Here is a 144,179-nt window from a genome sequence, read left to right as displayed (position 1 = left end):
AGGCGGCTGGCTGAGGGAAGAAATGCCACATCGCCCTCAGGGAAAGGAGGAGGAGGAGGAGAGGGGTTAGAGGGGGTTTGGGGGCAGGGGGAGAGAGGGGAAGAGGGGGGAGAGGGGGTAGGCAGTAGGGGTACAAGTGGGGGTTAAGTTGGTCCTGGGTTGTTAAGGAGCATCTGGATGGTAAGACAGTGTCGGATGGACATGATAATGGTAAAGAAGACACCATTTTCCTGCTAAGCGAGTGTAGTGCTGCGATTTGCAAGTGAAAAAGGCAGAGGAAAGAGAGGATGAGAAGGAGGTGGAGGAGGAGGGGGGGAGAAAAAAGATGGAGAGAGAGAGAGAGACGCAACAGACGGAAGTCACACTTGTGAAGTTGGAGGTGTGAAGGAAAAAGACTTGATCATGCTTAAAGGCAGCTTTTTGGACTGCTGTTTTAAAACCCATGAATGTACTGCTTAACTCTTTCCTTTCTAAAATAGCATTTCTGTTTCTTTACTGACAAGCTATGGTGCAAACTGTGGTAAAAATACATTGATGTAAGCGTGTCCATATACTACTTTTGCTGTTACAGTGAGTAAAAGTGTTGAACTATGTTATTTGTGTAATATGAGTATTACACTTTAAGCATCATTCTGAACGAATTTTTCTGACTCACTGGCACCTTCCCTACTTGTAAAAACCTGACTAGCTAGTATCTTAACAATTTTACACATACATGCATAAGCCTCACAAAGTGTGAGACACTGATGTTGGCAAAGGGATGCATCTGATGCAACTGGGAATAAACCGCTTTTCGTTCAAAGTCAGCACAAATTTTCATCAGATGTAAACAAGAGGAGAGATCCGCTTCCACCTTGGCAGAGTCTCTTGTCCTTGCCCGTGCCCTGTGGACCCATGCCCAGGACCCAGGCCGCTCCCAGGCCAAGCTGCCCAATGGTCCAGTTAATCATATGCAGCGCCACGAGGAGGCTTATGCTGCCCTATGCCAGTTTATGCCTCCATAACTGCGGGGTGCCGAGGCCAGAACCACAGAGGGAGGGGGGGGCCTGACAGACTAGCTTGGCATCAGTGGCCTTGGCTTGGATGTGAGGATGAGTGGACCCCTCAGACCCTCAGTACACCCCGCCACCCACTCATCCCATCCAACCCCCACCCACCCCACCCACCTCTGTGTGTCTCCTAGTGTCCAGGTCCTGCTGTGGGGGCGCTGACCCCGCTGGCTGTGTGGACAGAGACCCTGCTGACCAACACAAACACTGACATTACTGCCTCTCAGCAGGGATACCAAAACTCTGAAGGACAGTGTGTGTGTGTGTGTGTGTGTGTGTGTGTGTCACTCTAGAAAGTGAAGAATGCATCAATATGTCAATATGTCCATTCTGCCGGACCATGTCAACTCCATATAACAACTGTATGTTTGTGTGAGTATCTTTTCTGATTTCATTATAGACTGTACAGGTGTTTGAAACAAACAACAAATTCAGTTTATGTGTATCTATGTTTGATTCACAGTAAAAGGTCACAGTCATTAGAGAGGACCTTGACCTTTAAAGCTGAGAGAGATGGGGAGGTCTTCAAAAGATAGGAGTATTCCAGATCAAACTATCCACCCCTGCCCACCCACACACACACACACACACTTACACACATGGTATTGGTCCATCTGAAAGCATCTATAGCTGAGTAACCTTGTATGTGTCTGCGCCGAGGCAGGGGACAATGGGTGTGTGTGTGTGTGTGTGTGCATGAAGAGGTATGTGTGCACTTGGTTATCACAGATTCACATTCAGACGGTTAAGAAACACTAAGTTGCTTGTGTGTGTGTGTGTGTGTGAAGCTGTATGCATACATGAGTTCATGCACACGCATGCATGGTTCCACTAGTTTAAGCGGCAACACGTCAATACATATGCGCTTGTATTAATGCATGCGTGATCTAGGTCTGCCTGAGTGAAAGTGTGTGTGTGTGTGTGTGTGTGTGTTTGCATCAATGACTGCTGCCACAAAAGAGCAGTGTGGATGTACAGTGTAGAGGGGCTGGCCTCTGGCCCACTGTGACCTTTGACAAGTCTCTGTCACTTCTCACCTCTGCAAGACGAGCGCTGTCGTACCAAAGCAAACAACGTCACATGCTCCTTCCCCCCCTCTCATCCTACCGTCTCTTCAATTAAAACCTTAATGGATGTTTTAGCACTCTGCCACTTTGATGACAGCGTCCTAATCTGCCACTGTTGGATCTCTGAGAGGCTGATGGAGGGGAGGAGGGGATAGCTTACAGGTTACAAGGGGGCACTGACAATATAATCATGGTGAGACACTGCAGCGTGAGGAAAATGGATTTTTTTTTTTTCACACGCGGCAGACCCAAAGGGGTGGTCCTGGTCAGGGCATCTAGCCGGAGAGCCTAGTCTCACCTCACTGACATGGAAGCCACCCTGGCTGTCACCTCGCATCTCCGACGCCTAGAGAGGGAGACCATGACCGGCCTGACAGAGGCAGCGGAAGGTGAGGACCCAAAATGCTTGAGACACACTTGGCTCAGAGCCAAAATCTGTCCCTCCTTCCCTCTCTACCCCCTCCCTCTCTACACACACACACACCCCTGCTTCTTTCTGCCCCTCTTCCTCCTGACACTTCAGAGTGTCTATGTAAACTTTTATACTTTATGATCTTTCTAACCTTTACATCTAGGGGATAAAAATCGGAAAGGACGAGACCTATTAGTATTTCTCCTGAGAGCTAATCAGGCTTTCTGACACTTTGACAAGTGCCATCAGTGAACAGCTGCTGTCAGAAATGTTCACTGTATTTTCAATGGGCCTCCTTAGGAAAAGAAAGTGCTAGAAGAACTAAACATGACAAAGGTTATACTAGAAAAAAGGTGAATAAGCTAGACAAAAAATTGTCCTTTTAAACATATATTCAAATAAACTCACAAACATTTTAATTTTTGGTGGTATCTCTGTGAAAGCAAATGGTAATTTCTTAACATGTGACTTTTCTAGAATGCTTTTGTCCCAAGTGCCTTACAGTGCCATGAGTACTTTCAGCGTGGACGACATCAGTGTCAAACCTAGAGTCAAACCCCATACTCGGCATATAAAAATAAATGCTTGTAATTAACAACAACATAATGTTACATATTACAAAAAAAACATGAGCCTGTGTCAGGCTGCACTAAGCAAAAGACAAAAAAAACACTTGTGACTTCAGAGCAACCCCTTAGGACTGACAGATGCCACACTGATGACTAATGTTTTGATACTGTGTAGGTGTTGGTGGGAAGTGCAAAGCAAGGCAGGGATTCCTATTTCCTGCATGTCTGCCTGCATATTCTAGGTGCTACAAAAACCACCTCCAGTGTGGTCTGTTTGGTTTAGCTATGATTTTCTTCTTTTTTCAGAAATAAAGCGCTGCACTGATTCTGTTCTGAGGATCTCACTTACGTAACAACAGAACAACATAAATCGTATTAGTGCGCAAAAAGAAAAAAATATTAAACTCAATTCGAGAGCATCAGGTACAAGATAGCTACGTTGAAAATATTTAGAGAGAAAAAGAATGTCAGAATAGATTTATTTCAATCCATAATCATCATTGAATTACATGACAGTTTATCTTATTTTTCACAAATACATTCTCCCATGGCCTCAGAGGTTTCAACACTAGGTGGTTTTAAATCTGTAGCTGTTTAAAATAAAGGTATATATTAAACGTTAAGAATCTTTCTTATCAAAGAAACATTTGTTCTCAGCTAGTCACAATAAGTGGCCCCTCTAGGCATCAAGACTCAAAGGAAAAATCCACCCTCAGATACTCTTACACTGGTACATATCAATCAGTTATGTTCAATGCATTCCAGAAATGTACGTCATGGGGTAATGTGATGTGTTGTAATTTACATTTTTGATGTACCCATTTTCTCTCCTCAACCTACCTTGTTTATCTCTACTTCAGTTAGTGATTTCCCTCATATCCCAAGATGACTTTCGACAACCTCCAGAGAGCGGCTGTGAACTTGTTGCATTCAGCTGTGTGTTATGAGTGTAGGTGGAGGGACCAATAGTGATAGCGACAGCGTAGTAAGAGCAGGAGAGCAAGACTTTTCCAGCCAAGAAAAAGCGAGTCACACCTCTCACTCAAAACACAACGTCTTGGGGCTGCATTGCATTCTGGTCTATTGAGGCTACTGTCGGTGGAGAAATTGGTCTCTCTCTGCTTCCTCTATGATAGATTTCTCCCTGTATGATTATTGAACGTCGGTGAAAAATGGTGAGTCTAGAAAGAAGCCTTTGCTTTTTGATTCTGAGGGACTGACACCAAAACCTGACACATTTACTGTTGACGTTTTAGATTGCTGAAAAAATTTCAGCTATCAGAAATATCTTAACATGGCATCACATCATCTGTATTTGGCCGGTTAAAAAAAAACACACCACCAAACAACAAAATGGACCCAGAAATGCAAGGTACATAGCTGTTAATGTAGTTAAGGTACATTTTTTCTTAGTATCAGAGGATGAAGGAAAGGCACCAACACAACTGTCTATTAATCCATCCATCCTTCATCCATCCATCAACACTTTTATGCATACATTCATACATCCACCCACACATCCACGCCCCTCCCTTTCTGATCCCATCGCTCTGTGTTGCACTGATGAACTTGTGCCCCCTGCCTCCTTGTTGACCCCCTTGGTGGAGTGCTGTGAACCCTCCATTGCGCTCCCCCCCCCCCCACCTCCCATCCATCCACTCCTCCTCCTCCTCCTCCTCCTCCCCCTGTTCCAGCTCTTCCAGCGCGGCAGACTGCCGATCCCGCCTGGTCGCCCCTTGCCGTCTCACAGAAGTGCGAAAATAAGATGGCATTGGATCTATTAACACATTGGGCTGAGTGTTAGTGAGGGGGCCCCAGCCGAGACCACTCTCCTGAGCTCCACCGACCACCGTTCTGGCCCGCTCTGGCCGGGGGCAAGGTGGAGGGCTGAGGGGGGTAAGGGGTGGGGTTGGGGTGGGTTTAGAGGTGGGGGGAGGGTGGCTGTAGGCAATTAGTGAGATCTGAGAGCCACAGGAGGGGGTACGTAGAGGTAGCGGTGGTGGAGGAGGCGGCGGTGGTTGGGGTCTGGGATACTGTGTAGGGCATGTTGTGACTTGTCCCGCGAAAAATTTCACCAGCACATCAACGGCACTCACATCAATTGATGGATTGATCAGCATGTTCAGAGGCGTGATCAATAGCTACAGGACTTGTGTGCCCTGACAAAAAAGAGGCACACCGCAACGTGCTCACAGGCAACACGGCATCCTGAAAATGTGAGCGGTGAATTGAATCTGGTGTTGTAAACACTGGTGTATCTCTGAGAAAAGAAAGTGTGATATTATTTCATATTAAATTCGAAGAAACAGGAGTGTGTGGTGTGTATGTGTGTGCATGTGTGTGTGTGTGTTCATGTAAGAGTGTGTGTTGTGCACACGTGTGTGTGTGTGTGTGTGTATTTGCGCATGTGCAAAATCATCCAAATCAGTCAGCATATTTTCTATTCATGAAGGTAAAACATAAACTGCCACATAAACTGCCATTTCTCAGATAACCTTGTTCCAATGTTATGATGACTTTACATGTGCTTGCATCCACAGGATTTCACTCCTGAACTTGTTGGCACATTGAGATGTAATGTGTGTCTCTCTCGGAGTGTCTGTACCTCGGTGTGATTACACGCCCACAGATCTACCAGCTCCATTACAACAGCAACAAAAAAAGAAACCTCACAACTTTTTGTCACACTTCAATCACATAACATTAACCAACCGCATGTTAGTAATTAATAGACAGTGTTTGCTGCTATTTATTAGACTTTTCTATTTAGGAAATGTTGAATGAACGGAATTCATACATATGTTACAAGTGAATTTACATTCGCCCTTTATTTTTTGTGTTGCAACCGTCATCTTCCCAAACACACTTGTATGTGCACATGTACATGAACTTCTCTCTCTCTCTCTCTCTTTCTCTCTCTCTCACACACACACACGCACACACAACATGAAGACAAAGAAACAGTAATGCAATGCTCATATGCATCCCAATGGAGATTTATGAAGTCAATAACACAGTATGCATGTTGTTATTGTGTGCATTTTCTATTATTTTTCTCATCCTGGCAGTGGAAGCAAAATTCCACCGTTTTATCGCCCCTCTGCTCTACAGCATGTGGCCCTCCCTCAGAGGGGCTGGTTACCAAGCAGATCAAACAAGATATTTACAGGTGTGAAAAGATACATTTTACTAATACAGTGTGAAATTCTTCTGTTAAGTGTGCTCTTTCCAATAAGCCTGTTCAAAATGGGAAGGGAGAGAGAGAGAGAGAGAGAGAGAGAGAGAGAGAGAGAGAGAATCCAAGAAGCAAGTCGTCTTGTTTTTTGGCTCTGTATGTTAAAAGGAGCTGAGGCGTAGCTGAGCACAAGTCTTAAGAAAAAGTGATAAAATATACAGCGAGAAAAGCTTTCAAAGTGTCGGGAAATTAAAGCGGAGTGCAGCAGCGGGGGGGCAGGGTGGAAGAGCAGCGTTCAAGATGACTGCAATCTGCTTATCCGACTCCAGAGAGGAGTTGTCCTCAGGGGCCTCATACTTCTCCTGCGTTCTGGAGGCGGTGACATCATATCGGCTGGATTATACTTCACAGGTTAATAAGTGTCTCCGAATTTAATCTGAGAATGAGCTACAGAAGAGCAAATGCAATGTGCGAAGCGTATCTGACACAATCTGCAATTCCTTTCTTGTAATGCTGCGGGGTTGAGGCAGGTCTCCCCTTCTGGTCACTCACTCTTGTCGCCTGGCGTAACCCTGCGAGCTCTTACATCCCGATGTAAAGTAAATAAAGAGGAAGAGGAGGAGGAGGAGTGGGCGGGTATGTAACGTACAGAAGAAGAAGGATGGGTGGTTGGAGGAGACGGGTTTGGGTTTGGGTGAGCGAGTGGCGGGGGGTGGAAGGAGGTGGGGTGGGGTGGGGTGGGGTGGAATGGGCTGGGGTGGGGTGGGGTGGGGTGGGGGGGGCATAGGAGTGTTGCGACCACACGCCCTCACCCGTAGAGCATGGCTTGGAGCCCAGACAAGACTGTGCCGGGCCTGCCTGCCTGCCATGCTATGGAGAGAGGGCCATTCTGTACAGGAGTCAGGAACAACAGTGCGGGGATCTAATGCTGCAGTGCCAACTCTCCACCCCGTGAAAAAACAAACAAATTATTCTAGTTAGTAAATTTATAAGATCATCATTTGCTCTAAAGAATCTCGAGGAACATAATGAATAAGTGTAAAACCACATGAATTTTAAAGCATAAAAAATTACCCTGACATATACTATAAATAAGTGAGGGAAAGAATTGAATTAATTACAGATGTTGCTAAAATAATTTGTTCATGAATAATATGTAATGAATATACAGTATGACATAAAATTGCAGTTGCATGTTGCAGTTGCATGTTTTTAGGTGTTAAAAATCATGGTTGACTACTCTGTGACTTGATCACAGATTAACTTTTGTAAAACAAATCTATAGCACCTCTTTAATGCTATTCTATGATTTTTTGTTTTAAAAAGAATTGAGAAAAATAATCCATGACATTTTCATCCTCATCTCAAACCCTAACAGCTATTCTAACAATTGTGAGATTTCACCAAGCAGCAGAGCGCACTGAGGCTTTTACAAGCACGGCTTCTTTTGATACCTAGCTAAAGAAAACTCTGGCTCCTCTTTTATCCATTTATGCCAGTTGTATTAGCAGTTTATACGGCCGGCGGCTTCTCTTTCTGCAGTCCTCTCCCACCATTTAGAGCGGTGACACACGGCTTGGCCAAGCGGGGCGATGGGGCAAAGAGACCCCCTAATTAATGGAGGCAATCTTGCAGCCCTCGACCAGCCTTACATTTCTTTTAATGAAGGGATTAGCGCAGTGCATTAAGATGTATTTAACCTGCAGCACTAGCTCTGTTTCAATAAGTATTAAACAGACCATTAAATGGAGCGGGGGGCTCAATTAAAGCAGACAAAGGCCAATGTGCTGAATGTGGAGTGAGGGGTGGTTCCAGGGAGCGGGGCCGGGGTACGCTGTTTGCATTTAGCATCTGCCGAAACAGCTCATGGTGAGTTGGAGGAGAAAGGGAACTGACTTGATGTAGCCTGCAGATGTACAGACAGAGTGCTGATGATTCATGCTTATCCTGGGCCATGGAGAATAGAGGGGTTCAGAGGAATATGAAAAAGATAGACAACCTTTCTGCTTTTATTCTGTTCAATTCACACTTTTAATTTTTCTGTCTTAACTAGAATTTGCTTCCTTTTTTCAAGCTTGTGTGGTTAGGTGATATTGTCTTAAAAAAATGTGATCTCACAAGGTGTAGCCTACCCACATTGGAAACTGGAGCCAGAAATCTCAGAAATCTATTTTCTAAGTTGTTGATTTTACAAAACAATCAACCACCACCATGTAAGCATTGCCAGAGCCCCTGCTGAACAATGGTGGTATTGTTCACTTGGAAAACAAAACTGGCGTGGGCTGCTGCATTTATCAATTTTCCCTTTCTCTTTTCGCCCACCACTTGTTTGTCGTGGCATGGTGAAGGCCCATCTTGGGCCCAGCAGGTTGTCCTGTGCGCATGGCATCGCCTAAAATTAGTTCAAGTCAGCGGTGGCCTTTTTGCAGATTTGCCACTGAGGATGTTTGCAGATCCAAAAGCTACAGTATAGAGAAACACCTTTGTCTCACTCTCTTTGCATGTTTGAGACAAGCCGTGTTTGCTTTTTTTTTTTTTTTTAAAGAGGAAATACATCAAGTGAAGCTAGTGCAAATTACTAATTATACATAAATCTGTGATTTATCTCAAAGAGTGTGACAACCCATATAGTTGTTTTAGTTGTAAATAAACAAAATATCTTAATCAATCAACATAAAAGGAAACGCAAATTAGGAAATCAAGTCCATGGAACTCAATTGTTAAAGCTATCAACATAACAGAAATAGCAGCCTTGTCATGCAGTTAAGTGTTAATTAGTTTTCAGATTCTCTGCTCCCTCCCCATCTATCTATCTTTCCATGATGAGTGTATTGAGAATGACGTGGCTCAGTAGTTAAATGCATTCCCTATCGCATGCCATTAGCCCCCTCCCTCTGCAGGATGTGGCAGAACAGCTTTTCTCGGGTTGTCTTCCATTGAGATGATTAGCCTGAAACTACATTTCAAAAGTGCTTGTCAGGGCGCATAGCATGCTACAGCGAATCAGGGTAACAGATGGATTTGCTCATAGAAGAACAGACTGAACATGGTGTGCCTTAAATGAGCACCATGAAACCACGGCGCAAACCTTCAGTCCATATTACCCTTTAAAACCTCCAGCATTTATGGTAGCCTGCAGGCGAGCATTATGGTGGTCTGTCTGCCGCTACATAAAATGAGGCCGACAAGTAGCAGTGAAAGTGAATTATGAGGGTTATGGTTCAGCAAACATTGATCAGAGAGCTCAAGTCATTTTAAATCTCTAATTTGATAGTTCTTTGTATTTTATGCTGGTAGTTAGAACTCAGAAGAAGTTCATTAGCACTGAAGAAAATGAATGTACCCTTCAACATGTTTTTAACAATTTTAACACTCCCAAATAAGCCAGCAGATTTACATTGAAAATTATGCGTCTGTCTCTCTATGGTGAAACTATGGAGTTTCTGACACAATTAAAGTTTTTTGCCAGGCCAACTGATATGATTGGCTCAATAAGTGCTACCACCAAGGCTCTTCAAGTACTAGTTCATCACTAATATTTTTTTTTTAAAAGAGGTTTCTTTGTGGGGAAGATAGTGCTAAATTAAACCATCACCATTCAAAGAACCACTCGAAACTCTGAATGGTTCTTCATTGCTATTTGAAGGACCATCAGTGCTTCAACCTTACATGACTGCTGCATGAGACACTTCTGGCCAACATTTCTGATTGGAAGCTAAGAAAAAGACGGGTCCAAAGAACAGCTTTTCAGTTCTACCAGGAGGTTTGTCTTTGGAGCAGTGACACAGGCACCAAGTCTGGCAGACAACAATGGTGTTGATGGAGACCCACAGAATTAGTTGTGCCATAGCATAACCCTAACCCTAACCCTTACCCTAACCATAGACATTGATGGATTGGAATAACGACAGATGATGCAGGGGTATAACCTGAGTAGTCAAAGAAAGTTTATTTAAATATTTTTTAAAGCTTTAAAAGACAGGGCAGAGAGAGGGGATGACATGCAGCAAAGGGGACATTTTTCTTCTTAAATATTACAGTGTAGAATTATTATAGTATAGTAAAGTATGGTATAGTATAATATAGTATAGTATGGAATACACAGAGTACAGTATAAAATTATTGCCACATACATATTTGCACATACATACGGCTCACTGTTTGGCTTCCCTAATCTGCATAACGCAAGGTGGCAACACCCTGGGGTGTGATCGTTGTCATGGAGAGTGTACCCAGAAAGGTATTCTATATCACAGGGAATGCAGTTATCATATGATTACAAGACCCATTAATTGGTAGTGCTGAGCACCTTTCCTTCTTGAGTGTAACATGCAGTTCTGAGACTCTGTGAGAGAGAGGAGCACTGTGGAGCCAATAAAGCTAGTGAGAAACAGGACTACCATGACCACTGATGGTGTGTGGCATGGTCATGATCCTTTTAAAGGCTCTATCCATAATTGCAGTATCCGTAAGTCCAGTAGTGATTGAGTGGATTGAAGATATCTTTTTCATTCTGAAATGTATTGTCAGAGCTTTTTATTCAAGCACTAACCAGTATGTGACTGCTAAATGAGTTTTGCATGTACTTTTGAGGCTGTAAAACATTTGTAACGGTTACAAGAGACCTGTGTTTTGAGATTTTATGGGGTAAGTAAAGCTCCTAAAAGCTAATTTCCAATCAAGCTCTTTAAGAGAATATCCCCCAAATTCACATGGGCAGACAAACTCCGGATTGCATCTTTAAGGGAGCTGGCTGGCGGAGTGGTAGGACTGTGGTAAACACCACTCCCGCTGTGTTCTTTGCACCCTGGTCTCAGCTCTCAGAGGTATCCCCAGCCTGTTGAGCCTGTGAGGGAAGGAGAGAGGATAGAACAAGAGCGGAAACAAGAGAGAGAAAGAGGAGCGTGAGAAGGTACGGGTGGAAGAGAGAATGAGAGGGTAAAACAAAGAGTAGAGTGATGAGGGAAGACACGCCTCGTGCCGCAGCATCAAAGTTCACAGATTCAGTCCTTAGGTCTGCTTTTTCAATTCCCTCCTCCCTCTCTCTCTCTGTCTCTCTCTCTCTCTCTTTCTCTGAGGAATACTGTCATTAAGTCATATGATGGTGTAAAGTGTAAAAACCAAGTGACCCGGTCACCAGAGTGCCAAGTGTGTGTGAGAGTGTCTCTTCTTCACACGCATTGTCACAGTTGTGCATGAATCAATTCTGTATGTGTGTGCACGTGTGCATGCAGCATGCATACTTGCTTTCTTGCATGTATTTGTGTGTGGGTGTTGAGAATGAGATTTTGTGTTCAGTTCATAGTCTGACTAGAAAATAAACTTACTGTAAATAGAAATCGACATGGGAAATGAGATGAATGTGAAGGTTGTACAGTTAATATTGGGCAACTACTGTGAAATAAATAGAAATTAAAATGAATTGTGTCACTACAGGCGAATTCAATAGAAATGAATGTGAGATGTACATTCCCCTACATATGAAGTGATTGTAAGTACTGACCACAAAAGTTTCAACACCTGGGGAAAGTTAATGGACAGCAAGTTTTTCAATCAATGTGCACTAGTGAGGTTGAGTGTGAGAAAGGAATGATGATGATTGGTAAGGTGCTGGCCACAGTGAAACAACTTGAATCAGAAGGAGTCATCACACACTCACAGATGTAGTAGCATCATCAGGGTATCCCATGTATGAGGAACTGCATCACATGTACTGTAGGGGTTTTAAAGGTATATTTGCTGCCAAAGGTGTCACATTGCAACTTGGGTAAAACGCACAGTCAGGTCAATGAAGAAGAGGAATATACATGCTCAGAAAAGCTCTCGAACTCTGACAAAGTTGACTGCCTTCCTCGAGTGTCGCTGAGCCGAACTCCTAACAAAGTTGAAATGTCCCAAGCCAAGACTAGAGGCCTCAGCTGTGGCTGAGTGGAGCCAACGCATGGTGAAGGCCTTTACCGGGGTGATGAGAGCAGGGAGCGGGGAGCCAGTGCATGTTAGCTAGCTAGAGCGTTTGGTAAAAGTGCAGACAGCTTGGGAGGTGCTAATGAATGCCGGGCATTGCTAACCGTACTGTACCCAGGCTCCGGGCGCAGCCTGGCAGCCTCCTGTCCCTCCTGCCCGTGCGAAATGTGAAAGATCAACCGGTTGGAGGGAGCAGACGGGAGCAAACACACACACTCGAGTGCACGCACACTTGCTCACATGCGCACATACACACACACGTGTCCCCGTATACATAAGCACACATATGCGTACACATAGACATACACAGACTCACACAGACAATTCCACACACACAAAGACACAGAGAAACACAGGCACACAGACAAGCACGCGGACACAGTCACACGCAGACACACAAGCACACTCAGGCCTGGCTCACTATGGTAACACATCATGAGGGCTCCAGCCAGGCCAAGCCATGAGGCCTCAGCTGAGATGATTCAAGACTCCCTGCTGGGTCTTCACTCCATCAGCCAGGTGGAGCTCCACACCAGAATGACAGAACAACTTCAACACTACAGCCTCTAAATGTGGAAATGTAGTAGTGCTAATGCAAGTATGTGTTTGAACAAATAATTGATTTGAAATGTATTTTTAGTGTTATAACTAAGACAAATAGTTGTACTTAGTAGTTACAAGTCACAAAATTATACTTCCAGTGATATCAGCAACTCTGATGAGCAACGGTGACAAAGGAGCTGCCTCTGTAATGCTGCTTTAATCACATAGGAACTACTTGCGTGTTGATGGAAATGTTTCCCATCTACATTGCCTAAAGCATAATTGATGTTGTATTAACATTAATTTAATAGCTCTTTATTCATACCTTTTCATGCAGGTAGGCCCTGTGCATAAGAGTAATTATGAGAGAGAGAGAGAAAGGCTCAGGTTCAGGTTCAGGTCTTTATTGTCCCACAAGCGGAAATTTGTTAAAAACTATAACACAATGCCATGTAGTACAGTACAAATACAAACAAATACAAACAATTCCATACAATAAAGAATCCTTAAAACAAAATAAAGTGCTACAGTGTGCAAAAATGCAGAAGTAGGGGTAGAAAGTGTTTACATTGTGTGCAAATTAAGCATATTTATTGCAAGTGGGATAAAGGAAAATGTATATTGCACTTTACTCTAGGGGGCCTGAGGGGAGAGGGAGAGAGAGGGATAGATAGATAGATAGATAGATAGATAGATAGATAGATAGATAGATAGATAGATAGATAGATAGATACTGATACATCTTTTTGGGCAACTCTGATATAACAGATTGCAAAAGGATAAATGATTTCCAAAACCAAATTAAGAATTTACCAAATTATATAAAATAAAATGAATGTTTTTTTGTTTTGTTTTTTTCATTTCAAAATCTTAATCTTTTTAATAAAGTAATTTGGAAAGAAACAAGGAACCTGGTTAATTTTGCAGACACAAAACAGTTACACAACACAGTACTGACACACTAGGTGCAGGAGAAAACGTAACATATAGTGTAAACATGACATGTATGACAGTTGCCTACAAATGGACACAATAAGTAGTATATATTCAAAGCTGAAAAATTCTACCAGTGTAGCAGGAGAGGGGCAGTAGGGCAGATTCTCCTAATTCGGTTTGTGGCTTGTGTAACTTGCAAAACAAGTCCTGAGACTGAGCAGTGTTAAAAGTTAATGCAAAATGTCAAAGAAAAGACGGGTAAGAGTAGTTTCTGTCATACAAATTGGATCCTGGCAGAGAAGTTTAAAATAAAAACACACAAAAGGCTTGAATGTTGTGTTAAGGATGATGTATCACAGCAGAAGCCCACCTCCTGTGGCGCCCCGGTTCTAAAGGGAACTTCACTGGGAAAGCTGTGAACTCCTATCAGGAATAGATCCTGATAATGGAGAGATCAGCAGCTCAAAGACTTGGTGAGTCTCTTCTTGTTTTGACAACCTGGCAGAAAGGCGCTCCTCTATTCTACACATTGCTTTACTGCACTGAATAATAATACCCAGCTGTATAAGATGAATCATATACCGTTTGTACATATGAATATTCATAATTTGATGGATTTAGTATATAGCTTGTCTGGATGAAAATGGTTGGTCGATGATTTCAGAAACAGTTATGATCCTTGTCTTACCATTTGCAGTCTCCTTTCACACTGTTATTACAGATGGATTGACATGATATTTTTTTAGTTTTTTGGTAAATGTGCCCTCTGAATAGAAGAAAAAAGCACACAATCTTAAGTACGCAGACAGCACTAAAATTGCAGAAAAATTATTTATGTCAAACCTACGCACTGTAGGTCATTGCATGTAGTATGTCGCTAATATTTTTGTATTAGCAAGTTTCAAAGTCTAACTCCTAGTTGATTTTCGGGTGCAAAATTTAATGCTTCTGATTTTCTCTCCCCAGTTTCTTCCCCACAGAAGCATGCATTCATGAGTAAGTTGAACCTCATTAAATGCTCTTTGCGAGTTGTCTGGAGATGTATCTATTCATTAGCTTCAAAAGGGTGTCATGTGTATGAATTATGCTAACAGGATCTAATTAGCAGATGCAAATGAGGTTAGTCAAAATTGTACTGAAAAGACAGAAGAAAAGCTCCATGGGATAGTTGGAGCACGACAGCTCACCAACCGCCCCCACGCTGGGCACCAAATGTGATGGTTCGCCCCTGCTGCTGCTCTATACTGGAGACAGGACTGAACCATAAACACAGACGTGGGGAGGACAGCTGTACGGGAGAGTTCTTATCAAACTCAATACTATTCTTTACTTGAAACCCCTCTCAAGGAGCTCAGCGACCTCCGAACATTAAATGCCTATTAGCCAAATATAGTCTCATGACTGTGGATGAAGGTGCTTTCACGCTATTTCGCTCCGAGCCAAAAGTCCTCTGCCCCCGACTCCTCGCGCTTTCACCCCCCAATACACACACACACACACACACACATAGCAACACACACAAGCTCCCCCTCCCTGCCGCAAAAAAACAAGTTACACAACCAGCTGATGGAACTCCAGAATCCGGCGTGAGGAGGACTCACCAATAGCAGCCGCCTACAAGCTCCTGCCATTATGACATCAGTGGCCCCAGACTGTGGCGAAGCTGGCAGGACTCGGGGAGCATGCCTTCTGGCCTCGGCAGGGAGGAAGGCCAGCAGGCTGCAGGGTCACACACACACACACATACACACTCTTCTTCCTGCAGTGGGGACCATGGCTAAGCTAGCTCATGCACACACACACACACATAGGGGCAGAGGGGGGAGGCAGCAACTAGTGACCCTGTTTAGGGCAGGAATCAGAAAGCTACAAAGAGCACAGAGCGGAACGTGGTTAATTGGCATGGGTCGGACGATGCCTGCCTACCCTTGCACTGACCCTCAAGCCATGTGGGCCCTGCCAATACTGGCAGAAATATTATGAGGGAGGGATGAAAACTGGGACGGGTTTCAGCTCAGGTTTGCTAAACTACAGTATGCCAGGTTGATGTGAGCTGTGTAAATCTATCTGATGGATTAACCTGAGTCAAAAACAGGATGACTAGTGACAGGAGGGTCACACTTTACATTTATATACATATTATATGTCTAATCATCAATCATGTCATATGTCTAATGTAAATACAGCAGACCTGGGTCCAAAAGTATTTGCATATTTTGTATGATTTGTATTAGGCGACAAATGAGTGGGTTTTGCCACATACAACAAATAATAAGTGCATGAAAGCTTGGACACAGGAATGTATTGTCAGTTTGTGATACTTTATTGATTCCTGAGAGGAAATTCTCTTGTTGTTTTTCCCTCTCACAAGGAGGTCAGAGTGCAGAGTTAGCTACAGAAGAATTCTCCTGGAGCGTCTGGGGATTCAGTGTCTTGCACAAGGGCACTTCAGCAGGGCAGACACTTATGGAAAGCCAGAGAGGTCACAATTTGCCTCTATTCCTTCCTTAACCAGTCACCGACCGCCATAAAATTGACGCTGACCAGTGTGTGACATCTTGGTGTGCCTGGCACTGTATGATGTTTATTTGTGCCAGCACATGGTCTGGATTCGGATTTGCATCTAATTTCCATAGCACCTCCCCTGTCTATGGCAAAGTTTGTTCAGTTACTCCAGTAAGCAGTTCAGTTGCCTCAACAATCAATATGGCAGAAAGTTATATTTTCAGATGCAAATATTAAGACTGTTAGTGTCATGCTCTACCCATTGAGCTATACAGGACCACGATTAGTTATCCATGCATGTTATTATGGAAAGGATCACTAGCATCCCTCATACTTCATGTAAAATAATGAAATTAAAAAAATTAATTGTTATTCTGGTTCTCAACATGACAGAAGTGTAGTCATTCAGTATATGTTTGCCGTGTCAAATTTATCCATTTGCAAGAGTGCACTCCTCTATCACTAGGTAACCATATGCAAATGTTATACCAGTGTGAAAGGTCCACCTGTCTGCTGGTGGTAAATGAACACTGGTCGCATGATGCACGAAGCGAGTGGGGTGGATGTTTTTACCATTTGATACAGCAAAGGAAGAGAGACACATTTTGAGCCTTTTGGCTTTCTGTAGTGGCTTGCCAACATGGGGGCTTGAACCCGGTCCTCCAGTTGCGGGGTTGTCGTCCTACTCATTACCCGACCCTGCTGCCGCAATGTACAACATTTACAATTCTTATCCGACCCAGGTCTGAAATACACATCCCAAGTGATTAGTCTTCTTTTCCCTACAATTTCAACTTTAAGATAATCTCCTGGAGGTGATTTCAAATTAGATTCAGTGAAATCCAGTTGAGAGAGTGAAAGAGAAAATAGCTTTTCGACTGTGAGAGAGGACCACCCACTCACATCCTCTGTAGCTTCGGAGGGTGACTCACTGCTAACCACTCAGGTGATGCAAACCACAGTTTGCCCCCACACCAGCACATGTATAAACCACTTAAAAAAATTACAAATGTCAAGGTTGACAGGGGGGTCTACATCGATACGACTTGAGATCATAAACATTACGATACAGACCACATGTTGCTGCAATTTGTATCTCAGTGTACAGTTATTTATGCTTGTAGTGATAAATTTGTTGTAAATACAAAACATTTAAATGCTTCCTTTGTGTTCTAAACCTCAGAAAAATATTATATTTATTTATTTTTTTGTAAGATGCTAGTAGCTTGGCTGGTTACCCGTAAACACTGCTGTGAACAACAGGGCTCAATGCATGTGCATGCAACTGTGATTTTTCCTTCCATGGAGACCCTCTAAATATTTCCGAAGTTAGCAACTCTATAGACACGAAACCAAAAAAGCCTAGCAATCAACACAATTAACTGCATCATCACAAGACGTTAAAACAAAGAGAAAGCAGTTTTCTTCTTTGTTCATTTTGACTGCAGCAGATCCCCTGTCTTCACACCTCCCACACTGGTTTAACGTGTTGCATTGTCCCCCACACAGCTATACACACACACACACACACACGGACCACATCAGCCTGGGGCTCCCCATTTGTCTGCCTCCACGCTAAAGGTGTGATCACTAGTTGTGCTGGTGAGGAGGTGGGGGGCGTTCTTCAGCCACTGGTGGAAGATATTAGGCTGGTCTGTGCTCCTCTGCTGAATCACATTGTAACTGGAAGTTTGGCCCTCGTTGGGGATCCCCTCCATGCATCCATCAGAGCTGTCAAGGACAGTTACCATTTGCTTCAAAGTGGGGTTTCACCGGGCACAGTGGTGGCTCAGCTCAGATTGGGACACATACGACGTCCCTGCAGCATCACAGGTTTATGTCTGGGTCATCACCTTCTTATCATCTTGTCAGACTGTCTAATAAAAAGCAGAAATGCTTTAAGAATAATCTTAAAAAGTGTGTTTTTGCTCTTCTTATATGACGTTGATATCAGTTTTATTGTACTCTGATGCAGGTAATTTAAATGAACAGGGTTATGATTCATCTCCATAACTCATTTCATACATCTTTTCTCTATTGTCTTTTCTCTCTCTCTCTCTCTGATTGTGTCATGAGATCAAGACGTTTGATTGCCATGTTGCGATCCTTCAAAGATTTCTAAACATAAGTACATTACATCTTGGATTTCATCGTTTTGATTTTCTGTTGTGGAATGGTTTCATGTTATTCAACTCCTACAGACACTTGACCCTCTGTTCATGTTGTATGGGTACACACATGAAGGAAAGAATCGCTAAATGCGAGCATTTTGTACGGGTGTCAATAGAATACAACAGATTTTTGAAACGGAGTCCGGACCATTAACGCCGGGTATGGGTCCAACCGGTCTCGGCTGTTCTGTTCTATCAAGGTCTAAAGCCATCAGATGAACCTCGAAACAAGCACTCTCCCGTCAGACAGAATGTTTGGTCCATGTGTCTAGACCTCCACCATATCTGACCCGCCAGCACAGAAGGACACGCAAACACTCGACAGACGATCATAAGGAACAGATACACGCAGGCTCCTTCCCTCCACCATGTGGCTTGGAGATGCATGCTCACTGCTGTTCATAATTTCTTATCATAGACACCCACCCCACCACACACAGAAATACACTTGTCAAACATGACACCTCTAACCACAAGGAAGAGAACAGGTTCTCAACCCTCTTTCTGAGAAACCTGGCTAAACTGTCCCGCTAAGTTCACTTGCAAGCCATACTTTGATGGTCCTTCCTTTGAACATCACATTGGTTGCTTTGCTCTAACAACACTGAGTCCTCAAGCAGCAAGGCCTTTTCCTTAGCCCTTTACATCACTCTCCTGCTCTCCAGTCAGCAAAGGAGACCAAACCATGGACCACTTCCATACTATGTGGGAGTCCCTGCTGTTTCAATGGCTGCCAGGCAGGCAGCCTCTTTCCTCTCCCTTTGGAGCGTTTGGCTCCATAACCGCGGGAGCCCATCTGATGTGGTCCCCCATCTGACTAGCAGCTCCCTTCCCCGGGCCCAGACGGCTGGAGGGACGGAGCAGACGAAGGGGGCCGCAGATTGTTGTAGACCATTTACATGTAAATACAGAGACCAGGGCTGGGTCTGGGTTCAATATTGAAGGTGTCCGCTGCACGGAGGTCCCTCTGTGTGTACATATATGAGTGTGTGTGCGTGTGCATGCATGCGCACATGTTTGTGTGTGTGTATGTGTGTGTGTCTGTGTGTGTGCGTGTGTGAGTGCATGCCTGTGTGTGTGCGTGAGTACGTGCATACATGCGTGCCTGTGTGTGTGTGTGTGTGTGTTCATGTATGTGCATGGCTTGATCCAGTACATCTAAATTATACAGCTGCCAAATTACAGCAAATGTTTTAATACAAAAGCATTCTGTGGTCTCTAATTGTATCTAATGGCTGCTGGGTACATTCCTCCAAAGCGGAAAATAGGAGCATTTTCATTGAATAATTTGGCATTTTATCAACCAGTTGAATATCTAATTGTACAAAACAAAGAAGAAGAAAGAAGAATATTTACTTAAAGTGTACAATATTTTTTTCTGAATTCAGCGTTGAAGGGGGGGCCACAATTGTGTTTTTTGTTTGATAGAAAATGGCAAATGGAGTTCCTTCTAGCACTGTGAATGTTGTCCCCACTCCCCAGAGTAGATTGAAGATGCCTGGGCAACATCCCTGCTCCACCAGGGGGTCAACCTTAAACCATTAATCATGTCTACATAACCTCCCTCCCACTAGCATATGCCTCTGGTTGGTAGACAGTAAGTCAGTTAGGGCTTTCCTCTGTGTCGCTCTAGAAGCTTTCATACCAGGAGAGAGAAGTGTTAAAACTCTACATTCTCACTTCTGACTCACTGATTTAACCACATTGAGGCAGGAGCAGCAGCAGAATACTCCTGTGGTGTAAATCTGTTTGTGTTCCCTGTCCAAAAAAGGGAGGGGAAAAAAAGAAAGGGTCCTCCTGAAATGCAGTTTCTGAGTCAGGGTTAGCAATGTGATAAAAGCCCAGCTTGTTTGGCAGTAATAGTGCTATGGGAAAGGACAGAGAACCAGGGGTGAGCCGGGCTGCGCTGCGCTGGGCTGCCGTGTCTTGGTGGCCGTGGTTGGTCGACTAGCTCAAGTGCGAGGTTGTTTTCCCCTCCCCACCCCAGCTCACCCCAGCCCTCCTCGGCCAAGAGAGTATGCCTGTTAGAGAGGGTGTGTTATCTTCGAGGCTTAATGCCGAGTCGATACAACTCTGCCACCCTCCCTCCCTTACACCTCACGTTCCAGGGAACACATATATCCAGTATACGCTGTCAAACTTTTAGCACCTGCCATTTTGCTTGGGCCCCCTATGTCAATTCCTCTGGTGTTTCAGAAGGATGGGCCGGGAGAAGTGGGTCAACAAAGGTTGATGCTAAAATGGGGATGAGGGTGAGACTCGGGCCAAAGGACTGGCATCCACTTTGGTGTCGCGGGCTTCATGTTCTGCCCATGATGACACTCTGAGTGAAAGGAAAAGCGTGGTTATACTGTGCATGTGTCAAATCAGTTCATTGATCTGCTTACTGCTTATTCTAAGAAAAAATCTCTAGTTAAATCTCCGATGCAATTAATTACTGCTGTGGGCTTTTTTTTTTTTTTTTTTTAGCTTTAAACAGGAAATATTTAACACAAATTATGTGTATTTATTCCATGTTCTTTCAGCATCAGGTAAACATTATTGTGTTGGGAGATATTCATAGGTTGCTTCAAAACTGTGCCAGTAGCATTACAGTACAGGAGCACCATGAGATAATTTATTTGTGAGAGGGGATAAAAAGTCAGATACCAGACTCTCACCCAGGTCCTGTGCTCCATATTGTGTACCTGGTGCTTTCCCATGGGCCCTGGGTGACACTTCCTATAATGCAGTAATCCAAAAATCATGTTATCATGCCTTGGGGAATCAAATACAGTCTGTGTACCTTCAATCCCATTTTCTTGAATGCAGTCAGTACACCTGATTTTTCTAAGATTTATCTTAACACAGTGGATTATCATTGCCCCCTGAAAACCTCCTCATCACAAAAGTATTGGGCTTACATATCCCCAGGTACATTGCTACAATAATCCATCCCTCCATCCATGGGCTACACACACACAAACACACACACACTGACACACACAGACACACACGCATGCATGCAGCAACATGCTGACATTGAGGCTTATCTGTTGATACGACACAAAGTAACATCCCATGGTTTTATGCATTCTGGTGTATTTTTAATGTAGTTTCAGGAATTCAAACAAGCTGCATATATACAGAGGATTCCCATGGGTCTCACTCACTGACTGCTTTCAGATGGGAAAGATTCCCATTTCATGATAATTTGCTCTGCTGGAATGACATATGAAATGGCCTACATGATATCAAACATGAATACATTTTACATATTCTAATGTTCTTTGAGTATGGAAAAATAAAGGCGCAGTGACAAATAGGAACCCTTTTCTATTTTACACAAATACATTTCATAAAAAATTACTTTCATAATTCTAGGGGGAAAAAACATCTCATTTCTAAAAAGAGCTGTTTAAATCAGCAAGGAAAATGGTGGAGACAGTTGTATAAGGAAAACGGGGAAAGAGAAAGTCACTGATGAAAGCAATATGTACTCAAATGGAAATTCATGAAAGCTGTCACCTTGCTATCTTTGAAGACAGCAGCATGTCTGTAACATAAGCTTTACTTGCGTAAAGACTCCTGCTTTGATTAAATGTTAGTAATCCCAACACACTGGAAAATATACTGGGGGACATCTTTGATAAACTTGTGAAATAAATTCTTTACAATAAAAGTGTTCTTGAGGATGATGATTTGCGGAGGACCGCGGGGCTAGCGTGGTGCGCATTGCACTCGGTTCTGTTCCCAGCACCCCTCCCTCCAGGGGTCTCGGTGGCGAGGATCTCTAATGAGACTTGCGTTATTAATCCTTGCAATGGGGTACATTAATTCACTCCCGAGCAAAGGCTTCAGCAGCCACCTTGGCCCATAAAACCTGGAATGTATTCCTTTCATGTGCTCTGTTGATGATCTACTCTGACAACAATATGGTAAGACTTCCCTTCCCCTGTCGCGCGGGCCCTGGCCCCGGGCCAAACAGGGTCATCTCAGACACACTTGGGCTTTTATAGGTGGTCAAGAAACACGCTGACAGGTCACAAGCGGGAGCTCCTTTACGAGTAGGACCTAAACATCCACCTCATTTGGAATTAGTTTATTTATAGGGGCTGTGTAAATCAAATTTATTTTGTTTTCTAACTTTCAAATGGCAACTGCGACTTTGGAGTCGTTTTGGAAAACCAACATACTTCAAACCCTGGCCATTAAAATGATAGCATTGTGTTTTTACTGTTTGTTTTATCAAGACTTTCTCCCCACAGGCATGCAATCATCTGTGAAACATAGCTGTAAAGTAGAATGATCAGTTGTGAAATAATTAACACAAAGGGAATTTCACTTGACTTATATTTGCATGACATGTTATAGAGAAGTAACAAGGCTGGGCCTATACCAGTGGCATGAAAGCCAGTACTTCCCTATAAACCATTCTGCCCTTAACATCAGTGAAGTATTCACAGTAATTTGCTGATCATGCAAGGGCCAATTAAATAAGTAAAGCTAAGACAGGATTATACTAACAAGGCGTGGACAGTGTGAAATACTTGACTTTGTATCTAAAACAGAGACAGCTTCCTTTGAACTATAAAATTACCTTTTAATTATAGAATGACATCTGTATAATGGCCTATAGCCTGTTACTACGCTGTGCCTGTGTCCTGAGTCAAGAGAGCAACACCTTCTCATTGTGTGTGTGTCTGTGTGTGTGTGTGTGTGTGAGAGAGAGATAGAGAGAGAGAGAGAGAGAGAGAGAGAGAGAGAGAGAGAGAGAGAAACAGACAAAATGTTGATGGTAGACTTCTGGAGAAACTTGACAGGCCCATGATCCTCATAATGCATATTTCCAATGCTTGTTAGTTTTGCTTCATGCTTCCCACCACTTTCCCCTCTAAGCCTCTGGGACTCATAGAAACAGACCATTCAGAACAACGGTCCCTCATGATTTTGCGTCAGTCTAAAAGCAAATTATTGATTTCGAGTCACCCTGTTTCCCCTAACCCAGGAGCTGCATTCTGCTCTCCAGTGTCATCATTTTGTAAGTTTCTCTACAGGATGTGTTTGTTGAGAGGAACAGGAGCAAGGGCGAGGGTGATAGGCATTAAATCATTTTATAATAGACTCAGTGCCGGCTGCATCAACCTTTAAGATTGGTTTTGTCCGGGATAATTCAATTTCTCTATTGAGAGAAAGGGCAGAGATGGGCAAAATAAATCATCAAACTGGTTTTAAATGATTTCAAACTTTGAGGTGAGGTTGATTTGGACTGGCAAATATTTCGGTGTTTGCATCTTTGCACGGTCTGGGAAGGGTCTTGGTCTTGACTGACAGACTGTGTAGCTCTGGTCCCCTGATGGCCCAATAGCCAGCTTTACTTTCCCATTCATGACACGAGCCAATCTGCCTCCAGCCGAGATTCTCCCTCAGCTTTTCACAGATTTGTATCCCCACTTTCCCCAAATTCATCTCACCCCTACTCCCCCTCCAGCTTACTCTAAGACTCACACATGCACAAACACACGTACAAACTGCCTACACACAGGCACATACTCGCACACGCGCACACACACATACATGTAAAAAGGCAAGCTGAGTTCACTGCAGTTGAAGATGATGTAAAGTGAGATGCAAGTGGAAAAAAGTGAGTGTCACAAGTTGGCCCATGTGTAATGTGTTGAGTCATGTTACTCTCATAGTGGATAGGCTATTTGTTCGATGTGATGCTGGTCACTTTAGCACACTGGAAATATAAAGTTATACTGATGGGAACCAGTCCTTACTCAGATCAGCACGAAAGCATCAGTTTGTTCATCAGGCACTAGAGAGCGCTGTCCCACTGTCACTACTGGAAAATCCTTTACCATTAAGCCTACATACAGTATAGAAAGACATTTGTTATAGAAAACGTGACATGCATCTTCGACTCTTTTTCGATTTCGTTTTCTGGAGCTTTTGATTTCTTGTGTATGTGTATGTGTGTGTGTGTGTGTGTGTGAGTGTGAGTGTGAGTGAGTGTGTGTGTGTGTGTGTGTGTGTGTGTAAGAGAGAGAGAGAGAGAGAGAGAGACACACATAGGTTAATAGTTTTTTTCTTGCACTGACCTACTTTATATTCCATAAATATTTTTGTTAATTTATTTTTGCAATATTTTGCAACATTTTGTGTTATTGCCGAGATTCCTTTAGACATTTTAAAATTGAATTTTTCTCATAAACTGGCTCAGCTGGTATTAAATGTGTGCCGTCAATATCAGCAGACTTCTGCAGTGTGTGTGTGTGTGTGTGTGTGTGTGTGTGTGTGTGTATGTGTGTGTGTATGTGTGTGTGTGTGTCCTCTCTCTCTGCCAGGACTGCCTGTGCCGTCCTATAGCTTATTTTGATATCAACGGCCTGTGGGGGAGATTTACTGCCATGTAAACGCGGTAGTCCACCTCTTTTCACAAGCTGTCCTTTCCTTCTTCATCACCGGTTACCTCAAATGGAAAAATAATTAGACATTTTCCCTCTGCATCGAGAAAGCCAATCCTGTGGGGATTACAGCCTCTCATCCCAGTTTGATTTGAAATTAGATTCAAATAATCCAAGGCTATTTATGCTAAGGTTCATTTGACCTGTTTATTAATTTGCATTGGTTAACTCCAAATTATGAGATCGCCTGTCATTTATAGACCACCCAAACAATTAAAAACATTTGCTTAGTTTAAGTGCATTTATAGCTAATATTTTAAGCATTCAATAGGCGCACGTTAAACTGCCATATGGCCAGTTATTGTCAGTGCGCGTTTATCCTTTTGTGTGACACTTATACGCAAAATTTAAAAAAGGTTTTATGTAGGGGAAAAAAAACACACAAAAAAACAATCTCCGAAAGAGGAAAATTTAACGTTTATATTTATCTCCAATTTCATTGAGGCCTAGAAACAAACATTTCTCGGGCTTATAATAACACAGCATATTAAAGGTTTGTGCGGAAAAAACGTATTGGTTTGATTATTATTTTTTTTTTTTTGTCAGTGACAGATGAAAGCGACAGTGTGTAGACTGTCTTTCTACTTTCAGGTAGGATATTTTAAGTCTGTTCCGACAGTCGATAGCCTATATATGTCAGTGCCAGGATTGACCACATGGAAAGGGAAGAGGGAGTCGAGGCCAATTAGGAAATGAGGTGCACATGTCATTTGTTTAAGGTGCTGCAATCGGTTGCGGAGAAAATAGTCTGGGTTTTTGTAATTCATCAAGGATAAATCGTCTGGGTGAGTGAGCGGAGGTATTCTGATTAGCCGATACTATCTGAAATTGTAGGCTGTAATTTACAATGACAAAGTGCCAGGCGCAAAGACTTGTAAGCGAGGCGGAAAGTTTAGAGGTGATTGTTTATGAGCGGAGGCTGTGGACTGCGGAATTATTTTCTGTCGTGTTCAGTCTTTCAGATAAAGTGTGGAGAAACTGTATTCTGCCACTGGCCTCCTAAAAATCACGTTTCACTTAAATCCTAAAACAAATTAATGGGCTACACGCGTAATTGGCTATAAAAAAAACAAAATATAACTTGAGCAATATTGGGAGCATGTCACTTTAGTTAGACACATGCTCAGGATATGAGAGTAAAAAAAATAAACTAGTCATTACAAATTGTCTTCTGATATTATTTCGATTAGACACTGTCTAATTGAATTAGAGCAGTGCGACCATTGGATGTGGAGAGGGCTGGAGCCTCCGCATGGATCTCCAAAAGCTCCTCCCATGACGCTTACAATGAGTTGGGTGTGTGAAGAAGTACATCTTATAAGAGCCCTTGAACATCCCATGTCCAGACCATATTCTGAGCTGAAAATCCGTAGGTGAGGAGCAGGTTTAACCTCCTTCCATCACACGTAAGGGAGGGAGGCGCACAGAGGACAGAAAGAGAGAAGCAAGGCGCCAGTGGTGTGTCGCCTCCTTGGCTGAGATTGACTTGGGACTCTGAAAAGTCTGTTTTTATTGCAAGATTAAAACGATGCAGTTAGAGAACATCCTTCCCAGCGCTAGCATCAATTTACCCAAGACGTTTTACAATCTTTCGTCGTCGGACAGTGCCAACAACAGCCCGGGGCCATCGTCACAGATTGAATATCAAGAAGTCGACCGGACGGAATCAGAGTCTAGTAGCGCTCCTAAGAAATATCTGAGCGGGGTGGCAAACGGGATGCTGGGTGAGGGAGAGGGGGACACTTTTACCGGGACTAAAACCGGTCCCGATGGGAGAAAAGGCTCCCCGGTTCTCGGTGAGGATGACCTGACGAGCGGCCGGCGTTACAACATAGACGAACTTGGGTCTGATAGATACTTCATCTCGTCGTCCCAGGCGAGTTCCGACATGGCAAACCCGTGTTCCCTCTTTCCCTATGCAGGACAGACCGGGTCGGTGTACACCGGGTCCAGCAGCTCCAGGTACCCGGCCTCTCTTCATTACGGATCTGTCCTGCCGCCCACAGGCTTCTCCTCCTCCTCCGTGTGCACCGGCCGGAGCCAGTTTAGCAGCGGAGGGTACCAGTTCGGCCAGGGTCCCGGCTGTCTGTACCCCTCCTATCCCGGGACTGGTTCGGGTATTGGCTCCATGTCTCTGCCGGGGTCTGCCGCCGGAGCCAGGGCGCAGGTCTATCTGTGTAACCGGCCCCTGTGGCTCAAATTTCACCGGCACCAGACCGAGATGATTATCACCAAACAGGGCAGGTAGGCAGACGCACTGCCGTGGGTTTAGTGGGCCTAAACTGAGTAGTCATATCTAGAATATGCAATCCGTTTGTATACATTTTGTGGCTTAACCATTTACAATTGTTTATTATTTTAATGTGTCACATTTGTTGCCAATATTTTACGCATGGGCAAAATATTACGCACAAAATTAATATATTTTATTTACACCAATTTAGGTTTAGGTGTTCGTTTCGAGTAAATTGTGAATGCACAATTCTGTAATTGGCTAAATATGAATCACCAATGGCTTTTATTATAGATTTGATGTTAGTCAAGCTTTTGGCCTGTACATGGGGAGACATGCAATGCCAACGTAGGATATTGTTTTTAACAGTTTTGCCAATTTTCCCGGACACATGTTGACAATTCATCTTTCTCATCTTTCCAGGCGGATGTTTCCATTCCTCAGTTTCAACATCACCGGACTCAACCTCACGGCCCATTACAATGTCTTTGTAGAAGTTGTTTTGGCAGACCCGAACCACTGGCGTTTTCAAGGAGGGAAGTGGGTCACTTGTGGAAAAGCAGACAATAATATGCAGGGTGAGTTACAGAATTAACAAAACTTAGTTTTAGTCTGTAGGTTTCGTATTGTATAAATGTTTCAAAATGAAATCGAACAAAATAATTAATAAAACCTGGAGAATGGTACAGAATTAGGTACGACTCTGCTTCAGGAATTAATCACATTTTAAAACATGAGGGAATCGGTTCCTTAGACATTTAGTCCAGAATATTTTAATCGTTTTGGACAAATAGGCTGTTTTACTTAAATTTTTAGTTCATTTGATTTTTTTTTAACAGGCTTGAATCCGTGTTTTTAACACAGTAATTTAGTCACTCCCGTATAATTTAACTTGAAGTGTCAAATTGTCTTGGGGAACCAGTATGTGTGAGAAATTGTTGGCTAAATATGGTATTCACACAAAGCACTGGCGTTCAAACCTGCCAAAATATTTACATTCATTCATATTCCATCAAAATTTGTGAATTTCTTCGTTTATTTTTGAGAGGAATTATATTTTAATATTGAGAGTATTAATATACTTTGAAGAACAATTTGCAGTCTTCAGTTTTGTCTTTGAAATATTGTTGAAGCTTTCTCATTTTATTAAAATTAAATGAAAATGAATCTCAATGCAGGTTAATCTAGCACCATCAATTGATGACTTTATTTATGAAAATAAAAATGAATGAACATCAGAACAAATGTCCAGGATGGAATGGTTATTGAATTTTTCCAGTATTTTCTTTTCCCAAAGCCTTTGGATTATTAAAATAAAATGATCAGATTCATTATAATTCACTGATTTGATTTGTCATATGAGCAATTTTAGATGAGAAATAATTGCACAGATATAAACACATTTTGTGTCATATTGATTACATTATTTTTTTTTTTCAATCTTAGGAAACAAAATGTATGTTCATCCTGAATCTCCAAACACTGGTGCTCACTGGATGAGGCAAGAAATCTCTTTTGGCAAGCTGAAGCTGACCAACAATAAAGGGGCCAACAACAACAACACACAGGTTAGATATTATTGTCTCCCAGCATTCCAGTGTCTGAATTCAGTATCTGTCAAATGTCAATCTGTCAGCTATCTATTTATACATAGCCTATTATTTAAATATAATTTATACAACAATATTTTACTTTGTGTCCATTGTGTCAGGATAATGATATTTTTTTTATTATAAAATCAACTAATACCCGTTTCCATTGAATAAATAATGTAGCTTGACTAAAGTATGCTTCATTGTTAAGTGGAATGGGCTTTGTGACGATATTTTACTTGAAACACTTCTCCCTTGCAGATGATTGTCTTGCAGTCTCTTCACAAATACCAACCCCGGCTGCACATTGTGGAGGTGACAGAGGATGGAGTGGAGGACATGAGCAACGAGGCCAAGACCCAAACCTTCACCTTCCCAGAGAACCAGTTTATTGCTGTCACTGCTTACCAGAACACCGACGTAAGTATTTGGATTATTAGTTGTTTTTTTATTTGAATCTGATTTAGAATTTATTTGGTTATTCAGTAAGAACAAAACAAAATGACATTGAAATAACATGTAAAAAAAAATTGTCATCAGTCTTGATCATTTCTCCTTAGTCATAATGCAAAAGGCTGTGTTATGATGCAATAATGCATGATTTGAATGTCTCTGTGTATTCAGATCACACAGCTGAAGATAGATCACAACCCATTTGCAAAAGGCTTCCGGGACAATTATGACTCGTAAGTGTCTTGCATCTTAAGCAAAGTGTGGTTTGTCTGTTGTTCTGTGGGTACGCTGTGTGATGCTTATTTTGGCTGTTTGTTTTTACTCTCGCAACGTCCCATAATTCTTCATAATTCTCTGTTCCTTTCTTCATCTGCTGAACAGGATGTACACGGCCCCAGAGAGCGACAGGCTGACCCCGTCCCCAACAGACTCGCCCCGCTCCCACCAGATTGTCCCCGGGGCCCGCTACGCCATGCAGCCTTTCTTTCAGGACCAATTCGTCAACAACCTGCCCCAGAACCGCTTCTACACCGGAGAACGGGCCGTACCTCAGACCAACAGCCTCCTGTCTCCGCAGGCTGAGGACGCCAGTGCAGCCGCCTCCGCCCAGCGCTGGTTCGTGACCCCGGTCCAGCAGGCGGGCTCCAACAAGCTGGACCTGTCGTATGAGAACGACTACTCCACCAGCAGCCTGCTGTCCTACGGCATCAAGCCCCTGCCCCTGCAGACGTCCCACGCCCTCAGCTACTACCCAGACTCGGCCTTCGCTTCCATGGCGGCGGGCTGGGGCACCAGAAGCTCTTACCAGCGCAAGATGACCACGGGCCTGCCCTGGTCCCCCCGGCCCAGCCCCCCGGCCTTCCCCGAGGACCAGCTGGGGGCCACTAAAGACAAGCTGCCCGAGGAGAGCGCCCCGCCGGCCTCCACCTGGATCGAGACGTCCCACTCGCTGAAATCGGTGGACTCTACCGACTCCGGCGTGTACTCCATGGTCTGCAAGAGGCGCAGGATGTCTCCTGGGGGGTCGAGCACAGAGAATTCCCCTACCATCAAGTGTGAGGACTTGACCACGGAGGAGTACAACAAGGACAACCCAAAAGGCATGGGTTATTATGCATTCTACACAAGCCCCTAAGACTGTATTTATTGAAACTGAATATAATTCTTTGGTTTATTATTGAGTGCACTCCGTTCCTTGTTAATGTCATTTTTCTCTTTTCTCTAAAGGTGCCAAAGCTTAGTGTTCCCCCAAGCAAGCTGCACAAGGTTATTTTCCCAGGCCAGCCCCTCCCACATACCTGAGCAGAAACATGCATAGTGATTGTTGTTTTTGAAAAAGCATGTCCCTTCTTTTCCTTTATTTTTTACTAACTTTTTTTGTTTTGTTTTTTTACAAATGTGAATTCTTTTTTGCATATTTAAGTCCTTTTTGTTGTACAGTATTCGTGCACTTTAGAATGTGATGTATCTTGTACAAATCTTGTCTTCATGGAGGTGTTATAAAATGGGTAATAAAGCAGCTTTTCATGAAGCATTGTCCAAATATGTCTTTCGCTGTATGTTTTATTTTTACATTATTGCCGTGTGACAGTAGATAGGCCAGTGGTCTGTGTTCAGTCCTTAAATATTCTGCCTTAATCAACTGTAAATAAGGAAATATAAACATGGATTTTGACATGTATAAAAGGCTAGTTTAGAAACTGGAATAAAATCCCAACGTGATAAAATGAAATTTTCAATCAAATCTAAAATTTAATTTGTGTGATTTATTAAGCTGTGTGTGTGTAAGCCAGGTGACCTATCTGCTGGCCTATTTTGAAGGCCGCAAATTAAGACCTTCGAAGTCAGCAAGTTGACACTGCAACATGTTAGAATATAAAATCCATCCAGCCGTATTATAATATTTTAACGGAGGGACATTAAGGCTAAATTCCTATTGTTCCCATCAAGTTATCAGCAGATTTATAAATATATAAGATTTATAAAACGTTATAGCATATTTCTATTATTTGGCCACAGTCGTTTGGCAACAAGATAGTGTTTTAGATAATGTATTGTTGCTCCTAGATGTATGCAATATAAAGAAGAAATACTCAATACCCATGGCCTCTTGTCACGAAAGAGCTGAGCAATCATTTCAGCTACAATTAAGTGTTACAAAATCACACTATAGCTCACAATTCAAGTGTTATATATGAGACTTGCATCACTCACAACATAGACCTAATTAGGTGAAATTGCACACAAAAGCACATAATCCTACTATTCACTCTGTCATCACCATGGTGTTCTCACACATTTTATAACTCAGAATTTACCTAAGTAATGCAACTATGACTTCTCATGTGAGGCATGTGTACCTAAGAGAAGACAGAAAGCCAGGCTAAGTGGAAACTGATTCATCAATCAATCAACAGCCAAGTTCATCTCAACAACTTTACATATATATATAATATATACCATATAAAGTATATACAGTATATATGGTCTTTCTAAAACTGGATTAGTGCACTGCAATACAGATAAAATGCATGAAGAGAAAAGTCATAATAATCACACGGAGACCTCTCAGCTCCTCTCAGCTCCTGTTTTCGTTAGTGAAAATGGTTCAAATCCTCCCCCTCAAGGATCCCAATTTGAATTGATTTACATACTCTAGAATTCTAATTAATTCTGTTGTCAGACTCCTTGACAAAGTGAGGAATCTGACTAACTCCAATTAACACCTCCTAACAAGGTAGAGTTCTTGATTGCCCTGGCCTCTCAGGAAAGCTGTAAGAAATAGGCTCTTGGGGGGGGGTTAGATACTGCAGACTAAAAATGTGTTCTGTTTGCTCTTGTGCATGTCAGCGAATCGTATTTCTGAGCATCTGATGATGTTTTTTCTCACTTTCATGTTCTCTTGACCTCTGCTCATCAGCGACTGTGAGGTGTAGAGTAGCAGTCAAGGTTGTGACTGGACAACCATAGGCACTTGGATAAAAGGGGATGTGGGGGCAGAGATTTGGAGACAAATGATACTAATAGAGCTAATGACAAACTGAGAAAAATCTGATTTTTATCGAAGTGAAATTGGAGGACTGTGATAAAAAAAATCTTGGATCTTTCTTTTTGATCATCCCTAAAATAACTAACTTTTTCAGTCTTTTCATATCAACAGAACAAATTACCCAGCTTATATTTACACTTATTGCACATCTTACACTGGAACTAGTGCAGTTTACTGCCCAATTAAACATATGGAATTTATCTTTCCACATGTTCTTTCTTCCAACGCACACACACATAACCCCCAACACATGTATTTCTTCAAAGAGGTCAGAGGGTGCAGGGTCACCCACAGTGCAGCATCCCTGTTTTAAGGCCTTGTCACAGGCACTTTGACATGGATGTTGGGCACTGTAGATGTAATACCTGGAATACACTCTCCTGTCCATGCCAGGAGTTGAACCAGCAACCCTCCAGTTACTGATCAGCCTCCAGACCTCTAGGCCAACTTGACCTCCCCTCTTTGTTATGTTTCCACTGCAAAGATCTTCGTAGTCTTTTCACTGTGAAGGCATCAAAACCACTTTATGTGCCAAGTACAATAAATGCATGCTAATTTGTTTTGATGACATTGGTCCAGGGACATATTGACAAATAACATAGTAGCATAAGTAGGCAATCAGTAAGTAAATAATAAGCACATACTGCGACAACATGACTTACATTCAGTGTAAGGCAAGATTTCCATCTATCTTATGTTTAAGTAAGGATTATCACTAGCAGCCTCCAGTCTGTCAGTGAATGCAGCTCACTAAATAGTATCTGATCATTTACTTGATGGATATCCCTTGAGTTAACAAGAGGTGATTCCTGGGAGCCCCTGACAACTCCAAAATCCAGCAACAAGTCAATAGACTGTGCCTTTCTCAACCATTCATGCAAGAAGCACAGTAATCAATAGACACCTCTACAGCATGCTTCCACAAACTCAGACCATGTTGACTTATAGGAGATGTGCGCATTGGGATGAGACCTGCAGAAAGTGATGAATTGACTGCTGTACTCTGCTGCTGATGTTAACATTGCTAGCTACAATCTCAGTGATTGACTGCATTTTGTTGCAGTATCTGTTATACAAGGCCTAGGACTGTATCAGGTTTCACCTGGGTGAAAACCAATCAGCGGTATACAGAATTTAGAGAGAATGTATCATTACAAGAACTTAAGTTCTGTCTCTCTCTTCCTTCTTTTTTCTGTGCCTCTGTGTGTGTGTGTGTGTCTACAGTTGCGTGTCTGTGTCCTTCCCTTAGGCCCTCCATTGGTGACCATGATGAGAGTTCATGTAAGAAAGGCCAAGGAGGCTACAGAGACATTGTACCCAAGGAGGGTTGACATCCAAACACAGATGAAGGCCTGAGGCTGTTTCCTCACCTTCAGTCACACACTATTACTGCTCTCACTGACTAAATATGGCCAGAGGCAGACATGTTTCTGGGTCAAGATTTTTTAGACCCCCCTTTTAAAAGTAACCAACAGACAAGCAAGACGGTGGTGATTATGTTTCCTCTTCACACTATATTTCCCCTTTTGATGAGTTGATAAATGTCAACTCTGTCAAATGATTGTCAAGCCAGTCAGAATAACCGCCAAACTGATCTGCAGGGACAAACTGAGCCTCACATGGACACTGTTGTTTTGTGATGTATTCACCCAAGATTTAGCTAACGGACTTGATATTGTAAAGGGTCTTGATTTAAATGACTTTGATGTTAACGTCAGCAGGAAAGAATCAAATAACAACGCTATAGTCCAACCTGAAATGATGCACAGACAGTACATCAAACAGTGCACTGTACTGTGTTATGTGGTAGGGGCCTTGGGGATAGTTATTTGACCTAATACAATAATTAATACCTTACTGCACCAATTCACGTCATATGATGACACTCCCAAACTGCTGTTCTTTTTTCGGTATGATATGCATATGTTATTTGTGTTATCAAGTGGAGACCATGGGCTTTGAACGTCTTAATGATGATGACAAAAAGCCTCCATTTAGGTTGCCTCAGGTGTTCATGTACACAACACAGCGCTTATTTAGTCTCCCTCTCTCTCTCTCTCCATCTAAACTGGTTCGTCAGCAGTGGAAGGGGGTGGGCCGGTGTCTACAGGACGGGTGTAACGCTCACAGGTCCGTTAGAGTGTGACCCTGGTGTGAGATGAGTCTCAAGTTAGCAGGGCCACAACTGTTTGGAATAGGGCGTTGAGTGTTAGCAGAGAACACAGAGGCGAGAGAAACCGGAGGCGCGGAAGGAACTCGTGTCGGTGCCCTCAGACTGCGTGTGCAGCGCGCAGGCGAGGCCCTGACTCGCTGGTGCATGGCTAATGCCAGATAGAGTATCCCGCGGCTAAGCTGCACTTAACAGCGCATTGATTTCAGACCCCTGTGTTCCCCCCGGAGGGCAGTGGGACGCACCTCAACAGGCCGGACCGCCCCAGACCCCCCCCCCCCCACCCCTCACCACCCACCACCACCACCACCATTTCCCATCTCCACAGCCTGTCCCTCCCACCATCTATCCATCCCTGTCGATTTGGGTACACCACACTGCACTGGTCTCTGGTCGTCTCTACCCACCCCCTCCTATGAGTGTCCCAGGGGAGATGAGCAGGATTCAGGGGCACTAAGGCTCCCACAAGACCCTCGGTAGGCTTCGGTTGAGAGCGGGGTTTGGGGTTGGGGACGCAGAGGCAGCCAGGTGGAAAAGATCTATGGTCAAAATCAATGCATTGGCACTTTGATGGAGCGCTCCGACAGATTTGGGAATTTCACATTCCCCTCCGTCTCTCCTGGCACCCTCGGACGTCCTCGCCACAGGAGGAAAAACAACATCCACTAAACCTTCAGGGAAAGAGGGCCTCTTCAGTTCTGCAGCCTCTGGCACAAAACATGACACGGTCAATATTCATCTGGTGGCTTGCGCCTGGCGTGTTACACACTCAAATCTGTTGCCTCTTGTTACCTGCAGCCAAGGGAAGAATATCTGCAAAACTCTCATAATAATTATGAAAGTAATTATTATGAGAGTAGCCTTTCCTACTGGCCACTACATTTGACATTGAAGGACAAATGGGAAGAATTCTTAAGTAATATTTCGTACAACTGCACTTCTTCCTAACCTTTCCCCTTTGAAGCCTTAAAAGAGAAAACTTTCTCTAGCAACATCACCAAGCCTCGCAGGTTGCATCTTTTTAAGTGAGTCGCAGCACAGGTGGATGCCAGTGTGATGCTTCTTCCACTTGTCTAACTTCTGACTCATCTCCCAGCTGCATTGTGCGGATGCATGTTTCAGGAGCGGTACACGGCACACTTCTTTGTGCGCTAATGGGCTCTCAGCATCTTTAAGACTCAGGGTACAATTAAGAGGTGATAGTTTGATCTCCCACCTCGCAGTTCTATTTCAGAGCCGCCGTGTGATTATGCCGGGGGTTGGTGAGGGTGGTGGGGGGTACTCTATTTAAAGGAAGATGCCCATGAACTCTTCTGAAAGAACAGACTAGTTCTGCTGTTTGCATCTGTCTGTTTTCTGTTTTAATTATATTGCCCTCTGTAAGTGATGAACTGCTGTGAACCTCTGATCACAAACTCATTTTAGAATCATAGATATGACTGAGGGCGTTCACTGCAATTATGCAGGAAATCAGATACTGTTCACTCATTTTCAAACTCATGTGCTAATCCTCATGTAGGTCATCACATTGGTCTGGATGAAAGGATGTCCAGAGATGGGTTTCTGGACTGGACCATTCAAACTAATGGAAAAGCCCAAGATTATTCCACAATATACTAACCCCAACTAGACCTATTCTATTTCAGGTTGTGAATGTTTTTTGCAATTGCAGCAGTTTGTAAACACAGCACCAAAATATAGTTTTTTGGTTTCTTTAGAAGTCAGTGAGATGTGTGCCGTAAAGACGGAAATATGAACATGAACTCTGAATATGAAGTATGAACTCTGGATAGTGAATTAAATGCAGTAGGGCCTACATGCTTTACCACTGCCTTCTCACATGGCCACAGAAAATTGATTGATGCAGCATTGCCATCTGCTGGTAAAAATCAATCATTACATTTATACCATACCATTTTTTTTAAATGCATGATAAACCCGAGTCAAGAGGCTCTAGGATGACAGAGTGAGCGGATTACATTTCATGTTTGTTTAAATACTTTATGGTTTTCTGATGAAAAGCATGCTCCTAAACCTACATTATCCCCTCAAATTAAAAGGCATCTGTTCCATTGTTTGTCTCCCACTTCAAGCAAAATATTTAGCCTTCATTATTTATGTATTTAGTATTTATGTTAATTGAGATCTGAAACAGACTATATATTGATGTGCATGTAAACAACTGTATTGTCTGAGGATTCCCAAAACACAGCAGGGGTACCAGGCTATGTTACCAGTTTTCACAAAAAGCCCGCTTAGACCCAGACATTTTGGATAAATTATATTCACTGCAACGTATAGCAAACGTAGAAGGCTAAATAAAAAACAAACAAACAATTTATGGTTAAAACATGGAAGTCTCTTGTCTTCAACAATTAGTGATTTCATTATATCTAAAAGATTAATAACTTCAGGTAATAACCCAGCATCCTCGTGCAATATGTGACTGTGCATTGTCTGTTCTGCCCCTAACCTGACCTCGTTCCTGCCCCCATGGTAGTTTGCTGTTTCTCTCAGGCTTCGCTCAATAAAAAAAAAAAAAAATCTGCATCACAAAAAGCCCGTTTGGAACTTGCGGACGGACAGGGCAAGGAAATTGCTCCCCCTCGCTGGAGCGTTCTCGGTTTTAATTGGCTGTGAATGCCGGCTATTGAAAGCGTATTGGTAGAGAAGCCTGTCAATCACCGTGAAGGCGTGTCTTTTCCGCGTCGTTCAGCAGCAAAGCACAGCTAGACCTCACAGTTCAGAGAAGTGTCACCGAACTCGGTTCTCCGCCGTTCATCACCCGGCAGAAAAGAGGCAGAAGGCAGGCGACAGGTGAAATGGACGAACCTAGTGAGCAAATGAGGCCCCTCTTGAGAACGGTAAGTACGCACCCAACACAGGTAGCCTACCATAGTTTTTATTTGTTTCCTCGTTGTCCATGTTTGCCCCTTTCTTGCCAAACAGCCGTAGAAGAAGAAGGGATGCTTGGGAGTCAGATTCAGCCACCAACCGGCGACTGCTATTGTTAGCCGGCTTTCTAGTTATGACACGTGGCATAGGGGCAAGTTGTATTTAAAGCCCCTCATTCAAGTCAGTTGGGGCGTCAATTCAAACATGTTGTTTGTATAAGTTTGTTTTCCCGACGAGTTATAGTTGTTTAGTTCATCTGCATTTCTAGATACTGCTAGCTAATGTACTAACGTTAGCCTGGCACGATTCGAACAGGCAAAGTCTCGATCCTTGTTCTGAAACGTTGTTATTGCTTGAGAAGCTGTCCTCAGTTGGCAGGCAAGACTATATTTCTGCAAACCAGTGTTTCTTCAAGCTCTAATTAACTTGAACTTCGATATAGATTGTCTGAGTGGATCTGACAATAGTTTAGTCTGCCTATAATTGATTACATGGCTTTGTAGCATTTTTCTCACTCGCATCTACAAGTTCAACAGGTTCACTATTCTGCCACTGAATGAAATGTGTCCTAACAGGTCAGTCATAAAGATCTGCTGTGTAGCTTGGCTTACAGTTGGAGTACAGAAATGAGAAGCTCATTTGCATATCAAATGCGCCCAAAATAGATCAGCTTTCTTGTGTGACATTTCCAAGTCAGGAAATGCTGCTAATTTTACAGTGAAAGCTTGTGCAACGAGAGAGAATAAATAGACTTAAAACGGAAAGAGACATCATTTTGCTCAGTCAGACATGTGATTGCAGAAGGATACACTACAAGTACCAAACTCTTGTGTGACTTGCATTACTTGAGCTGTGGTGAGAGTAGGGATCCACATCCTGTTTGTTGGGTGTAACTTTACAGTCACAGATGGGTTGGTGGACTGTGTCAATTTAAAGGAATAGTTCACCCAAAAATGAAAATTCTGTCATCATCTACTCACTCTCATGCCAAATGAAACACAGGTGAAATTTGTTAGTCCATATAACACACAGCCTTCTCCTTCTTCTTAGAGTTCCAAAACAAAAACAGCCAAACAATCACACTGTGAATAGAAAGACCTATACACCATTATTTGTTGCAAATCAATCAGCTGTAGTTAAGATTTGCACTAAATTATGGTGTAAATATAGGTCGTTTTGGAACTCTGAAGAATTGGTCCCCACTGACTTGAGTTGTTTTGGAGAAAACTGCTATGGAGTTGTACTGGCAACCTCCCTGTGTGTTATATGGACAAACTTCATCTGTGTTTCAACTGGCATGAGGGTGAGTAGATGATGACAGAATTTTCATTTTTGGGTGAACTATTCCTTTAAACAGCAGTCTAACAAACCCCAAAAAAGAAACTGGTTGCAGAGCTAAATTTAAATGGTACTCTGACTGTCTGACATCAAGGTCAGCATAGGGAACTTTGACCTGCACTCTGTGTGTGTGTGTGCATGTATGTACATGTGCATGCATCTGAGGAAACTTGACCCCTGGCTGCCCAGTGAAAGGGAGTTGCTGGCTAGCTGCTTACATCTTCCCCAGGCTTAAGAGTCAATGCCTTCACTGTCACATAAGACCCTTCATACAATTCAACTGCTTGATGCCTAATAAAGTCTCTGGGCTCATTAACTATTTCTCCGTCAGAACGCTGGTCTTGAAGAAGACTCCATTGTTCAGTTGTCAGCCAAACATCCAGGCATTAGCCACTGCCTGGATGTTTGAAACCTGACTCTGGTTGCAAGGAGCCAGTCTCTTTTCTTGTGTTATTTCGGCCTTGCTGACCCTACCATTCAATCTTCGGGAGTCTTTAAAATGTCCATGTCAAGGAGAAACGGACGAGGAGGCATTGCTGTCACTGGGCTCAGAAATGGGGATGGACAGTGAGAATCTTCCCCAAACTGATCAATGCTTTTCATACGAAACAGGTAAATACTGTAAAAGCCACTGCTGTCATTGTGCCTCCAAGCAGGGATGTGATTTTCTTTTTACATTTTTTATTTATTTTTTCATTTTTCATTCATTTCAAACGTGAGGTTAGCCTGTACATTTGCCCCATAATCAAATCACTGGCTATGCCTTTGTCTGATCCCTGTGACATGAATCCTGACATGACAACAGTTAATGTCATGTTATGTCATGGAGCTGCTTGTTGTGCCATATTTATGCCTCTTCTCTGACCACTGCTGACCATCTCGGACTGTTTACATGGCATTTATGGAGAGCCCCTTAAAAATCCCCCTGACTGGATGCCTGAACGACCTTTGTAAGCCTCTAAGCATTAGAGAGGAGATTGCTGTGAGGCTGTTTACAGCTGAAAGATTTTAATTGGCAAACCTAACTATGGCTAGGTTTTATGCATGGGCCTACATGTTCAGCCGATGGTGTTTACTGAACGCTTAGTGGCCAAAGACTTGGCCCGTGGTCACCAGGACTTAATGGATCATCTTTGGTTTCAAACTGAGAGATGGGAGGTCAAAAAAGAGAGAGTGAGAGAAACCAATATGACTTGGATCTTCCCCAGGCATTCATTACATTCTTAGTGACGTCCATTTACTACCAACTGATTACATGTGTGCTCTGATGTTGGTTCACCTCACTAGTGGGCATGTCTGTCTCTACTACAGCACCTCTCTCTTGGCTCTTGCTGTCCTGAAAAGAGAAAATATGAAAGTACCTGTCCCTGGATGATGGTACTTATTTGTTCTCATAAGTTTGTATTGGTTCTTTAAGTTGCGAGAACTAAACACTTATTTCTTAATCATAAAATCTTGCAAACACCAGCTCTTCTTTATACTTGTGCTGCATAACCACCAGGATGCCCTGCTTACTGGAGCTCACACTACTATATCTTTGGGATGCGGATGAGCAGGATTGCAATTGCAGTTTTATAGTACTGCAGTATATGATGGGTGGAATTGTATCAGTGTTGTATACGCAGTGGGTAGGATTGCTATTCCAGTTTTATTGCTCCCTATTTTAAAACTGTCCTAAAAGTGATTCTCAAAGCATGTAGGAACCTCTTGGATGACATTAGAAAGAGAAACTTCTCATCTTTTTTCTAGAGCCTTTTTTCTACAGCATAACATACTTTTCTGATGAACACAGCAACCAGTGGGGCTCAGGAAACTGAGTCTCACACTCATACTTTTGCTTTAACCACCACCGTCATATCAAAAGGTGCTCAGCCAGGAGCTCAAATGATCATTTTTGTAAATGGTAGCAGTAAAAAGTTGCCAAATGATAATGTGTCAAAACTGACTGTACATCATGAGTCATGATGATAACATTGAATTGGGACTGAGATTCAAAACTGAATTGCCAGGTCCCTCTTGATTCCTATCCTTTGTGATCAATAGGTCTCTGTCTTTAGCCCACTTCACGTCTTCACGCCTGAGGTAATATTTCATGGAATATTACCTCAGGTGTCTGCCAGGCAGGAGGGGAGATTGTGACGGGGAGATTTGTGCGTCCTGCTGTCCTGTCATGCTATGGCCTGAAACAGGGCTTTAGTCCAGCCGGTGTGGGCTCTTTGACCTGAGCTATTTAAGGCTCAGCGAAGAGGTTACTGCCAGGGTCAGTGAGTGTTTTATGAGACTGGCTGGCTGTATGACATTGCTTTGATTATTTATTTTTTTTTTTTTACACAGAATGAGCCTCTTTGGAGGTCTAATAGTGTACTGTTCTGTTCAGCAATGTTGATATAATAACCCTACACAATAGAGGATTCATGCATACAGGAGCTAGATATAAGCTAATGGGTGTGCACAATAGAGAGCCTGTTTGTCCATATTGTATACAATCCACTCTCTGTAGGGATGAAATGTACTTTCACCAAGTAGGCTAATATTAACGCCACAGTGCAGGCTGAGACCATAAGCTTTTAAGTGCTCTTTGGAGGCAATCACTAGGCCCACTACCATGACTGTGAAAGATTATACCATTGTGTGTGCCTTTGCTCTGTATTTTCTTTGTTTTTGACTCATAGAAAAATGTTGTTAAATCAATGGATTTTTTTTTTACTTTAACCTTTTATTTATCTAGGGAAAGTCGACTGAGTTTACCTGCTCTTTTCCAGCAACGCTCTGCTTCACATTCACACAGTTTTGTACATTCACACCTGGGAGCTGCGCAGAACAGGCGCAGTCTTCCACTGTTGGCCACTGAGCAGCTCTACCGGAGCAGTTAGGGTTTAAGTGCTTTACTCAGTGGCCCCTTGACAGTAGCTGTGGAGGTAGGAGAGAGCATTACCCATTCCCTTTCCCTATCCACATTTTCCCAGCTGGTCTGGGGATTGAAACTGGCAACCATTGGCCACAAGCCTACTTCTCTATCCTCTACGCTACTGCTGCCCCGGCTACAATTTGAGGACTATTTACTGTGACTGAGTTCTTGGAGAACTGTTTGAGACATAGCATTTCCCTAGAAGGTAATTTTATGAGCATACAGGGCAGGAAAGCAGATCAGAAAGCTCACGATTATACTTCTCTAAATAGTAGACTTTCCTCTGACTAGTTGGAGCTTTGTCTTTGTGAATACTGATCTTATCCTGTCTCTAGCTAAGTGGCCTCAATCCTTAATGGTTGATGGTACAGTGGAAGCTTGGCTTTGTGGTGATATGAACCGGACTGGATAATGGGTCTTTGAGAAGTTCACCTTTGTCCTATAGACCCGCTTCTTGTTTGTAAATACTAGGGGGTGTGCACACGCAATCCTGTGGCAGAAAATTGGCTTGGCTAAACAACTAGCCATGTTGCATTTTATGATTTTGTGAGCTAACTGCCATGGATAGCAGTCATATTTGGAAATTTGATAGATATTGCATTCTTTTCTGTGTTTAGTGGTAAGCTGATTGTTGTTGCATAACCACATGATGACAATTACAAAATTGGGGTTTGGCTAGATGAAAGTAATGGAAGAGGACACACTATGCTATTATTCTCATATCACACTACACCCACGGTCATTGCGGCCAATCTGCCAACCTAGCTGGTCGCTTAATCACTCACCCTTAGCTGACCACTTACTTGCAGTCCAGATTGGCCTATTTAGTACATTGGGCATTTGTAAGGGGTTTGGGCTGCGTGCAAAAGGTACTGAAATAGTATACAGAAATTCTGGGGTGTGCCGCCTCCTAAAGCTCAGAATGATTAATAGAACACAAAGACCCTAGCTTTCCTCTGCTAATGAAAAACAAAAGATGGCCATTACTGCTTATTTCCTTGTGTGGTTATATAGGATTGGGAACTTCATAATCTGTATGTCTGTAATACATATTGTTTTGATTTGCAGATAATGTTTGCTTGATTTGGGCTGGAAAATTTGCAACCAATCCAAACCTGCAAGATATCTGTCTAAACCTGAACTGAGTCACAGGGGTGTGTAGGCTGGGTTTTTGTTGGCTTAAACCAGGCCAAAGCGCAAAACTCCAAATCATTTTTCAAATCATCAGTTGCAAATAAAAGTGTTTTGTAACACTGAACCTGACCTGGATCACACACAATTAAGTTAGAAATTCACCCTGACCTTAACCTAGTCCATAGGGTCTCATCAGGTTTGGACATAAATCTGTATCGCTATGACATACACTCAAACATACACAGTACACACACACACATATGCACAAACACATGGGATATGCTAATCTAGGCAGCTGTGACAGTAAATAACTCCAAATAAATGAATAACTACTGTTATCTGAGACATGGTGTAATACCACAGTTTTCAGGATAGAAACCTTTGTTCCACTACTTGATGTCATGTATTTTTGAGCAACTCTCTCCCCTTCCTCAAGAGCAACTGTTGAGGTACCCCTGAGCAAGGCACTTAACCTCTGTTGTGAATGTATGTAACTGTGTGAATTTGAAGCAGGGCGTTGCTGGAAAAGAGCAAGCCTGCTCATTTGAAGTAACATTTCAAGTAAAGGTTTAAAAAAGGTTTCTATCTTCAAATTTTATAACGTCACCCTCACAAATACACATCTGAAATAAGAATGTCACAGCCATAGATCATAGATCATAGTTTTACCAGAAAATCATTGTTCTGACTATGTAGGTATAGAGCATGTAGTCTGTTTTTACAAAGTCTCAAGCATTACCCTGGTGGGCAGTTAGTTTGCCTGGTGTCTTGGCTAAATGTAGATTCAGCCATTAGGTGGCACCCTCCCCTTTCCTCCCAATATTATGTCTCTGATTAAGTGGGGTAATGAATTTAGGCTCAGTTTTACCCTAGCTATAATGGTCTTGTGGTTATTAATCTAAATGGAACTGATAGCAGATTACATGTAGCACATTCATGGGTCTCTAAGGACTGGGTTCCACAGTTTGTCCTTGAGTAACCAAATTCTGTTTTCTTAGCTGCTTATGATGCAGAGATGTGGGCTTCATTTGCCCTATTTTTGCAACAGTACGAGAGTTTTTTTTTGTAGTGGTCAGGGAAGAAATGAGTCATAGTCCTCTTTGGGATTACAGGTTGCTGAAAGACATCGCCAACCTTGAGGCTGCGATGGAGATTATGAATGTCACAGAGTCGGAGCACAGAGGCTCCTAATGAATACACAGCTAACTGTCCTTTTTCATTACACTGCACCCTCTGTGGAATGCCGAGCCGACACGTGTGTGTGTTTCTATTTATCTGTGCTGGGGGTGGGCCTTCATGTGTGACCTGAATACCTCAGCGGGTGAGCATTTGTATGTCCTCCAAGTGTGTGTATGCCCTCTGTCTCTGTGTGTGTGTGTGTGTGTGTGTGTTTGTGTTTGAGCTCTTGGCTGGGTGAATAAAATATTCATGGTGGCAGGGGATTGGCTGCTGAGCAAAGAGCGGGCTGTCAGGGTAGAGCGGAGCAGTGTGTGTCATAAAGCAGCTCTCTCTGTCTCGCTTGCTCTCTCTCTCTCTCTTTCTGTCTCTGCTCTCTGTATAAAGAGATGAGCTGAGGAAGAGGGAGCAGACCAGTGCTCTAGTATCTCTGTCCGAGCTTTGCTCACACACACACATTCTACAGTAGAGAGAACCAACAGAGAGAAGGAACCGGCTAACGTCACTGCTGCCCGGCTAATGTTATAATCTAAATGGAGGGACAGAGCGAAGGGGAGCATGTGCTTACGGTACGTTTGTTCTTCCCTCTGTGTGTGTTTATGATGTGCATGACTGTCGTGCTGTGCAGTTGAATAACATCCAGTGGCTCTGTATGTGCAGTATTACGTGTGTGTGTGTGTGTGTCTGTGTGTCCTCTTACTGTATGCTCTCATGCTGTAGAGTAAAGTAGCGGTCATAGGTTGTGCTAATGAAGGGGGCAGGTGTTCAGTACATTTGAACAGAGATTAAAAAAAAAACAGCAGAGATTGGAGGAGGAGGATTAGGTGAAAGAGTGGGCAAGAAGCCCTTGCCTCGCCAGTCATACCTCTTGAAATGGAAACGATCCGTTCCTGCTCCTCGAGGTGATCAAAGAGCAGGAACGGATCGTTTCCATTTCAAGAGAGGAAACCAACTGAGACAGATATGGCTGCTTGAAGGAGCGGGACAAGGAGAATAGGAAGGAAGGAAGGAGGGGAAGGAGCAGCGCGAGTGAGAGGAGGGTGGAAAATTGGTCCGCCGAGTTGAATCCAAACAACGTGCTTGCTCTCAATAAAAATTATGTTTATTTGACTGAAGTGAAATGAAATTAAATGCTTGGTCTCATTCAGGCTGGTTAAAAGCACAGAACTCAAGACGGATAGACCCAGAGGGGCAGGAGCGAGGAAGGAAGTGTTGTTGAAAGCAGGTGCACACACAGAGGGGAAGATATTTGTGGGGTAGAGAGGGGACATGGTTTCCATCTGTGTGTGTGTGTGTGTAGATTACATCCAGCATCATAGATGGAGATCTGTTTGTTTGGAGTGTCTGTGTTTTTCCATGTGTCTGCGCATTGAGGCATCTTCCCAACTGTTCAAGATGGAACCATGAAACAAAAACCAGAATGCTCAGTGAGTTCAAGGGAGAAAATGAACCCTACATCAGCATCTTGACCCAGAAGAGCTTAGGCGTTGGTGGACACAAGGGATGTGATCTGACTGCCTTGTTTGCTTTGCCCTGTTCAAGCTTGGTGAGGCTTCAGGGAAGGGAATGATTAAATGACTAGAATGAATTGTGGGGCGATGTACCAGTCAGCAATAGAAACACTAGCTGGTTAAATTAAATTTAGCCTTGCAGAAATGGCAGCCAGAAAACATTACGCCCCTACTGCTTATCATTACATATAAAAATAGACGACTTGCCTGTTTTATATGTGTGTGTATATGTATGTACATATATCCACATGCATATATATTTCGCTGATTGTTAGAAGTCATGTGTATACGTGCTCTCAATCTTGTCTGTGCTTAGCATCTTTCTGTTTTCAGACTAGTTGAATTGGTTACGTAACTTAACAATAATTGGCAGTAACGATTTGTCAGTATTCTCGTCCCTAGTGTGTGCTTGTGCTTTTGGCGGTGTGAAACAGAGGCACCCAGTAATCTCAAGGGAAAGGTCTCTCACTATTTAACACCTCTCTTAGGTCAGTCTCTGCGGATTGGACCGGGGCCCAGTAAAGAAAGGCTGGCAGTGAACTGAGATTAGAGGGAGCCTGGCCGGGTGGCTCGTTGGATGGCTGGTTGTTTCACTCACTGTCTGGTTGACTGAGCAGGTGGTTGGCTACATCGTGCTAAAATCACTCCTGCACACACATACCGACAGCATTTGGGGTAACCTAAATATTATGATTTTTGAATAATAACATTACTTTAATGAGTAACAAATTAATGCAACGCATTATCCTTTCAAAATTGAGTATTTTATTGCAGTTCTCAATTATTGTGTCAATTATTATGAAAAGAAAACATTTTAGTGCAATGTGTCATGCCTGATATAACACTCCATTCTCCATTGACGATGTGATATAGGTTACTGATTTGATGGAAAATAAATGCTTAATTATTAGATTACCTTTGTGATATAAAATGACTAACAATGTACAGTAATGAGCAGACCCACAGTGGTTAATGAAATCTGTGCCACCATGAGTCAATACACATGGACTTCACACAAAGGTCTGTGATTAATAGTGGTAGTATCTCTTGGCCTGGATACACGTAGTTGTATTGCGCGCGCACACACATACTGTACCTTCTCTGCCTTAGTAGATAAAATGTGAAATATGCAATTTAGCTTATATGTTGTGTCCTGTTCATGCATAAGGTATGGCACTGAGTTCAAACGGTGCCTTTTCCTTGCTTAGAGCCTCTGAATGGATTCAATTTGAACCTTAGATCCCCTATCCCAGTATAGTACAGGCTATATCAGCCTTTCTCCCACATGGCAATGCTATGTACATAATCCTGCAGTGCAAAGTCTGTTTTCTGTTGTATTTTTTAATTCACATGCCCATCTGTAGTCTCTAAAGAACACACCACAGGTCTGTCTGTCTGTATTAGAAGCTTTATTAATTATTGAGCCAGGCTTTCTCTCAGATGAGCGCACACAGAAACGCCGCTTCACCACTATCGGCCAACAACATCATGGAACTTGGTGTGCATCAGTCTGACTGTTTTAAGACTGTAACAGAACAGCCTAGGGTTATTTAGAGATGTTTTAGGCTCCCGCCTCTACAGGCGGTCAGATTGCAAAAAATCACAATGTCCACTCTCTGTCCAGTTTGAGGCCCAGTCTGTTATTACCGAAACATATTGACTGAGCCTTTAATACTCAGTACTTATAATCTGTAAAAAGAGTTTTGTATCTATTTTGGGAGCTGTAAATGTTTGGAATGAAACCTGTCTTTTGAGTTATGATGAGCTAAGATTGTTCCAAAAAACATACTTTTTAAAGATATTTTCAATCTCAAACTGTTCAAAGATGTGTGAATATGCTCAAAAAGTAGATGGTCAAATAAATCAGGTAACTGATTACTGGGCGCAACACCAATGCTGTTGTAATAATGGGGAGGAGGTATTACAATGTAAGCACCAGCTGTGATGAGGACCAGTGTTGCTTTGAAAGTTGAGCTGTGTCCAATTTGACGACTGCTGTCAGAATCAGACTAATATTGGTCACATAGCCCATAGGAAAAACAAACACTCTGTTGACGAGAGTATCTCAAATTGTTTGCAGTGCGGACTGTGGATGTTCTGCTACAAAAACTAGAGTCAATTTTCTCCACTTGGTAATTAATCCTTTCAACATCAAATTGGTGGTTGTTAATTGATCCTGTCTGGAGCAGAGCAAATTTGAGAAACTAGACAGCTAGCTGGTAGCTTTATGGGCTAAATAAGGGGAAAGTGATGTTTGGCATCAGCAATTAAGTTAAGTGTGTCCCGCATGTTTGTGATCTGGAAACTGCATTTCAACATGGCACCTGTGTGAGGAGGAGAGGGTGGGGGTAGGGGGGTGGGGGGGCAGGTTGGGAGGATAGAGGGAGAAATTATGAAGAATGACACTTTGATGGTTTGTTTGTATTGGCAAGTTGGCCGCTAGCGTTGCCTGCCTCCCCTTGATTGCCAGTTGGCACCCACCTGCTACCCACCCACATTTGCCCCCTTCCAAGGGGGAATGAGCAAGGCTACAAAGGGCTTATCCTGAATCAGACTCCATGCGTGCTTTCCATTCTGCTGCCCTTGTGCTCCAGGTGACGTTATGTTCTCTTGAGGTTTAGGGGGCTTCTGGTTCCCCACACCCCTCTTCTCACTGGTTGGGACAGCAGGACAGGACATGTCCTCTGAGTAATGTTTCCGTCATTCCGGACACTAACAGGAAGCGCTGTGAGTACATTTACATGCAGAGTATTCTGTATTGACCTCATACCACAGTTAAAGTCAGATTCAGGAAAAGATGTTTCTATTCATCTTCAAATTCTCATCACAAACATCTCTGTATAGATGAATAAACAGATATTTTACCTTGGATACAGAACTTGTACTTAGGCCGCAAAAACAACATCCCAACTTTCTTATTCAGGTTTCTCAAAGTCAGGGTAATGGTGGATGGGATATGGTGTTTTAATAATAATGTTTATTTTTCATCCACATGGGTATCCTGAATAATACTGGAATATTAATGTGCATGGAAACTCCCTCATTGTTACTACCAGCTAAACACAGCTCAGGCTAGGCTAGTGGTGATTAGAGATGGCATGATAAAGTCCATCCCATGTAAGCCAATAAATGGGCAAATTTATTAAATTAGCATTGGGAACTTAACCAATAGAAAGATCAGGAAATAGTGCACTATTTCAGCCCGGCTGTATTTTACAACCAGTTAAGTGTCTTTGTTCACATCCTGCTGCGTCCTGCTGCATCCTGCCATGTGTTAGTTTGGCCACACGCTTTTTAAGGATTGCTTTGTAGCTCCTGAGAAGATGCTGGCTTTGTCAACAAGGTGTCATGGTGTCAAAATAAAATGTAAAATATTGACTAGAGGAAGTTTAGAAATCAGTTATTGGTCAAAACTCCAACAGCTTAACTCTTAGCCTTAGCTTAGTCTTAATGGAGTAGGCTATAGTTTAGCCAGGCAAACCAGCTCATCCCAACACAGCTCAGGAACCATCCCATTTCATCTTATGTTAAAATTTCAGTTCCTTCATTTTAGCCTTAATTTTCTGTTTGGATGTTAAAGAGTAACTAAACTAAAAGTCAAATCTATGGTGAAGCCTGACACCTAATGGTGAAAAGTAGGGTACTGAACTGGCAATTTGCTATTGGCTGGTCTTTGGTGCCAGGTGATGTCACCGTCTAGAGTACAACAGGTGGTGACAGTGGCAGATGGCCAGTAGTACTACTTCAGTTTTAACTGTCTAAAGTTACCTAGTGTTTACTAGCAGACCCAGCTGAAATTAACAATTGGACTGTTAAAAGAAGCACCACTATATGAAACACAATGTTGGGATATTACTAAAGATCAAGACTGTAAATGCTGTCAGTTAATAAGAATTATCCTTTGGTTAGTTTGGAGATGAACATGGCACTGGTATGAACAGGTCTTATCTTTAACATCAAGGATGTTGTGGTTAATCCAGTTGCTGTAGCATTTGATCTGGACCTTCTTGGGTAATTTGACCTCCAGCTCTGCTCATCTCTCAAGAATGTCAAAGAACAATTTTGGTATATTAGATTAGAACCAGAATCGCCCAGCCACCACTAGACACACCTAATCTGGCAGGATCTGTAATTTCAGTAAAGAAAACAAGACTAGGCACCTAGTCTTGTTTTCTTTACTGCACAGATCCAGCCAGAGAGATAATAATCTTCTGTCATCGCCCCCCCTATTGATGTCACTGAATGGGGTGGTGTTCCTACTCAGTTGGCAGTTCTTCTCCTGCCCTCCAACCCCTCCCCCCTGGCATGGCTCCTTTAGCCCAGACACAGCTGTGCTCTGTGGGCATAATGGCCAATCGCCTCCCTGGCCTGGGGACTGTGTGTGGCAGACTAGGGGGTTATTTTGGACCAAAGCTATGTGACAGGTTGCATCATGTGTGTTGAAATTGTTCCAAGCAACATGGGGGAGAGGGCACGACAGACCTTAACACGTGCATATACCTCATGAAACGGTGCACATGCAAGCAGCATTCATAGAATGCATGATAATGTGCGTTTGTATGTAAACAATGCAAATGGAGTCAACGGCACAGTAAAAGTAAACAGATTTATGGAAGTGGTATTTTAAGAAGCTTAACAATAAGAACATACTGAAAACAGGAATAGTTTTAGACCAGCGTTATGCTCCCTGCTTGTAAACATTGGGGAAAGTGGGAAGAGTGGGAAATTAAACGTAGCCACCAATCAAATTGTGTTAACTTAAACTGGCCAGTAATTTTGTCTAGTTTACCAGCCAATTTGGCAACCATCATTTGGGGGTCCTACTCTTTTCCTTAAATAAATTAATATCTGCACTGCAGAAAATATCCATCCTTACTCCAGCATTGAATCAGTATTGAATCAGCAAATCAAATGTTCTTGAATCAAGTGCCATTTTCTCAATACTAGTGGAGTGAGTGATCTGCTTTATTTTGCTTTGTTTCAAGTTATTGACCCTTGTTTCTAGAAAATACCTGAAACAATTTACACTGTAACAGCAACAACTCGAATTATTTCAATACAATACAATAGACAGTAGACAATACAATGGCCAATTGTTGCACTTGGTTAGCCCCAACACTAACCCTAAGTAAACGTGAACATGAGCCTACGTGACCCGTTAAGATGGACATTTTTTTTGCAGTGTGGTATTTTTGGGATATAGCCTACCACCCACTGTGACTACTCTGAATGCCTGACTTGATTGCAGCCAGGCAATTGGACCAGAAAACCCAGACACTTCCCAGTGCTTCTCCACCACAATCACCATCAGGAGCCAGTCCAGTTTTATTTAGTCACCCATGGTCTGCTGTGGGGGGAAAAAAACATTTAAGTTCCCAGAGTGACATTCATTTCCTGGCTCTCCTCTGCCTTTCTGCCGCTGTAATATTGCAGGTCCTCATCAAGACACTGTCAGAGAGCAACTCTGCTCATTATCATGCAAATCCACCAGCATGTGGGATACACACATGCGCACACACACACACAAGTACATGTGCACGCACAAACGCAGTCACAGATGTCATCATACTTCGTAGGTGGGGGTTCTAACAGGAAAACGATTATTATGGTAATATACTGTATGTGTGGAAATCTGAATGTCATTGAAGGCATAGTCACACTGAATCACTGCTATTTCCCATGATGTCCCCTCCACGTGATTATTGATGACTGTTGTTGAAAAAAGCATGGGATTTATTTTCTGTGGATAGGACACGATTTTTTCATTCACTTTTATTACTCTATATTTACAGTTGGAAGTATTGTTTTTATCAAAGCACAGCATGGGTCATCGTGGTTTTCACAATGCTTTATTTATTTTCAGCCTATTTCTTAGTCAGTTTTCTTTGCGTTCTGCCTCACATCTGTCCTGTAGTACTTAGCCTTTTTACGAAACATTTTTAAGCATCATGTCTTGAATTTGGAGGACATGCTCACATTATAAGGGCTTTAGAAAATGGAGATTATATTGTTGTCGCTGTCAGTTGTTTGTGTCCATTGAAGACGGCGCTCGTGTCTTCTCTGTCCTTTAGTGTAGATTAGGGATGTAACAGTATGAAATTTCATAGTACGGTATCTACTAAAATTCCACGGTATACGGTATTTCACGATATTCATTTTTTAAAATTAAATGTACTATGGCCCATCGAAAAGTATTTTGCTTTGAAGAAAAATATTGCTTTATTGAACTGAAACCTGTGTGCGTGCCTGTGTGTGTGTGTGACACTGTTGCAATTCAATATTGCTAGCAACTTGGAAGTGTGAAGTTTCATTTTTTCCCCTGGCTGTCACGAGCGGAGCTGTGGATAGGTAACCCTCCATTCTAGTGGCGTGCGGCGCTGTGCATATGCGCACTGCGCAACATAAATTTATACCGTGGGCACGGTATTACAGGGAAAGGCTTATGGTTCAGAACCGTGGTTGCTTGATACCATGGTATACCTTAAAACAGTATACCGTTTAGAGCTGCAACGATTAATCGATTAATCGATTAGTTGTCAACTATTGAATTAATTGCCAACTATTTTGATAATCGATTAATCGGTTTGAGTAATTTTTTAAGAAAAATAAGTCAAAATTCTCTGATTCCAGCTTCTTAAATGTGAATATTTTCTGGTTTCTTTACTCCTCTATGACAGTAAACTGAATATCTTTGGGTTGTGGACAAAACAAAACATTTGAGGACGTCATCTTTGGCTTTGGGAAACACTGATCGACATTTTTCACCATTTTCTGACATTTTATAGACCAAACAACTAATCGATTAATCGAGAAAATAATCGACAGATTAATCGACAATGAAAATAATCGTTAGTTGCAGCCCTAATACCGTTACATCCCTAGTGTAGATGCTGTGTTCCTTGGGGAAATGTCTGAGTGAGTGGCTCAACTGTGTGGATGGGAGGGTAGGTGACTGTCTGTGTGAGACAGCAAGCCTGTGATGGAAAGGGAGAGTGCAGGAGAGAGGCACAGAGTACGTGCTCTTCATCAGAATGAAACCTCAGTATGTTGAGTGGAAGGGGCTGGCACGATGAGGCCAGAGCAAATGAGACCCTGATGTCAGCCAGCTATCCTGTATTCTTTCACTGTGTGGTTAACATCATCACCTTTTTGTTTCCACTCTCTCCTGCTTGGCAGCAGTGCTTCTCTGTGATTGGTTGCAGGGATTGGAAGCATCCTCCAATTGGGGATTGTGTTACATCAAAGCACTTGTGCATGAGACAGCAGAACAGCAGATTAAAATTTATTGAAATACTGTCTGATCATGCGATATGATTACAACCTATTAAATGGAATTAACAACAATAAGGGGATCAATGCAACATATTTTGGTGGTTTTGCAAATCCTAGGGGTGCATTGTTTTGGCTTCATTATAATCAGTTATGGCCAACAGCCTGCAGCAGAAACTAGTTTAAAGTTCATCATGAGCTGAAGCCTGCAACCTGTCACACTCACCGACTTGTAAGCTGCAGCTTGTAAAAGAAACCGTAAGCCAGTTTCCCCACTCTCAGCCATTCAACCGTCAGAAGCTCATGCCCCTAATCCAGCCCATAGCACGGCAGTCAGACCTAAAGCCAGCATTAGCTTGCTTGTCACCCTGTGGTATTTATACATCCCTTATGGATACCTCTCTAAAATAGCCTCTTCCTCCCAGTCACAATACCTCATGCCTCGCTGAACAGCTGGAAGTAGTAGTCTTGTTAGAGCTGTGAAATACCAATTTCTCACTAATGTGGGCGCGGGTTACAATGTGCCATTGGTATATTGTGTTGAAGTGATTTCACTTTCCCTCTTTTTTTTTTTTTTTTTTTTTTTTTTTTGTTATGATATCAGTAGCAGAGGGATTCTGGCTTTCTCATTATTTTTGTGGTTGCAGCATGAACTGACATCCCTATCAGTTACAGCTGTATCCTGGTGGTAAACCACAGTGACTTATGGTATCCCATTAAATTTAGTTGTGTTCTGGTCACACATGCAGCAGTAATTAGAGAAGCTGTGTCCTTGTGGCTGCCCAAGTTGTCCTGCCACCTGAGGGCAGGGAGTCAAGGGAGCAATGATAACAAGGTTGGTAATTGGACCAAACTGGATGTGTGTGTGTGTGTGTGTGTGTGTGTTTGTGAATTCTAAAGGCAAATTTATGGTTTCTGCGGTGCGCCCGGTGTTCGTGGTGCAGAGGGTCTGTGCGGCGAGGGCGGAGCTCCGCAGGGGGAGAGTTTCAAAACATGAAACTCTGGGGAGGCCTCCGCAAACGCTGCAGTCCGTTCAGAGGCTATGATTGGTTAATGATTGCTATTGCTATGATAGTTGGTTACCAGGGAAGTAGTCTAATCGAGCCAACTGACAGCTGACAACCGGCAAAAATGGACAATCGGAGGAGATTCTGCGCTCTCCACGAACACTGTGCTGTTACCGCATTTACCATAAAATGCTGTGGCTCTGCATAGAGAACGGTCTTGCCGTGAACACCGGGCATACCGCAGAAACCATAAATTTGCCTTAACTGTTGTTTCAGGGCATTATGATTTTATAAAGAACATGAATTTGTACCTCTGCTGCTACGAATCCCGACAGCTGAGTGTCTCCTCTAATTGGGTCTTTATATCTTTTGATGTGTTGCCACGACTATGATATGGCTATTCATTTTCATTAAGGTCATAACCTTTTTTTAATAAGGAGCGTAGTCAGCCCCTTGATGTTGCTATGAAATCCTACCCTCTATCTCATGGACCGTAACAATGAATGTATTTTCCAAGACAGCCTAGGCTAATTGGTGTGCGGAAGATATACATAGGCGAGCCTTCATTAAGTTGCAATGATACCCTGCTGCATCATACTTGAGGTTGTTAAGGAAAACCACGAGCAGCTAATCTGCTAGATAAACTGTATCGTAATCGCATCTCATGCCGGGTTTTATTTATTTGTCAGAGGCTGTAAGTTGTCATGAATTTTAATCAAGGGATTGATTATCACAGACCACCAGTCGTTAAGTACACTTCATTATATTTTCCACTTCCGTCCTGATCATAGGCTAAGCTGTTGTCCTTGACTGCCTGTGAAGCAGGGCCACAACTAAGTGTCAGTGGTGCAGATTGCAGTGGCATATGGCACATAGCATCTTCCTGTGCTTGTGTCCGGTGACTATACTCACCAGTCCATGTCATCTCTCTCTTTCTCTCTCTCTCTCTCTCTTTATCTGTGTGTGTGTGTGCGCGCTTTATTGACATGAATGTTACACAAACAATATTGCCACAGCTATAATTTCAATGTTGAATATGAAAGAATAAGACAATAGGTTAAAATTAATTTTTACCCACTCTCTTGTATTGGTAGGTCAGTATCTCTTTAGTGGGTGAGCTGGGTTGCTGCGTATTCAGCTCCCTTACCCAGAACCTCCACTTCAGTGTGAGTTTTTGGGTACCAGTTTCTCTTGTTCACTCTCACTACTCTGTGGCTGAAAGGTAATTGGCCTTATAGGACTGCAGGTAGAGACATCACAAAAGCCTCTTACATAGCAGGACAGTGTATGATTACCTTCATTTTACACCTCTTATGATCAATTCTGGGCTGCCTTCCTGGGCTCTGCCCAGAGCCAACAAAGGCAGCCCCATACCTATCATAAGGCACTTTTCACAACAAACCATTTTCTGTTTTTTAGTACACTTCTATGGTTTAAACTAAGGCACACTTCATAGCCATATACTGACAGGTTTGTTGATGCAGTCATATTTTCACTTTTTTCAGTGCAGTATTTGTCGAAATAGCTGCAGCTAGAAAGTCTTGTTTTCACTCTTACTAAGGTTCTTATTTACAAAATTCTAATAAGTAATTACCACTTTATTACTTTGGGGCGCAGCTACAACCCCTAAGGGAACCATTGCACAGAATCTGTGCTTGTTTGTTGTGATCTGCTTTAAATCCAAAGTATCTCCAAATGACAGATCCACTTTTAGGAACTAAAACGTTGTTTTCCCGTTCAGACTCAGGAGAAGGATTTTCCTCTCTAACATTGGACCGAACCATTCTTTCCACACTGCTCCTGGCTACTTTTTACCAAAAATGGTCTATGCAAGGTTTCTCTCTCTCTTTCCCACGAGAGTTGCCTGTTTCTCCATCTTAACTTTGTTTTGGTCACATGGTTGTGGTTTTGATTGTTTACATGTAATGGAAGCGCCAATTGTGCAGCCATGCTCATTAGTGGTAAATGAAAGTTACATTTACCTTTTTAATGAGCATTTACCACTAATGAGTATTTTTGAGGATTGGGTTTAGGTCATCAGACAGCCACACATAATATGTCTTTAATTCTGTCTCTGTATCCCTCCCCTTCTCCCTAGGGTCTAGACGACGAGGCACTAGTTGACCATGGGAAGACCAGCTCCACCACCCACACAAACTATGAGAAGGAAGAGTTGGAAAGTAAGTAGAAGCCACCCACACTTAAACATTTCCCCTGTAGCTGTGTCTTTATATATCTCTGTGCTGAATATAGCCATGTCCAGACGGGATTAGTATTACAGGAAAATGTGGGTAACGTAATTCTTAACATTGGTAGAACGACATAAAGGGATAACTTTCTTACAATATTACTCGTCCAAATTACTGAGGAGGAAATGCACCATGCACTAGTTCTGCCTGTAATTTTTTAACAGACAAAAAAAAAAATCAAAACGTATAACTAACTTTTCTGTAATCGGTTTCTGAATGCTCCACAAAGCTTGAAATAGGGTTATTAAAAAAACCTCACCATGCAAAGCATCAGCCATTTGCATCAAATACATACTTTGATCAGTACTAAAATTAAAAGGGATCTGGGAGTTTGCTGAAAAACATTAGGTTGCTTGTCCTGTAACCATTACTGCTGAAAGCATGCACCTTTTTTAATAATCACAAATGTGTTTATAGTAGGGATGCAATGGTATAATATTGCATATAATATTGAGTATTGTCTCCAAAAATATCACTGTTTGATGGTATATATCACCATATTACCCCTTTATTCTAAATTATATGACGAGTGGGATCCACCCAGTGTGAGAAAGGGAGAATGCATAGCACAGATGTGAAAATGAAAATAATGACATTCTTGTAGGGTAATGTAGCAATTTATTCACATTGTAGCTTATGTTGATGTTCATTCAGTGCAAATAAAGGATTACACATACACTGTTGCAGATCAGTAGGCCTGCTGCTTGTACAGATGGATAAAGTAAGAGATGTTGAATTTGGAATTCAAACAAGCCCCTTTTTATTTTTGACTTTCTACATCTTCTGCTGCTTACTTTCTGTTTAACCTATAATTGCTATGCTGTATCTGGTGTGCCATAATCCCCTGCTCCTCTAAAGGGGCATTATACAATTTAGTTATGATCATCACACTGCCCGTCTGTTATTTTTCCCCCCATGCGCTCCTCCTTGCCCTCAGCAGAGTGCGGAGCTGCAGCTACAGCAGTTGCACACATCACCAATGGCATTTAAACCATGGACACAGTGTTAAAGGAGATGCCTGTGGTATGATAATCGTCACTGTTTTTTATTGCGGTAAACCTTCATACCGGTGTATTGTTACATCTAAGTCCTAGCCTTGAATTCTAGTCCTTATTTACGTATCAAGGATTACATCTTTAATGTTGGGTTTATGGCACATTTATGACTCAGCCTGTGTGTGGCTTTGTTTGAGGCTGTTTGCTGAACAGGGAGAACAGGTGTTACTGGATTAGTCTTTCAGGGGGGCCTTGGCAGGCGCAGACCCAGCCTGACTCTGCTCTAGCTCTTCTACAGGGGAACAATAAGAGGAAGGTGATAGTGAATGTGCATACAAATTCTTGACCAGATGCTTGGTGTAAATGGCAAAGCAATGAAAAAGGTACCGACACACTCGATTAATGCTCTGTTGTTTTGTTTCATTCATCGATGTTTGAACCTAGGTGAAAATAGCTGGTTTTCAGGAGTAAATGGCTTTGGGGAAGATTGTTGACTTCACAGATCTCAAAGCTGTTTCCAGAGCTTTTTGTTCTTGTCAACTGTACCTTCATAAAAGAGCACCCAAAGAGCACCTTTTTGTTTTTTATTTATTTATTAAGATTTTTTTTTAATTCACATTTTACCTTCACTTGATAGTACACAGTGGACAGTGACACGAAAGATTGGAAGAGAGGGGGGGATGACATGCAACAAAGTTTCTGGGCCAAATTTGAACCCAGAACAGATATCCTGGTATGCAGATTATTCAATTTAGCCACCAGGATGCCCCCCAAGGAGCCCCTTATTCAACTTTACTGACCTGATCAATGTTTCTGCACACAGACCTGAGTCAAAGAGTCATAGCAAATTATACGTACTGTTGTTGGACTCACTTGCCACTTTCTTTACATACTTTACTACTTTACAGTACTGTTTACTGATCCTAGTAATTTGTTATACTACTCTGTATATTACTTTTCCTTGACACACCTGTAACATCATTACTGAAATTGAAAGTAATTTGTCACTAAAGTGATATTACCAGTGACTTGGGATTTACCACATTAAGACTAGACAAATGCTGTCATGTCATGTTGTCAGTCACAGAGAAATATGCTAAATTGACTTTGAAATACTTTCTCATTTGATTGTCTAAATATTTGGCACTCATAAATGCCATAGAATGTCAAATATCTCACTTGTACACTTAACCTATTTCTTTCTTTTTGTTTTTTCCAAATCATATTGTTGGAGACAATGATGTACGACGGCATCAAAGACAACATCAAAAACAGTTTATAAATGAGGCCCTACTGTAGGACTGCAACCTTGGCACTCTCTAACCCCCCTACCCCCCACCCCCCCACCCTCCTCCATCTGATTTTGATTAGTGAAGGAGGACATAACACCGATTAGCTGCTTGCATAGCTAGAGCTTTTCCAGGTACAACGCCTGATTCCACCAGATAAGTAAATAAACACAACCTCCCAGAGGCATACCAGTGTTATGTGATAACTGGCTCTGACAACTAAAACACCGCTACATCTACCAATATCTATAATCATCAGAAATGTGCTACCCTGATGAACTGTAAGTCAAAGCCAAGGAAGGACAGGATAAAACAAGACCAATATAGCCCTCAATTTATTTCACGTCATTAAGCGTACGGTTTACAAGGCATTTCTATTTTAACACCGCTATGGAAGGCTGTGTAGCAGAGCTGGCATCAGGCCAACGCCACTTGAGATGCTGCATGTGTAGGCTTCGACTAGGGATGGGAATTTTTTTCTCCAATTTCACTGACTGTTAATCTTCTAAATAAATTTAAGGTTATGTAACTGACTAACTTGTCTAAACATAGATGTCAAAAATGGGCATAATTGATTGTTCTTTTGTACTGTCCAGGTAATGGATGATGATTTTTTGTTCCATTAAGCATAACAGATGGGAAATAGCTATGTTGCCTGTTTTTAATCTATATTGCTAAACCATAGAAATTTAATTTTTATATTTTGTTTTTGCCCTGGCAACTCGCCACTGCATGCAGGTTAAATTTTAGATTAGCTGGCTAGTATTTCTATTGCCCACCAGTACTCTACCTCACCCAGTGATTAATCAACGAGTTGTTTAATTTTAATTATTTCCATCCGTGTGTCTCCCCTGGGTGGAGGGAGAGGAGAGCTTTTAAGGAAGTGTCAGTGTTGTTTATGGCTGGAGAAAGCAGCAGCAGCCCCAACAACATTATTACCACCGCGGCATCTCCCTCAGGTGGCTCTCTACTTGTCCCTCTGTCCTCCCCCTCCCTCTCCCTCTCCCTTGCTCTGTCTCTATGTGGGTCCACCGCACTCTAATTCCTCCCACGTCATATCTCCATTTATCCCATTCTCTCCTTTCTCCGTTCTCTTTTTTTTGTCCAGCTAGGCTGTCCTTTCCTTCCACTCTTACTCCCCTTTTATCTTGTTCCATCTCTCTTTCTCTCTCCCCCTCTCTCCCTCTTTCCATCTCTCTTTCTCTCCATCTGCTCAGTTCGTGTGTGAGTCTCTTATCCCTTCCCCAGAGTTGTGCATCTTGTTTTCATTCCTCCCGGGGTCCCTCTCAAATCAAAGAGAAATGACTCATCTGTGAAAAATGACTATTGGCAGAGAAAGTAGGGCAAAAGTAGGGCGTTTGCATCTCAGAAAATGGAGCCTGTGCGGCAGAAACAATGATGAGGGGAAGTGGAAAAAACATTGGGGCATTGGAGGGGTGAAAAAGTTAAATGTTCTTCTCTCCTTTCCTTCAAGTAGGTTAGCCAGTGTACACACAGGAAATGGAGGGAAATTCTTCCCCTTCATTTCTTCTCCTTTCTTGGGATGTTAGTGTGTCTCTGTCTTATGTCTCATACTTAGCTATCCAGTGCCTGTCCATTACTGGGGATGTGTTACTGCTCTTGTAGGCTTAAATTGTCCATTTAATGGGTATGTATTTTACATTTGAATATACAGGGTTACCATGTTTTTGAAATTTAATCTTATGGTTATCCTTTTTCAAAAACATGGATCAGCATTATGACATTGATTCTACTGACAATATTATATGCCTTCAAAGAAGGTTAAAAAGATTGGCTGGCCACCATTGAAATACAAATGAATTTAATGCACAATTATAGAGTTCACAATGTTCATTTAAAGGGGTATTAAGTAATAAGTAAGTAATAATTTATGACCTCTATCGGTGACCAGTAGGAATTGCAACAACATAAGCAGAGGTTGTTTCCTCTTACACAACTTTCTGGCACAGCCCATAGACTGTAAAAAAGATGGACATAGTGACTGTAACGTCACCCGTAGGTTTCTGAAGGGCCATTTTGAAGCCAAAAGAGTGGGTTTTTATGATTGCCGCCATGTTGACATTTTATAGAGTCAGCGCAGCTAGAGCGAAGCCGGGGGTCGTCCGCAGAGCCGCAGCACCGCCTGCTAGGCGACACTGTCAATCACTAGGAAAACAACCCAGTTTTATAACTGTTATCTACCATTAATTACTCAATTATTTTGAAATTAGTTAGACCAGTTAGAACATAACCTCTTGTCGAAAAAATGTATTGATTTGAGTGAGAAGTTGCGTTGCGGTCCCATTGACTTGCATGGAGTTGGGCCGGGTTTGGAGTCTTTTTGGAGCCAGCGCCTAGCAAACTTTTTTTTTTGGCATGAAAATTAAGCTTTTTAGTTTTAGTATATCTTGTGATGCCAGTCCCTTGCTCGAAGCACCGTCCTCCATTGATGAAAAGTTGAAAATGCGCAGAGAAAGGAATGGGAGCGGGTGGGCTGTGTAGAGGTAGCTTGTTACAACCGACACAGGATGGTCTACCGGCTAGAAAAATCACCGACCAGAATGTTATAAATTGCATGCTTCTTCTTAGTCATAATGCAACTTTTTCTATACGCAGTTTACTTGAACTTGCTCCACCCTCCATCTGTGGCTCCTTCCGGCTCCCTCTACTGTCAGTACTGAAAGCATGACATGCGCCCTCTGTATATGGAAGGGTTTAACGCATCACAGTCCACTCTTGCATCCCTCTTAAATAGGCTTTTATTTAAATGCAATTTTTGAGCTGATTTGAATTAAATTTTCACACCTTAGGCAGCCCACACAAGATTATACAATGCTGGAAAAACCTTGAAAATGTAGGAGTGATGGACATTAGGCTATATGCAAAAGAAAGATGATGTTCCTTGCACTGCTTCCTGTCACAAACCCAGATAGGGATGTTTGGTTTGCATTCACATCCAGACTTAAGTTTCTGGCAGGCAGCTGTCGGGAGTGACGGCATAAACACAGTGAACATTCTTTGTGCTTTGTAAAATTTTTGTTAACATCTCAACCAGTGGTATTTTTTCAGTGGTGAATCTGTATTATATGACATTGTAAAAAAAAAATCATATCATATCTGCAAAGTAGTTTGAACTACTTTCTTTAATTAATTTAACAAAACTATGTGTGTCTTGAGAATAGCTTTGATGTTGTTGAACTTCTTCTAATGTGAAGTAACTGGTAGCTTGTAAAACTATACACTGTCCTCAGCTGTTTCTCTCTCTCCTTCTCTCCTCCTTTTCCTTTCCCCTTTTTCTGTTTTAGGTACATTCATGAGAGTTTCTTAAGTGCTGTGAAAGAAGATGGTCAAGAAAGTTTTCTGAATCTTAATTCCACTGTCTTCTCCTTTTCCCCAGGCCACAGAGCAGTGTATGTAGGCGTCCATGTTCCTCTTGGAAGGGAGAGCAAGCGCAGGCATCGCCACCGAGGACACAAACACCACCGCAAGAAGAGGGAGAAAGACTCCGAGGAGGGGAAGGAGGATGGCAGGGAGTCCCCCTCTAACGGTTGGAAACTATTTGTAACTCACAACACCAAGCCTAATGTCTTAATGCTGTTAACCCAACCCCCCACACGGCTCTTTTCTCTCTTCCTCCCTCTCTCAATCCCACTCTCTAACGCTCATTTTCCAGTACACAGTTCCTGAATCATATCAACTGCTGACAGCTTTCAACCATGTTTATTCATGCACTCACAGGACATGCTGCCTCAAGGCAATAAACAGAAACCCTTGTAATGGCTACCCAGCTTAGTCTCTGCGGACCGCTCTGTTCTGTTCTTTATATTGATAGGATTTTTCTGGTCCTTTTATTTTACAGCACTTTGTATCTTTACAAAAGGTGCCTTACAAATTGTTATTCAGCACATGCCTTACAAATAATTATTCAGCTAACTATTATTATAGTTATATTATTATTGTTAGACTATGTTGACCAAGTCCTGTCATTATTTGATCCGTGATATATATATATATATATATATATATATATATATATATATATATATATATATATATATATATTTTTTTTTTTTTTTTTTTTTTTTCTTAAAGGCCATGCTCATAATTTAGCTACTAGTACAACCAGGCAAATGCAAAACGATAATACTGTAGCTGGGTGGATGGATTTTTAGATTATGGTTACTAAGCTACTATCATTGCTACATCTTACGCATATGGAATTTATGATTGGCCAGTTTCTAATGCAATGCTTATGGACAGCGGGTACGATTTTGTAATTTGTTATTTCCACCCTTGCATAGCACAATTAGAAGTGACAGGAGAGAAGGGAGAAACAAACGTGACAATGTCATGATGTGATTTGGATTCAAACTCATGCTCTAACAATGCATGGACAGATTGTTAGGGAAAAACGCTGGTCTGCTCAAGCCCATTCTTTCAAGACTTCTTTCAAAAAGTTAAAAAGGCTCTGAATAAAACATCCAACTCTGAAAGCCATTAGAGGCCCCTGGGAACCAGCTGTGACACCGATTGAAGGCTTTGACATTTTAGACACTGTGTGCGTGCGTCTGTCTGTGTGAAAAGTTGCAAGTTGCAGTATTACCTCAACTGCATATCAGCTGCACAGAGCTCATAAGGTCATAAGACTCAAACTCCCAAACTGCTTAGGGCCGTTTGCCTGAAGGCTTAATTTGGGCTGCATGTTAAAGGCTGAAGTGATAACCCGGATTATTTTGCTCGATATTGTGATCATGATTATTAATCCCTGAGTGTTGGTGATGATTAGATGATTTGATGAATTAAGATTTTTACTGTCCCATAGCACAAAATGATGCTAATATCTGTGGGGGTGTGAAATTATGACAGTAGCTTGCATATTACCTTTTCACTCGACTGTTCTGTTGGATCTCTGCTGGAATTAGTTGCCTTATTGTTCTTTGTGGTGAAAATGGAACTTATTTGTGAAAATGGAACTTATTTATGTCAGCTACAGGCCACCGTAAGTGGTACTACAGACCCGTTGATATTATTAACTCATAGATTACTTAATGAGCCTTTTAAATAGTGCCAATGAATGTACCACTATTGTACAATTATTGATTGTTGAAACTCTAATTTCAATATACAATTCTACACGTTTAATTGTGCAGCCCTACCATCATGTCAGGCGCTTACTGAGAGCACAGAGCATCAAGATTCATATGAAGTCTAACCTGAAACAAGGCTGTGTTCATCTACACAGTTGGACTCAACACCGCAGCCAAAAATGATTACATCACTTCACATAACCTGCAAAGAGCAGAGACACACACGCATCCAGTGCAGCTGCTGGGGTGGGTGTGAATTAGGAGACGATTGTTAAACCCACATGCTATTAGCCGCCTTTTCATCTTTTTTCAGTAGTGATGTTAGGAGAATTATCAATGTGGGATGTTGGGAGGATGGATGATGATAGGTTATTCAAATTTGCCATAATACCATTTATTTTTACCAATAAATGATGAAGTTAGTGTGCAGGTTTTAGCTGCTCATATCATATGCCTTATATACAGTAGGTAAAACATGGCACTAACACTGTCAGGGTTAGGAGTTTGATTCCCGTTTAATTATGTGCAAAAACGTGTGCACTCATCTAACTAACTAACAAACATATGCCATATACTTATTTATATTTATGTCTGCTGTACGGGAATGTATGGGAAACGCTGTATACCCATTTATCAGCAGAAACTATCAAATGAATAGGAGAACAGTATGAAGAATAATTATTCTGTCTGATAGTCTTTTCCTCTTTCATTCGCAATCAATCCATTTCTGCCTCCCTGTGGTGTTCCGTTTCCCTGTTTTCTCTGTGGCTCCAGATGTCCTGATCATATCTCTCCCCTGATTAAATCAGACATGAAAAGTAGATGGATGGAAAGCAGTCCAAGTTTTCATTGTTCTCTCTTGCACACTTACCTCAAAATACCTCTCCGTATTAAGTCTGTTGATGTGTTCCTCTTTGTGTAACAAAATGAAAAGTAATTACAGTGATGCATTGGTCTTACTGCACCCTATCCCTTAAGTCATTCTCCCCAGTTACAGAAGGCATCAATGCAATTTGACCACCCAACCACACACACACACAAACAAACACACACTCACTCACAAAATGATCCTACAGTATTCAATTGCTTCCTAGTCCCATCTACTCGTATTATACTCTTATATCTCTGCTTCTGTGAGCAGACATTTTCCCTGTATAGCTGAAGGCATAGAGCAGTGCATTACCACTGGGGCAACTCATACTAAAAATGGTTAAACGGTACTATGGGGCGCTTGAGATTAAAGCATCCACCAAATAGCACAGATTCCCTAGATAATTTTATCGTTATTATCATTGCTCCCCCTGTAAAAGTGGCCTTTGACCTTTGTCCAGACACACCATCCCAGCGGGTCCAGTTCATCCTGGGTACGGAGGACGATGACCTGGAGCACGTCCCCCACGACCTCTTCACCGAGATGGACGAGCTCTCCTTCAGAGACGGCAGCGCCACTGAGTGGAAGGAGACTGCCAGGTCAGAAAGCAACTCCAGGCTCCAGCAGCACCAGGACACTTTTGTGCATGTAAAAGCAGTCCAGAACTCCACAGCTCATTTGGCTTTTGGTACAAAGTTTAGCTCTTTTTCAGTATGGCTGTTTGATGGCTTTGTACCTTAGTCATAGAACTGCTTGATTATGGCTAAACTGATAATCCTGATTATCATCTAGGTATTGTGATCCAAACTATTAATCCCAACCATTAGTCTCAGTGGCTACACTTGCATGCGCACAATAGTGCGACTATTACCAATGCTATGAAAACGGTTTAATTAAGCCGTTTACATGATTCCATAGTTTGACAACTCACCGTAATTCCATTTACATTATTGAAGTACTTATTTTGATTATTCAGAGAGAATTGCAGGAGTCAGAGGTTGTATTGCTAAAAAATAAATATCATGAAGGAGGTCAAAGTAAGGGAGTGTGTATAGGTTCGAGTTTTCTTTTTGGCTGTGTAGTATGCAGCCTTCAGTGTTTTCCAACGGACACGAACTTGTAAAAAAAAGAAATAACATAAAATGTTTCAGGATCGCCTTCCCTTCCCTCCCATCTATGATTAATTGTGGAAACTAATTTACAATATATGATTATACACAACTAATTGTAAATATCCTACTTAGTCATACTCTTTGTTATGGCTACAGATGGTGCAAGACCCAAATTCGACCTTGGTTCACAAATTCAGATTTCAACATGGTGATTTACCTCTTTTTCAAAAAAAATGTCAGAGATTGTTTTCTCACTGTTATGACTTGTGGTGTTCAATAAAGGCTCAGATTTGGAGTATGAGTCATTCACTTTGAAGTGCTTCAGTATGTGATGCTAACTGTGAGACTGTTGTCTGAGGCCATGTGGCAGGAACGATGCTTTCTGTATCCTTAAATGTCCTTGAACTATGATGAACCTGATATTTTAATATTATGTCAATTATAATTAGTGGATCCAAGTAAAACATTCTGTATATGTGCGTGTGTGATGGGTGTTCATGTCCAGATGGCTGAAGTTCGAGGAGGATGTGGAAGATGGCGGGGAGAGGTGGAGTAAGCCCTACGTTGCCACGCTGTCACTACACAGCTTATTCGAACTGCGTAGCTGCATACTCAACGGCACCGTCATGCTGGACATGAGGGCCAACAGTATCGAGGAAATCGCTGGTATATTTATTTGACAGTACTCACTTAAATCACTTGTTAAACTCATTTTATTTGTATTTACCTATATCCTTCTTGTATTTGTCTATTTCATCCTCCTGTGACCCTGTTTTTAAGTCATGTTTGGCATTTTTGTTTATCATACTGCCTTTTTATTTATCATTTTTTGTGTAACATTGTTTCGGGAAGTACTAGATAAATAATGCTGATAATAATTTCTATTAATCTACTGTTGGATAGTATAATCACTGCACTACTTATCATGGATTCTCGTTCCGTAATGGATTTCCAGTGGCCCATACTTCAATTTTCTTGTGTGTGTGTGTGTGCGTGTGTGCCTGCCTGTGTGTGAGTCAGACATGGTAATAGACAGCATGGTGGCGTCAGGCCAGCTGCAGGAGGACCTGCGTGAGAAGGTGCGGGAAGCCATGCTGAAGAGACACCACCACCAGAACGAGAGGAAGCTCAGCAACCGCATCCCTCTGGTGCGCTCCATCGCTGACATAGGCAAGAAACATTCTGACCCGCTCTTGCTTGACAGAAACGGTGAGATCCCCCGATGCACTCGCATTTCTTTTTCCTCTCTATCTTCCCCCCCTTGTGGGACTGGTTCCAAAAATCCAATGTTCGAATCCCTTCAATGCCAGCATAGAAGGTGGAAGGTAAAAGTGAGTAGAATCTAGAGAATGATTATCAATATTGAATCAACCGGCCCCCCCAAGTGAAAGAGAAATCTGGGTGCTAATGATGGTGCTAACATGTATGGCTGGCCTGGCTTGGGGTTTGAATTAATGACTGCTTCCTCTCCCTAGGGTGACATTCAGGAAGTAATGTTTTAATTTCCTGCAACTGGAATCAGCAGTGTGTGTTTTTTTTTTTTTTTTCTTTCTCCTGGGCATGGCCACAGTAGTGTCTTGTTTATGTATGCAAGAAATATAGCTTTCTCTACTCATGTGCCTGTGATCCCTGTTGGGCTTGCATTTTGTATCATGAAATGTAAATGTGAAAGGTCAAAACTGTGTATGTTATATTGATGTATTAGTGATGGTGAAACAGTTTATTTCTGTGTGAAGTATGTCCTGTGCCAAAAGAGTATGTATTGGACTTAATGACTGGTGGTAGAGCATAATGTATGCATACAGTGCACTGACACTGCACTAACTCATCCTCTCCTGCATGCAAGCCTCTCTCAACTCAGACTTTTGCCTCAATTCAGTCACGGTGTATGATTGGTTGGTTTGAAGTTGAATGAGACAAGCTGATTGGCCCTTGTGGATCCTCCCTACATTCCCCTCTGAACCACACACCTTGTCTCCTGCACACAACCATGCTTTCGCTCACATTTCTACTTGCACGTCTCTCTCTAACTGCAGTCCTCCCACGCTCTTGCTGTCCACTCCTTCTGGCTGTGTCTCTTCCTGAAACCATCTTTCTGATAAACTCCTACCTTATATGTTTTTCCTTTCTGCTCCATCCCTCTTTTTCCTCTTCTTCATTTCTTCCTCTCTCCCTCTCTCTCTCTCCCTCTCCTCTCTTTGTCCTTTTTGCCATTGTCTCCTCTGTTAGGAGAGGGCCTGTCCTCTTCCCGTCTCTCTCTCCAGAAGCCAGGGGCAGCCTCCTCTGTCTCCAACCTGTTGCAGAGGCGCGAGTCCCGGGTCTCCGTCCTCCTCAACCACCTCCTGCCCTCTTCTTCCTCCAACACCGGGCCCTCCCCTGGCCCTTCGCCCCTGACCACCCCCCAAAACACCCCCCCTTCCCTTCGACGGTCCTCCCAGACCCCGCCGCGCACCCCTGGCCCGGGCCTCGGCCCCCATGGCATCCCAGAGGTGGTGGTGTCGCCCCCCGAGGATGACGACCCACCAGCCTCTGCAGAGGAAGAGGGGGCAGCGTCGCACCTGAGCCGGCAATCATCCTTGACATCCCAGGGCCTCCAGCTGCTGCCCTTAGAAGGCAAATATCTGTGTAGCCTGCCAGTGTGAGTCACGGCTTGAACAGAGAACACTAGCACTAGCATGCTGGCTCTGCTCCCCGTTGCCTTGTTACCCTCCAACCCTGCGGCCATCTCATCAATAACCCACAGCAAGGCTCTCTCATTAAGACGCTCTTCCCGCTGTATTTACCCACAAACTTCCTCACACCACTCTCTTCTCTGCCTCAGTTCTTTTTTCACCTCACTTCTCTGTCTTTCTATCCATTCTACTGAATCATTCCTGTTCCTCTCTGTCTACCTTACCTGTCTTCTCCACTCAGCCCACTACTTTTTGCCATTCACACTTCTCTCTCTCTCTCCCCACACATGTCCATCGAGCCCCTCCTCAGCGTCTATGCCTTGCTTGGCCCTATCCTCCTTCATACATCACTCAGTGTGGTTGCATGAAATCTTGTCTTCCAAAATGTTTTGGTTTGTCTGGTGTCTGGCTACCATCCTTTGTCATGTGTTCTGTGATATTTCAGTGCCAACTTCACCTACCCCAACTCATTATTTCCCCACCCTTATTTCCTATTTGGTTCAGTGTGTGCGCTACAGAAACTGTGGCAAAATAAGTTCTATATCCTCCCAGCTGCAATGTGTTTTATCTCTGTGTGACTGCCCCATTTAGAATGCATACAGCTATAAAACGTCATGCACCTTGTGCTTTTCCCATTGCATCATTTGGCATTCATGTTCTTCCTCCTCCTCAATTCCTAAGTATAAACAGTCGTCTGAGAGTCTTTTACCCCATTAAGAGTCTAGTGAGGGCAATGTGTTCTAGCAGCATGGCTAAATATAAGCCTGGGAGGAGGGTGGGTGTGTTGGCACGTACTATCTGGCATCTACAGTGACTTTTTGTTCTTCCCGAACCCAGTCTTGTGCCCTTTATTTATAGAGTGTGTGTGTGTATGTGTGCGCGTGTACGTGTGTGTGTTCGTCACTCACTCTGGGCATGGCTACGCTCAAAGGATGGGTCATGAGAACCAGCGAGCACTGAGTTGGAGTTGAAACTAAAAGGTTGGGGGTGGTCTTATTATAGATGAGGAGGCTCTGTAATTGTACCCCCTCCTAGGAAGACATGTATACAGTATTTCTCAAGAGGCAAACATTTTCACATCTGTGTGTGGGTTTTTCAAAGGGGGATTAGGGCTTTCAAGTCTTCGTCATTGCAATTTATAAATACTTTTTGGTGTACAACACTGTAGGCTGTAATAATGGATGAATCACATAACCAGCTCTGTGACTGTGTATTGGATGGGGATATTACACCAGACAATGAAATGCTTGAAATGTGTCATATACAGTAAGTTGTCTGATGAATTTGGTTACAATCTGGTTTACAGGTTACAAATAACTGAAGTCAGGTTTTGCACTGCAATTGATTATGTTCCTGTAATATGTAGTTGTTTGCAGCCAGTTTTAACTGCAGTGGTATTGATTTGACATCATTAGTCTCCCATCACAGGCTATTTATACTTATACATTTCATATACACATGGAGTGAGTGGTGAATTTAGGCTGTGCAGGCAGTCATTTGTACTCTGGCTCCATGTTATTGTGGGGCCCACAGTGAGGGCACTTCAAGACTAAGTATTTCTCCCCCTCATTAAACGTTTACTGAAGTAACTTGAGTCAGTTTCAGGAAGCAGGGTCCATGTAAAGAAAAAATGTTGGATCCAGGCCCATGGTAACCTAGCTGCACCTTTTATATGCAACTCCTGGATGTATTTGACTGCTTGAAATCCCTCTCTTTATACAGTAGAAAGATAGTAGAAAGAATTGTAGATTACCACAAGACCTGTCTTAATACATTGATAACATAGCAAAGTAGCACATGACAACTCTTAGCCTTAAAGATAAAGATTCATGATCCAATTTCATCTTTTTTCTTTTCACCTTTTATTAGAAAAGCCCTGCGCTTCCAGTCCCAAGTAGGAGTCAGTGGATCTGTATGATTTTATTTATTTATTTTACTCTTTGTTTGCATATGAAAGAGGCAGCGCTGTGACGCCACTGTTTAAAAGGCTGGTATGGGTGAGCATTCCGGGGCTTAATCTTCCTGAATGAAGTGTGTTGGCGGATGCAACCTAAGCTAATCCCCCCCTTATTCCAAGAGGCTTTGTTGGGAATGTGAGCGATTGCGCTCCCGTTCACCAGTCACAGCTACCCACCGTCCGCGGGGGTTACTCCAGGGTACAGGTCAAGGGGGATGAATCACTGGCAAGCCACATGCTGGCGGAAATTCAGCGATGTTTAATAGTGACTTGGGGTTAATTGCTGTGAGACATATGAAGGGGCAAATGAGAATGTGTTACAGTACTTAAGCTTTCATGAATTAATTTTGTATTTTGATTACTTCTTCATAGAGAAATGAGAAATGTGTTGATGGGGAAAATAAGGAAAATAGCAAAAACTGGTAAAAGAAATGTTACTTCAGAATTGCAGAGGGGAGTGTGCGGTTCCTGTTCTTTGATTCACATACATTATCCCCTCATTTCATCTCCTACTCTCATGTCGCCTCAAGTGCTAGCGTTTCCTGTCTCCTGTATGGCTCACATCACATAAGCTGTGTTGAAGTGCACAGCCAGTCAGGCTGGGGGATGGCTTCAACACTTGGCAGTGCTGAAGCCCGAGGATGGTGTACGGTCATGCATTTTCAACACCTTCACTCACTTTTATGTTAAGGATTATATCAATTCAAGCTAAGCAGGCATGACTTCAGCTCCAGAATAATGAGCTTCACAGACGGGGAGCGATCAGCAACAGAGCTTTACAAAACACACCGCCTCCCGCGTGGAGAGCCATCACAATCTCCCAGCTCTATACCAAATCATCGCATCTAGCAAGCAATGGTTTGGTCTTGGAAGCAGACAATAATCCTTCTACTTGCAGTTAAAAAGGGAAATGTCAACAACAGCAAATGTAACTTCATGCGTTATAGATTTTATATATTTTTATATAAAATGTCCTGTCCTGTCCATTGCATTTCAATTTCAGCCATGGATCGCTGTTGTAGATGTAGATGATGATTGCTTCAGTTATTTGAAATAATATTGCTGGTTCCTCATTACAAGATAAAAAGGTCTGTGTGGGTTCATCTTATTCAAATGTCGAGGAAAACGCATGATGAATTTCATTATTTTATGGAAGACCTCAGAGGTGATACTAACTTTACCTACCTGAGACCCCCACTCTGGCACTAACAATTTCCCAAGGCACTGCTTTTTTGTTGAGGTCTCTGTGGACATGTTTCTCTATGTCAAGTAATTGGGGAAAATCAGCCACTGCAACAATAAGTTGTTCCTCCATGCTGCAATTACCACCACGAAATGCAAATATCACACTGAAAAACGCACGACAAACTCGAAAGTTTAAAACTTTAATAACCGCTGGCATCGCATCACAGCCCTGTGTGTGTGCATGTGACTGTGCACCAGCGTAAAATTTAACGAGATCCTGTATCACTTGTTGCTTTGCCAGGAAGGATCCTGTGAATCTTTGCTCCCCTCTGACTGAAAATTAATGAAACGCTTGCGACATCGCCTCCCGTATGTTGAGCCCATAACATTTAGTAGTCATCTATCATAGATTCAAATAGCTTCAAGAAAAACACAACTTTTTTGCTTTTGCTGTATTTCAAAACTACAATCTGAGTAAAGAGAAGAGAGAAAGAAATCACAAATGAAATTTCATGGTGGACCACACAACCATTCTCACACAACAGGTCTCTGCCTCCCACCATCCTCAAGTACTCACACGACTGACAATCTCCGTCGCTATCTTCACCTCTCCTCCTCCCCTCCCCCTGTCCCTCCCAGGACCACTGGTGTCCCCGAACTCTATCCCCAACAACCTGGACGGTACCAAGTCAGCGGAGAGGAGGCCATCCAAAGCAGGGGTCAGTAGAGAAAGCAGCAGTGTCGACTTCAGCAAGGTAACCTAACCACAGTACTGAGCACAGAAACAATCCATCATGGTGGAAGGGCCCATCATTATTTTTCCTCATAGTTTCTGGACTTCCGCAGACATTTCAATGGCCTGTGTTGTAAAACCGCCTCTAGGAGAGCCACCATCACATTCCCCTTGCCCCTTCTCTTCTGGGCTCAATAAGAGGCATCTTCAGCTGTAGTGGACCAAGAATTGATCCTCAAAGTAAAAGTCTTATTTAGTTCTGTAGGTGTGTTCGGTTTGGAAAATTCCTCCCTCGCATGGCCTCCATCCATCTTACCATTTCATGGTTCTCTCATCCATGAAATAGAAGGGCTGGCAGCAATAAGTAGTTATCATTATAAAACTATCTATTATGTCTGCCAAAAAACAAGCTCTTATCTTTATGAGTCAGAGCATGAAAGAGAGGGATGAAGGCAGAACATTTCTATCTAGAGATACAGAAATTGTTGCTGTCCTCGGCTCTGTATTTAGCAATGCACACGAGATGTCATGTGTCCAGTGAACATGACAAGAAATGCGTCATGAAGATGGACAGTCTTTGCTCAGTACTTTGTAGTTTATGTAGCTACTAACTTTCCTCGTAGATTATCCTTGGTCCTGGCATCCCAGCAACCCTAGCTGCCATCCCTAGCATTCCTGCATCCTAATCCCAATTTGCATGTCTCCGTCCTTCCGTCTCAATCTCTCAATTTCTTTCACTCCTTACTGTTCTTTCTCTACCTTTTCCCTCTCTCCATCTATATTAATCTGAATATCTGAATCCTCTCTTTCACTGGTTCTATTGGTTTCAGGTGGACATGAATTTCATGAAGAAGATTCCACCGGGTGCTGAGGCCTCCAACGTGCTGGTGGGGGAAGTAGACTTCCTGGAGAAGCCCATAATCGCCTTTGTACGACTGTCCCCTGCCGTCCTTATCACCGGCCTGACTGAGGTGCCTGTGCCCACAAGGTACAATAATTCATTAAGAGGTTTTTTTTCCAAAAATTGGATATCCACAATTTGATAAAAGTGACCCACTCTGACACTTAAGTTATTACCTGGTCTTTGTAATAGTCTTTGAAGTGTCTAGCAACAACAATTGAAAGCAAAGTGTCAGAAATTAACTAGTCATCTAATGGGAAGGAAGATAATACATTTGATACATAAAGCAGTACCACAAGACACTCAAATGGGAAGCACATGCAGGGACAAAACCAGCAAACCCTGAGGAGTGTTTTTAAAACACAAGACCATGTTAGTTTTCTATTGCTAATTTGACAGTTGTATTAAGTGACACACACACTTAGAAAAAAAGGTCACAAAAAGATGAAGTGTTTATTTTTATGTTGGGCGTGACTATGATGTATCTCATCACTTTGATGCATGGACAAACACAACAGTAACATGACATCAGCTGCAGTACCTTTTGTAATAACATATGGCTAAGTGCATTGGGCTCAGTAAAAGGACGGCAAGTTTCAAAGCCAGCAGTATCACAATAAAGGACACTGGATTGACAACATTAAACTTTATCAGACAACCGAGAACACATATGGATGAGTCAGTTTTAGCACAATACCAGCATTATTGTCAGCAATGTTTACATGTGCCATCACTGATTGCGAGCCAGATGAGTTGGAGTTAGGACCTCAGCAGGAGGGTTGAAAGGAAAGAGTGATATAAAAACAAAAACCATATCTATTGGTTCCTCTCTCTCTCTCTCGGATGTTTGACATAATCATGAGATGTTCATGTTAAAAGGCCAGTTAGGATTTTTTTTTCTATTGCATGATAGTATAATGTATTAAGTGATTACGTACACTTGTGGTTTCTATCTATAGCTTAATTTAGGTTACTTTACTTTTTTTTTTTTTAAACCAGTGCCCGATATTCTAATAGCTAAAGAAGGCATACTGAGACTTGATTCTGACTTGTGACTCCTGCCGGCTTGATAAACCCAGTGACATCCCATACTGACATGCTCAACCGTGCCACATTTGTGGCACAGTGAATAGTACTATCTGATAGTCCGGTGTATTTATGATGACATAGCCTGATGTCCTCTATGGTCACCATCTGTGGGTTAGTATATCTTTCTTTTGGCATCCGAGTTGGGCTTCTGTATGAATGCTCGCCCTGGATTATGGCAGGGATTTTTATCCTAGGTATTGGTAAACTGTGAAGTTATATTTTTAAGGATGGGATCCTCAAAGTTTTTTGGATAATCACTGAATTGCAGAATGCAATTTTTTCCAAAATAGATGTTGGAGTATAGTGTTTTGTTCAGTCAGTCTCTATATGTAAACACAAAACTCTTTCAGTGCTTACATTTTTCATTTCATTTTTCCTCTGCATTCTCTACTATTGTAAAACTTTCATTAATATTCTTGGCAATTATTTGTTTTAATCAGCAGTAGCTGACATTTCAGACAGATTCTGTCTGATTATATTAAGATCTACACCAAAATATCTGTGTGCGCCTTGTCCACCGAATTTGTTATGAACATTTTCAGTAGCAGTATTTTCAGCGTTGGCGTAGGCTTTTTCATGATTGCACAGGTGCCGTTGCTGAAACATGATGCGTTCTCCAACGCTTAGAGACCAGCTGTTATTTGAGACTGCATTTATTGGAAGTTTAATAGTATACATCAGTTCCATGTCCTAAAATGAATGTTCTCTAATACACGGCTTCATGCCAGCCAGTGACAGCTTTAACAACAGTTCTGCAGAGAATTGCATGTTGTTTATACTGCTCTACAAAGCCAAGGAGCAGTAACTGAGTGAGTGGTGAAACAGAAAACTGATCTCAATGCTTATTTCCTATTCAGACATACATAGTGTTGATTGTATATCATTAAATAGCATTTATGAGTGTGCTTTTGTTGATATTAAATCTAAACCCTTGTCTTGACATTTGACCTTTAAAACACAACTAGCAGTTGCTCACTGGGTGTTTAAGCCCTCAACACTGTCTTTCAGAGGGAGGTGGCACCATGTGTAACTGGCTAACTTGTGCCCCCCCTCTGAAACACAGAATGATGAGCGCACCCAAACATGATGTCCTTGGCCAACACTCTGTTGCTGTTTACAAGGCTCCTCCCAGCCAAATATAACACAGCAGTCTAACAAAAACATATTTCATATGTCCTAACCTATAAAGTTGCAACCTATCAAGTGCCAAACCAATCAAACCTGTTTTCTTCCCAAATGAGTCACTACTGAAAGCTCCTGCCTGATTAAATGCATAGCTAGTAGCCTACCAAAAGCAAATAGTGTCTTCTAACATTATGACTGTCTACCAGACAGGTTGCTAACTCCTAACACACCTGTTTATCTTTCAGATGAGTTACTTAAAACTCCTGCTAGACAACTCTATAGCTACCAAACTACTAAACTCCTGCGGGGTAAATATACAGTTAGGAGCCAAGCAAAAACAATATATCCCCCTTCACATGTCTCAGTTACTCCTGGTGTACCCTAACACACCTGCCTGGCCTCCATATGTGTACTTAAAGTCAGGCCAGACAACTTTACAAGTTGCAGCCTAGCAAAAATAAATTCTGTGTATTGGAGGAGTTATAAAGTTTCCGATGTGTCTGCCCCTCATCTGTAAAATGGCATTGAGGGCTTAAACACCCTTTGAACACAGTAGTTACTGCTGTTTGCCGTTGTAGGGCAGATTAGTATCACAGTGCCATTTGTGGTGTATTACATGATATGTCTCCTCCACAGGTTTCTGTTCCTGCTGTTGGGTCCTCATGGTAAAGGGCCCCAGTACCATGAGATTGGCAGATCAATGGCCACACTCATGACAGATGAGGTGAGAAAAGCACAGATGTATGGTATGTTATTTTTTTTTTTTCTATTGATCCAAGATGCATCCTGTGATGGTAATCTGTGATTTGCTGTATTACCCTCTCCTTAAACATTTGGTGAATTTATCCTTGCCATGAACACTTTGTGATTGCAGATGCATCTGATAACTTCAGATAATTATGCCCTTTAGATTTTCCATGATGTGGCGTATAAGGCCAAAGACCGAACAGATCTACTCTCTGGGATAGATGAGTTCCTGGATCAGGTGACTGTCCTGCCCCCTGGAGAGTGGGACCCCACAATCCGGATTGAGCCCCCCAAGAATGTCCCGTCTCAGGTGAGGGTCCCTCTCTGTCATATACTATTTATTGTCAACTATGAACACATTACAGAGTCTATCAATTTTGTTGTAAACTTGCTCTATATTGTAACAGACATGTCAAAATCACTTAAATTAACATACAGGAATTTTCCTGGGTGGCATTGGTGCAAACACCTAACGACAATCTGCACTGTAACATACTGTACATACTGACAGACATACTAACTAGACCTCACATACAGTGTAAAGTCAATGTGAGGTGTTAGACCTCTAATATCTGACAGTGTCACACATCTGATAGTCCGCTACACATATTATGGAGGAATTGAGAGTGAGCCTACAGCTTAGACACACTAAAGCCTTTCATCAAAGATCATCAATGACTTGATTCTCATGCTTTACAACTGTAACCTAGAAACAGTTTTCCATGACTTCTTCAAACACTCTATGCCGCTATAATCACACTGAGAGTGCCACCCGATGGACAAAGAGCATCATGACCTCAGGTTGATCAAGTGAATGTCCTCTGACCTGCAGCTGAAGAGGAAGAGGCCGTCCCAGCCCAACGGCACTGCGTCTCCGGCTGGGGAGCTGGAGAAGGAAGAGGACAATCATGCAGGACCTGAGCTGCAGAGGACTGGGAGGTCAGTACAGTACGATTTGGCATTGACTTGAGATGACAACTTCTGTTGGTGTAAGCAAAGAAGGGAAATAAAACTGGAATCCTCACTGTTGTGGCCCTCCTGATATACAACTAGAGCACTGTGGTATATGGTGTCACCATGTCACCATTGTGGCAGCTGTTTGTCTGTCAGTGTCCTTCAAACACAATAACTGAAGAACAAAACATGATAGAAACTTCATCCTTATACCAACCCTAACCCCCTACAGAGTAGATGATCTGAATGGAATTTGGCTGCATAAATGCTTTAATAAATGGAGCTCATTAATACTGCCCATGTGTTATGTGAAGACTTATATTGACACAGAAATATTTGCTAATTAATGCATTAGTTAGTTGAATTAATGACCTCATTAGCATAACTGGTTAAGTTTAATATATCATGGACATCCAAGCACACCTGAGAGACCAATTTGTGGTTATAATAATAGGAAGGTCCTCTGCACAAAAGCTACAAAATCTTTGGTGTAACAAGTGAGATGAGGCGAGTAGTAATTATTAACAAGTGCGCCATTAAAAGTTTATTTTCGCTGGTTTCGCGGTAGGCAGCAGTAGTGTTTGTTCTGTAACCACAAAATGCTCTGTCAAAGCTATTTCTCTTCAGTTTTTTTAATTGTCTTTAAAGCTCATTACATATTTTGAATGTAAACTGTGTGTAACAGTGGCCTAGTATTTATGAAAATCTTTGAAATGCTCAATGAATGAAACATTCAAAATCCTCCGCTGAATGCCGTATCAATGTTTAGTCCTGCGTATCACCATAATATAGGCCTTCCCATTTAGAATACTAAACTCAACACTATGTTTGTGCAATCACGTCTACTGCACTCTCTGAACCATGGAGGCTGACATTTATAGATACTCACGCTGAGCCTCTTGAGCTCTGGCCACACTGCAACTAGAACGTGTTTATTTGAGACCTCAGACAGACACACATACTCTACACACATACACATCAGACTGGGGCCACTGCATTATTTACAGATGCACTCTCCCTTTCACCACTGCTATAAAAGGCATATGCTGGCAGGGAGCTAGTAGGGGACACAGGAAGTAGGATTCTGCAAAGGAAAATAAGAACAACCAGGTTTAGCAAGTATTTTGTTCCTTCAGCAATTAGACTGTTAAATGAGAGGGACAGTCCAAAACATAGGATCTGATGGTTTTGGCCAGGGCTATGTGCAATGGTTATCCTTGTGCAACACTTGTATGGTGCAATATACTTTATACATCTTATTTTATTTTATTAGTTGGTTATAATGGTGTGTGTGTGTGTGTGTGTGTGTGGGCGTGTGTGTTGGGGGGGGAGGGGGGACTGTATATTGTATAGTTGTATTTATATTTGTTTGTATGACTGCTTTGTGTACTTTTGCACTTTGACCACCTGAATTTCCCTATCTGGGATAATAAAGTTTACCTTGACCTTGACCTTGACACAGGATGTAGATGTGCAAGGAGCTTGTGTAAAGAAAGCAAAACCTGAACAGACACAGGGGTTGTATAAAAGAGACAGATGGGGTTGTGGAGGATGGCTAAAGAGGTTGCTCGTTGCAGCGGTAAAAGTAGTGGGGAAAAAGAAAGCAAGTGGAAGAACGCACAGCAGGGCAAGGAGAGAGCAGAGCAACAGGACAGGTGTCAGAGAAAGCAGAGTAAGATGTATAAGGTGAGAAATGGATTTAGAAAAATAGAATCCCACAGAGACGGGGGAAGAGAGGCTGAAATGGAGAGAGACAGGGGGAGAGGGGACAGAGTGATATGTGTATAAAGATAAAACCATCCCCGGTCTAAATAAATTAGATTGTGGCAGAGAGATGAGAGTTTGGGTAGGTGTGGGGTTGACTCGTATGAAGAAGACAGACACTCACAAGCCCACACACCGTATATACCAGGGTGTCCGCGGGGTCTTAAAAAGTATTAAAAGGTAATAAATCAATTGAGCGAAAATTAAAGCCCTTAAAAAGTATTAAAAAAGTCTTAATCGCCATTTTATGAGGTATTAAATTTTGTAGCTATTTTTTTCAATGTGAATAGCCTATTTGTCCAAAGAGTTTGTGTGCTAAACGTTTGCGTGAATTTATTTATTTTGCTCCTCACAACTACTACAACAAACTACAACCGGAAACAGTAATGCATAACCCGGAAGTTAAGAGACGCCCTCTTGTGCAAAGGGCGAATTTGGGATTCTTCTGTGTAGGCTGTCACTAAGTGGAAAGTACTATGGAAAGTGAATGGGAAAGAGAACAAAGCATGCAAAGACCACAGAGATTTTTGTTAATGACCGTGTTGTGTGTGTGTGTGTGTGTGTGTGTGTGTGTGTGTGAGTGCGTGCGTGCGTGTGTGTGTGAGCGTGTTACTGTTATTACTTATTAATAAACCTTGCACTGACACAGAAATATGTCAGTGCACTCAATTTATTCTCTTGAGCTTTGTTCCCTCCCGGCCTATCTGAATTCTGTTGTATTGATACAGTGGTCCATAGAAGTTATCGCAAACTAAGACTGTTTAGTTTTGCAATCTCAAAATCAATGTATAGTGAATGTAAGTTAAAGGTGTGCCGCTGATGTAACCGGTTACAGCTCGAAGTGGTGTTGAGGTCTTAAAATATATTGAAAAGGTCTTAAAAAAGGTCTTAAAAGGTATTGAATTTAACTTCAGGATTCCTGCATATACCCTGATATACGCACGCGCGCACACACAGCAGGTATTCCTATTTTTATGGAGCCGTATACCAATAGAGTTCTTCTACACGCACACAAGCAGTGGTGTGGGAGTTGACGACACGGGGTGTAAATAGATTAGCTTGAATCTGGGTTAGTACACAGGCCTGAACAGGGTCCTGTTTCACACATCGATATCAGTGGGTTAGCAAGCTAAGTTTGGGCTTAACCCTGGCTTTTTGGTCTCACGATGATGGCGCACCTTCAAGCAGGGTACATTGTCATGGTAACTAAGGCTGCAGAGCAGGTTATGTTCAGGCTATCAGATCCAAACATAAAAAGCCCGCCTCCCTACAAATTAACTCTCTGGAAAAATGGCATCACCGTTCCTAGAGGATCCTGTGTGTTGTTAAATAACCTGTATTGCAAAAATTCCATTTGCAAAACCCGATACGAACAAAAACTTTGCATTCAAATGACTGTACTATACTACAATACTGTAAAAAGTACTGCAGGGGGATACGGTTGAATTAACAGATGGTAAGAAGGGCTCTTCACAGGGCAACAGTGGTTAGAGACCAGCAGAATCCAGTTGTTTCCATGATGAATTATTATATCAGAGATATAATGAATGTTTGTAGCATTTCTAGGCAATTTGCCAACTTTGGCTGTAAAAGAAGGCTTCTATCAAATAGCAGGTAGCTTCATTATCAATAATGAATGAAATTTACTGTTGCATATTAAGTGCTTAAATTCTCTCATAGGATTCCCTAGAGTGATTAGTGCAATAGATTGTGCCCATATTCCATCACCGCGGCCCTGGGGAACATGAGGCCGACTTTGTGAATGGAAAATCTTTTCAGAGCCTCAACACAATATTCTATCAAGGAAAGATGTGCCCACTGTGCCTTATGATGAGCAGTAATAAGCATATTTACTTGAGCATTTACACCGTCTGCAATTTTCCTCCAACAATTCTCTCTGGCATTGGTAGCAGTAACAGCGTTGCTCTTCGCTGTTCTGTTTTTGTTTTGCTCATATTTATTCATTATGATAGTTTCTATTTCTTGAGAGAAGAGCATAAATGTTACTAATCCATTTTTTTCCCATATTTCCCACTTTTACAGTCTACTTTACATGTTGAAGCCGCATATACTTAAATAAACATGTTGAAGCAGCATATACTTAAATAAAGCCACAATTATGTATGGTCTACTGCTTTTGTTGTTTTATTTTTTCTAGTTGTTCACTTATATGCTATTTTCTTTTCCCCACTTAGTCCTATTACTTTTGCTGCTGCAGTGACCTAATTTCCCCACAGTGATCAATAGTTTCATCTTATTTTAAACACAGTGCTCTAGATCTGTGCATGTTGTATGCAATTGGCTATTTGTTACAAAACCCGCCCCTTTTTATGTGAACACGCTCATAGCTGCATTGGTAAATCCTGGGTTGAGAGAGCGAGGTGATAACCACCTTCATGAGGCCGGTTAGCCGGGATTGCAACTGTTTGGTTTTGTGTAGCCAGCTGTTGCAAAGATTCCCTGATTGTGTTGAACTAATAGGCTGTAAAGTTACCTAAAGCTACAACATACTTTTGATTGTCATGGTTATGCAAAATAATTTATCTAGAATAATTTTTTTGACAGCCGTTGCACTATAACTTTGTGCCCATATCGCTGTCATTGTGATGTTGATATTTTGTCTTCTTTTCACATTTCACCGTCATTGTGAATTCTGTATGTTATTTTTCAGATTCAAACACTAAAATGTATCTCTCTCCTCTCTCAGGATATTTGGAGGTCTGATCCTAGACATCAAGCGGAAAGCCCCGTTCTACTGGAGCGACGTCAGGGACTCCTTCAGTCTGCAGTGTCTGGCCTCCATCCTCTTCCTGTACTGCGCCTGCATGTCCCCCGTCATCACCTTCGGAGGCCTGCTCGGGGAGGCCACCAAGGGCAACATAGTGAGTGGGACAGAGAGTGCAACTGTCAGCTTTTGTGTCTCATAACACATGGTAACATATGCTATTTGATGGACACTTAAAAGAGTCTCACGGTTCTATGAGTGCATGCATTTTTGATGGGGCCCCGGTGGGAATTAAACCCCTAATCCCTGGCAGTGTAAGTGCCATGCTCTACCCAGTGTGTTGTGCCCCTTCTACTTTGTGTTCTTGTGCTGATGCCTCAAAATAAATTCCCATACGTTTCTAGTTCAAAATCCTCCAGTGTGACCTAACCTTTAGGTGGTTCCTTATCAGCCATCATGAGCAACACCCTCCCTCTCATCATGATTGCCAGTGACAGTTACGAGTATGTGGTTATAATCTCAGATCTTTTGTATTGCATAGAGTCAGTCTCAGTCATACCCGTCACTGATCTGTTTCTGCAATAGGATTTTTTTCCCCCTGTTTATCCTATTCCGTTATGCACATCAGGTCACTCGGTGCATCAAGAAAAGTCACTGTAAGCACTGAACTCGGATCACCTTCTTACTATATTATTTAATCCTCGTCTGTGTGGCTGTCCCGCACAGTGAGGTCTTTATTCACTGATCCACAGTGGGATGTGGTGATTATTCAACCTCCTGTGCACTAATCTCTTGTCACACTGTGAGCTATTATATATAGTGTCTCTCTCTCTCTGTCTCTCTCTCTCTGTCTCTCTCTCTTTCTCTCTTTCTAACCCAGATGTCTTTATTAGACCAGGGACTGTTGGCATAGGCACAGTCTGTGTGCTGATGTGTGTGATGCGTCTGAGTAAACTCAGCAGTCTATGGTCACACAGAGATGTGACTCCAGACAAGTCGACTGGGTGGAAAAATTAGAGCAGTTTATCTATTCGCTCCCATGCAGCCCAGAATGTCTGTTTAATCAAGACTCTCTGTGTTCGGGGTCTCTTCTCTTCCTCTTTGCCTCTTTCTTTTCTCCTTCAATCTTTCCCTCTCTAGCCTCTGTGTGGGTTTACCTCCCCCATCCCTCCATCCTCCCTTTCTCATTCCCTCACTCTCTACCTCTCCTCCCTGTCTACAGAGTGCCATAGAGTCTCTATTCGGGGCGTCGCTGACAGGAGTGGCGTACTCCCTATTCGCGGGGCAGCCCCTCACTATTCTTGGCAGCACAGGGCCAGTTTTAGTCTTTGAGAAGATCCTCTTCAAGTTCTGCAAGTGAGTTTCCTTTTGCTCTGTGGTCCTCCACTGGTAGAGACCTGTAAGGACACAACTACCACCACGACTATTAGTTACTACGATAAATATACATATGCAATATGTGGTGCTTTTCATCAGTAAGAATTGGATTTGTGACAAGATACAGAAAACAGTATTTTTTAAGTCTTTGAGTGACAGGTTCGTAGGACAAAAACCAAAAAGGTAGATACTGAGAATGAAATATAATCATGCACACTGTCTACACTAAAGTCCTATGACTGAAACGTCGCAATAAAGTATCATGCAAGATACTGTCACAAAATAAAATATTAAGGAATATTCATTTACACTGTGTACATACAACTCATGGAAATACCATCAGAATATATGACTAAATAGTCTACAGAGTATAAATCTGCACCACTAGATAACTAAATACGGTGGTTTCTTATATTGTATGCAATAATCCTGTATCCGTTGGGCCCTAATGTGTGTGTTTGCATACATGTGTGTACCTCCATCTCATCCTTTTCCCTCCTTCCCAGTGACTACAGCCTGTCCTACCTGTCACTGCGGACCAGCATTGGCCTGTGGACGGCCTTCCTGTGTATCGTCCTGGTGGCCACCGATGCCAGCTCCCTGGTCTGCTACATCACCCGGTTCACAGAGGAGGCCTTTGCCGCCCTCATCTGCATCATCTTCATCTACGAGGCTCTGGAGAAGCTCTTCCACCTGGGAGAACAGTTCCCCGTCAACATGCATAACAACTTGGACAACCTCACCGTGTACTCGTAAGTCCTGAGATTCCAATTACATTCACATCTTAGCCTTTTTTAGCTGACGCTTTTATCCAGAGAGACTTGGAATGAGTGCAATAGTAGCATAAGATTAAATTCCTAGATGACCAGCATTACAAGCAACACATAGTAAGGAGTTCAAGAGTCCAAGCCGCAGCTCCAGACAATAGAAGTAACACATATTTGAGCATCCTGGTGGCTCAAGGCGCAAGGCACATACCATACTTGGGTTCAAATCTACCCAAGACCTTTGTCGCCTGTCATCCCCCTCTCTCTCCCATAAAGCAGAAATGCCTGTAAAGAAAAAAAAAGTAACACATACAGTATATTCCTGTGTCCTTCAGAATATTTACTGTATCTAGACTGGATTGAGTCAGCATTGACCATGGGCATAGTATACAGGAAGAGCAAAGAGGAGGAGACGTTAAAGACACATAAATTTGTGATTATGTTTTCTGAATAATGTATTTTTGATAGTTTCACTGCAATGGAGAGTTCAAATCTTTGACAACTTGCAGCTATAATAAGTTGTGCCATAAGTTGTTGGAGCAATTATGGGGTAGTGCTTTTTGCTGTATGCTGTGTATTGTTTGAAATTAAGTAAAATCAAAGACCAAATTTCACACAACTGATCCCAATATTCTTGCTCCATTTTGCAAATTAATTTTGAAATTAAGCTAAGTGATTTTCTAAATAAGATACCGTCTGTCCCCAGGTGTCAGTGCTCTCCACCGGCCAATGCCTCAGCCCAGCTCCTAAGTAAGTGGAACAAGACTGGATACACCCCAGACTCCATCCCCTGGAGCAGCCTCAATGTGTCGGTGAGGCAAACACACTGTGACCTCTAATATGATAGGCTGTATAGTGTGTACACACCTGCACATGTATAGTATGTGTATAGAGTCTCAAACAAGTCTCAGGACTCACTAACATTCTGAGCCAATATCCCACTCATCATTTGCGCATTGATTCATATATTTATTCGGACACATGAATGCTATTTCTACTTATACACTAACAGCAAATACTTCTGCCACTACTACAGCTACAACTAGGCTACTAAAAAAAACTGCTACTGTACTACTGATACTACTATTGGTACCATTTCCTGCTCCTTGTGTTCACTGTGATTCACCTCATCCCTCTTTCCCCCAGATGTGTAAGGAGCTCGACGGGGAGTTTGTGGGTTCGGCCTGCGGCCACCATGGCCCCTACATCCCAGACGTTCTCTTCTGGTCCATCATCCTCTTCTTCACCACCTTCTTCCTCTCCTCCTTCCTCAAGCAGTTCAAGACGGAGAGATACTTCCCCACTAAGGTGAGATATTTGTTAGACTAGACTTCTGTGTGTGTGTGTGTGTGTGTGTGTGTGTGTGTGTGTGTGTGGTTGGAATGGGTGTTTTGTTTTTGTTTTTTCAACCCCAGGATTTAAATTTTTTTTTATTCCTGATCACCCCTGTGTGTGTGTGTGTGTGTCTGTCTTCTGTGCCTGTATACAACTATTAACACCACAAATGGTGGCATTTTACAACATGCAATTATTTTTCAAACTATAACAATTAAATGATTAGTTATATAAAATAGAACAAATATACATTAGAGTGGAGTGTTTGTATATCTGTGCATGCGTGTGTGTGTGTGTGTGTAGTTCTAGCTAAACGTCTCTCGCTCTCCTCTCTGTGTAAATGTTTGCGATGCATCAGTCATTAGTATGCGTGAGCGGTCACATGTGCATGAACAAAAGGTCTTCTCACATTTTCTCACACAGTACCAGTCTGTCTGTTATCATTTGCTGTTCTTTGTAGGCAGGTGTTGGTATTGTCTGAATTGTAATGCCTCTACTGTTGACACAAATGTAATTATTGCTTTGGTGGATCTTCTCAGTCTTCTCAAGACTGTGGTTGTACTGGTGCAGCTTCTAGGTGTGACTGTGTGTAACAGGATGAATTTGAAACAGGGTGGTAGTGGGAAAATAGCATGCATGCTCAGCAAAAATCCTTAAATACATATACGTGTTGTTTTTTTGTGTTATATAGGTGCGCTCCACCATCAGCGACTTTGCTGTGTTTATAACCATCATGATCATGGTATTGGTGGACTATCTGATGGGCATCCCCTCTCCTAAACTCAATGTTCCTGACCGCTTTGAGGTAGGCATCACTTATAGCATATCTATATGCATAGATGTTCAAAAGACATCAGATCAATAGTGTAACATTATTTTTAGATTGAAAGATCTAGAATAATTGATACCCATTGGGGACTAATGCATCTAGCAAAATATATATGTCAAGGATTTAATTCCAAAACACTATTATTTCCATTGTGGAAAACAAAATTGTTACCTTATGTTCATTGTTCAGTATTTACATTTTAAAACAATTTAGGCATTTATCAGACACTCGTATGACCTAACGGTTATTTAAAATCAAAGATGATTGCATTGTCGAAAATTTTGAATGTATCCCTCTACATCATTAAATGTATCATCAATCCTCTATGCCTTATATACTACATGTGACAAACATTCAATCATCAGTTCTCTCTGCCTTTTCCCTGTAGCCAACCTCAAAGAACCGTGGCTGGCTGATGGACCCACTGGGAGAAAACCCCTGGTGGACGCTGCTGGTGGCGGCACTCCCTGCCCTGCTCTGTACCATCCTCATCTTTATGGACCAGCAGATCACTGCCGTTATTATCAACCGCAAGGAGCACAAGCTCAAGGTCTCAGAACCACTTCTATACTGGAAATGACAATACTGGAAATTGACAGTTTATCATACAGACGTGAAAGAACTATGGCCTCTCATTTCCAAACCACTTCTGCTGGTGTTACATCTTACATTGGCACAATTATGATTTGTAGCTATATTTTTTTATTGTTTTATCTTTCTAATATTGCCATTGTTGGGGATATACAGTATGTGAGATGCATGGGGCACATGATCATAAAATTCATATTCATTCAGATTCAATACAGACTCATTCAAACCATGTTTTGATTTTCATGACAAAATTTGAACAAATCTATCTTAACAGCAATTATGTAAGTAAGCCTTTATTTTTTCCCCAAAAAATGTGTTACCTGGCAGCCAATGTCAGTACAGTTCAATAAAGCCGGCTAACATTGGCGGTTTATCAAGTAGGATAACACCTGGAAAAAGTTGTCAGGTGGCCAAAATGGAAATGGAGAGATAGGATTAGAGAGAATAAAATGAGCGACAGCTTGGTTTACACATCGACCATAACAGAAAAATATTGATTGAGATGAACATCGTAACATTACCAGGACAGGAGACTGAGGAAGGACAGGTTGCTAAACCTAATGTTACTGTTAACATGAACACATTAACGTTAGCCCAACTGCAACAATAAATGCTAGCACAGAATGAGATTGGTAACCTTGCTAGCTCTTTTATATTTCATGCTGACATTTATTCTACCCTCGCCGTGATACTTAGGGGGAGAGCAGAGCGGCTGCCCAGGTTGATGTTTTGGCAAAGAGGCAGGCAAAGTGAGCAACTGGAACAAGTTGAGGACATTTTAGCCTCTAAGGACAGTGCAGTTGATGATACCAGAGACAAAGACGGTGCAGCAGAGGACATCATAGACATTAGTGATCCCTCTAAGCCATCACACTGGCCCTCCCCCAGTGGAGAAGTGATTCATTTTGTCAGCAGATGACAATTGAATGGGCCTGTGAAATGCTCTGAGGGCCCACATCCCACAACAGAGAAAAGCAGCAGCCGATCTTATACTGCTCTTCTTTATTATCCAATAGGGGAATGAGTTGAACGTGAAAGGTTAGCTTACTTAATAGAACACAAAAGGTGTATTGCTTTGTGTGCAGACTATATGGAGGTGCACAAGCTTGTAACAATTGCTTAGTTTGGGGATAGAATAATGGGCTGTCCCTTTCAAATGTGCTGCAATATCACCAAACCGGGAATGGTCATAAAGATGCTTTCACCTTGCCTGAAGAGAACTGGAGTTTAGATTGTGATTAAGGAAAACAATTGACAGCCAACTCCAAAATGCAATAGAAGCACAAAGGGCATCCTGCATCCTTAACCTGAGTGTTGGATTGCATTCTACTCAGAGAGAAATTTGCCAATAAAAGGAAAAAACACTAACTTAGAAAACCCATGAAATGCCAATTACCTTGGTACGACTACTGCTATGACTAAAAAAAAAAAAAAACGCGTCAAAGGAGTCAGATCTAAATTGGTGCATGCAAAATGAGTTTTTAAAAGTCAATGCCAGGTTATTAGTAAAATTTGTAGCTGAATAAAATCTGCTAAATGCTATGCTGTCGAGTTTAATTTCACCCCTGACATTTCGACATGCATAGATGATGATGCTGAAACTTTGTATTGGAACACCACAAATACCCTCAACCTTGAACTCGTGAACTCATGAAGTCGGTTTATGTGGGAGGCAAAATTCTGTCTACACCCTGATAAATGGGCTGTTGCCTTCCTGTTTGTGTCTTTTCATTAATTCCACACCCTTTGTCTACAACCACTGTTATCTCTACCATTATCTTCTTTCTCATCCAGTTTTCTCTTCTATAGCTATAGTTCTATAGCTCTGTTATCTCTCTAAACCCTCCTTTGCTTCTCTCCCTCTCTCTAAGCCTCTCTAACTCTATTGCTCTCTCATCTCTCCCCAGTCCTCTCTCTCCCTATCCATCATCCTTAATAATGGCTGAGGCTATCATTTTTACTTGTCTATCCGCCTCCTGCTCTGTTCTTCATCTCATAGAGAGGCTTTGACTACCACCTCCTTCAACTTTTTCTCTGTTGCATTTCTAAGCCTCGTGGTTCTACAGTACTGCTATTTTAGCAGCATACACCTCCTAAAAATACATTCACACTATCTTGAAAATTCGCAGCCTGATATTCAAAACACTGATGGGCACATTTAATTATTTTTACAGATTATGCTCCTGAATCTTGTTTCCTGTGCTCCTTTTTTTTTTTTTTTTTTATTTAGGAGTGCATCTGCTCCTTGGGGAAAACAAAAACGCATCACTGTCAATCTCTGCTTCTATGACTCTCATACTCACTCCACCTCCTCTGTCTCCCTGTGTATCTTACAGAAAGGCTGTGGCTACCACCTGGACTTGCTGATAGTGGCAGTAATGCTGGGTTTGTGTTCGATCATGGGCCTGCCCTGGTTCGTGGCTGCCACCGTCCTCTCCATCTCCCACGTTAACAGTCTGAAGGTGGAGTCCGGCTGCTCCGCCCCGGGAGAGCAGCCTAAGTTCCTGGGCATCCGGGAGCAGCGGGTCACTGGGTTCATGATCTTTGTCCTGATGGGTTGTTCTGTTTTCATGACCTCTGTGCTCAAGGTGAGACGGGGAAAACATTAGAAAAATCTGCCTGGTTATTTAGTTTCCAAGCTTTTCTTTGCACTCTTAAGAATTGGTCAGTTGTGGAAAAAGTACTCAAATCCTTAAGTAAAAGTAGCAATAACATAATGGAAAAATACTTAATTAAAAGCAAAAGTTCTGCACTCAAAAGTGTACTTAAGTAAAGTATAGTTGTATTTGCAGTAAAATGTACTGTAGTCATTCTTAAGTATTGATACATTAACCTGTAAGAAGTATTTTAATGTTGTAACTAACTAACTACTCCATATCCTGTTGGGTAGTTTAAACTCTAACAGTGCATCATGTGTTATGAGCTTATTGTATGTTTTTGCATGTAAAACGTTATTCTGAAAAGTTACTAGTAACTACAGCCCTCACAAAATGGAAATATAAGACGGGCAGGATGTGAAATGACGAGGAGGGAAGACAATAGAAACAGTAGGAGAAATGAAACAGAAAAAAGCAGAGGAAATGTCTGAGTCGGCAAGAGAGAAAGACAAAAAAAAAGATGAAGAGATATAGCGTGAAAATGCAACAAAAAGAGCAAAAATGATGGCAACTATCACAGAAATGGAGGGGAGGGGGTTCAAAACGAACCCAGCGGAGTGACGTAGATAAGGGAGGAAATTAAGAAGTTGAGATTAAACAGAAAAAAAGAGAAAGGGCCAAGATAACAAGAATGGGCACAGTGAGGCATAAAAATGGAAATATTCAAATAAAGTGTCAGTACCTCAAAAGTACATTGTACTTAAGTACATTCTTGAGTAAATGTACTTAGTTACTTTCCACCTCTGCAATTGGTTGCTTGTAGCGTCGGCTATCTAACGATTTAAGCTTATTCTGCGGTTGTACACATTGTAAATCACTCTGAATTAGAAGGTCAACTAAATTTCTATAATGTTAATGTTATATAAGAGCGTGGTGGGTTACTTATGTTCTAGATGCTGTTATTATTAGATCTACTTAATACACTGGTGTGCATCACATATGCCATATTTTCTTTATGTATTGTAAGTTGAATAATATTTGCTGTTGGTTGTGTTATACTGTGTTGGTTCACTTCCATTCTCCACAGTTTATTCCTATGCCAGTCCTGTATGGAGTCTTTCTCTACATGGGTGTCTCTTCACTAAAAGGCATTCAAGTAAGACTCTTTGAAGATAACGTCATACACTTTTATCCTGAACAGAACTGCAGTCATGAGCTGTTAGTAACGATAAGCTTTCCCCGTTGTAATTCAAAAGCTTTGATCGTAATTCAGACCCTTTTGAAACCTTTTGTTAAATGTATTTCCTCTCTTGAATATGTAATGAATCTCTCCCTTGCTTATCACCCCTTGCATTTCCCATCCTTTTCATGTGCATCCCCCCCATCTCTTCCACTAATCTACCCCCCTCTTTCCTCTCCTTTTCTCTTCAGTTCTTCGACCGTATCAAGCTGTTCGGCATGCCGGCCAAGCACCAGCCTGACCTGATCTATCTGCGCTATGTGCCGCTGTGGAAGGTCCATGTCTTCACCCTGGTGCAGCTCACCTGTCTGGTGTTGCTCTGGGTCATCAAGGCCTCTGCAGCAGCCGTTGTGTTCCCCATGATGGTAATGGCCTTAACCCTCACTGATTGTCACACATTTATGTCAGCTCACGTAGAAGTGTGCAGAAACATCTACATGAGACGTTAAAGAGACAGAAACACACTTACAGATATGCACAGCCTCACCCACTCAAGTAATCTAACATCGTCAAACCATTCTCCACACTTTGTTTTCGCTGTACCAATGCAGAAGATTTATGTTATTGCATTTTTATTTATTTTTTGTGATGTGAACTGAAAAATGCCTCATAAAAGTCTTTCTTTTTTCTAGGTTCTGGCGCTGGTCTTTATCCGAAAGCTTCTAGACTTCTTCTTCACCAAGAGGGAGCTGAGCTGGCTGGACGACTTGATGCCTGAAAGCAAGAAGAAGAAAGAGGATGACAAGAAAAAGAAACAGCGAGAGAAACTGGTAAAACTTAATCATGGTTACACTACAGTATCTGCTATACTGCACTCTGTACAATGTACTGTACTTTAAGGCAGAATCAAAGATGCAACCCAAATTTGTTTAATCATCTTAATTTTGGGTTCATGTGTGTATTTACATTGACAATATGTTCTTGAAGACTTTACAGATGTAAACAAAGCTGTTACAGCTTCAGAAATTTTCAGCAATTCTTGCAGCATTTTAATCAAAATAGCTACGGTTACACTTGTCATTTCAATGTGACTTATCTGATCACACTAGGATGCAAGTGACTTGTCTGTGCACACAAAAATTGGATTTGGCTCACATTACTATCAGATCTTCAAAATCAGATATGTAAGTGGTCCGGCTCGCATTTAATCAGTCTATGTAGTCTGGACGCAATCCAGCTACAATGTGCACACAAGCATTGTAATGAGTTTGAGAGGCAGAGTGCGAAAAAAGTAATTTTGATACAGATTTAAATAAATACAGCCACAGGAGATGCATAACAGACAATTTCAGGCCAAGTGTGGACATGAAGTGATGTGATCTCATAAAATCTGATCGTAAGAATCAGATCTCAAGAATGACAAGAAATCATCAGAAATGACAAGTGTGACCACAGCAGTTTTTCGATAGGAGGCGCCACACTGCAATCACAGGTTGGTCCGTGGTTTACGCCCTGCTGATGATGTTGTTGTTGTCTCCCAGGAGGCGGAGTCCAGGCTGCAGGAAGAAGCGGATATGGGAATGAAGGTCCAGTATGACAACCCAAACCGGCTCAACATCCCAGTGAAAACACTCTCAGGGAGGTGAGTGGTGCCGTCCGTAAAACACACCTCTCTTTACATACTTTGGTTTCCAACTGGGAGAAAAAAGGTAACACTTTACTTAAAGTGCATTGTGAGGCATCATAAGTGTATTATAAGCAAATATGCACTATTTACATTGTTTTTTGTGATTATTATTACTATCAGGCAGCTCAAAATGTGCTTATGGCTTTTAATGCTTTATTAGCAACACTTCAAGTAAATTGTTACCACAAATATATATACTTGCTTCTTTATCAAGCCTTTGTCTGTGGTGATCACTGTTGATGAATAACAAAAGTCCAGAAACTTGTAATGTAACAATGTAAATGTAGTGCATAATTTTATATACAGTAGACTAGAGCTGTTACATTTTCAGATGCATTTTGTCATTTTACAACTTAGAAAATGGTAATCCTGACAATGGTAGTCAGCTGTGTGTTACTATGTCTGTCTTGAACAGATCATACAGAATAGGACTAGTGACCCACAGCCTCCCAACGGAAGAAGAGGTGGTAGAGGTGTGTGTGTGTCGGATGCAAAACATCTGGCCCACATGGCTGAGTTTTAACCCCGCTCAGTAACGTTTACTCAGACAGTGAACGCATGGCCAAAGCTGTCACTTGTTGGCTATTGAAAACAGACCATTTGGCTTGACAACACACCGGTGTTGTCAAGGTGTTCCTTTTTGGGGGAAATGGTCAGTGATAAAATGTTTGCTGTGACACACTATCATGCCGTGGAGGGAAAACTAAGTTCTTCTTGAAATTAAACTAATCCTACCTCGTCTAACTAACCAAGGATGAGTACAGAATCGACTCACTACAGACATTAATGACAATGTGTAAAATCCGTGGCCACATTCCTGTACATGTGGTAACAGAGGAACATATGTGGCCTGTTTAGTGTGAAATGCTGACCAAAGACAGAAACTCTGTGCCAGTCAGCCTTTTTGTGCTGTGAATTTGTCTCTCCTCTAATTCATATGCATGTCTGTGTCTGCCTGTTTTAATTGTCCTGTACTGACCCTCCCCCGCTGATTCGATGTCTACCTGCCTGTCTGTCCTCTTTGTGTGTGTGTGTTTGTGTGTGTGCGTACGTGTGTGTTTGCATTTCGGCATGTAGCTCTGATTCTGGCCCCTTGGTTGTTAATATCTCTGATGAAATGGCCAAAAGCGGGGCGTGGAAAGCAGTGAACTCGGGCGCAGACTCGTGCGCCCAACCTGTGAAGCGTAGTGAAAGGTAGCTATGCCTTCTCCTGGATATGGTGAATCCCTGCCCCTAATGTCCGTTCAAATCCCTTAAATATCGACCCGTGCAGTATGCAATCTTAAACTTTGGGTATTACAGTATGAATCTGTGCAAGCAAGGAGATAAATTAATTTGGTTAATTCTTATCTACTTCCGTTAAGCCTTAACTTTTTAATTTTACAGTGTGCGGACAGAAATATGATTTACAAAATATAATTGATCACACCAAAATCACGACAAGAGGCAATCCGTAAAAACTCAAACATATTGCTGACAAATCGTGTCTCTATAATTGTCATGATTAAGAGCTGCATATATTAGCACCATCCTCACATGAGCCCTGTCGCCAACAAGACTCGGGTGTTAAAATCGTGTTCTGACAGCATCATGGATTGAGCATTGTCTAGCACTCTCCTACCTGACAAAATCTCACATCTGCAAAGAGCTCTCCACTCTTAACACCATCGCGAAGCTGCGCCGACACTCATCTCCCCTCCATCTGTCTCCCTTCTCTCTCTCCGCAAACAGCCAGGAGAAGGTGGCCTGCGTTAGAGTCGACGTCAACCCAGACACACCGGGAGGGCGTTCTGCAGCCGAGACCTTCTTGTGATGAAGGAGGCCCTCCCTCCCGATACCCTGTCCCGCACAACACTTCACCCCGCTGACGGCCACCATCTTAGTGGGAAAACGGGCTTAGTACTGGAGCAGCGCAACCTGCCTGGAGTGCTGCCTCCCTCGGGGCAGCAGGCGAGCCGTGAGTCCTCCTCCACTGAAGTCCTGAGGTCCTTCATCTCCAGTGCACGTACAGTTGACTGCCATGCAGTAGAGTGCACATTGCTGAAGAATGAACGAACTCTGCTGTCACTGCCCACCGAAGCTCACTGTTTTCGAACCTTTTAAAATTCCCCTGTGTAGTGAAGCGCTATCACCCATCACAACTACGGATGGCAAAGGAAGGGGCCTTGCTGGTGCGGATCTTGGATTGTTGTTGTGAATGCTTGAATTGAATTTTAGTTCTAACCCAGTGTATATTTTAATTTCATTTTTACCACGTTTTTTGTTTTTCCCCTGTTATCATTTTAGCTGATCAAAGTACTGTACATCTTGGGTTCTTTTTAGCTCACATTGTGAGTTGTCCTGCACTGTCTGTCTGCCAGTTTCCCTGTGTTAGTTTGTTTTTGTTTTGGGGTTGGGGGGGGGGGGGGGGGGTCCAGATTAAGTCCTTTCATCTAACTACACCAGCTTCAAAACTCATTTGATTAAAGCCATTCAGGTCCTGTCAGTGCCAACTGGTTATACTTCAGAACTAGTCTGGTACAGCAACTGACACAAACCAAAAAGAAGAAGGTACATTCAGATAGATACTACTATTACTACAACTACTACTACTACTACTACTACTACTACTACTCCGCATTTGTAGGATTTGCTTATCAACCATCTCTCCTGACGCCGGGGGAATACTCAGTATTGATATTGCTGCTCACAAGTTGGTCAGTCGATTCCTAGGTGAACCTCACTATTCAGATGTGCTGTTATAGAAATGTTATTGTATATTCTTTTCATTCGTAACCTTATAGAAAACTGTCAGAGGCCATATGACGTCATTGTACTGTACAGTAAGCACTTTGGATGCATTTGCCAGTAGAATATAGTTTCCTACCTACCTACAATGGCCTGTATTGTGTTTGAAAAGGTTACTTCTCCTCCCACAATGTCCATAGAGCTGTTGTTCAAATGTCTGTTAAAGAACTCAGGAATCAGGAATGATTTCTGACTGTGGTTACACTCAATATTTTTGTCACAATTCAAGACGGTAAATAACTGTCCAGTGTGTTTCTGTCATTGCTGGGATCACAACTATTTTGATAAATAAATCATAGCAAAATAGTATGAGGTGCAAAATAAAAATAAAATATTCATAACCCCAATCAGTTGCACCTGTTTTTATACTGTCTGTATCTTTGTGTTTGTAACATGTGGTGTAAAGATAAATCAGTATGTTCAGCATTACAGATGTAATTTTATGCAAAATATTTCTACAGTACTTGTAAAAACTATTGATGTATTCTATTAAGTTGTTCTCATTTTGCTAAGTGCAGTCCTGTTTTAGCAATAATAAATAAGTATTCAATACCATGCAATGTATGGATCGATAAACCTAGCTGATGATCAGGCGAAGAGGAATTTGTTATGAATTTTGTGTCTGTTTCATTGGCTCTGTTGATGTGTAGCTACAGTGACTATACGGACAATAGCTTACGTGCCTTGTCAAAGCTCTATTTGTGCAAGTCTTGTATTGATAATTTAAGTGTTCAAAACAGATGTACAGGTACACACATGGCACCAGAAATGCCAAAGACAGACCATCACTTTACAAGAGTTAATCCGTAGACAGCTCATTTGTTGAAGCTCATGTCTGTTGTAGCGTTATTCTAAGTCTATGTGAAAGTCGTAGCCTGAGCCACACCGACAACTGAAATGATGTAACTCGAATATCAACTTCTCTTCCATTTATAAATGTAACTCAAAATACTGTTTGTGTGTGTGTTTTACTGTCACAGCTGTAGTATTTGCTCACATACTGAAAGCTCTGTAATCAATATTGAGGTACTTGTTTTTTGAAAGGTCAGTGAATGTCAAATTATTGTACCTTCAATATCAATGAAATCTTTTGACATTTTGCCAGACATTGTTTTTTTTTTCTAAAAACAAAATGTGACCTTTTTATTTTGAATTCAATCTTTGCGTAATATTTGACTATTTGTTATTTCACAGGTTATTTTCCCTATATATATACTGTGCGTTTTCATCAGTGCACCTTTATAATCCATGTTTAACATCTAGCATCAGTGATATATAGAGGTAGATTAAAAGGTGGGGTAACTATTAAATCCAGTCAGTGATTACCATGAAGTGAACCACCACCAACCAAAAAAGAAGTACGTACAGTATAATTTCAGTATTAATGTTTTATTTTGATATAAAGACCCTATTTTCATGTGACATCAGTCTGATACTTCTTACAATAATGTACACTATAAATTAAGATTATATATTATGTAAGTGGGTAAACTATATCACCAACAAAAAGGTGCAGTTTACCCTCCACCACATCCCTGGTTAAAATACACTGTCCTGACGTACCATAGAGAGACAAGACATCAGTGACGCACATAGCATCCTGTTGTTAGCTTGAATGATGACTTTTTTTGTAATGGCCGATTGGTGCAAAGCAATAAAAGTATACAAATGGTGACTTCCTTCTCTCTTCATTCACATCACAAAACACACCGTGTATTGATCAGATGCTAAGGCCTAATGGGTGAGAAAGTAGATGCAGCTGCTTTGTGTGAATAAGAGATAGACTGTTTTCTCTCTATCAAACAGCTCACTACACTAAAGCTGACATTGATTTATTTAAATGCTTGCCATTTATCTAAATGCAGGCTTGACCTTTTATATTAGGCATTGGTCATATTTTGTTTGGGGAATCTTGAGTACTTGTGCGTTCTCGAAGATGGTGGTCATACACTCAATGTACAAAATATTAGGGACACTTGCTCTTTTCATGAATTACACTGATAAGGTGAATCCAGTAATAAGGGATAATAACGATAATTTAATAACGGAAATCAGTAAGGGATAATAGCCATTATCCCTTATTGATTTCCATCATTAAATCTCAACCAATCACAAAGGAGGAGATGTAGATTAAGAGAAGCGGACGAGTTAGAGAAGGATTTTTAAGTTTTGAAACAAGTGAAATGTGGATTGTGCAAAAGGGGCTGCAACTCAATAATAAACAAAGAACGATGCTCACTTACACCACAGCTGTCAATAAATGATGACAGCCATCTTGGTTGCACTTCTGTGGTGAACAGCAATACAGTATTGTGCCTCTGCAGCCCATCCATCCATAGTGCAGAAGATTAACAACAGATCTACCAGTGGACAGTTTCGCACTCGCTACAGCCAACAATTACAGCATGTATGAAGACAAAGACACTCACTCACACACAGATCTGTTTGAGAGAATCCCTTTCCCTGTAATCTATTCAGCTCCCATTATACTACACCATGGCATGACAGCACTTACTAGGCAGGGTGTTGACCTTGATGCGCTCCACAAGCTGCTGCAGCCTCCCATGATACTCAGCTGGCTCTGAACAGTTGGACAGGCCTTGGATGGCTGTGATGGACAGGATCTCAGACAGTAAGACAGCTTGAACCAGTCACCGACCCAACTGACAAGCTGAAACACAAGAACACACAGGATTACCATCATGTTTCTTCCACTATGATGAGCTCATTCAAATTCTTTTGTAGCTGTGAAGTGTCCCCTATTGCATGAAAATCTGAATAACTGGGAATGGACAGAAAAATGTGAGTCATACAGTATTCATGCTAAATGTCAGTTTTTCACACTGATAGTTAACCATAAGGCAAAAGTAATGAAATCCTTCACTTCAAACACAATGCAAAATACATTGTAAATTTAACTAACTTATTTCAAGTGAACTTACCACACTGTGGCACACTGTAGAATAAAAGAGGACATGTTTAATGCAACGATTTCTCACTCTTCTTTCTTTCATAACAAGTCTGAGGTGCTGCCATGCTGATGACAAAAGGTGGCAGCAGAGATCTGCCTTATGAGCCACTAACAGCTACATGCTGTGGACACATTACTAAAGACATGATACTTACTTATCCACAACAGCGTTTTTGAAGCAGTATTCTCTCCTTTTAGAAGTTTCCAGACCTCCTTGATTGCCTATGAAGATATATTTTTTTAAATCATGTTCTTTGAGAAGCATCTTGTAACATTACTTAAACACATTATTACATATTTATGAAAGGGACGGGTGTTGCAAATTAGCATCCGCTATAAACACTATGATACTTGCATCAGATAGCTGTTCTCAGTTCGTCTATGTATGTATATTGTATCTGTCCCTATCAAATAAACCATAAATAAATAAATATCACACTGAATTAGGCACACTCAAACAATACTGGATCCACAAGGTGACCAGCCGTCAGCCCGTTTGAAATCATAGTCAACAGCACCAGTGTACATCATGGCATGGAAATCCTTTTAGTCGGTGAACTTTGATCTGAGTATGTTGCCAAATGTGGCCTGCTGAATGTGCAAATGCAAGAAAAGGTTCCCCAGTGAGAGTTAAGGCCATGTGGCCACACAGACTGACAGCTCGTTTCACAGATCACCTGTCTGTCCCAGCATTAATGCATAAGTGTGATCACAATGGGCAGCATCCAAACAAAAGCTGCTATATTTAGGCTGCAGCTGGTAAGTTTGTATAGACACTTTGGCAGATAACTAATCAAAGGTTTCAACGTTTAGAGGTATCCAGTGCAATGATTTCAACTCAGTGAGGAAAAGTTTGATATTGATTTCTAAAACAATGAGCATCTTTTTTTTCCCAGTTTTTGACGGTTAGACGGTACAAAGCTTATAGGACTGAGTGAGAGCCCAACCTTCCACGGCAGGTCAATATTTCTATCTTTGGGGAACAAATATCCAATCTGCCAGACTATGGGACACCTGATTAACGATGCATACTGTCGCCCAATCAGAGCATTCATTAAAACCTGGATGTAGGTGACATCATTTACACCAGGAAGTAGATTGGAACGCTAAATGTTTGATTCTGTTGATAACCAGAGGGAGAGTTCTTCAAAGGGCGTTAGTCAATTTTCCACTGTGCTGACAGTTATAATAATTTGGGTAACTTTACATTAACAGGTCCTTTGTTAAATTATACCATGAAATTGATAAATGCAATTCTCATACATGAACAGATGAGAGATAGAAGTGAGCAGGGTCGCCCAGGCCTAAAACAGCACGTCCTTATGAGAGACTGACATTTCAAATTTGCAGAGAACTGAAAGAGCAGGAGTGTTGGCAGAAGATCCTCCGTTAACATGGACTGGGAGTAGCCTTTGGTTTCCGGGTGGAAGCAGGAGAATTAGATATTAATACCCACTGTGGGTTGAGTCATATTGGTCTGTACTTCTACTTCTACTACTTAGTTCCAATATGAGAAACCAAAAATACCTCACGGTGCAAATCAAACCTCTTCGCCTGTTAATGACTGGAGGGTTGGCTACGCTGCAAACCTTTCCTTCATGAACAGAGGAAGGCTTTGGTATAAAAATGGGGCCAATCACCACCATGAAGTAGAAGTCATAGAGGAATAATTTTGATTAGCCTGAGTTCGACTCAGTTCTTCGCATATTGCTAAATGAGTGTATTTTGAGTGACGTGTCCTGTATTGCTAAGTAGGTCAGCATGGGAAAAAAGACAAATTTCAAGTGCTGCCAAAGTGCCATTCATGTTGGGCAGCAGCAGCACACCAGTTCATGACAATCCCAACAAAGAAATGAAGTTGTATCCATGGTTTTCACCAGAAAAAATACCATATGGACAGTGATGCTGAGGTTTGCTCAGGATTAATGCTTTTGACTTTTGTGCATCATGCTCTCGCAGTACCATTCTGACACGTAGTAGGCCTCAGTGGATTTAAACAATGAAATCACACTTTTCTGTCACGTTTCTATTTTTTCACACGTCCGTTTTGGAAGCCATCAGATCCAGTCATCAACCAGCTGATTCTTTCCACATGTCAAGATTTCCTACAATTTTTCAAATAGGTTGCATTGGTTCATGCTCCAAGTAAATGCAAATATGCCTATATTATAGCGACATCTTGAGGCCGTTCAGGCTATGTTAAGTAGCACCCATTAACTGGGCTAATTTCTATAAAACCTCCTTGGGGCTGATAGTTTAACAGTTGAAACGTGACTACATTACCATGAATGTAATTAAGGTATTATTAATGTGTATTAAACTCTCTAAACAACTTGCCGAGGATAACAGCGATAGCAATATTCGCTTTGATGTCTGGTTTCACCTGCTCTGTCACTTTCTTGTCCACAGGGTGACACATGGCATTCATCCCAAGAGCAGCCACAGTGGACAGCTCCACTTTGCAATTGCATTACCAATTCTTTTAACTCGATTCTTTCGGGCCGTCTGACAGTAGGGAATGGATTCAGGACTCAGGACATCTGATTCACCTTTGTGAAAATGACAGTTTCATTACCAAGAGCACTTTGGGTTACAGGCTTCATCACTTAGTGGGCTGCCCTCTCTTCCATTTCACTGGGGCATGTGGAACAATCCCCACCGCCCTCCTCACCCTCATGGGAATGAAAACATCCAACACAACACAATTAATAGTACGCGAATAAGTCCAATTTTAAGAAGACACATTTTATGTACTTTAAGACCAAAACCATTCATTTAAGTTATCAGAGATGCCACATGACTTAGGGCTATAATTGGCTGTAGCTGAGCATTTGGACTATAATGGCCCTTTTAAAATTCTTATTTGAACACAACCACTCCTACAAAATGGTAAATATACTAATAAAACAATTTCAACAAATCTTGCAACTACTTTACAAAGACAATACTTGTTCAGGTTGTTAAACAGAAATAGTGCTATGATCACTGTACAATATTACAAAGGTGCGTCCTGTCCCTATTTGACAACAACCGATTATTCTACCATAACAGTGACTATTATTATTTTGACTATGCTTACAAGGAGTCAAAAGCAATCCTTGTATTTCGCAGTCTTACTATGTTATTGTCATTTAACAATGCAAAACCCTTTTGTCTTTTTTCAGACAAAGTGGTGTCCAGCAGGTCCATATACAGTGACTCTATTGGCTACAGCTGTGAACATGTGGTTTCAGGTTAAATCAGTGACATTAGTGTTCGGCCTCCAAGTCTGAGACATGGAGGAGACTACTGGGGAACTGACACTGCCTTGCAACAGAAATAGTTCCCTAAACAGGTAGGGCCAAACGACCTCTTCTTAAAGAAATGTGTTCCTATGGAGAACTGTGGTGGCTCTGGAGCCTGTGGTTCAGTTAGCAGCGTTTGGCGGACCCTCCGGGATGAGTGACATGAAGAAGGTTATGATGAAGGACCAGGTGGAAGACAGGAAGCCTGTGTGGGGGATGCTGTTGGGATCCTCTGCTCCTTCCTCTCCACTTTCCCCATCATCATCCAAGCCTTCATCCATCACCCGTTCCTAATCAGGAGAAAGTCAGATTATAGTCAGATTATATCACACAGCCCACAGTATATCAAATAAAATATGTTTAGCTATGGTGACACAGTGCACTGGACTATATATGAAAAGGTTTCATTGCAAAATGAGATTATTACACTATTTCAAAAAGTTGACACATTCTTTTTCAAAATAACTAGTGCATTCCCCCTTCGCTTTGAGCCCCGCTGCTGCACAGAGCGCTGTTCGCTTGTTTATTCAAAGTTTATTAATACTGAACGAGTCACGTGTCCAATCCGACACTGCACGTCCTTGGGTCCCCAGCAATACACTCGCCAAGTGTGAAGTAGATCGGACGAACGGTTCTCGAGATATGCAAAGGACACACATACAGACAGAGATTCCTTGCTTTATAGTATGATTGCTGGCATGAAAATAAAGCACAATATTGTTTACTATTAAAGTTATGAGACATCTTAAAAACGTAACTTACAGTTATGTTTTGTGGATAGAATCTTCTGGTTTTGATTTTTTTTTATAGATTTCAGGTTCACATAGGCACTATATCTCACAGTAGTTACTAATGCATAACAATATGTAATTAGAACTTAACAGTTTGGAGACTAAATGATTGTAGAGGACCGAGGCACAATCAAAATCAATCAATCTTTTCAGTAACCAAAGAGGTTGTATTTTCTGCCATTGAAAGCTGGTTCTCAAAACTCGGGCAGCTCATAATAAATTGTCTTTCAGCTGTAAGCATACATTTGAGCAATGGCTCTGAAAATAACACAACAGCCACTTACATGTAGAGACAAAAATGTTTGATTGCTGCAGAATTATCATACGCAGAGAAAAGTGTTTAACAGTCACGGGTGGTTTGGTTCCCTGATTAAGGTTCCCTGTGAGCTAAAACGTGACAGCAGAGTTTTTATTTTTGCCTCGCCATGTCACACTGAAGAAACTTTTTAACTTATTCACCACTTCAGTCTTCAGAAGGTTGTCTTCTCTACAGCTCCAAGATCAGGAAGCCACTTACTGCCAAGACAAACCTCTTTGTTTGTTTGGTGCTTTCGTATTATAAGCTTTTCAAAAACAGACTTCTTCTATTGTTGTGGGAAACTAGTCTGTGAAAATGCTGGAAATTGGCATGTCAGTGAATGCCATTGTATAACTGATATCATCATAATCATTGTCACTGAGATACGATCAGCCTGGGGGAATGTTCTTGGTAAAGGTGAGACGGATGAGTCACACAGCTACCATTTCCTGTAAGTCGTGGTTCTGTAGCTCTCCCTCCATGTCATCCTGATTGGCCCCGTCTCCAGGAAGCTGGAGCTCGTTCTCCAGGTTAAAGGGAAACCAGCCTGCTTGGTGCCTACACACACACACACACACACACACACACACACACACAAGTGACATCACAACCTCCTCGCATCCTGCTTGTTATGACCTTCATTGCAACACTGCACAGTTCATAGATTGGGGCGACTGTGGCTCAGAAGGTAGAGCGGGTCGTCCACTAATCAGAAGGTCGGTGGTTCGATCCCCGGCTCCTCCAGTCCGCATGTCGAAGTGTCCTTGGGCAAGATACTGAACCCCAAATTGCTCCCGATGGTTGCTCCAGCACCCTGCGTGGTAGCTTGCCGCCATCGGTGTATGAATGTGTGCGTGAATGGGGGAATGTAGGCATTGTTGTAAAGCGCTTTGAGTGGTCGGTAGACTAGAAAAGCGCTATATAAAAACGCAGTCCATAAAGATTAGAGATTTCATGCTGAGTAAAACAGGACAAAGTCTATTGAAGACACTGATATTCCATCAGAAAGCACTGAGAACTATTGGGGCCTTGATTTTGCAAATGAATGATTTCAATGACAAAATTCTTCAAGAATAAATCACTCTGGGTTTCAAGAGGCTATCACAAAGCATTTCAACGCCAGGGGAGATAAGAGTTCGACCGATACTGGTTTTTGAAAACCCATGCAAATGGTGATATTTTCATATCGAAGGTGTCAATAGCAGATTTCTGGTATCTTTCAGAATTTTATTCTTGTCAGGGTGGAAAAACCTCTGAAACAGCATTTAGACCATCATTACTACAATAAAAACACACTAAAACTCTCCATGTAAACCCACACCAATGAAATTATTTTAGGCTTAGCAGCTCTCTAAGGCAGGGTGACCCAATGCACCTATTCAATGATAGAGGAAACTCTGGGATACATTACTGGCTTAAAAAGAATAATTTAATTTACAAAAAACATTTTTGAACAATTAAATAAATATAATGGGCAAAGAAAGTCAATTTTCATTGCAGGTTCTACAGACTGGATATCTGATATTTAACAAAAGGCCAAAAAAGATTTTGGCCTTATCAGCAAACCAATATATTGGTCTAACCCTACATGAGGTACAAAGTTCACTCACAGGTAAAGCACCAGCATGGCCCCCATCACCATGACGAAGCGGCTGAAGGAGGAGTAGAAGTAGACGATACTGAGCAAGATGGCGGCGCGCGATATCGTGTACACCCAGTCCAGCCAATCCCGGTTTTGCTCCTCCTCGTTCAGGACCTCCCCTCCCTGGGCGTTCATCTGGACCTCCGGGTTGCCACGGCGATCCGCCTGAGGATGCTGGCTCAGAGGATCCGACGGGTGCGGCTGGGGCAAGGGCTGGTCCGGCCTGAGATGCTGAGAGGAGGCAGCCAACATCTGACTGGAGGGAGGGAGGGAAGCAGAAGGGGGATGTAAACAATGTGGAATGGTAACTTTTTTTTTCTGCCTCGACAAAACCTTGGCAAACATTTACTAGAAACGGTGAGACAGAAACACATATTGACTTACTAATGCATGTAGTACTGCCGGGCATATAGCTGCTGCCACCACATTAGTGTCATGGGGTTGTAATATGCGGGCATGTTTGTGGGAGGAGCCGGCTGTGGAGAGTACTGCGGGGGCCATGTTGAGCTGCGAAAGAGAAGAACATTAAAATCACAAGAACACTGATATTAGACTTGCCACACACTTGTATGCCTTTGATTTTATATACAATAATCTGTGATTTATTGGTTATGAGTTATCATTGACTATGGGAAAAGGAAATAGCCAAGATAATTTCCTGATCAGACAGTATAATAATGGCTTAACAAAATTTTTTTCAAGCCAATAGCAGCTCTGTATTAGCATGACCAAAATGTTGTATCTTTAATATGTTCTTATTGCTGTATTATCTTCTTTATGTTTTATTTGTCCTATTTGTTTTTTTATTCTTTTCCATATCCCATATATTCTTAAGCTGCTGCAGTGACCCAGTTTCCCCACGGGCATCATTAAATCATCATCATTTTAAGAAATGAGTCTGGAGGCTTACCTATGCATAAAGGCTGGGTGCATCGGGTAGTAAGGGAAGGGGCCCGCTCGCTGTCGGAGTCCATCACTGCTCTCTCCAGTCAAAGGGGATTGGCTGTCCTGACCAGGGGGGGAGGGGCTATAAGAATTTTGAAGTGTCTGCAACCGGGAAAAAGAACAGTCTGAATATTAGTAGTAGTTCATGGTTCATCTTGGAAAAGACTAGCGAATCTTTTCATCCACAGGGAGCTGTAGATCACGGTGGATGAGGTGGATGATGAAAGGTATGGTGTGATGATGAAATGAATGGCAATGGATGGAGAGGTGTGAGCAGAGCAGGTTAACCCACCGTGGGAGCAGCTGAGGAGTTCTCCTGGGACTTGTTACTGCGGCTGCTGTGGGGCTTCGGGGACCCAGGAGGAGTGCGTGAGGCGCACACCAGGTGAAGCATGTGGTACTCGTCCTGCTGTGGAGGCCATCAGGACTCATTAGCCAAGACAATCTAACTATTACATAATTGCCGTTGTTCAAAGAATAAAAAAGTCTGTAATGTGGAGCACACTGGAGCCACAGACATTTGCATTAATAAGTTTGTTTTAGAGTCCTTCTTCCATTTCTTTATCAATAATACTTCTCTCCTAAAAACTCCTAAAAAATATTAAACTAATTTGAAAGGGGCATGTGGAGTGCAAAACTAATAGGCAAGCCCGAAATTCTGCTGTAAGGATTTGGACTGCTTCTCACCATCATTCTCAGATCCTCAATATTGATCCGGCAGTATGTTGTCTGGAGCTCTAAGTTCGATCCAGAGGACAGCTGGAGTTCACACCCGTCGACGCAACCTCTACGATTACGGCTGCAATGTTCGCGCGTCATGTCATCCATTTTTTATGTTTGGACTGTGGCTCCCATGGCTGCAAACCTACAGCTGTTTTTTTGCATCCAATTTCAAATCAAACCATTTATTTTTAGCTTCACTACGTGGTTTGTAGCCGATGGAGCATTAACTGCATGAGTTATTTATTTCCAAGCTTTATGCTTATCTGGAGCTGTAATGCCACAGCTCAAACTAGAACTGACAAACTTTTTTCTGATAGTAACTTCAGATGATCTCTATTTCTGATGAAGAAAAGTTTTTTTCCCCCTCCTCTTGTTGCCCTAAACAGGCATCCTGCTGGGGGCCTGGTTGTTGGTGTGTAGAGCTGCAACAATTAATCGATTAGTTGTCAACTATTAAATTAATCGCCAACTATTTTGATAATTGATTAATCGGTTTGAGTAATTTTTTAAGAAAAATAAGTCAAAATTCTGATTCCAGCTTCTTAAATGTGAATATTTTCTGGTTTCTTTACTCCTCTATGACAGTAAACTGAATATCTTTGGGTTATGGACAAAACAAGACATTTGAGGACGTCATCTTGGGCTTTAGGAAACACTGATCAACATTTTTCACCATTTTCTGACATTTTATAGACCAAACAACTAATCGATTAATCGAGAAAATAATCGACAGATTAATCGAGACAATGAAAATAATCGTTAGTTGCAGCCCTATTGGTGTGTACACAGTACTGAAGTCTGCTGCCCTTATACAGTATAGGCTTACTGGGGTGTAAGTATGCTAATTACAAACTGTCGAGCACACGCTTCCAATTAAAAAAAATATCTTACTGCATTTCTTAAGAACAAATTTAAGAGGAAAATAAGAAAACATTCATGTATAAGGCCCAATAACCCAAGAACAACACATGATAGAAACTTAATTCTTACACTACAGGTTCCCCCTATAGAGCAGAGGATCTGATTAGATCTAAGAGCACTGCTGCATAAATTTGTATATTAATGAGGAAACTGATTTTCTTGACACTACTATAACTCCTTAATGTTTCAAGATATGGAGTTTATATTAATTATTATCATTAATTATTAAGCTCTTTTTTTGAATGTTTGCCAAGCTTTTGTCTGGGCAGAAAACAATGTAACCATTCCACATTGTTTACATTGCCCTCCTGCTTCCCTCCCTCCCTCCCTCTGTTAGCTTTAGGACTTTTATGCTAGTATCATCCTGACAAACAGGAAAACAAGGCCTGTGACGACAGAGAAGATTTACCTTTCTGAGCACATCTTTCAAGGTAAAGTGATCCAAAAGGAGCTTCCCAGAATACACCAGCCTCTGGTCTTTGGAGCTCTAAAAACACAATATTATAATGATAATATGGGTCAAAGGAGAGGGCTTGTATATGGGCAACAATACATTTCACTTAATTTGTTTGGTCCTTCTTAAAAATCACATAATCAATAATGCTAATATTCAAACAGAACAATATTTCTAAGCATGAAAATAGGGATCTTAGTAATCTAGATCACAGCATCAAAAGGCAGAGAAGTGTGGGTGAGTAACCTCAGCAGGGATAACTGGGTCTTAACAGTGGATTAGGCGGATCGTACAACAAGGTCAAAGCGTGTCCTCTTTGAGCCTTCATGTAGAATAGGCTCATTCAGAAATACGAGTCACCCATTTTAAAACCTGGCCAAATTGCAACTGAAATCCTTGCATACTAGATTCAAGATGCCTCCTTGTTAAATATGCCAAACCAAGTATCCAGTATCAACAGGAACAACAGCACAGCACTTCCTGAGATTAGGCCACAACTTCACAAGGAAGCGATTTGGCCCTGTGTGTTTACAATGATTACATCACAACAAGTCCTGAGCAGAGCGGAAACACAGCAAAGTCAGATTAGCAGTACAATGGGAATTTCAACGCCCTCGTTTCAGCGTGACGTCAAATCTACACACTCTAAGGCCAAGAGGCTCTTTCAGTCACTATTATTCTGTCAGCCACCTTCCTTCAGTTTAGCGAATGCTGTCAAGGTAAATCAACTGAGTCAATTTCATGAACAATGCAAAAATGTTTCAGCGCTATTGTGAATCACACAGGGAGGAAATTATGAAGAATTCACAGCAAGCAAATGCGAAACAGCAAACAAAAACAGGGAGCAGCGCCAACTTTTACTTGCCCATCTACTTACAGTGGTGACAAGATTAGCCATGGGGAATGCTTCAGTCCACACAAAGGCCTCACTTCCAATTAGACTTGGGCTGCATAACCTACTTAAACAACTCACTTAACATACTACAGTGTTAAGCTCAGCAGCAGATCAGCACTGTATACTAAGTGTTTGAAATATGGTTATAATAGGTCTGGGGTAGCCTTAAGGTAATAATCTCTGACATTTTCATATAAACAAATGTTCATTTTGCTACTCTCCATCGCCAGCTGATATAACACAATAGTGATTCAACCTATATCCAGTTCATGAAAGCTTTTACATTTGCTGCTCTGTACACCTGCTGTCTCTTGCCTGGGAAAAATCCTCACAAGAAGCGATGCATTCTTTGTTTCTGGCAGCAGCAGCAGTAGCAGCGATTTGTTTGAAATAAAGAGAGGAGGAAGTCTGTAGTTATTTTAGCATGAGCAGCGGTAGCTACCATGACTGAACAGACAAAGACCGGTCCATACAGAAACTCAAACTACATCAACGGAAAATCCAAGGACCTGATGTAGTCTTTGGTTGGAATGAAAATCAGCATAAACTCAGCCCTCCATGGCACACGGTTGAAGGTCACTGGTTCGAAATCCTGGACCAGCTCAGATAAACTGAGTGTGCTATAGAAATTAAAGGAATGTTTTGAGATATAGGCCAACACACTCTTACAGTTCTGAACGGGACTGTAAGAGTGTGACATTCATCAGCAGTCCACAGTCTCTAAACTAATCTTAATTTGCACGACTCACTACCTGAATTTGAATGTACAAACCCCACAGATACCAACACACAGGATATAACTTCCCCTTGTGCTATTAAACAAGGGCGATGAGCTGCCATGAATCGGACAGTAAAGGAAAAGGATGTGGGAGAGAGACACATGGTAGATCTCAGGGGAAATTAACACACAGGCTAATTCACATTCCCATCTCGCCGTCTGTCCCTGGAGGACTGATGCAAAATACTCACTGGCTTACTGGGGTACACATCTGACAGGTGGGCTTTGAGTTTCTCCACTGTCCAGTTCTGGTAACAATTGATGGTCTGGTCATCGTACTTCTGGTTGGGTGCCTTGATGACAAGGGTAACAGGACTGTCCACAACACCTTGATCCATGGCTCAAAACCATCTGTCTTCAGTGGAACAAAAAAACTCGACCAGTCATCTATGGAGCTTCTTGTACTCAGAGCAAAGCTTTAATATTATGTAAAATCTGATGTAAACTGCAGCTGCAAGGTGGATCCTGCAAATTCGTGCAGACAGTGCACAGCTGGAACCTGAGGGGAAAAAATGGAAATATTTTTCTAAAAGGGTAAAGCATGAGGTTTGTATAAATAGAATAATGGACTATTAAAGGTTTGTGCAGGAAGTGTGCGAGCAAAGATTTGGCACTGAAGACACGTTCATATTAGACAGAGAATTAATTGCTTGAATGCACTATGTGCTCTGAAGCACATTTTAACCAGATAAACGCTTAGGGGCCTAGTCATAGAAGCAATCGATGTGTTGTAAGTAGCCAAACATTAGTCCGAGATAAAGAGAGAACGGCATGTATCTAGGTTTTGGTAACGTTAAACAATTTAGCTGCTGTAGGCTTCCAGCTACTAGCCAGACAACTAACGTTAACGTAGCAAAAGTTGTTAGCAAACTTAGCTAGCCAAGTTAAAACGACCTCATAAAAGCAGCCGTCTCAGACTGAAAGCTGATAGATGCAGTTCACCTACCTTCGTTAGCTAGAGGAGCCGAAATCCCTTCAAATTGTAAGAACAAGCCTTTGATGACAGATAGTTTGCCGTTGACTCTGAGCTGTTTGTTGATCGCCCAGTTAGCAGAAGAAGATGGAGCAGCCCAGTGCGGAAATGACGTCACCCGTGTAGAACAGCTGATCAAGCAGCTGATTGCCTCATAACGTAACATACAGTAATGTTTTGCTTTTTCTTTTATCGTTTTTAGACAAAATATTACCCAACAGCGGAATATTGAAGCTAAAGCAACAACGATAACAAAATCAACAAAAAGTATAGCATTATCCTCATGCATAGTATACAATTTAGGTTTATAGTACGGTTTATAGTACAGAGGATTAGGGCCATGTAAAAAAAAAAAAAGAGACTGCTGAGAAAAAAAGTCAGACTTCTCAGAATAATGATCCAATAATTCTGATTAATCTCAAAACTCTGATCTCAGAGTTCTGTTTAATCTCAGAAATCCCCTAATCCTCTTCTACAGTATAGTAATTGTCTAAAAGAAGAGTTTACAAAGTGCTTCTAATGAATTAAATACTTAAAAAGAATAGAAGTAAAAAATATTTAAGAGGGATATATAATAAGAAAAACATTCAAAAGAAAAGTAGTTAAACAAAATGAAATAAATAAAATAGAATAAAACAAGATGAATGACTATAAACAACAAGTCAAGATTGGGTAAAATCAAAACACTGCTTACAAGCAAGTCTATGTGGATTATCGATTTATTGATATATTGATTGATTGGTTGGTTGGTTGGTTGATTGATTGATTGATTGGTTGGTTGGTTGATTGATTGATTGATTGATTGATTGATGTAGTAGCCTACAGGGATGGGCTATCGTGGCATGGAGGGCTGAGAGTCTGCAAGTTTTCATTCCAACCAGAGAGGAATAACTCATCAGTGAAATCAGCTGCTGTAGTGTTTGATTGGACAGAAAACCTGCAGACTCTCTGTCCTCCATGGCAGGACTGTCCATCCCTGATCTCACACTTCACAGCTGCTGTGTAATGGCATCTAACCATTCAAGTCCTTATCAGTGCTCCAGTTTGACTGCCATCTGGTGTTGGCAAAGTGTAATGTTTTCTCTCTCTCTCTCTCTCTCTCTCTCTCTCTCTCTCTCTCTCTCTCTCTCTCTCTCTCTCTCTCTCTGTGTCTGTGTGTGAAACAGACAAAGCTTTTGGAATTCTTTTGTATGCAGACTGCTCTATGGATGTTTTTTCTCTAAGTTGATTATGTCGAAATGGTAAGAAGCCTAACACTTTATTCATTAAGGGAGTGAGGCAGGGAATATGATTTATCAAAGCTTGTGACCTTCACTCAAGTTCAACAAGACTGGAAAATGTCATGCTTTTTACAGCATACCATCCCTCCTCCACATAAAATAATGGAATTCTTCCTTTTGCAAATAAATTTTAAGGTCTCAACGTTTGGATCTCAGTTTACTTTGAAATATTCAAACTAACATTGACTATAATGACCTGTACCTGCTCTTTCTTATGCTCAACCTATCTTCTTGGGTCTTGTCACTCAGTAGTCATGGGAAGTTTTCACTTGTCTTTGTTCCATCATACACAGTAACATTTCTGTTACGTATGCCATGATCATAAATCTTGATTGGACTGTATTGGACTTTATTAAGTGGAGTTTTCACATGTAGGGGACAGAGAAGTTGCAATAAAGGCCTATACCAACTGATTTTTCTTTTCCTTGCAAAACTTTAGTTTACAAGGCAAAGTGGCAGTAAGTGGCACCTGATTCCTGACAATTAAAACAAGCACAGGTGGGTCTTCCCTCTCCTGATTCACCTGAACCTCGTTTTGATAATCACACATCACATTTTGAAATGGACCTGTTTCAGACAAGATTAGAGCATTTTTAACCCTCATCCTACCGACTGGGGTACCCGCAGACCCCAGAGGTATACTTTTTGTCATATCTCACAGGCGCTATTCTATCATTCCAATTTTTCATGACTTTGTCAATCAATTTGTTCCTAATGACTTCATATCATTGTTTTCTGTTTCTGTTTTAATTAGTGCTTTTTAAAAATACCAATGTATTGGGGTCCTGGGCGACCCCAGTCAAAATCACCCAATTCCGCCTATGCAGTTTTAATAGATGGAACTATTTATTGAGTTCATGTTTGCCATGGGTCCTAATTTAAAGTATCACTCACTATCGGGGGGCGCTCTGTCAGTCATTTTGAAGGAGTCAGACACGGATGCAGCAGACACAGATTTCCTCATGTGCTCTGTCGACGACCCTAAATACTGCTCTTCCTAAGGTAAGATGATGTTCAAAGTCAGAAATACAATCCATAATTGAATTAACTGTAACTTTCCTAAAATAATAATAATCCGTTTTGTTTTGGGTTTTTTCAGATGACATTAATTACATAACTAATAATGTTTTGAGAAGAAATAAGTTAACATTTTGCTATGATGGTTGTTTCTTACAGTAGTTTATTCTTGGGGTCCCTAAGGACCACAGTCCGTAGTCCTTGTATGTTAAATATGTTGGTAGGATGAGGGTTAAATGTAACTAAACCGTACACTGCGTCCCATCCAAAGGTGGAAGTCAGAAATTCCCAGCTGTAATGATAACCTCGGTACATTCCAACATGGACGCTCATGAGATTACTTTGACCATCATAGTGTTCCCCACAAATGTTGCATCACTGATATGTGGCAACTTTAGCTATGCTAGTTAGCATATAATGTTAGCAAGTGTAAGTGCAACTTTACATTTCAATTTCTTTATGTTTCACCACTTACCACACAGGTGTTTTCATGGATTTAAGCTCATATACAGTAGTTCTGAAAATTGAATTTAGGTATATTTTGAGGATAACCATGATAGAGTAAATGCTGTGTAGTGTTTATAGTGTATGCTGCCATGTTACATCAGATCAGATAACTTTTGACTTTTGTATTTTGACTTGAAGGGCCGTTCCATTACATTTTTCATAGTAGGAAGTCTGAATTTATAACTATATTACACCTCTTGAAAGCAGGGACCCATAAAATCCCTTTTAGGAGGAGCCTGGGTGAGGGAGGTGAGTAAATCTGTAGAGAGATTTTCAGAATTGTAAATTCTGAAATTATAGAAATCCAGTCAAATTCCTGCATGATCAATGCAACAGTTTACAGGTAATACAGCAAGAGGGGATTTTTCAAAAACCTGGAAGGATTGAAATGAAAGAAAGTAAACCAGATGAGCCAGCCACTATGACCTCCAGTGCGACATTTTGAATTAATGTGTTCAATCACCTCTGAAAATGGGTTTCTTCCATCTACTCCATGCAGCTCAAGAGACCTTGCAGGCACTTGCATAACAGTAAAGTTTTAAGCTACTTTTTACTGAGTAGACAACAGCATGACAGTTACACAGCCAGATAAGGACTTCCTTCAGTAGAAATACCCAAACTTCTCTGATCCAGAGGGTGAAGCACTTTCCATATGACGTCCATCATGCTCGTCTCACTATGTAACACCTTTGACAGGGGAAGACAATGATGGCTCTCAGAGGACGCCACAGGTTGCCAAGGTGATGTACGCCCCGTCTGCATGTCTCCTCTAATGGCACTGCATTAGAGATGTCCAATTTATTTCATTTTCCTTCTCCCTGAGCGAATATCCATCTATTACCCTCTTTCACAAAGAACTATTTTTCACACTCTCCCTCAAATCTGCAGTGGGTGATACTGTTATCCGGGACAGTGGGACACCTCCGACTTGGCGCCAGCGTTTGCGAGAATTCAACAATGGAAGGGGTTCAAATTAGATCAGCGTTGACTTAAATTCTGATTTTATTTTCCATGCTGACAGAATATCATGTAAACCATCAGGGTTTGCTGTTTTAGAGTTCATGTTTTTTTCCCCCAGAATTATCTAATAGGTCAACATGCTTCAGCAGGACTCAGGAGCAGAGTTGGGTTCCAGGCAAAGTATATGAGTATACTAAATTGTATCAATACCAAAGAGTATAACAGAATTGCTCTACATTTGAAGGATTGTGTACAGTATAACTTAACCTCATATGTTTGCCCTCACAGAATACCTCTAACATCCTGAATATATATTTCTCTCGTTTGCCGCTGCCCCTGTAGTGTAGCAGTGAGAAAACAGTTGTTTGTTTGTGCATGTGTCATTGATCATCAGTGATGTTTATTTCACCTACAAATGGTTTAGAAACTACTTTGAAAATGCTTGTCTTTCTTTGGAATTATGGCAAATATTAATGTTGGCACTGGGCAACAAAAAAGCTTTGTGGTGCTGGGACGTACAACTATAAATCTAGATATATGCACACATTATCAGTGACCCTACATTTTTATTTTCTGATGGTGGTGGTTTGGAGGCATCATCACACTGAGGCTCTTATCTTAAACTGGGACACATGCTTCAGAGCAGGTTGTGTTGTCTACTGAACAAAATATCTATTCACCAACTGTTCCAACTGTTCCATCCTAATTTTGGATATTCATCACCACTTTTAACGAGCCATTAGAATGGAGACTCAGGCTCTCACATCATCTTGGTCCAGTCAGGAAAAAAAAAAAAAAATAATTCTTCTTGTTCAGCCCTTTCTTCCGTTTAACTGTAAAATCTCACCTGCTCTCAAAAACCCTCAGAGAGTTTCCTGTGGCCTACTTTGGCATTGATGGATGCTCTTTATGGAAGGTAGTCCATATGTTATGCCACTGAAATAATTGACTTGTTAAAAAACCCCAAACAAACTGGTTGAAGTGAATTACAATCTAGAAGAAATCTCACATCTAATAGGAACATTCAGAAAATCTTAATGTGCCTGTCTCATTTGTGAGTAAACATTAGTCTTGTACTTTCATTATTGTTTTTTTTTTTTATCAGGGGTGAGTCATTGGAAATACTTAAACTGCACATTACAAAGGATATTTCCCTGTTTTATCATTTGCGTCAAACTAAAAAATCAATGGGACTCTGGGGATGCTTGCACATGGGAGTGTACCAGCACGACAAAGAGAGGCTGGTCCTAAGATAATGACTGGGGAGGGGAGGAGTCAAAAAAATGGACGTCAGAGGTTCATTCAGGTCAACCTTTCTGTATGAAATTAAGCTTTAGCACAGGATTTCAAGTCAAATTGAAAGTATGAAAACTCATCATTCAAAATCTTTGGGGATATTTAGAAAGTTTGTGACTATGATGTATTGTTTTCTGACATTTGTCACTTGACATATCAATAGTCAAAGCAAATAAAAGAAAGCTGTCGTTTTTTGGGCAGTGTTGTTTCCATTTGTATTGTGCCGAGCAGATTCAGAGGCCCTTGTCCCCCTTGTGTGTAATTCATGGTGGGTGCCTACATCGATGACTAACACTGATGCAGGAAAAATCATTGGCTGGGAGGGAGGAGGCTTTAATTGCATGCCTCAACTCCGGTTTTGACTGCGTTAAAGACTGTGGTGATCAGTAATAACCCCATGATGACTTCCTTTAACTCTTAGTCATGCCAAATAAGTAACACTCTTTCACTGTTTGTGGGCTATTAACTGGATGTCCCGCTGTGTCTGATCTATGACTCGCTCTTTCATCATTAAATCCCTCTTGACATACATAGTGATAAATGGAGATATATACATACAGATAAATGGCTGTAACATGGATGAGCAGTTTTAGAATACCATAAATGTAAATGAATGTAGTTTTTCCCTAGTGTTGCTACTATAGCCCATAATGTGGGTGACTTGGTGGGAATTGCAGATGTACAACATAGGTACAGTAAGTCTTCATGTACATACAGTATTGAATTACATTTGCATGGTCAATTGTGTGATGCAATTGTGGTATCAGCATTGTTTATGTGAATTAAATTGCAATTATGCAATCTAATGTATACACACCACCACCAAGTATGCAAAATATCTTAATGCATAGATTGCTAGAACAGATTTTTGAGATGTCTCAAATATTAAGGTATTCAATTTTACCAACAATCATACAGCGTTCTTAAGCAAGCATTGTTGTACAAGCACAGCTACTGATGAGTCAGGTTCACACCTTGAGGAGACACAAATGAGCCTGTTGCATACACTGGGTGGCAGTATGCATTCACTTTTCTACTAGAACCAAGTTGAGGAGAGGAAAATTAACCTCTGAGGAGCTTCACTCTGTATTGTTTTCACCCAAACCTCTAATGTGATTTGATAACATGATAACAATGACACAACCATATTATCATGTATAAAATGTTCCGGAAAAGCACGTGTTTGTACCCAGTGCCTGAAGCTCTTAACTATGAACTAAGAACTATGAAATGTTAATCTCTGAGTTGGTGAAAAACCTATTAGACTTTATTGCACACAACTGTTGTAACATTTTCAGCAACCAACTCTTGACCTTGCACTTCGGAAGGTGCATTATCAGTGGCAAGCTGCATCCGCATTGTCCATAAGAGGTACTCTAATAGCAATGTAACTCCTTTCACATGCATGTGCATGCACGTGCGTGCACATGCAGTGACGTTGCATCAGAAAACAGTGAGCCTACAGAATGGATGCAACAGCTCTTCTTTTACATAGAAGGTACTGTAACATTGACTCCATTTGTTTCTCATGTAACAGCTGGCTTAACCTTGTGCATGTTGATCTACTATGCAACCTCTGCCTGAAGCCTTAGAGCTTACATTCTCAGTTGAAGGTATTACAATGGGGCACTGGTTAATTGAAATGAAAGTTAAATTGCCTTCAGCAATTCATCTTGCGTCAATAGTCTATATCAAAGTGAAAACTTTTAGTTTTGAGCTGCACAACCATCTTACGCACACGCGTTTAGCCAGTCTGAAAGATGGCAGTCCCCATGGAAACAGGTTTCCTATCTGCAGGAGCTCCATAAACAGATTTCCTGAGAGAGAGTGAGTGAGAGAGAGAGAGAGAGAGAGAGAGAGAGAGAGAGAGAGAGAGAGAGAGAGAGAGAAAGAGAGAGAGAGTAGAACTAGAAACATAATTAAAAAGTGGTACTCTGCAACATCCGTGTCATGCCACCTATATGAAGTAAACAGCTTCACATACAGTATATGGAAAGTTCTATACAATATTTGTTCTGGTTTCACCTGGCTGTGGGTTGTCAAGCGGCCCTATGACTCACCCAGTAACTTGACGCAAGTGAGGCAGTGTATTTTCCCTCACTACTCCCTCCATTAGCTGTATGTGCACCTGTGGGAACATAAACATAAAAGACAGGATGAATGGAAGCTTCCATCAGACAATAAGCATGACTCAACCCTTGCTCTATATGTAACTGCTCTCTGTCCAGAGGAAGGAAAGATGGATGAATTAGGCAAGGTCAACTGCATGTTACTTGGCTAAAGAAATAATTCCCACTAGTGTTGAAAATGGATGATTGCAGGAGGGGGTGCGGGGGGGGGATAAATTACCTATTGAGTCTCATTTATAGTAATGTCTCTTGTATCATCGTGTGGCGAGTCATTAGGTTGCATCTCAGACAAGATACCCCCGTGCGATGACTCTACCATGGTTCCACCAATGATGCGTGTGCCATCTGTGGGTTTGTAACAGTGCCTTGTATTCACGTTATTTCTGGCAAGCTCCAAATGGTCCCACACAAAACCATTAATAGCATACTCAGCAGCCATTGGGCGTGCACTATTCAGGCAAGAACATCTTGGTAGGGGCGTTGAGATCAAAAATGGCCCCCTGAATGGTGAAATTATTAGTTGCACAAACTAAAAATAACACCCGGAAACCATTACCAAGCATTAAAGACAAACATTGCAGTAGGACAGCAGTGGCTTATCTTCAAGACATGTATTTATAGGGCGCTGTATTCTAAAATGGAGCCTGCTCTGGCTTGAAATAGCACATTTGGAAATCAGTATTTCTAAAAAGAACTATTTATAACACAAAATAACTTTTAGAAAGAAAATAACTGTTAGAAAATAGCTCCTCATGGATATAGAGCATATTAGTCTCATCTAAATCTGGCAGGTAGAGCAAAAAAAGAAGGTTACTGCACCTCTTTGTACAACCCCGAGCAAAGTAGAACTCCAAATTAATAAAAGGGTCCCCAACACAAGCCTGCAAAATTAATAACAGCATTACACCAACTACAAAAATAAAACTTTTATATAAATACATATTAGTAAAATCAGTGGTGGTGGTTTGGGATATTTTTTAGGATATTACCTGGGAAAACAGCTCACTAACCTAGAAAAAATCTAAAAGAATAGCTGCTTGATGACTGCAAACTTTGGCTTCACCACCCTCTTAACACCACAGCCTAGATCAATGCTTTTGACAATACACAAGTTGCACCCAGGCTTTCCCCTTAAATTTCCCCTTCCATTTTTTCCATAATCTATGACATGTCACATACATATTCTGTATCTGCTCATTCCAGCACTTCAATGAAGATATAGCACGCTTATATTGAGTGAAATATTCAAACCCAAGATTCCATTTTTTATGAATGCACCATACCATCAAATGGAAAAATCCAGATGTCTTGTGCATCATTTTATACACATTTCCCTGTAATTCAGCATGACATATTGGGTATCTTTGGAAACCTTGGGATCTTGACTAGAATTTAAAATAAAGGTCTGCAGGTTTGAGCAATGCTTGGCCGTGCAACATGTGTTTGTAATGATGGTCATCATCTTTAGGAAACAGTTCTCCAGGTACCATTGTAAGAAGTCTTCCCATATGTGATTGCAAGTTACCTATAGGCTATAAAAGGCAAGTTTGATTGCAAAAACCCACACATTTCACAGGTGGAACCCTGAGGGTGCCACCAGCTACATAAAGCAAAGAGATTCAAAGACAACAACAGGTGTCAAACTGAAGAAAAAAAAACATTTAGCAAGCAAAGGAGTAAAGAGACTACAGCTAGAAACTTTAATAAAATTCCACAAAGGATCTTTCTTTCATGGCAGCAATCATATATCAGACTCTGTATTCCAAGTGCATTGCACAACCTTTGAATTAAACAGTGGATGACCAGTTGTAGAATATTAAAGTAGTAGTGCATTTTAAAAATCTGGACCATGATTGTGCAACTGATGCCCTTTCTCATGCACTGCTATTCCAGTGCAAACATATTTTGTGCCGGAACATTACGTCATGCTATCCTCCACCTACTGGTTTGGTCTACTGGATAATACTACAGCAGAATGATTGTCTTTGCTGTCATCCCACTGAAGACAAAAATTAAACCTAAGACAAAGAAATAATTGTGTGGCACGACTAGTAGTAAACCTCCCTCTGCTTAGTCATAGTTATTTCCACAGGCCAAGAAACAGAGCATGAAAGGAAGGACAGACTCAGACGTGTCAGCACTGTCAATGGGGTTTGACTGCTCATTCACAAACAAAACATTTCAGTGTATACAAATTGCTAAAAACAGTCTGCCTGCCTGTCACTTTGTTTGTCAATCAAAAGTCATATAATGGGTGCAAGACCCCTGCAAAAGCGAGTCAAGCGGAAAACATGCACTTAAGTGAAAGTGCTGTGCAATGCTGAAAGTGTGTTGTATTGAACGACTTCGCAGAGTCGAGGAAGAGTTTCCATAGCTACAGGTTCATCAGAATGCAGGACACGTATTGACTACCTCCACTTGAGATATGAGAGAGGGGACAAGCGGGTTGAATTGAGGCACTCTGCAGAGTCACAAATGGTACCATCAAGTTCAATTAGCAAGCATCCATCCAATAACTTCAGGCTGTTGTCTGGATATTTACTCAATCTATATTCAAAATGGCCTTTTGTACCGTAGAAGATCATGGTACGAGTTCTCTTTTAATGCCTGCGCCATATTTGAAAATAAACTGCATAATAAATAATATACCTGATCTACCTGTAGCTCAATATATCAGGAATGAACACCTTGGGGTTCAGGGGCACAAGCAAAGAAAATGTGACAGCCAATGAAAACCATTCAAAGGAGGATGATTTGCTCTTTTTGTGCATAAGGTGTGCATTTCACAGATGGAAACTCATAACATTTGAAAATTCACACATAAAAATTGTGTGCCTTGTGAGTGGCGAGGTAAAGGTGCAGAGTCTCACTGCCTCTTTGGACCCTCCCATTGCACTTAGTCACATTCCTACTTGCCTCAGCAGAAGACGACGACTACTCAGTGTCGCTTTTAAAACTTTTCTCGTTGTTAGATAAGATATTGTGAGTAGAAGACAGGGTCAGAACCTGCCAGCACAGCATTTCAACAGAGATGGTAAAGTTTGGACGCGGCTCCTCTTTCCATTGTCGTGGGGGAAAGCCTGCGATGATTATGCAGCACTTAACCTTAACATGCCCTTTAGCTTCTCCCTTCATGCAGCCATGTGGGTGAGTTCAGCCCTCGGCGCTGCCCTCCTGCTCCAGCAGTCCTCTCAGGTCTGGCCTGGAGCACGGGCCACCTGGCAGCAGCCACTAGAGCTTGTCAGTATCGGAGCGATGTATTCAGCTCCATCCTCTTGTCTCCCCTCAAGGGCAGCCAACTTCCTGTTGCTGGGTTACACTAATTGCGGCATTAGTATTCTGCACCGAGCCGCTACCGGAAGCTGAAGCTCCACCAGACATTGATGGTCAGTGCAAGCCATTGTAATTACAACACCGCAGAGACCCTCTGTACTCTCTGTTTGCATTTTTCACACACCCCTGTGGCTTCCATTTAAAATGCCTTCCTTTTGGTTCTCTTGTCCTGACCTTTCAGATTAAGGCGTGCATGGGCCCATTTCCTATTTCTCTCTTTGGAACACATATACGTATATTAGTTGTTCCTTTTGACGCAGGACCTCCTGTTGATCTTCCAAGTCATACAAATTGATCTTACAAATTTATCTTAGCATAGTGTCATCAACCAAGGAAATGCTCAGTTATATTAAATGTGCTCTGAGAGTTAAGTCTTTAAAGAGGCGTACTATGTGCTGCAGGACAGCTGAAAGTGTGTTGTTTGCACTTTGAAATGAGATACAGTTTCAGGATAATCAGTAGAGGTTCCAATTCTGCAGCAGTTATTACTTTTGCTAGAATGAATTGTCTACCAAGTATCGACTATCTCATACAGTCATGCAATACCACAATAAAATTGTCTGCAGTAAAGTTCTGTGCTTTCTGCATCTGTGCATTGACATTGAATGAATCATAGATTTTTGTTACTTTGTGTAGCCTGCAGTCTTTACAGTTCAAGGTTTTTGTTTTGTTGCTCTCAGCCTACTTCACTTAATTTATTCTGAGGAAAGACATCATCACCGCATCAACAGGAGCCATCAGCAGCTCAGGGCTCCTCCATATGTCTGGGTCCGTTACCATGACAACATGCTTCATGGTGAAGTTCCAGCACAGAGGAGCTCCCCACATGTTGATGGAGAACACTTGAAATGCAGACTGAAGAAGGAATTAGCAATCGATGTATGGAAATCATTAGGTCGAGTGTGCTGTTTACCTCTGGCAGTGATCTGTCGTCTCTAACAGAGTGTGCGTGTGCTCATACAGAGTGCATGCGTATGTGGACATGCGTGTGCCTGTAAGGGTTTGTTTGTGAGTGTAGTCTGCAGAGTAACGAGGCGTGGGCGGTCATTGAAGATAACAGAGTTGCTGGTACTCATTCAGTGACGCAGACAATCTTTGAAGTCTGCGTTACCCTTGACTTTGCCAAAGGCAGACTCAGTGCGGTTCTGCAATTGCGATATTTATCAGATACACACCAGCCTTGGTTTTCTCTGAAAATCTAACATCCACTTTACGCTTGATCCCACCTGTAAGTAGTTTTTCCTTAACCCCCTGTGTGCTAAATCTCAGCACAGTAGATACAACATATTGGCCATGTGCTCAGAATATGTATAGTATATCTATACTTTGGAGTAAAAGCCTGAAAATTACCATACATTTATACATTTACATGCAGATCAAACTCATATATTGTATATCAGCTGTATGTTAATCTGTTTTTGACATATTAACCAGAAGTGCATGGATGGATTTTGCTGCAAAAATATTTTATTTCCATCACGGATGACGACCTGAGGATGCTTCAGTAACCTCATACCATGGTTTTCATGCTCCTGCTGCTCACCTGCCTTTCTGCCTGGCTGAGCACACTGTTTTTTCATATCGCTGTGCGTCAGAAGAGCCGTGCGAAGCTGATCCCTCTGCAGCAGCATCTTTGCCTCTGTCATGTGGAGTCACCAAGTTCTTGTGACTAAGGCTTCTATATTTTAATGCAAGACAAAGGCATAAAACATTTGAGGGCAGTGAATGCTGATCTTTTTTTTTACTGGTATATCAACAAGATTTAATGAAAGAGAATGGGTGTAATTCTCCCACTAACAGCTGTAGGCAACCACAAAAAAATAAACACCTCAGTATAATAAAGATACAAAGCATATTATATTATATATTGCTTTATATTATTATAAAGCAGGGTCGTGTTGGCTTTGCTATGATGTGGGGAGCATTTGCCCAGCATGGTTAAGGTACACGCAATCCCTTAGACGGCACAGTAAATGTCAGTTAATATAAATCCATTCTGAGTGATCACTTTAAACCACTGCTGAAGCATTTATTCGATGGTAGGAGCGGTCATTACCGGGGAAAAGTGCCCTCAATGACGCAAACCATATGCCATGGCTGTCAAAGCAGATCTCAGCCCAAACGAAGACTTATTGAAGACTTTGGAGTGTCTAACATAATCAAAAAATTGTCAAATGATTTCTTGTAGAAGAAATGGACAGCAGGGCAATGTAAAGTGGAGAGACTGTTTTTCTGCTGGAGTACTCTTGTTCAAGCCTCCTTGTCAACGTACATCCATCCTGCAGAAGTGTCCTTGAGCAAGACATTGAATCCCTGCCAGCTCCATGGGTGCTACACTGTGGCTAATGCAAGAATTTGCTTTTGAGGATCAATAATCTTACATAATATTACATTTAGAATGGTTAGATCCTCAGACACTCCTTGTCGCCCAACACCCTATTAAGACCCTTTCATTTTATGTTAATGTTGATTTGCCTTTATTTCAGCGGTTAGTTGTTCTCCCTTCCTTTATAGGCTTCATATAGGTGTGTTTTTTACATTTGCACAATTGAAGGAAAGTAGTATAAGCACCCAAATTCATTTCTATAGTCAGTTCAGTTGCGGACATGCCCCCATTGACCCAGCCAACTCAGCAGCATTTTCAATGTTTTTGTAAAAGCTCGCAAAAATTCCCCTTGCTTTTCTAAAATCATGTGCTTTTAAGGCTAATTTTGTTTTTTAGGGGATGGAAGATTTAGTTATTGAAATTCCGCTTTTTATTCCTTATTTTCTGCAGTTCAGCGGTCACCACCCTCTGTAATCTGGCCTATTGTACCTGATTTGCTTCTAAGCTTCTCAACATTTCTATGTTCTTTCTCTTCCTGGGTCACACAGCAGACCCTCGTTCCCTTTCACAGCAACACTTTGAAAACCTCACTCTCTCCAAGCCCGTTTTAATACTCAGTCAGCAGTGATGATTAACACAGACTGTATTGATTCTTGACTCTTGACATGTCGGTGGTGGCGCTGTGCAGCATTAACTAGACATCATGTAACCAAAAATGAAAAGAGGTTGAGATTAATATAATGAGTTGTTCTGATGGGAAATACACATCAACACTGAGGCTCTGAACCTCTGAATTGGTTGCATTTGATTTCTGCAGCCTGCAACATCACAGTGACAATCCAACTCTAGCCTCAAGCATGTGATCATCACACAGCCACAGAGGCCTGTGTAATGTGAACCCCCCGAACATCATTTAGACAGACACAATCACTGTGCAAACAACACCTTCCTCGCAGCTGTTTTTTCAGATCCTTGGAAATCAATGCAGCTTAATCAGAAGAACAGGAAGTTTTCGGCAATGATCAGAGATGTATGGTGCTCGATGCAATGGCATAGGAGGTGAAGGGGAACAGCAATACTTGGACTTTGTCTGAGATTCCAGTGACTCTACAAAAAACAGTATTCCAATATTATGTAACCTTCAGTCAGTATTTCAATAGTTTTCAGTTAGGAATTCAGTTTTCAGTGGGAAGAGAGAGATGCAACAGGATTGGCTCTCTAAACCCAGATTGGATCACAAGCAGTCACAAGGAAATTAAAAGGTATAAACATGTGCACTAACTACATCAAATTCCTCCTTTGCAGGCAGCCACATTGCCCAGATTTCCATATTCATCGACTGTTTCAACTGTGTCAAGTTAAAAAATGACGGTAATCTTTCCTTGTCTGTGTCTGTCTGCACCTCTGCCTGATTGCAGTTAAACTCAAATCCTTGTTGTCCTGTAAGGTAAAGTTGGTTTAGGCAGATTTTAAAAATAAAAACACATAACAAACCACAGAGGGAGGCTAGAATAGGAGTCAATAGCTTTATAGAGTGCAAAAGAAATCATTTTTCTCAGCATTTTGCCCTGGAGTCTTAAACGTTGCTATTGATCCACAGTTCCTGCAGGGATTAATGAGGCCAGTTGACATCATTGCAAGAGTTCATTCATTGTTCACCACTGGACATAAGAGATGCTTCATGAAAGAGAAAAAAATATTGACCCCTCCTGGTCCGCACCCTCTTTGTTTATGTATCACACACTGCCCGGATCAGTTGCTTCTCTTTGTCTTTCATTCATGTGTTCATTAAATCTCTCTCTCTCTCTCTCTCTGTCTCTCGCTATCTCTCTCTCTCTCTTCTCTGTCTGTCTTTCTTTCTCTCTCTCTCTCTCTTTTCACCATCAGTGTTCAATGACGTCTGCCTCTGTTCAGGCTGTTGAAGTGCTGTCATTCACATTGTCATGGTGCTCAATAACTGCAATCAGCCCACTCGCTGTGCTTTCTCTCTATACATGTGTATGAATATGTGTGTGTGTGTGTATGAATATGTGTGTGTGTGTGTGCGTGTGTGTGTGCGCATGTGCGTGCATGCGTGTGTGCATGCGTGCATAGTTAATCTGTCTGACTAAGGGAATGAAAAGGGTATGGGAGAAATTGTCGAGGCTACCCTTGTTTTTTTTTTTCACTCGATGACGTCAATGACATTTTAAGGGAGGCAGAAACTGCAGAAAATTAACACCTACGGCTATCAGTTAAGTACCAGCTCACCACAGCAATTAGAATGAAGTGTTGAGTGCTTGGACCTCTAGAAAAGTAAATTCTTTTATTTCATGATAATGCTCAAAAGGCTTTTCCGGACATCAACACCTTTGGAGGTTCTCCCTCTAAGTAAGGATTTCCTGTCTGCAAGGCAATAGTCTGCTGACATTCAATCGTCCAGCTTTGATCCCCGTTGCCAGGTGCATTAAACCTCTCTCTGTTTCCACTCCAAGCCTCTTAACTCTTAATAACTGCATGCTAAAGAAAACTGCATGCTAAGAAAGAAGTAGTTCATACATGCTTACGTGTGCAATGCATTCAATTGCATGCAAACATTTACAGGACCTGCACAACTGGATGTGAAGTGCACATTTAGTCAAATGCGTGCAACTTTTTTCCTGTTGCAGATACACAGGAAACAACAGCAATGACCAAATAGGGCAGGGAGAGTCTCTCCATATTAGTGGAGCCAAGTAAATGCTTCCGATTTTAATTTACTGTCTGGCACATTTCCCTAGAGCAAGCAGGTGCTCCTGATATATGAGCTGTCATCTCACAAACCCTGCACTATAAGTGTGATTCAGACCTTGACTTTAGTGAAGGTTTTAGTTTTGTATATATATATATATATATATATATATATATATATATATGTATGTATGTATGTATATATATGTATATATATGTATATATAGGTATATATAGATATATAGATATATACTTTTTTATATATATGCATATTTGTACATAGTAGTTAAATGTTTAGGTTTACCTCTGTTCATCTTGTTGTCCTTGTTTTCAGCTGTATATTTATGTGTAAGTACATTGAGAGCAACAAAAAACCGGAGTCAAATTCCTTGTATGTGTACATACTTGGCCAATAAAGCTGATTCTGATTCTGACTTAAGTGCCACACATAAGGGTGAGTGTCCATATAGCGTTTTTTTCTGAGCGCCAGTGTCTATTTTCAATTGTTCCCAATGAGGAGAGAGCGTATGCGGCTGCATGCGGCCGCCTAGAGAAAAAGCGCTGCACCCAGTGTCTTTTTTCAGAGCGCTCCAACTTTTTTGTGCAGCCGCTCCAAGCGCTTCTAGTTGAAAATCTCTGAACTTTTCAGAAAGGCGCTGGTGTTCGTCACCAGCGCTCCTTTTCAGGCAACCAATCATATATTAGATGGAGCGGGACTCGTCACCCTGGTAACCAAGAAAATGGAGTTCTGGCCTTATCTGTGTATCCCGAGCTGTATGATATGTCTCACAGAAACTATCACAACAGAGACAGAAAAGCCCATTTGTGGGAGCAGATCAGCTGTTGCTGGTGAGTGTTGTGCTTTTATCACCGTACGCGTTGTAAGCTTGTTGTTAGCTGTGTAGTCAACCCTCTGTTAACGTAGCGTTAAGTTAGCTACCTAGCTAACGTTAATGTCAAGATATTGTTGTCATAGAAACAAAACCCACGTGCAGCGCCTCATCAAAAAAGTGCTGGGAACGCTTTTTTGATGAGGCGCTGGGATGAAGCGCTCCTCAGCACCCTGCCAGAAAAGAGAGAGAAAAACACACACCCTTACTGTTTCAAACTGCTTTGTACATGCAGGTGTGGGATACGTCGCTTCCTGAAAGATGCACATTGATGGCAATGAATCAGCCCTGCTCCATCCGTTCGTTCATCTCATTGGATTGGATTTTTGACGAGACTTTGGGGAATGGTGATTGCTCTGTTCTGGCATTTTCAAAATTACACTAATTGGCCTAACGGGAGTGCTACAAAATTTGTTTGTCTGGATGTCACGCACGATATACCGGATGCCGCTGATCAGATTTTCATAAAACTTACGGGAATGGTGTGTCTCATGGCTCCATTCTGGCATTTTTAAAATTACATTGATTCGCCTAAGGGGGGTGCTACAACGTTTGTTTACTTGTTGGATTTTGTCAAAACTTTGTCAAAACAAGAATCAGGCATCTCACCACTGCATTCTCACATTTTCAAAATGACACTGATCAGGCCAAGGTGGACATTACATCATTTGTTCGCTTATTCATGTGTCACATGCAAAATCTCTGACACAGTTCTTTGAGGTAATAAGCAGATACACCAATACTCTCCATGACAGCCAGCAGTCTGTCCCCTTTTTTCACTCTGACCAGTTTGGATGCTTTTATTCTATTCTCCTCGATATTTTGTGGCTGACAAGTAAACTTCTCTATCTGTCCTCCATCCTTGCATTCTTTCTTTTTAGAACTGCACTTCAGCTGTTTGATATTACAAGAATGCACAACAATGCAAACTGAGAAAGGCAGAGGGGCTTCCAAAGTTGGTCAAATTGGTTTTCAGTGCATCAGGTGACCAGGTGCCTGCAGGGAGTAGGGATTAGGGAAGATCCCTTTGGAATGGAACACAGCCCAAGTCTGAATAGGAACAGCTCAAACATGCAGTTGGACCCTACTTCTGCCCCATTTCTTCTGTATCTCTCTACATGTCTATGTCAACAAAACCCTCCAAACTTCACAGAAAGACTGACTTGCATTTCATTCTTATTTGTATGGGTCGAACAAAGCTTCAATGGTCAGCATGGATTTCTCCTTTCCTTTCCTTTCCTTTCCTTTTCTTTCCTTTCCTGTTCTCTTTCTCTTTCCTTTTCTTACTACCTATATTTGTTTCTTTTTCTTTTGTATTTTTGTTTTTATTTAAAGGAAAGGGAAATCCCATAAATAGGATAAACATGGAGGAAAGGAGGGGAAAAGTTCAACATCGTCAAAATAGTTAGGTTTGGAATAATGTTATCTACAAAAAGCATGTGGCACTTTTCCTGGGAAAGCACATTAATGCACAAAATATATTCAGAGGTAAATGCATGTGCTTCCTGCACAGTGCATTTATTTCATTTTTCACAAGTTTGTGCTTCAAGAGATGCTTTCATTGTGCTGAATTTCACATCTGAAAGATATGTCATCTTCTATCATATCCGGTCTGTGAACTATTCCAACATGTCATGTCGCTGGAAAGCGAGAACCTTGAGCTTCAGGGGAAATAAAAGATGTACGGAAGCTCATTGATTCCTGCTATCACTGAACACCAGTTGCTCCACACAAACACAAAAGCATGGCTGAGATCTTTTATCACCTCGGCATGCGAGCACCTTGAAGTCTTAAAAATGAAAGAACTAAGGTAAATAGATATCAGACACTGATGGCACAGTCGCTCTGAGACTGAGTGGCGTCCTCCGGAAGTGCGGGACATGGGGATCGCTGTGTGAATCCTTGCCTCTCCGTGGCGGAAATGACCATAAGAAGCTCAGAGGAGCTGTTGAATCATACCAGTTTGCTGAAGAGTAATAATGCAGCATCAGTGGCTCCCTGTCTGTGAGGCCAACCGGCAGGTGGAGGGATATTCAATGCATTTTGTTGGGGGCATTACGGTCAGCCACAATGGGACACTGAATCCTTAACATGAGAGTGAGGGCTTTGAGAGGAGCCACTGGGGCACCGCAAGCCCCAGGCAATAAAATACCAGTTTGAATAGACTGTATGGCCCCGAGCAATTTCACCCAGTACAGACTTACAATTGAACACCATCTACAATTGAGAGCTTATTTTCATTCATATCTGCTTGGCAGGGATGTCCGGTTCATGGAGCTCTTTGTGCTAATGGCTTTGCCCCACAGAACCATCATTATATTCTTTTGCTGACAACAATAGCATAGTCTCAAGTAATTTACTCTGTGCACGCAAGAAAATTAAGTTGAGTAAGGTGTAATTGTTTAAAATAACCTGTAATTTGACTTAATGGCGAACAGAACACAATGGTGACACATTACCTGTCTTAGAAGTATATTTCACACTTTTAGTGCAGAAAGCTGCAGTATGTGAATGTACAACAGTTAGCGGCACAAATCCTGGTCAAATTATCAACTACTAAAATGCAAAAATTGAACATCAGTACAGCTGGTTTGCATTTTCAATAAGTGTTGCTGATGGGTCACTCAGTGAGGTCCAATCTCTCTGATCTCTGCTGAAAGATAATCAAGGAAAGTTATGATGGAAAATCGATAAATTAGGACTGTATGTCTCATTTTGCTACAAATGAATGCACACACAGAGACTCAGCACTACAAAATGCTTTTCTGTCTTGCCATTAATATAGTAAAAAAAAATGTATAGCCAGACATCAGTGTACTATATTTGTCAGGCCATTGACTGTCTGATTATAGTTTTACATCTTGGCCAATGGATACCTCTCCACAATTGGAAATACCAAGTCACCTGAATGCCACCATATGATGTCATCATGTATTCACATTGTGAAAGGACAGATGACTCATGCAGCGATAACGCTCAAATATTAATTTACAAGTTGACCTTGACAAGAGATGTTAATGAGTGTTTGCTTGTTGGACAACACTGACTGCCAATCCCTCAACACTAGTTCCTGAGAAAATTACAGTGGTACAAATCTGAGAACAGTCCATAAAGACAGGCTCCTGAATTAATTTAGGTTTAACAGAAAGTGTAGTTGAATCCCAAATTAAATTACCCTCAATTTAGACAGTGCAAAATACAACCAAATAAACCTCCGGCTGAATAATGTTATCCCAAGAATGCAAATCAGTCAGTATGGCTTCTGCTTGCTGCGAGGATGTCTCCTAGCTAATTTAGCAGTTATATACTCCCACTCAGCTTGCCTCATTTGAATTCTTATCACAAAAATCCATTGCCAGTATTGCAGCCCGAAGCCAGTCATTATTACAACAAACAGGTCACCAGCTATACAGAGATATTGTGTTGGTTCAGTTTACAGCAGCCTCATTGATTCAATCAACAAGTGCCTTCTGAACCAGGAGCTTGACGTCAGCACCTTTATTGGATTCCTGTTCTGGCTTCAGCGGACTGAAATCTGTAACTGCCAGCCGCCTCCTCCCTCCTCTGTCCTCTCTTCCTGTCCAAAGCTAAATTTTACACATTAGTTAACATACACTGAAAAAGAAATGCAAATTGAATCACCAATGCATACTCTTCCAAGCCTGAAACCCCAAGGCTCCTTGCAATGGTTTCATGTTTATTTGCCATTTACATGAAAATGCATTGGAATTCTTGGAAGCCTTGCGTCATTCAGCATAAAGAACACATAAGAATATGAGAAACATGGTAAAAAAAGGACAACGACACATAAGAAAAAAAATAGAAGCATGATAAAAGATATGCAGCAGTACATGCATTGTCGGCAAAGTGTGATAATTGCAAAGGTTTCCTTTGCATTGCTATTATACTCTTTTATTAACTGTGTTTTTATTAGGAATTTGAAAGCAGATGTACTTGCAAAGATAAATTCACAAACTTCCAATTTCTTTTTCTTCTTACATTCTTTTTTTTTATATCCACCCTTAAGCCCCCTCGCTCTCAAACCCACATGCACCCTAATTAACCCTAAGAGAAATAAATAAATAAAAATTAGCATCATATCCACACTTGACATCGTATTAAATCCCTCAATCCTCTGAAACGTGGCCTTAAGCTCATCTTTGTCGAAGATGCTAGCAACCAGTATCAGGTTGGCAACATTTACTGGGGAAAATACAGGGGGTCATACACATAAATCAAATGGGGCTATACAAAAACACACAAACACACTAAAACCCTAACCCTAACAGAACAGACAGGAGAACACAAGGCCAGGTAAAACTCTAACTAAAACTAATTCTAACATGAACAACAGAACAGAACAACTACAGAATGGGGGAAGAATGGGGAACATGCTGAATGACATTATGGGCGCAACAAACCCCCACTGTCTCTCTATCACCCCCCCTAGTGTGTTACCCTATGATTTCAACTCACCAAGAGAATAATGTCACATTATTGTTTTACTCCCTGAAATATAAGTGACTCAGACACAAGCTCATAAATACACCGATAAACAAGAAGTCAAAAAACTAAACTGTGTTTTGAGAATTCTAGCTGTAGTATTTGTCAGGGGAACCGGAAATACATTTTAATATTCTGCCTGAGCGGCTTAGATTATCATGTTAATGTGAATCTCCCCATCTCGTTGCATGCAGCAATTAAAACTTTAATTATTCATAGCTAGATCATCTGATGATGAATATGCAGGAGACGGTTTCGGGGAAGGCCTGTGCGTCATTATCTCCCCCGGTCTGTTTGGGTTGGATCGGGGGCTTGTGAGGTTGCAGCCACCTGCTGTACAGTTTGGGTCACAATGAAACAATCACCCACCTGAGGGCTGTACATTATCTGCCCACACACACATTCTCATACATGTGCGTGCACACACTCAAACACAAGAGACAACACTGACTCATTTTGCAAGCGTACTTGCACGAATACACGCACACACAAACACAGGCAATTATGTCACTTGAAGATGTCACAAACAACAACAAAAAAAGCATATGAGGCAATATATCAACTGATTGCCATTTGTATTGGAACATAACACATAATTATCTCATGATCGACATAATCCTCTGGAGCATTTGTATAAGTCATCAGGCTGTGTTCCAATATGCCCACAGCACAAAATAACGTCTCTCAAAAGTGATAATATCGCTTTGTGTTCAAGGGTGTAATGACTCGTGCCTCAGGATTAAAGAATGTTTCATTTTTGCAAGATTAGTTTTTGTGAATTAAAGAGTGCCTTTGTGTCTTATCTATGGTAAAAGAGGATCTCCTTGGCAAGCTAAAATGTTTACTCTCGTCTTTTGCTCTCTTTGTATTCATCTGATTTGACTTTCATTCATAAGCTTTGATCAGGTGTTGTGCCTTCTGTACAAAAGCATTCCCAATACATTTAACTTCTGTATACATGGTTTTTGCCTCTCTTCTAAAGAAACTATTCTGTCATGAATGAAGATTGAGACAAATAGATATCCTTGTGTTGCCTCCCTCACCTCAGGACCTTTACACAATGAGGAAATGTTTGATGAAGTACCGCAAGGCACTTATTCTGGAGTTACTGAATGAATTTTTGTTATTTTTACTGGGGTTGATGATTTCCTGGAAGTGGAATGATGGATTCATATTTTTAGAGGAGCGGCTGAAGATGGAGGTTGTGATGAAGTGGTTATTATGATGTGTCAGGTCCTCAGGATCTGCAGATGAAGTACAAATTACCTTTCATTTAAAGGGTAGTTACACCAAAATTTGCTTTTATGTTGTTATTCGGCAAATGTAAAATATTTTGATATTTGTCAAATGTTGTCAACAACAAAGAAAATGCAAGCAACTCAAATTATGGGGAAAAAATACCAATGTTTATACAGATATGGGAAATACATTTTCAAACGAGCCAATCCACGACTGATTCACTGACGTAATGTCTTGCCCCAACCGATTGGTTGGTGTTAGTTGTCAGTTATCAAAATCTTTGACCAATCACAGTATAGTAAACAGGATCGACGTAATCTGGAAACGCCTCAGAGCAACAACAATCATGGCAGCGTTCACTTCTGAGCTTTTAAACATGAGCTGATTGTTCCTGTTTTAATTCATCAATGCCATTAAGTTTGACTGACTGACAAAATCACTAAATCTACCTTGCTAAATTCCTTTGCTGGAACTGCCATTATGTTAGTTGTTGTTGCACTCTGTAACGCTCGTCATTTTGTTTTGTCCCGCCTACATCGACCATCCAATCAGGTATGTTGGACAGTATCTGTCTGAAATAGCTGTTGGTGAATAGGCTTGCGTCCAGACCGCTATGAATTGCCAAATTCAAAAAGTGCTAAAGGCTGCTATTCATGGTGGCTGGACACCAGGCAAGGTCAACAGTGCATGGGGGTTCCAGGACCTTTATTTTTTTAAGTTTCTCTTCTTTCTGCTGCCTTTCGTGGGCTTAGTTGTTGCAGAATGATGCATTATTTATTTTCCTCAGATACTTTTCTACTTTGTTAGTTCCCCCAGAGGAATGTCCATTAAAAAACTCACACTCACACTCAGACACCGGAACTGTCAGTGGAATTTCTTTATTGAAGCCACTGCCAATTACATACAGGGTTGACTTGCTGCAGTGTCTGGCATCCAATTTGATATATTAGCTGTAAGATAATTGAGCTCAGGAATTCCCAATACACACACAGTACAAAGGTTCAACCAGTGAACCTTATAGATTCTCTGTTTGAAGTGCATTAAATAAGAACACGGGACTCAAATGACAACAGGTTTCATTACCGCTAATGAAAAGCCCGCATTAACGCCGGCAGAACAGAAAGGGCTTTTAGAGAGGAAATCTGGACATTAATGACTTCCGCAATAATTGTGGAAGTGCTTTTAACATGTTGGGTCTAGGGTTGACTGTAGAAGCCTTTTATTAATTGGCCATTAAACTCGATGCTCCCTCAAAGGTGCATTTTTAATCATACAGACTAATGCTTTGACTTTGTTGAATAATTGCTCTTATTCTGTATAACGCCAGGTTCAGATAATGGATAAATTATGTAAGAAAATATCAGTAAGTTATGGTCTTATTTTTCTTCAAAGCATTTAATATCCAGTTCTATATGGAGGACCAAAATAGTCGCAATTAAATAAATAAATATGTGTCAGTGAAATAAATAATTACATAAATAAATACATAAATAAATTAATAATTGATTGATTGTTTTCCTTTAATTAAAAAATTATTAAATAATATTATTTGATAATTTGATAAAATAACATGACTATATTTAATTGTATTTTTATTTTATAAAATCTTTTTTAAATTTTTCAAATGGCTTTTATTTTCAGTTACATGATGATATTATTCTGAATTACATTTTTCAAAGTGGTTCTTTTATTTCCCTTTTTATTTTTTCATTGCTCCTCTTTTTATTTCATAATAACACTTTTCATTTCATAATGTCACTTTTCATAATGTCTCAGCCGTCTGTCAATCAAAGTGAATGGGGCGGGATCTATTTGCTGATTGGGTAATCCTTTGCAATCGATTATTTTTCCTGGCTCTGAGGCTGGTCTTGCCCCATGGGCCAAGTGAAAAAGTCAAAAGCCAAAAGTCATAATATTACGAGAATAAAGTGGTAATTTAAAAAAAAAAAAAAAAAGTCTAAATATTACTTGAATATATTATCAGCACCTGGATAAGGACCTGACACCGGGAGAGAGAGGAGCAGTTCACTTCCCCACAGAATCCCGACAGCTGCCAACAGCACCCAGCACTTCAGCTACACTCAGCTAACAGCTAACAGGTAATTGTAGGGAAATTGTTTCCTAACTCTAGCTATGTTTAGCATGCATTAGGTCCAAGATGCACAAGCAACATTTTGAAGCTGTGGAGAAGGGCAGTACTGCTTACAACAGGGATGGGATTGGCAAGCAGGACAAAATCAATGTAACCACACTGGCTATAGGAGAATAATGCAAAAATACTTACATACTTTACATTGCTTCACAACACTTCACATGTATCATGGCCTTTATTCCTCCCTCTAACACATTACACTGAATTGATTTATTAAAAAGTAACTTTTACTTTGAGTATATTTTAAATGAGCTGCTTTTCTTTTTAATTGAGTAGGTGTTTACACCAGTGATTTTCCTTCTGCTTAAGTAAAATCTCAGCAGATGCTTCCACAAAATTCAAGGAGGATTTTATTTGCAACATGAATATTCATGTAAAGAATAATAGGGATTTCTGTGCTCTCCTACCAATGACAATTGGTTTTCAAAGTATGCTGTCTAATGTCACTTGAATGACACTTCAATGATAGATATTCTACACCTGTACAGCAGGTGGCACACTCCTAAAAATGTTAAGTGTAACAAGCAAATAGTAAACATGTTGTCCCCCACCAGTGATGTAGTTCCACCCTTGGGTCAGTCAGTGATTGCTGAGTGTACTTGAAATATGAGTGAAATTGTATAAGTATTTTTGTATGGGACAATCAAAGGACAGATTGACCATATATTTCTGTTGCCTACTCTCCTCAGAATTAGGCTTACAAGTTATATCTTGAAATGTAGTAACTGTAATTGTCCTCTTTTTACTCAGTACAGTACAAAATATAAGAACTACAGGTAACACTTTATAATAACCATCATTAATAAATGGTAAATTGATAGTTAATTAAACTTTAGTTAATAGTTATTTTACTGTTAACAAACAATGAAATGATCATTAATAATGTTTACTAATTATTAGTAATGCTATAATTTATGTTATTTTATCATTAGTTTGTGTAATATAAAATCATTTGTTTATAAATTATATATTGTATCATAGCTGGTAAGAGACGGTAAAAAGGGTAAAAAGCTATTACCACTGAGTCCCCATTCATTGTCCCCCACATTGTATGATAACTTTAACTGTATGATCTGCTTTACCACTGAGTCCCCATTCATTGTCACTGCCGGCCCCTAGCGGCACAAAGTCAACATTACAGTGTGACTAACTAACGAATGAACAAACAAATTAACTAACGGACGGAGACCGATCCATAGTCCCCCCTTTGGCGGGGGACAACTATCTGCCACTTGAGTAGGAGTTGAGTATGAAACTTGGAATTTCATGAACATTCACATTTTAACACTCACTGATTTCCTTATAAGTAAAACCATTTTCCTGTTTTTATGTCAGCCTAACTTTAAGAGCCACATAATCACCAAATGGCTGCCCATCAATAGCTGTGGGTTTTAACGTTAATTGCCTTGTCACAAAGACAGTAAACCGTAAGTACGCTGAATCTATCTGCAGAGCTGTAAGCAACAGAGAGAGCACTGCACTAACACGTCACGTCAAGTGGAGCCAAAAAAACAATCTATGCACTGTACTGTAAGGTGTTTTGGACAGAAGCATCCACTGAAAGGCACATACTAACAAATACTCTACAAGCCAAGCCCATTTCCACTCACATTGTTGATCCAGGAGATGTAGGCGCTGGTGCGGGTGAAGACAGAGGGCTTCTTGGGGTAGTTGCAGCCCATGCTGGAGCCGAAGCTCACCACACGTCCCAGGAGCCGTCAGGGTGGAGAACAGGGGGCCAGAGTCTCCCTGAGGGATAACAGAGCCAGACGTGATGTTCAGGCAAAAGATGGCAAAAACATTTAGAAATTGTACATATATAATAATCATTGGCACTGTGTAAACTATTCTAAACTGTAAGGCTGGTATATTTTCACAGGAACTCCATTTCTATATTACATGAGACTGTAGAATAAAATTTAGGGGTTGTGGGAAATTAATGTGACTCACATTGCAGCTAGCCAGCTGTCCATCTCCTCCAGCATAGATTATGTTCTTGGTGACGAGGCTGCCCCACCAGTCAGGGTTGGTGCAGTTGGAGTGGCTGACCATAGGCAGGAGGGCCTGCTGCAGGATGTCAGCGATGGGACCTCCACTATGGAAAAGAACAGGGCATTCAAATTTAGCACTGTAGTCAAGACCACCTTAATTGAGTCCAAGTCCAAGACCAGGTCCAAAGGGCGTTGAGACCAAGTCAAAGCCAAGACCAAAATAGGCAATAAACAGTGTACATGTCTTTCCAAATGTAAAAATAAAGCTTAATGTTAATTATTAATTATATGATATTATATTTCTGTATGTATTTATTTTACTGACACATATTTATTTATTTAATTATGACAAATATGGTCCTCCACAGTTCTCTTCTCCCTCATATTGAATACAAGATATATTAATTAATCTCAGTTTAAAGTAAGGCTGAGCCAGAACATGTACAGCAGCGTCAGCGAGGACTGTATATTAATAGTAAGGCTTCACAATAGACATAATAACCCTAGAGAAAATAACCACTTCTTTCCATGGTGATTAATGGCTTCTCTTTTGAAATGACGCCATAGTGGGGCATTTAAATTGAAGAACTGCATGTGGAAGGATATTGATTGCAAAAAGTACAGGATTTCACATATGGTTAATAATAGATAACTCAAACTCGGAATCATTACACATTCGCAAACCCCATCGTACTTTGGACTCCTTCTATTCATGCAACAAAACTGTCTGTAAACTTTACACGTCACTATTTGCTGTTGCTATTTACTATGGCCCTAGCAAGTTTTTCAGTTGCACTACCTGCAACAACAATCAGGGACGTGCACAGATATTTTGAGGGGCAGCGGCTCAATAAAAAACAAAGCCCCTCTACCGCCCCCCTCCCCCTGCCCACTGTCCCCACTCATCATCATGACTTTGGCACACTACATCATTAGTATGTCCACACACTTGTCTCTCTCTCACACACACACACACATATACACACTTGCTTCAACTTCAACTAGTGACTGGTCAGTCACTTCACAGCAGCAATTTAATTTGGTCTAACAACAATAAGAGCAGCAGCAGCGACAACAATAACAATAATACTAATAATTATTATAATAATTATTATTTCTTTGTTCCAGAAGGGCACTTCAGCTGAAGAGGGCAAAGGGGCAGTGGCTTGAGACAACAATCATGTCTAACTTCAGATGCAACTAAAAATTGGCACAGTCAACACTGAGACATACAGTAGGAATATTGTAGAGCAGGTGCAACAAGAGCAAGGAGGCTTAGGGATGGGCAAAGGGCTAGGCCTTTATGGAGTAGGGAAATCCCATCCAGGAAAAGAAAGATGATTCATGAGGCTGGACAACACTTGGATGAGTGACAGAACAACAGTGTAAAGGTAGCAGGGATTTTAATTGAAGTTCAGAAAAGAAGAAGAGTGGGGTGAGGAGGGTTGGCAGACCGGGGCAGACAGAGGATATTTGGCTTGGAGTCTGGAGGAGGGAGTATCCGTGGCGATACAAGCATCCCCCTGAGAGATCTGCATGCAGAATGGAGATGGAAGAGGTGATGAGGGCGGGTGGAGGAGTGCAAGCAATCGCTGTGGAACCAGGCATGTTGGTTAGGACGGCTTTCATACTGTGGGTAGGTGATTGAGGTTATTGAGCAGAGGTGAGCTGGCAAGTGAAGGCCGGCTCACGGGAGAAGGAGGCGAGAATATGAGCCAGGGAGAGAGGGGAGACTCATGTTTCCCACTCCTGCAAGGTGTGCTAAGGCTGTCTCTCAGGGTTAAAACAGGGTTAGTGGATGCATTGGTAGAGAGGAAGAAGTGTAGTGTAGTGTAGAGAGGAAGAAACTTAAGGAACTTAGCTGGAGGGAGTTGTGGTTGCCTTTGTTTTTCCCTTGATCACTTTTCCCCTTTGCTGGATTGTATCACCACCTCATGTGTATAAAAAGCCCTTGCTAAAGACTCACGTAACAGGATCAGCAACAGCTTATGACTTATAATACTTATTTCATTTTGCTCCTTTTGAATAATTTATACTAAAATTATAATTTTGTCTTGTTAATTAAATTCCACAACAAGGTGCATCTGATAATGTGCTATAGCCTCTCCCCAAAACCTCAGTCAGTGGGTAGGTGAGGACTGCAACATCTCCACTAGGTGGTAAGTGAATAGTCCTGTATACTTATGATGGCATGGCCTGATGTCATGTACAGTCACCATTCGTGGGTTAGTAAATCATTCTTTTGAAATTGGAGTTGGCCTTCTATATGAATGCTCGCCCTGGATTATGGCACAAGAGACAGTTACATCACATCCTGTGTATTGGTAAATGTTCAGTCTCAAAAATGTATGTTCACAAAAGCTCATCATCTTTTCTGCCTCTTATTCTATTCAGTAAAACTTCCTCATTGTACACTGGACCAATGCACTATTGTTCACTATTGTTATGGGGGGGGGGGGGGGGACTCAACTCAACTCATCCACCACTGATGTGTAGCACCCACCTGGGTGATGCACGGCAGCCAGTTTGTGCCAGAACGCTCACCACATATCAGCTATCTCAGTGGAGAGTAGAGGACTGAAAGAGCCAATTAGGTAACGAGGGATGATTAGATGGCAATGATGGAAGGAAGGCCTGTTTGGGAATTTTGCCAGGGCACCGGGGTTACACCCCTACTCTTGCGATGAGTGCTGATGGGTTTTTATTGACCACAGAGTCAGGACCTAGGTTTAACGTCTCATCCGAAGGACGGTGCTCACTCACAGGACAGAGTCCCTGTCTCTGCCCTGGGGCATTGGGGGGTATTATTCATGAGACCAGAGGGAAGAGCACCTCCTACTGGTCCTCCAACACCACTTCCAGCACCAAGTGGTCTCCCATCCAAGGACTAACCACAGCCAAACCTGCTTAGCTTCCCAGGCAAGCTAGCGATGTGATGCAGGAGCTATGGTGCCGGCCAATATATCTACGCAATACACAATATCTACGCTTTAGGATAATGAATGTTGAATTATACAGATTCCTTGTGCAAGTGCAAATACTCATCTAAAAATATACTCTGGTAAAAGTTGAAGTACCATTTCAAATCCTTTACTCAAGTCTCAAGTATAAACTCAAGTAATAACTCAAGTATAAAAGTACATGGTCTTAAATTTACTTAAAGTATAAATGTAAAAATATTCCTCTAACAAAGGCATTTCTAATGTACAAAACTGGTTCTCTGAGCGTTCCTCTGAATCACAGATGAGAGAGTCTGCACACCAAATCACTGACGTTAATTCTAGCACAGCTGATTTCACTAATGTTAATTCTCTGCTCTCTTGTTGTACTCTTCTTCTTGTTGCTTCTCTCTGTCCCTTTCTCTCCATTTTGGTGTTGCTTTGGTGAACAAGCAGCCAATCACATTTGGCAGCTGATCAGCTGCTTCCAGGATGGAAGCTGTCTGATGCGGAAAATTAAAAACCAAAAAAAAAATCAGATGATAATTTCCCTGGAGTAATGAGTCAGTTTGGAAAATGTAGTGAGTAGAAAGTAAAAATGTAAAAGTAGAACCTCTTAAGTGAAAGAAAAAGTTGAGTAAAAAATCTTACTTAAGTATTTTTACTTTGTTACTTCCTACCTTTATGGCTTTATGTATTGTAAATACAAAACAAATATAGCTGTATTCCGTTACGTTACTGACAAAAATTATGTATTGATATATTATTGATTGTATTGTATTGGTATATTATTGATTAAAGATATTTAGAGAATTACTTCTGGGAATACGTGAAAGCCAGAAACTCAGAAGACCATTTCAATAGTGGCAGCTGTTCTACATCTTTATAAAATGTGGCACAGAAAAATAATGGTGTTTGTATGCAAACCTGAAATAAATAAATAACTTTTTCTTTATCTGTATTATACTTTTATGCCTCAAATATGGCAAAGTAATCTGAAAGTAATCAGAATACATTACTGAGTTTGGGTAATCCCTTGGACGTCACATTACTGGTTACAGTTTTGATGAGGTAAATAGTAACTGTAATAGAATACATTTTTAAAGTGCCATACTAGATCTGGCACAAGCCGGATCCTAATTTGTAATGAGGCTAAAGAAAGCTTAAATGGAATACTGTTCATACTGATTAAATACACACAACGAGGGTGTAATTATGTAAGAGAAAATTCAACATCTACAGGAATAGAGCAGCTCAGTTCATGACGATCTTAGTCTTCACCCACCCACATGCTTTAATTAGGGAGTGTAAAACCCTGCTATACACACTTTTTTACTATCTTTTATAAAGATCTCCCGCTTGCTCCCCTTGTGTGTGTAAAACCACTACACTGTAAGAGATGCCCATCTTAACAAGTCATTTAGTCTATTATTATGAGTCCTAAAATCATCATTTTCTTAAAATAAGTGAAAAACCCTGCCAGCGGGGTCACTTGTTTCCACTGTAAATCAACTTGTTTCAGTCATTTTCTTGATAACAGTGCAGTGATCTGCCTTATTCTGACTTTCAAGATAATGATACTCATTTCTACAAAATTCCTGTAAACAAGTGAAGCTGCATTGGAAACAAGTGGAGTTATCTCACCTCACTGGCAGACGTTTTCTCTTGGGTTAAGAAAAATAAGATTTGAAGGCTGAATATGAGACTAAATGACTCCTTAAGATTTTGCAGTGTACAACACTTCAAAGGACTGCCATATTCTTTCTAGACAGTGATAAATAAATCTCACTGAGTAAAGGAATCCAAAGCATACAGCTGGTATGGGAAATGTCGTCCAGACCAAATGATAAAAAAATAACAAAAGTGAAAAACCATCATTGCCGTTGGTGTGTATTTCATGTGAATTCGGCGGTAATTGAACTGGATGTGACTGAGTGATGATTTTTCAGATGCCCTTCTGGCTCGGTGTGGGATGAAAAGCAATCATCCACTTCCTGTCAGCTTTCGGAGGCCCGAGCCGACAACGACAGCCACCGAGGGAGGTTCTGATTCACTGTCACCCCTGACCCCTGCCTCTCGAGGGGAGAGCTCCTCTGTGGATGGCCTCCCAGTGAAACACAGTGAGGGAACACGTCACACACCTCCATCAGTTCACGCTGACGCAAGCTGGATCAAGTGTGTGTGTTTTGTATGAGTCTGTGTGTAGGTGTCTGCCTGTGTTTGCGTCTGTTTGTTGACTCTGTGTGTCTGTGTGTGTGTGTGCGTGCGTACATGCACGGTTGATTAAATGGAGTCAGGGAGTACATGTATTTCCCACACTCACACACATACACCCCCACAAACACACATTCTCTTCCATCCCCCCAAAATCTCTGAGTCTGTTGTAATGGATCTGGTTCAGATATTCCTCAAGCCAGATGCTGCTTTGACAGCTTCCTCAGCAGTGCCATCATTATATACGTAAATGCTGCAGTGACTTTATGCTTGTGCTCACCCACGTTGGACCTAGCAGCACACAGGAGCCACCCAGTTGAGTCCTCTGTGTGTGTGTGTGTGTGTGTGTGTGTGTGTGTGTGTGTGTGTGTGTGTCAGTTGTGGAGCTGTGCAGTACTTACCATTTACGTGCATTTACGTCATTGTGTATGTAAGAGCAAACACGCTATATTGTCAAGCAGTCTTTCTGTACTGAATGTGGAACGTCAGTATGTAAGGGCATGTTACTCCGCCCTCATAATCTGAGAATCTGCAGTGTTTACAATCAGTATTTTTCCAATTGCTTGCAGCACATTTCTTTTCTTGTGGTTAATCCTACTTTTGTGCTGAAGATGATTTTCATTGTCAAGATTTTCTCTCTTTTGTGTACTGATCAAATCTTTCTGTCTTTATATGTGTTTGTTGGATAAAAGTTCTGTATGGTTGTATCTGATCACGTCACAAAGTCTTTTTAAAAAAGGCATATTTTTTCTTAAAGCTGAACTAGGAAATGTTGCTGTTTGGCAGCTTCAAATGGCAGCAGGTAACTGTTTTAAAAATTGGAGCTTACATCCAGACATCATGTAACATGCTGTCAGTAATCTGCACACAGCATGCTCATGTTCACCAACCCGCCTGGTCTATGATCACCTTATACCACCTGCTGCTGTTTAGGAGATGGTTTGTATTTTGCTGTTTAGTTTCGATTTGTCACTATCTGCAGGTGGAGAAGAGACCCAACACCAGAATTTAATTTAGGAAAATGGAGAAAATACACAGCGTCTCTATTAGGGGGGGATGGGACAGTCTTCTCTGCTGCAGGCCCACTTTGTGATTTAAGCTGAAAAGATGAATGTATTTTTATATAAGAACCTTGCCAAGTGTAGCTTCGGTGTGTCATATAAATAACACTGGCAGACAGCTAGCCACTTGGCTGGCTTGGCGCTGATTATTAATACTTACTTCTGAGGAGAATTTTAAATTCATGCATATCTGGAGCAATGACCTCTGACGACTTGCAGTCGCTGTGACCACAGACAGCCTGGCGAGGTTCATGCTGGGCACCTGATGAAGGAGTTAGCCATGTGACTTGTTTTGATAGGAAATTAGTAAAGGAGGGGGGAATGTGTAACAGGATTATGCAAAAGATAAAAAAAATATTTAATAAGGAATTGATAGCAATGACATACCAAAGTGCTAAATTTAGGCTGATAAAATAGCCAAAATAACTAAGGCCTATAAACATGGTCCCTTCATCGTATAACCAGAATGGCTCAAAGTCAAGACCATGCTAAGGACTCATTTCTATGGTATTACAGCTATTCTCTTTGTGTAAATGCTCCTCACTATTGAGAGCAGTCTAAACATCTCAAGTTTCATACATTTCTGCTGTAGTTTGATGCTATTTGTAGTTCCTTAAATAGTTAGCGAATATTTACAGACAGATATTACATGAGTTCTGTGCAGTAATTTTGGTGCATTTATATAGCATATTAAAAGGTTACGGATATATTTCGGGACACATTCATGAATGAACAGACTATGTTTAGCTCCATTCCAATCCAGAATGTATAGCAGATATTTAGTATGGGGATTGACAGCTGTCTCCAGTCTTTTCCGAGCAATTTGAGGGATAAAAAATGTTCTCTATAGAAAAATCACTTCTTAACAAAAAGCTGTCACCATTCTAGTTTCTGTAAATATTGCATCTCTACACCAAGGTGCAAGGTGTTAAATGTTCAAGCAGAGGACCAGAGCTTATATGCAGAAAGAATAGATAAGTTTTAGTGGAGCAATTATGCTCCACTATACAGCAAATTTAGATTTTAATTAACCTCAGCAGCTTGCTTTTCTCTTTTGCAAATTTACTTTTTGCAAGTTCAACTTTATTTTGTCCCACAGTAGGCAATTACCTTTCTAGAAAAGACATAAGACATAAAAACTGTGGAAGACCAACAACATTGCATACTATAAGAAGCACTTGTTGGAAAAGCATTTAAACTAAATGACACAAACCCTTGAGGGGGGCATATAAAATTAAATGTTGTACCAAAGTGAAATATCACTCCAGTGCTAATAGAGTGATATGGACATAGAGGCTATAGTATGTATAAATGTGAGGAACACAGTCAAGCTGAATGCTGGGTTATCCACAAAGGAAATGAGGTTGTGATGGAATGTGTGTGGGAGTGTTAAGGTCATTTGATGTGTCACTTCCTCTATTAGATGTAATCAGAGTGAATGAGCGTGATGATCAAGACGCAGAACACTTGTAGCCTGTAGTTGTCAAGAGACACATCATTACCAAATATAATTTAATAGGCCCAGAAGTTTGACGCAAGTTCAGGTTTCTAATTTTCTTCAGTCATCAATAATACTTAGTCATCATCTTCTGCAAACAGACATCTTCAATAATGCAGCTATATTACTGCATTATTCACATAAAATCGCTACAAATTTTGGGATTATTAAAATTGTGCTTAAGGACCCCAAAAAACCAACCCGTTCTCATTCCCAACTCGTCCTATGTTGACTCTTTGTCAAATCCCTTGGTGTTGCTATAACAACACTAAAGGTACCCTTCTGCATCTGTACAGGACACACCGGGTGTTCCATAGACTCCATGGTAAAGCCTCTCGCGGCGGCGGCAGTATTGGACACCTGCAACTTTCTCTACTGGACCACGGATCACACAGTCTAGCTACATTTTCTGCCCAAATAAGGCATTCTGCTTTGATGCATTTCTTTGCTTGAGCTCTTTGGTGCTAATATTAATTTAAAAAAAAAACAGGTTAGTACGGTTGTAGATCAATTTCGAGGCCAAATGAAAAAAAAATCGCTTGCATTTACCATTTGATGTCACCTGCTACATAAATAAATACATTTGGCTCATAACCTATATAACAAGTTATTTCAGTGGCATCTCAATAAACTCTAAAATATAGCACTTTATAACGACTGTATCGTTACATCTACTTTACAATTACAAAGCACAATTTAAATAGAAGAACGCAGTCGGGATTTAATGTTTCTAAATGTTGCAATCCGTTTCGTCAATGAACATACCTGTTTCTGCCCATGAAACAGAGCTGGTCAAGGAGGTTCTAAATGAGCTGATGAAATCGCGGCAAAATAGCCCCAACAAAAGAATATTTTTGTCATTTTATTGATTATATCCTCTTATAACATCAACCTGTTGGTTCAGATTGTATTGCATCTTTCTAATATTGAGCAGTTTGCCTTTTCACAACTGCAACCTTCCACCCGGAAAAACTAGAGCTTGCGCTGTTTAGCACTTCCTAGGACTTCACAATAAAAACCCTGCTCCGTGGGTTTTGTTGTTTTGTTGTTGTTTCTCCCATAGTTGACGTTGTAAACATGAAATTGACATTGTTACTGGGGTATTTGAGGGTGGAAAAGAACAAATCTTTTGTCAGATTTCAGCCATCCTAATGGGAAGCAGGGGAATTTCAGAAAATATTGCATTTCAACCCAACTCAGTGCCGCCTGCCATCAGTAACCCCACTCCCATGAAAGTACAGCTCAATAGCTTTCTAGAGAAGTTGACCCCATGTCTCTAG

General features: G+C 41.4%; 4 protein-coding genes across 7 annotated transcripts; 2 read left to right on the top strand and 2 right to left on the bottom strand.

Annotated features, from left to right (window-relative positions):
• Window positions 1-26,209: 26,209 nt before the first annotated feature.
• Window positions 26,210-30,663, top strand: eomesa (eomesodermin homolog a). 2 transcript variants are annotated; one of them, XM_071528030.1, is made up of 7 exons: window positions 26,210-27,084; window positions 27,497-27,651; window positions 28,520-28,641; window positions 28,927-29,085; window positions 29,290-29,351; window positions 29,500-30,218; window positions 30,346-30,663. In XM_071528030.1, the coding sequence occupies exons 1-7, from the start codon at window positions 26,369-26,371 to the stop codon at window positions 30,357-30,359; spliced, it is 1,947 nt and encodes a 648-aa protein (XP_071384131.1). In that variant the 5' UTR covers window positions 26,210-26,368; the 3' UTR covers window positions 30,360-30,663. The 2 variants fall into 2 exon arrangements, with proteins under 2 accessions (XP_071384131.1, XP_071384130.1); XM_071528029.1 differs by having other exon boundaries at window positions 29,500-30,663.
• Window positions 30,664-37,159: 6,496 nt separating this feature from the next.
• slc4a7 (solute carrier family 4 member 7) lies at window positions 37,160-93,755 on the top strand. Of its 2 annotated transcripts, XM_071528026.1 has the most exons (26): window positions 37,160-37,201; window positions 55,674-55,755; window positions 61,506-61,655; window positions 64,527-64,665; window positions 65,684-65,844; window positions 66,199-66,387; window positions 67,408-67,791; window positions 71,632-71,747; window positions 72,556-72,713; window positions 75,477-75,564; window positions 75,751-75,897; window positions 76,420-76,526; window positions 81,013-81,187; window positions 82,253-82,386; window positions 82,914-83,159; window positions 83,881-83,986; window positions 84,321-84,482; window positions 85,201-85,314; window positions 85,727-85,888; window positions 88,266-88,517; window positions 89,614-89,682; window positions 89,958-90,131; window positions 90,399-90,536; window positions 91,248-91,348; window positions 92,471-92,587; window positions 93,125-93,755. In XM_071528026.1, the coding sequence occupies exons 1-26, from the start codon at window positions 37,160-37,162 to the stop codon at window positions 93,204-93,206; spliced, it is 3,795 nt and encodes a 1,264-aa protein (XP_071384127.1). In that variant the 3' UTR covers window positions 93,207-93,755. The 2 variants fall into 2 exon arrangements, with proteins under 2 accessions (XP_071384127.1, XP_071384128.1); XM_071528027.1 differs by lacking the exon at window positions 67,408-67,791.
• A 6,125-nt stretch (window positions 93,756-99,880) lies between these two features.
• Window positions 99,881-108,949, bottom strand: LOC139651181 (homocysteine-responsive endoplasmic reticulum-resident ubiquitin-like domain member 2 protein). Of its 2 annotated transcripts, XM_071528037.1 has the most exons (9): window positions 108,829-108,949; window positions 108,074-108,381; window positions 106,165-106,242; window positions 104,404-104,520; window positions 104,077-104,213; window positions 103,551-103,673; window positions 103,135-103,422; window positions 101,968-102,082; window positions 99,881-100,725 (listed from the first exon to the last, which is right to left on the bottom strand). In XM_071528037.1, the coding sequence occupies exons 2-9, from the start codon at window positions 108,218-108,220 to the stop codon at window positions 100,558-100,560; spliced, it is 1,173 nt and encodes a 390-aa protein (XP_071384138.1). In that variant the 5' UTR covers window positions 108,221-108,381; window positions 108,829-108,949; the 3' UTR covers window positions 99,881-100,557. The 2 variants fall into 2 exon arrangements, with proteins under 2 accessions (XP_071384138.1, XP_071384139.1); XM_071528038.1 differs by lacking the exon at window positions 106,165-106,242.
• A 25,830-nt stretch (window positions 108,950-134,779) lies between these two features.
• Window positions 134,780-135,876, bottom strand: LOC139651176 (chymotrypsin-C-like). Its single transcript, XM_071528031.1, is given in 5 exon segments — window positions 134,780-134,901; window positions 134,904-134,927; window positions 134,930-134,945; window positions 135,147-135,291; window positions 135,872-135,876. Coding segments are annotated over 5 exon segments (312 nt in total).
• Window positions 135,877-144,179: the final 8,303 nt, after the last annotated feature.

The sequence above is a fragment of the Centroberyx affinis genome, unplaced genomic scaffold, assembly GCF_046629955.1.
Source record: "Centroberyx affinis isolate AG114_WGS23_722 - 3 ecotype Tasmania unplaced genomic scaffold, CSIRO-AGI_Caff_v1 ptg001602l_1, whole genome shotgun sequence".
NCBI classification, from domain to species: Eukaryota; Metazoa; Chordata; class Actinopteri; order Beryciformes; family Berycidae; genus Centroberyx; species Centroberyx affinis.
This window is presented reverse-complemented; position numbering and strand designations above follow the sequence as displayed.

Excerpts from the sequence above, each read along its gene's own strand:
- slc4a7 (XM_071528026.1), top strand. The coding sequence starts at position 37,160 with ATGGACGAACCTAGTGAGCAAATGAGGCCCCTCTTGAGAACG. Across the intron at positions 65,845-66,198 it reads CAGTATCGAGGAAATCGCTG|ACATGGTAATAGACAGCATG; the intron begins GTATATTTATTT and ends TGTGTGAGTCAG. Across the intron at positions 88,518-89,613 it reads TCATGACCTCTGTGCTCAAG|TTTATTCCTATGCCAGTCCT; the intron begins GTGAGACGGGGA and ends CATTCTCCACAG.
- eomesa (XM_071528029.1), top strand. The coding sequence starts at position 26,369 with ATGCAGTTAGAGAACATCCTTCCCAGCGCTAGCATCAATTTACCCAAG. Across the intron at positions 27,652-28,519 it reads AGCAGACAATAATATGCAGG|GAAACAAAATGTATGTTCAT; the intron begins GTGAGTTACAGA and ends TTTCAATCTTAG. Across the intron at positions 28,642-28,926 it reads CCAACAACAACAACACACAG|ATGATTGTCTTGCAGTCTCT; the intron begins GTTAGATATTAT and ends TCTCCCTTGCAG.
- LOC139651181 (XM_071528037.1), bottom strand. The coding sequence starts at position 108,220 with ATGGATCAAGGTGTTGTGGACAGTCCTGTTACCCTTGTCATCAAGGCA. Across the intron at positions 106,243-108,073 it reads ATGTGTACCCCAGTAAGCCA|AGCTCCAAAGACCAGAGGCT; the intron begins GTGAGTATTTTG and ends TTGTGTTTTTAG. Across the intron at positions 104,214-104,403 it reads ACTCCTCAGCTGCTCCCACG|ACACTTCAAAATTCTTATAG; the intron begins GTGGGTTAACCT and ends TCCCGGTTGCAG.